The following is a 144,179-nucleotide window of genomic DNA, read 5'->3' as shown; positions in this document are numbered from 1 at the left end:
TGTCTGGTCAGAAGATAGATCTAGCTAATCCTGTCCATCCCAGAGGATGGGCAGTGTGACTGGGTAATTGGCCACTGACTGAGCAAGACCACTCTGGAGGTACTGCTTATTGAACCACTTGTCAGGGAGAGGGAGAGGGAGAGGGGGGAGGGAGAGGGGAGGCATAACGAGACCGGAGAGAAGGTATAGACAGAAAGAGAGGACAACAATCAAGAGACAGATGAGGGGTAACAAGAGAAAAGAGGAGTGATACAGATTGAAATAAATACGTGTGTGTGGGTGGAGGTAGAGAGAGAAAGAACAAAAAAAGAAAGAATAAAAAGTGAGAGTGAAGAATTTCTGAGTGACCCTGAAGCCACCGCTTCCTCTTCTCTCAGCTGAAAGGTGACACTTTCATGATTACACTGGACCCCCTTTTTTTTTTTTTTTTTTTTTTTTTGGTAGGGCCATAGCTTAATCTTAAAAGGATGAGCAGGGAGAGGGGAAGGAAGGGATGGGGGAGGAGAGCAGGAGTAGGGGGTTTGGGGGGGGGGGGCATGGTAATGGAAGTCCGGGTTAATACTTCCCTCCTCCAGCTGGCCGGCTAACAAATTGCCTTGTAAAAGCAGAAGCGATGGATAAATAAAGAATGGAATAAAGAAAAAAGTAGATCCCTCCAGCAAATTGGCTGTCATTGGATTATCCCCTATAAAGCAGGATTTGTGTGTGTGCGCGTGTGCGTGGGTAGGCTTTGGGGTATATGTGGGACCGTTTTTCTTCCGTCATATAGATGTCCAATGTGTGTGTGTGTGTGTGTGTGTGTGTGTGTGTGTGTGTGTGTGTGTGTGTGTGTGTGTGTGTGTGTGTGTGTGTGTTAAAAGATGGCTGGTAGTATCAGGCCCGGGCAGAAAGGGTAGAAGGCGAGAAAGGATTGGATGAGCGATCATTGCTTCATTGGCTCCATTAAACACACCAATGGCCTGTGAATCAGGCTGTCCCAGAAACACTCATCCTACACAAACACACACACACACACACACAAACAAACACAAACAAGGCCCAAGGACAGTTAACGTCATAGAATAAGTGGGTTGACAAAGTTATATGCGAGCAATGACTCTCACTTTTTTTTTATTATACAGGTAACAAAAATAAAAGACATACATAACTAAACTAATTTTTTTGGAAGATTAAAGCTCCATTATTAGATTTTTTTGCATCCATCCCATTAGACAGAGAACATTTGTTTGTCATTTATGAGTCATGTTTCTGGCTGCCTGATGTAAGTCGACTATTCGCCCTTTTTTTTTGCTCTGTTTGGGTCTCAAATTCTGAGAATTGCGAGCCTAAAAACCAAAACAATGAGCTAAAAATAAGCTAACAAAGGCTCTGTAGAGTTTTGTAAAGCTGCAGATTTGGTTTATAATTCTCGGTGGATTCATCCCTTTTACATAATGAATTATTTGACTAAATGTTGATTTAAAAAAAAAGTAGATTAACAATTGGGTTTGGGCACTTTAAGGTGCATTTAGATGGGCTTTGCATGAGTCAGTGAACCCATGTCATCACAGATGCATCCAGAAAATACCATCAAACCACACCACGGTGCTACCCGAGACCAGGAAGTATAGTTTCAACTGCAAATGCAGTCTTTTTACCCGTTGTGAGGAACACACAGTCCCTCCACAAATGCATTTCATTAGAGGTCAGAGTTCAGAGTGCCACAGTGGAACAGTCAGTATCCTCGCTGTGAGACCAGCTGCCCTCCAGGTGATCCCAGATTAAACACACCGTTGGTGCCGAGGACTGAATCGGCAGCTTTTCCTGTTATCTGACACCCGCTCTGACTCCGGCAGGCGCTCCAGAAATCACAGAGCTGTCATGTTTGAGAAAGTTTACAGATGAACGAAACAGAGAAAGAAAAAAAAAAAAGGTCAGAGGAAACAGTAAGAAGAGAGTGAGGACGCTCGCCGAGTGGTCAAAGGGGGAACAGCTTGCTCAAAAAAATCAATAGGTGCTTGCGAGTCAACAGCACGTGGGTGGTCAGTGGCACGATTCAAGCTCATTAGCGCGCCGTTTGACTTGAATGTTTGACCTTATGGCTCGCCGTCCTACTCTGTCAGTTTTTTGTCAATATGCTAGAACAGATAATGAGCTAAGTTGTGCAGTTGAGCGGACTCATCTGCTTATTGAGGCCCTTTTTTTTAAATGTGGAAAATCAAACTTGACAGGACTTCAAAGCACAAAACAGGAAAAACAAACACTATTATCATTGTATTACAGCGAATCAAGCAACATGGAAGCTCGCTCATTACTCAGGTTTATTCAGTATCGCTTCAGGGAGGATTATTTTGTTTGTTTTTGTCTCCTGGTATCCTTCGGAAGAAACGCAATTTACTGTCAAACAAAGAAATGTTACAGTCAGAATTCCATCCTTCCTTACAGTCATTTTGAAATTTAATTAAAATGACTGGTGGCAACCAATCAATGGTGGTAATTTCAGCAAATGATGCAGCACTGTTTCAAACTGTAGTAAAGTATTGATTTAGCTGCAGCCTGCAGAAAGCCATTCATCTCCCATTAAAAACAATCTCTCGTAATTACCTTAAACTGCTTTTTGGAGTCACCGTGTGCCACAAATCACACGGCATTAGAATGAAACATTTTAATGTATGCGCTCCTCTTGGGCTCCTGGAGGTTTTGAATAAAATGCAGTAATGTATGCGCTCATTTTGAATTCCCTGAGGTACCTCTTGATCGCAGCAATCATGAAGATCAGCTTTTACAGTCGGGCCGCAGTGTGTCTTAGCTCTCTCTTGGTCCTGCACTAAGACATCAGCAGCAATCTGCCCGCCATTGCACTGAAGCGTCCTTGAATGAGACACCAAATATCTCCAAATATAAATCATACTTGTCATCTTAGTGTTTTGGGCTTGTGCATTTAAGTTTGTACCTTAAAGGTGAAGTTTATAAGTTTGTATATTCAGGTCTGTCTTTGCAGACTTCTGGTTTCTTTGCTTCTTCTGGTTTCTGCCTGTATATTATATTTTGCAAGATTGTGCAGATATCTGTATAAACCTCATAACGGATGGGATTGGCAAATTAATAATGCTAGTCTGATTTGATAGAGTCGGCATCAGGTATCGTGTTTCTCTTTAGCAAACCTTGCACAACTTTGTTTCTTGTAAAAAGTATGTAGGGCTGAACACAAAGTGAACCAATGTCTTTCACGAATCTTTGAATGTAAAATAATTCAAATAAATACAGTTTTTTTTCAGATTTACAGTGTCACAAAACATAATATCTCGATACTCAGCTGTATGCATATTTTATTTGCATACACCTTATTTGCATACACCTTATTTGCATACACCTGAGTATATTTTCTGCCGCATAGTTTGTAATATTAAGTTGACATGAAATTAAAAATGCAACCTGGAAGTTTACAGACAGAAATACACATTCACACTTGCCTACAAGCAGAGAGCTGACCAACTTTCAAAACACTTTGCAGGTAAACACTTATAATCTAAAAAACTTTATATTTTATTAATAGGCGCTATTTACACAACTCAGATGGTAAGAAGATGGTATTTTAGAGTTAAAACTGATTTAATATTCCATATTTGTTCTGTTGGAGCCTGGAAAAGAGTACAATTGAAATAAAATAACATTGATAAATAAATTCAAAGAAAGGCTCGATCTCTTGATACCATCAGATACTGCAGCCTGATCTCAGATAAACTCAAGTTCCCTTTAGCTCAAATGTTGCTCTGTAAGAGGGCCGTTTGGTTTTCTTTAAAGACCGACTTACAGTGAGAACCTATAATCAAAGTGTATGTCAAATCACCACAACATAAAGCGGCTGCTGATGCATCGCAAGTCTCATCTTGTCGATATAAAGCTCTTTATTTTTGCATTGCTGTAATGAGTCCCTCGTCGCGTAAAAAGAATCCAGCCTTTAAAGTGGCTGACCTGTGCATGGCAGCCATTTTTTTTTTTTTTCAAGGCTTTCATTTCAACTCATTGCTTGCTGCTAGTTTGCTGCGATCCAAAATATCGATCCGGTTGTCTCGCGTCGTCTGACTAACGTGAATTACGCTAAAGGCCGGATTCTTGCTTTGATAAGGAAATCACAGCCTCTCTGATGACCACCGAGGACGCCCCCCGGCCAGTTAGAGGTAGCGGACGAGATCTTTTGACAAGGTTAACAGATGATCAGTAAAGAGTGGCTCCCCCGTTGCCCGCTCCCTTCTTCCTTCCCCCCTCAGTATCAATCAATACCTGTTAACAAAAGCTCTGCGGGGCTCCCCTCCGCTCTCCGCGCTCTTATTCATATTTCAGGATGTTATTAGAGCGTGCGGCGAAATGTCAAGATCTTTACAAGGTAAATATCTCTCCGAATGTCACAGGGACAGTGGAGTTCTGTGTCAGAACTGCGAGCTGCCGACATTAGGAGGGGAAAAAATGATTTTTCCCTGCCAGCGGCTATTTCACAAAGTCGCTTGTCTCTGCCGTGTTTTCGATGATCACATTGGCGTGGGCGTTTTTTATGGCAGCACAGGGGGGAGCCGCTAGTTTTGAATGCTAAATAAACCTTTTCGATAAATACAGGGGGATATCAGAGTAGAGCTGGTCAGAAGTGTAGCTTTGTGAAATGTTTTTGGGTTTTTCTTTGCACATGGCTACTACAATCGCCCCGAGGACAACTTCCTCCTTTGTCGAGCTCAGCTGCTAACGGCAGCAGAAATGAACGGACAATCGGATGAGGCAGGATGAGGCCGCTTCTTTCTCCAGCTCCACAGCCGGTAAATCAAGTCGTGTCTGGGAAAATACAGATGTGATCAAAAGGGCTGTGATAAACATGGCCGGCCTGCAGGTTGGATGGATTTGTGGCGGGCTCAGAGCTCATTTCAAGTCGCTGAGGTGGGGCTCAGCTGCAGGAGGGGCCCTGTTGATCAGAGGAGAATGAAAGTGGTACTAGCGCGAGACATGCCTCCATCTTTTCTCCTCTCTGTCTTACACATCGGCAGTGACACCAACAACAGACGGGACATAAAAAGTCTTTATCTCTACCGGGGATTGTGTCTATTTTTGAGTCGTTTGTTGTTTTGTCTTGCTTGCTGAACATCTGTGTGATGCTCCCGAGCGGCGGCTCTCAGCCTTCCTGATCAGCGAAGCGGGAAGACGAGAAAAGAGAGCGAGAGAGAGAAAGAGAGGTGGCGTTTTAGGTGATGACAACATCATAGCCAACCTCTGGGATTGTGGGTAATGAGGCTCTCATGGGTCTGGGCCTGGTGATGTCACAGCGGGAAGATGAACAAGTTTTAATTGACAGGAAGCAGGGAAGCACAGGAGCGTTGCTTGTTTCAATGATGACGACGCGAATGACGACGGGTCCCGATGACCTCATTGGTCGTCTGTTTTCCGCGTCTGACAACCCCTTGTCTCCACGTCACATTTACCAGCTGCTTTTCCCATCGCTGCGTTTTTGCCACCCGCGCACACACGGGCCATCTGGGTAATTAGGAAGTACGGCTGACAATAGCTATATACCCTCTCTCTTTTTTTATTTTTTTTATTTACCACCTTGTTGACAGTTCTCTCTGCGACTCCAATGCTCCCACATGCATAATCACCGTCTCTTATTGTAAATTCATCTGGCGAGTCAAAGGAGGCATTTGTCCACGATAATTGCCGGAATCTTGGGAGAAATTGCCAGGGCGAAATCATCCCCAATTATTCTGTCCATTTAACATCTTACCTCAGATCCTAAATTAATCCTTTTGGCAACTTTCAAGGCCTTCATTTGCAACGCTGCTGTGGTTGGAGAGAATAAAAAGGAAAAACTATCATTTTCTGCCTCCTCTGGCTTTGTGCTGAAGAGCACTGAGCAGGGATGAGGAAGAGCAAAGAAGAACACACCTCATTTTACCTACCGCCCTGCACTTACATACTGGGTTGTGCTTGAGGGTTGTTCTCCCCTTAAGCTGCTGCAAGAGTGTGAACTTTTGGTCCCACAGTGCCACCTATTGACGAAAACAAACCCAGTACTTTGCAGTCATTTTCAGCCCAGCATTGTCTTTTTGGAGCTTTCTGATAGCCAAATAAGTCTGGTTTATATTCTACATGCTTTTAAAGCAAAGTTAATTCTTGCACAATTTGCTGAATTAAGTTATTTACCCATAAAACGAGCTGATTTGTCTGCGACGAGCGTGTTCAAGTGTCGGTGAGGTCACCGGAGGGGTACTTGAAAGGGAGAAAAAGAGAGTCGGGTCGGAGCAAAGCAGAACAAAACTATTACATCTTTCATCATTTCCCACTCTCCTGTAACCTCGTTGTGCTGGTGGAGCTGGGGTCTAGACATTGAGGGGAAGGCAATAGCCATCCATCACGTCCCATTATGCCGTTTAGATGTAATTGCAAACCCTCAAGGATCGCTCCAGCATCCTCGGCCCTGCACACGTAGAAACACACGAGTGCACATGCACGGCCGTGGCGAGCGCACGCTAACACGCACCTGCCGGGGAAAGGAAAAGGGGTGGAATATCACTTTTGGTTCTGCAGATGGAGAGAGAGGGAGGGAGGGAGGGAGGGAGAGGGAGAGAGAGCAGGCAGCCACCTCCATACACATTTCACAGACAATCAAATTAGAGCTGGCGTTCAATACATCACTGACAAATTGTTTATTAAACAAACGGCTTGGATTGCAGCATAACTGAGAAAGATTCGAGCGACGAGAGAGAAGCTTTTACGTGTGTGTGTGTGTGTGTGTGTGTGTGTGTGTGTGTGTGTGTGTGTGTGTGTGTGTGTGTGTGTGTGTGTGTGTGTGTGTGTGTGCCCATGTAAGGAAGACAGGTTTCCATGTTGCCCCTCGTTCGCACAAACACATACCATTTATGTCCTTTTTTCTACCACGGCAGTTTGAAAATGCACAATGAGGATGTAAACACTGGATTGAAACAACGTCAATGCCATGTTTGCACTGTTAGTGTTGGATTCCCATTGGGGGGGGCCACCCACGTTGGTAATGGCACGGCGAAGCACTCTGGTTGAAAGCGTCCACCATATGGTATGTTAATGTGCTCCGATCATTTGTAAACTGTCATCGCTTGTGAGGAACAGTGAGGAACCTGCAGGTCATATAGAGGCATAATTCACATATCTTATTGTATTGGAGGCATTCTGAAGTTTTAAGTGGTAAAGTCCCCAAGGAGGAGATGGTTGTGTACTACGATGCATATGGTCCTTCTGCAACATTTATCGTTTCATATATTCCCCCCATGAAAAGGCATCACAGTGGAAGGATTCTCAGGCTATGATGAATAAAGTCAGCTTCACAGTAGTTGCAATAAATTCAAAATGCTCCTCCATTTAAATGTCATGACCTTTATAGTAACATTTATTATAACTTATTTAAATTTGAGGTGACTTTGCTTATTGCACATTAAAAGGACTCGTGGACATACATTTTGGTTTCCGAGTTGCCTACCAACCCACAAACTGAGAAATAAGTCAAGCCATTCTGCTTTGACTCACATGCAGGTTCATTAGAATAAACCCCCCCATCTGAGTATCTCCACCCACGGCTTGCAAAGGCACACCATATTTTTCTTGCATGCCAATCAGAGCAGACTGGGCTTCTTCGGAAGGAGGGCTTAAAGAGACAGGCGCTAAAACGCGGTGTTTCAGACAGAAGGTGAATACAGGTTTATTCAGACTGACAGTATGAGAAAAATAATGTGTTGTATGAACATTAAAGCATGCAAACATGTTCTGGTAAAAATCCAATTTACAAGTATTAACCTGAAAATGAACATAATATGTCCCCTTTAACTTTTCAGCCTCAACTTTAAAACCTTGGGTATGAGTATTTGCTACTCAGAAGATAGATTTTTACTTTAATGAAGGGGACTGAATCTCAAGGGCCACTTATTGAGGAAATGTCTTGATGCTTGAGAACGCTGCTTTAAGTAACTACTGCCCAACTTGCAGTAAACATAGATTTGTTAAAGAATGTTCAACAAAAGGTCAAAGTAAATGGTTTCTGAAGCTTTTAACCACATTCTGTGGCCTTCCTCCGTAGATGGAGTTACTCAAAAGTGATGAGATGGTTTAGTTATTACGTGACGTGAAATTCCGGTCATGTGACTACAAGTGGCTGTATATGGATTATATTAGACTAGATTACATATTTATGCAGTTTTAAAGAGACAGTTCAACTCAAAAATCTAATATGCAAGCCAAATGCCATATAATAACATAAGACCAGTCCCTTTAGTCCCATTAAAGATGGGCAACACACATGAAAACAATCTATATTGATTAAAACCACTACAGGTATTTTGGGGTGAACTGTCCCTTTAAGTAGATGTTTAAATGTAAAAGTTTGACATATTTATATAGCGAGAGATCGCACAATACAACGCATTTTTAAAAGTCAGCACGGCTAACACAGCTAAATATCATCAGATAAGCTCATCCATAGCACACAAATCAGATAATAAAATCAAAAGTTGCTCCCTGGAGAGAAACTTTGAAACCCATGATGTAGGGCTGGAGAGGGAGGCTAAAGGTCACATCTCGATTCTCCCGCCGTCACACTGCACCTCTACACGGGGGCGACGACACCTGTCAATCAAACCGCAGTGAAGACCTTTACACCATGACAAAAGCCGGTCGCAGCCTATTGAGCGAGACAACGATCCCTTCACGAGAAATGTCACGGGGCTCAGCCGTGTATGTGGGGGAACGAGGAGAGAGAGGGGCTGATGTTTGTGTCACCGCGACCTCGTCGTGTCACCGTGGCTGTTTTTTTTGGGTGAAATGACACATCAGCTGCTGTGGCAGTGTTGGGAGATCATTATCCCATTGCAGTGTGTGTGTGGAGGCAACGTGCAGATGTGTGTGTGAGTGTGTGTGTCTTTGTGTGTGGTCGGTAGGTGCCGTGGTGTGATGCATGTCTTTAATAACAGTCCATTAGCTCTCTGCGTGTGCGTCCCAGTTTGTGCATGGTATATAGGGTCGTACTTGTGTGTGTGTGTGTGTGTGGAGGCGTGTTGGAAATGGCCGCCAACGGGCCGTGAATCAGAGCCCGGCGCGCTGTTATTTCATGTTGCTCCCGACGGGACGGGCCGAGCACCAGCAGGGCTGCTGTCTGTTTTCCCTCACCCCGAGGTTCATCGACCCCCCCCCCGGCATATTTATCTTCTCTCCCGCCCTTTTGTTTTCACTTTCTCCCCCTCCTTCCCTCCTTCCCTCTCCCTTCTCACACACTCTCTCTCTCCTGCCTCGCTCACATAATTCATCTTTGACTTCTCCCTCCTTCACAGACCCACATATTTGCTCAAATTTTCAAAAACTGCCACCACGGCACCAAAACCGATGCCAGCGTTGGAAAAAAAAAAAAAACACATGCCAGGACATGTTGGAAGGACAGTTTATCTCCCTGTCCCACGCATACAAAAATCCATTCACCGCCGCGAGAACGCTGACAAAACGCAGGAAAAAAAAATCTGCTGATCTCGAACGCTGCTCGCCCACCACCACCGCCGCCGCCACCGCCATCACAACAACAACAACAACAGCAGGGTATAAACTAATCCATCTCCCACTACATGTCTTTAATGAGCCTCCATAACCGTCATCCGTATGGTGCAGTGCGGCGCGAGGCCAAAAAAACGGGCCATTTCCATGACTTTGTGCTGTCAGCAAAACGTGACAAGGGACGATATGTGTGTGTGTGTGTGTGTGTGGTTACATTTGTGTGAGTTTCCTGTCACCGAGCATCTGCGTGGACAGGCGTGCCATCCCAGTTGATGATTTTCCATCTGGTGGATGTGTGTGTGTGTGTGTTTATTGTCCAAACAGAGGCCTATTTACCTGCATCATCCTGTCCTTGTCTCGAAATGCACCAGCATTATTGGAAACAGAAGCTGCTGGGTGCGGCGGCAGTGTGTGTGTGTGTATGTGTGTGTGAGTCTGCAGAGGTGGAAGCTGCCAGGCCCCTTTCAGAAAAACCCCCACAGGGGCCACATTAGGGCCCTCCGGGGGCCAAATTAGAGGCAGCTAACCAAGTTAGAGATGGGGGCCTGACTGGCAGGGATGGGCTGATTTCACTCCAGCCTCTTGAACTACTGCACACACACCCACGCCCACACCCAAACACACACACACACACACACACACACACACACACACACACACACACACACACACACACACACATACCTCCCCTCTTTGTTTTGCCGCTGATCAGCGAAAGATAAAAGCCAGTTCCTGACAATGGCAGCCTCTCTGTTTGGGGAGTCTGCAGGGAGATCCTGACAGAGAGGAAGAGATATAATGTATTCGTGTAGGCCGGCCTGGATTAGTGTGTCTGTATCAAGAGGAAGTAATGATTTCAACTGAATTAGCCTTTGGAACTGGAGTTTCTTTAAATTAAATCTAATAGGGGTTTTTATCCATATGTTCTGACTGGAAATAGTTGCACAAGTTGTTTATATGTCTATAGAAAGGATCATAAATATTAAGAGGAATTATTTTAATCCAAAAGGAAAGTGAGAGTAAAATGTCTCCATGTTTTCCACAGAGTTTGGTAGAAAGTCTTTAGTTTTTTCTATTATTAAACATAGTTTAAAGAATAATACTGCTAATATTTATCAACATCCAGCACACTATTGGTTTTGGTGTTTTACTTTGACGGCATTTGTTGACAATCATTAAAAAAAAAACACATTTATTCTTAAAATTCTGGTGGGGATTGAAACATTTTTTATTATATCAGTCAGAATTTTGGAAAGTTGATAACATGATACTCTACAATATTTCAATTTTCACCCAATATTATCATTAACTGTAACTTCAGTGCCAGAATAAGCACTTTTAAAATATACACAGTATCAATAGGTAGTATTTTCTAAATTTAAAGAAACCTAAGTGGAATTTTGCTGTTGTTAAACTGAGAGTTTAAGAATGTGAAGCAGATCCTTAAACATGTCTCACCAAGATTCACAACAGGTAAGCCAACGTGTGATTGACATGCCTGCTGGCACAGGTTCAACCCCCCCGATTGTAAATCTCAGTTTTATGAGCCACTGCTGAACTCTGCAGACCGTTGACCGCTGCAGCCTTGACATTCAAGACCGCGCTGCATGAAAAGAAAAAAAAAAACACCCGGGGGGGGTTCCAACTCCCTGGAAGCTGTGATTGATTTGTCCCATGGGGGCAGTGAAAGCCACTCACTGTTAGGGTCAGCCTTGTTTCTGTTTATAAAAGTCTTTGTTCATTACCATCATGACAAGTGGAGATTTGACAGACGGTGTTTAAAACATTAAAAGAATGCTCAATATTTTTGACTTTTTCTACAGATTTCCACACCGGAAATGTAAATACAATTATTTAATTTAAATTGTCTCTTTATGAGTGAGTCTTTGGGATAAAGGAAGGGTTGAAGCTGACTTTAAAAGGCTGTATAAATTCAACTTTCAGCGCTTACAGCCAAGCAGCTATCATCTAATAGGAGGAGAGGAAAGGAAAGCTTCAAAGATTGAATCCTGCAGGCTGGAATCCAATCAGCTCATTAGGAGGATGTGGAGCCAGGGACCAAGTTACCACAGCTGAGTTTTGGTCAAAAGACAACAGCAGCAGTGCTCTCTGTAATCAAAAAACAAGCACCAAAAACTCATCTGTGATGGGGTTCAGAGAGGCGGTTTTGTTCGGGTTTGTGCTTCTCCTCTCAGGTGGAAATCCCTGGGCTGCAACACAAAACTGGTCAAACCTGAGCACCGATGAGCCTCTGAACCAAATCCCACAAGAGCAAGTGACAACAAGCCTACAGCTGCAGAGAGCGGATCGGGGGTCAAACCGGACGAAGAACGGCGGTCCGGTCCGTTCCCCCGTCACATACCGGCTCAAGGTCCACCAGCTCTGGAACCCGGCTGTCAGGAAGCAAACGCCGCCCCGGCCTCTTGTGGAGCAGATGCACACTTCTCAAAACCAGCAGAGATGGGAGGCCAGCGTGCTGACCTTGCAGCAGCCGAATGTTCAATCTGTGTTGTTAAAACTTGTTCAAGGCCCAGATCTGAACCCGCCTGTCAAGCCGGAATCAAAGGTAGGACATCCTTATCTTCTGCACTATTTAAGCTCGGTTTAATTCAGTTTGAATGATGTTCCAGGTTCAGACGCTGATGTTGGAGCAGAGGGTGCCTGTGCCGGCCGACAGCGTGGCGGCGCGCTGCGGTGAAGGAGAGGTCACCGTAGAGGTCAAACAGAACTTCTTAGGTAACGGCTGCTTGGTTGCTCGTTTTAAACTGATCCATAGTGGGGTTATATTTGTCCATAGTGGACACAGGTCCATTTAACATGTCTTCTGCTTTGATGTCTGAAAAAAGAGAGGGTTCAGCTAAGAGGCCCGAATTGGGAAAAAATTCAATGGAACGGTGAAGATGGGACACTCAGTGCTGATTACTGCGAAATGGCACAGACTCTGGACACGGCGATCAATATTATGTTTCCTTTTATTTCCTCACTCCGAGAAGGAGCATTCTGCATTGGCGATCCGTGCTCAAACGCCGACTCTCAGCGATGCATTAAGGGGCCCTTTTTTATTTGTCCTGTGGCTGAACCTCCTCTTGCTGTGAGTGTTATTGACTGGAGCCAGGAGAAGAAACGGCCTCAGGTAATGGCCCTGATTTAAGCTGCACCTTCTTTTCCTTTGTTCCTAGGAAACGGCCAGTTGATCCGCCCGAGTGATCTGACCCTAGGAGGCTGCGCCGCTCTAGACACCGCTCGCCACATCCTGCGGTTCCAGACGGAGTTGCCCGGCTGTGGCAGCACTGTGAGGGTGTGTGCCTCCTTCAGTGTGCATCGACGCTTGCGTATGTGAAGTGGTGGTAACTTTTATTCTATTTTCCTCAGATGACTGAAGAAACCTTAATCTACTCCTTTTCTCTGATGTACTCTCCCACTCCCATTGGCAACACCTTCATTTTCAAGACAAACCCTGCTGAGGTGGTAATTGAGTGCCACTATCGGAGGTAAAGTCTCATTACTGGGCATTTCCCCCCCTTAACCTCGCTGTGTGCTCCTACTATTTAGCATGCAAGAAAAGGATTCAGTCTGACCCATTGAATAGTATGTTACATCCAGTTAATCAAAAGTACCAGGATGCATCTGATTGCATTTTCCAGTATGCAAGCTAGCATGCTTTCTGGCTATTCTGACCCACACTCCTCTGCACAGTGGATATATGAGCAAGAGGGTCAAAGTTCAAGGTGCAATATGACAACGTAGTATGTCCCGGTTGAATGCATAATGCATGCAACGGTATGTTCTTTGCAAGGGCAGCTGCAGTGCGTACCAAAAGTTAAAAAAAAAAGTAAGCTATTTGGACTGAAGTGATTATTCAAGCTCAGAGCGCTGTTAGCACAGATTATCTGCAGGTCTCAAGGTCTCAAAGGCCAGATAAGTTATTTAATTCAATATTTTTTTCTTGCAAAAAGGTCATTTTAATGAATAATTCTAGGCTTTATCATCTCTGCTGGTTTTTCTTCCATACTTTGGTCAGTAAACAGGTTTTTGGATTGCCTTCTATGCGGTATTAAATCTTCGATGGTTTGAATTTAACTGGATGACCCCTCAAGAAACCATGTTAATGTTGTATTTACCTCCCTGTTGTTGTCCTTGCCTGTGAGCAAGGAACACATTCTGCTTCATCTCTCTTGTGAAATTCCCAACCCTCCTTTGACTGTCCCTCGTAGGAGGCTTTACGCGAGCAGCGGCGCTGTAAGGCCAACCTGGACGCCGTTCGCCTCCAGCATGTCGGCGGAGCAGCGGCTTCACTTCTCCCTGCGCCTCATGACAGGTGGGCGACACACCGTCCAAACGCCACAAACTCTGAGCCGATGTTCTTGCGAGTTTTTAAAAACTTTGATTTGCGCCAGGCGACTCGGCTAATTTCCCCAGCGACGGGCGTAATTGCAATCACGAGGCCTCGCAGACGTTACAGATGCTAAACAGTGACTTGATAAACGGGGCGGGGGAACATTTGATGCATGGCGATGAGCTGAAATTACATGCCTGGCAGGCTGCGGCTGACCTGAAGGGGTCACTGGCACGATGAAGCGATCAATAAACAGCTGATTATGCTTCCTAATTAATTCCAACGCTGCAGACAACAAGCTCACCAAATGGTTTTAAAAGTTGCTTCTTGTAAAAATTAGCATGGAGCGCATGACCTTATGGAAGTTATAAACTAGCTTTTGAAGACGCAGGCGCTCATCTGTGTTTCTTCAGGTTAATCATGCTACATGTGTAATTCGTTTAGTGCTTCTTTAAAGTACTTTTATCTTATTGTTACAGTACCTATGTCAATGATTCTGCACTGAGTCACTCCGGCTCCGCAGGGCATCGTTTAACTTTCATCTAATCAGATTGATGGCTCCAGCATTACTTTTCCACTTCTATTCCTCTCCTGTATTTGATTAGAGGACTGGCAGTCGCAGAGGCCTTCCAGCGTGTACTTCCTGAGTGACGTGATGCACATCGAGGCGGCGGTCCTCGGGGGTCACCACGTTCCGCTGAGGGTCTACGCGGACAGCTGCGTGGCCACCATGACCCCGGACCCCAACTCTCAGCCCAGATACCCCTTCATCAGCAACCATGGGTGAGAATCTAGCAGATTGGCTTAGAATATTAGACAGCTAGTCATAATAATCAAGATTAAGGTTCAGTTTCCACATCTCCCCCTCCCACCTATTGAGATCATTTATTGCCGGTCTGTGTTTACGAATATGATTCCCTGCGCCATATAAGGTGTTTAAGTGATGCTAAGCTGACAGGAGCCAAGTCTTACTTCATGCAGAGGAGCCGGGAGGATAAACTTCACTTCCAGCTGAAAGCCTTCGCCTTCCACCACGATCACAGGAATTCAGTAAGATGTGTTTATACCAGTTGGAACTACTGCTCTGGAATCATACAGTCAGACATTTGACTTCTCAGGCAGTTCTTTTTTTTCTCTTCCCTGCATTTTCTATTCATGCAATCTGATCACTCGCGTGTCTTGAAGTGTTACTTTAACATTCCTTTCAGTGTTAGTCTCTTATGCGCTAAGTTGGCACATAATGTACACGTTAGTAAGTGTTGCTTGAAGGCTATAATACCGTCTGGTGCTATCTTTGCTCTGTTCAAATACTTTCCAACTGACGACATGAAAGCCCTCTCAGTTTTACTATAATAACGGCAGGTGGAGCTGTGCCATAAATACAGGCCAGTAACTTTAATGCATCTGCACGATTTGGATTTTAATTAAAATTGTTTGTTTTGCTAATTAGGTAATTCGACTCCCATATGCAACAGGCTGCTTTGAAATCCGTTCTTAAAGACCTTCTGTTTATTGAGGTTTTGGTGCAAAACAAAAAACATACGAGTGAATATATAAACCCAAAAAGACGGGGAAAATCATTGCCAAATACTACTTTTCGGCAGCAGTTACAGAAATGTTACCTGCTTTTACGTTCGGGAAAATGTAAGAAGTAGAGATGCAGTCTGTGCGTTATTTTGATTTATCTTTTTAAACGTTCTCATAGCTCTACATCACATGTCACCTGAGAGCAACAAAAGTCTCCGTGCCCATCGACTGGCAACACAAAGTGTGTTCCTTCTTGACGGAAGCTAACAGGTTTGCTAAATTTCTTTAATTTGACTGAGTTTCTACAATGTTTAAATAACTTTTTCCCCTCATTTCCGTGACTCCTTATGCTGTAACGAGATTTCCCTCCGCCTCTGTGACGCACTGTGTCGTTGTCTCTGGACAGATGGGTGGCATCAGGTGGAGACAATGAGGTGTGTGGCTGCTGTGAGACCAGCTGCAGTGAGCAGAGACAGAAAAGAAGCCTTGCAGCAGATGTTGGTACAGTTTACACAAGCAACACTACATTACACCCGGGGATGAACATTTCATACTGATGCAGGGGAGACATTTAGACACTTCTGTCATATCTAATATTTTCTGGAACAATTATCAAAAAGATATCACAATAAAAATAAATTAAAAAAAAGGTATTTGCATGTCCATCTGGATGGTTCTGAAGTAGCAGGCCTCGCCCAATCCTGTTAGAAATGAACCCAAATGAGTGCCAGACAACGAGGAGTGAAATCTAATCAGCCACAAGCTGACAAACGGAGAGGTTGCACCCATATTTAGACAAACTGACGTGCCTTCATTTGGCACACACGCTGTTTATGCATCTTCGGAGGATTGTTTTTTTTGAGCTGATCCCTTTTTAAATTGTCCAGCCGATCAGTCGTATCGTGAACGGTTGAATCTGCTGGCTGAAAGCAGTTTTAGTTTGAGTTGTTTTGTCGCACTTCCTCCAGATCTGCAGTGGGAGGGGACGGTGGCTCTGGGCCCCATCCTGCTGGTGGAGAGCATCCTGCTGGAGGAGCTGACAGAGCTGTCCCAGCTCCAAACGCAGGAAGTGACTCGAGCAGGTAGGACGGCACCGGCAGGTTTTCACACATTGAATCACACGACTGGGAAACACATTCTAATCCTTTTTTGTTTTTGTCTCCTGCTCTCCGTCCACAGCCTCCCATCTGTCGACGGCCCTGCTGTGTGGAGTGGGTGCGGCGCTGGCTGTCCTGCTGCTGGTTTTCATAGGTGCCATCATTCGCAGCAGACGACACAAACCCACTGGACACTTTGTTTGCACCTGATTTAAGACAATAAAACATTTAAAGCCTCCTCTTTCCTTTTTACTCTTTGCTGAAGAAAAAAAAAAACCATAAGCTTGGTTCCCCGCCTTGGTAATGACCATAAGACTGAAATTAACCATCTGGAATGACAGTTTTCTTTTTTTTTTAAAACTTATTTTAAGATTTAAGCTTGTGGTATTTCTCTGCAGGAGATGGTTTTATTTGGTTGCATCTGCACCGTATGTTGCTCACTATATTCCAGGTTTAGTATATGGGCTTACCAGGGTTAAAAGGGGTTAAGCTGTTGTGTCCAGGCTTGCAGAAAATGGCCCGGCCATAAAATGTGTACACAATGAGGCACTGTATATTGCTCCATCAATCAGAGGGGCCTCAATACCGAGCACGGTATTTTGTGGCACGATGCAATAAATGAATACTGAATATGGTTTTCATAATGTGCAGGGGGTGATTTGAATGTGGGTGGCCGGTGAGCGACCTTTGTATACACTAGTGTGCAAACAAAGACAAGAAAGGCGAGTGTATAAGCAGGGAAATGGCCCAAAGTGCCGGCCCTTATGCTTAATTCATGCACGGATGATTTGCATGGTTAATTTTTGGGGAGCTTGCAGCTAGTCCAGATCTCAGGGAGCTAATCTAATACACTCCATTACTACCGAGCTGCCATGTAATTCTCTTGAGCTGCATGAGATTTTTCCATCTTTATACTAATCCACATCAAGAAAAACCACTGTGAAAGTAAAAAGAAAAAAGATGAAAAGCCGAGCACCATTGGCTCAGCGCTGCATGTTTTAAAAACAAAACAAAACACAACATATTGTCCCCGGTAACAATAGTCATATTTTAGCTTTGGGCCACTTTGTGCTTTAATCCACCCCCTCCAGCTTCCTGCCAGTGGCGGAGCATTCGTGAAATGGGGCTCATCATGAACTGTTGCTCACAAGCCCGGGAAGACGAATAGACATAATTAAAAAGCCCATAAAGGCGAGAGCAGGGGCTTTTATTACAGTAATATGTGAAGGCCTCGGTTTAATGGGGTGTTTGTTCCCGTGTGCGGGGCTGACGGCTGCGCTACTTTACTGCTGGAGCGACGCTGACCCCCCCCGCCCACCCCCGCCCATCTCCAACACACCAGAGGCTAATAAAAAGCCTTACCTAACGATGCACCAGCAGGAAGCGCGACGGCGAATAAAAGCATGCACACTCGGAGGCTCGGTGATAGACGCACACCCACGAGCCTCGCCCCGAAACGAGTCATGGAGGATGTGGGGACGGGAGTTTATTGTGATTTTCAGACAGAGAGAGCAGACAGAATAGAGAACAACAAAGAGATTAGAAGAAGAAGTTATTGGCCATTAGTTTCTGTCCAAATGTAGTACGAGGAAGAACGACAATGCTCACTGGTGTGAAGCCATAAAGACAACCTGCTGCTGATTACACAAGTTCTCTTTTAGTCAGATAAATAGACAAATTAAAACCTCAGAATGTCTTTTATTGAATTGTAAAGATGTCGTTCTCTCTCTTTCATCCAACTAATTACGTCACTGGATGCAGGACGAGCAACAGATTGACAGGCGTTTTTCACACTATATTCCCGAACTCATATAGATCGAGATATGGTTTAAAAACAGCAAATGTGCAGAAAGAACATTGCGTTTAATGTTTGGCAAATGTAGCCCGCCTACAATGTCTCATTTAGGAAGGGTGAGCTTCTTTTCTCCATCACATCCCAACTTCAACATTCAAGTTTTTTTTTGTTTTTGTTATTATTGTGTTTTTTTTTTTTTACATACTGAGCTTGCCTGCAGCTTTAGAGAGGAATCAACAGAGTGTAAAAGGTGTTAATGTCTTGTTATGACCGCAGAGGATCATCACCACCATCATCATCGCCATCGCCATCACCATCACCATCATACCGAGGACGGTCGCCCGCCTACAGATGTCTAACGGTTATGGCGGCATGGACCCAAGCTGACAGGCAGAACGGGAGAGAGTCCAGAATCAGCCGTTTTTACCCCGACAGGATGTGTGACCCCTGAGGGCACAGGCGCACACGCACGGAGCACACTTTTACTGTAATGCACGCGCACACACCATCACACCATCACACCAACACACGCACACATAGGCCATCAAAAGTAATGGTGTGTGTCCAGTGGCAGGCGGGGAGAGTCCTCTCATGTCTGGAAGCCATCCCGATATTATTGCTGTAGATGGAGCGTGCTGGGGAATATTGTTCCACACCATTGGCATGCTGCAGACGTCCGCGCGGCGATGACAGAAGTCGGTATTAACACCAGGCCTGCTGGTTGATGATTTTGACAAGAAGCCACAACATGTGGATTCCTACTCGAGACAAAAAAACACCCCTGCATTTTTCATCCGGAGAGAGAGATTTTTCTTTTTTTCAACAAAGGAAGACACAGGTGCCCGTTATCAAAGAGACGGTGCTGTGTTATTACTCGCAGCCTTACAAATTCGAAGCAGACATCTCTATGAAGATACAATCTGACTTCAATTATTCCTTGAATTTGAATAAAAATCAAAGGGCTGTTTAATTTAAGCCATGGGCGCTCATTGTGTCATTATTCGCCTCTGATACAGACTGCAATATTACATCTGGCTCTGGAGAGAACGCACACGCGTGTAAACGTGCGCGCGACCTCTGTCCAGGCCCATAATTAACCCTCTTAATTAAGGGGAGGGAAAAAAAGTTGCTAACGAAGGAAATGGATTTAATTAGCTTGGTCTTAGCCCAGGCACATGTGCACGCCGCGCACACTCACAAAACAATTAAGCCTCTTTTATCCTGGCTAATGGCTTCAGTGACTCAGAGCCTTTCTCATTAAGACTATCAATAATATGCTGATTACATGCATCCACCGCTCGCCTTTATCGGGCCACAAAGGGACGAGCTCGTGTCCCCGAGGTTTGCAGGGGTTGGGGGGGGGGGGCGGTCTGTCTGCTGAAATAGATGTTTGGATTGTTTTGGATGGAGACGCTCAGAGAGGCTTGGCTTTATTTTTTTGCGGTTTATCTTATCTAGGAGGACACGTGTGTCTTTCACAGAGGAGGAAATGCCTCTGAAGTTGTACTGTTGAGGGCTTTATGGGGGCGAGATAATAGACTGAGAGGGCCGCAGATCTGTCCGCCGCTGACTTCCAATCAAATACGTTCCTGTCCAACCTGTGAAAATGTTCTGTCCACGTATATTGTGTAATCCTATTAGAACATATATCTAACTTGTAAATGTCAATCCTTAAACTTTTCCTCTATATATATATATATATATATATAATAGTTTTTCTGTTTTTCTGTCTGTACATATAATATTTCAGTTATTGTGGATTTTTTTACTGTTTTTTATTTCATTTTATTTTATCTTGTTTTTCTTTTACTATGTCTCTTGTTTGCACTATACTCTATGCTGCTGTAATCCTGTAAATGTCCCCGCTGCGGGACTAATAAAGGATTATCTTATCTTATCTTATCTTATCTTATCTTATCTTATCTTTCTCACCCAATCCGTTGAGGTGTGAGTTCGAGACACAGACACTAAAGAGAGACAGACAGGCGTCTATCACACAGGCAGGAAGACAATAGGCCTGTGCGTTGACCTCCAGTCTCTTCCTGTTGTAACAGACACTGGGGCCCCTCCCAGAGGAGAGGGGAGGAAAGCGGTGGGGCTTGACCTGCGCAGCCACACCTTTACCACCACCCCCCAAACTATACGCTGCATCCCCAAACATCCCTGATGGGGGCTGCCTCGCTCCCTGTGATCTCTGCTGGTTTTCCAGTTGACGCCATTGTGAGGTTTGTTTTTCATCCAGGTTCTGAAGGTCTCATGAGGCCACCTACGGAGCTGACGGACAGACCTTTGTTCTGTTCCCCGGCCTCCCTTTTTAAAAAAAAAAAAGATCTTGGAGTTTTAAATAAACTATAATGCGAATGCTGGGAATCATTGGATTTCTACTATAGCAATCTTTCATCTAGGTAGGGCTGGCCAATAATTCAATAATAATATTTAGAAACTTTACCAAGCTGGTTGTGATGATTTGATTATTATTGTATTACAAAAAATCTGTTGTTTAAATGAATCGAAATTATATAAAAAATTACGAATATACATTTTGTTTTGTTGGATTTGATTCAATGCAACATAATGGAACAAAAGTAGTTGCATTAAACATTGCCTCAAAATTGACTCAAGGTCCACTCAAGTGCATCTCACAGCTGGAGTTTGCTCCATAAAAATACACTATGTTGACCTTGAGTTAAGATCATTTTTTACTTATGATTCGGATTATTATTAGCATTATGATTCTTGCATACATCTGCAATACTGTGACATCCATATTGGGAAAAAATATATATAAAAGGGATACTCCAGTGATTAAGCAATGCACATACATAAAGTTGTAGGACTCACAAGAGACAGATTATAAAAATAAAGGATCAACATCTATGCAGAAAAGGCCGATATTTTGGACTTTTTGCCTCTAGTTTCAATCCTTGTCCATCCTACATTTCCCATAATGCAATTAAAAGCATGCGCATGAACGTTCAATTTTTATAAAAGGTATTCTGACAAAAAAAAAATACTATGAAGGTCAACTTGCTAGCTTTTCGCAAACTTCCTCAAACTCTATCTGTTAATGAAGAGCATGAGAAGTAGTTGAGAGCTCAAACAACCAATAGCATCTTTTAGTTAGATCTTCTCTGCCTGATAAACACAAAATGTCTTTCAAACTCCATCAGGGTTATTCTCCCAGTCTCAAAGCTCAGATTCCAGATTCCAGATTCCACGGATGACATTATACAACTGTTTTCACAAGCTTTATATGTTAAATTGGTGGAAGTTCCCTTTAACATTATGCCTCTGATTCAAGCCACATTTTCCAGCTCTTTGTTTAGATGTAAAATAAACCATGCAGAGTACTGAACATGGGGATAGATTGTTTCTACTTGGACAACAAACTGGAGCCATGAAAACACCTGTGAGCCATTGATTTGTTTCAATAAATATAGGGTTATAGACTTTGGCCTGAGTTCATATGATTCATAACTACAATGCAGCCATACTTTCACATCTTTGGATATCAATGTTCCACCTCTGGACGACCTTTCAGAGCTCAAGATTACAAAACAGAAAGAGCTCAGGACGGATTAATTCACTGAAACCTTTTTCTTAAAGTTACAGTTCCCCTTCCCCCCGAGTTATGTTGATCCAAAAACAGCGTTCTTCTTAACCGCATGTAGATGTGCCACATGAGCCACATGCAACAGCTCCCAAAATGAAAATAAAGTATTTCTTGGAGGCCGAGATGTGTTCCTGTGGCTCCTCGTCAGCTGTGCCAACAGCACCGGGGCCCCGAGAACCTCTTGGGCCCGGTGCGGGATAAATAAATCACCATGCTGGGAAGCATCTGCACCAGGGAAGTTAACGCGGATGTGCCTTACTGCAGAACAGATGTCGTTTATGACTGAAATAACATAAGATCCATCCCATCGTGAACCTAACACCTTCCTTTAAACCACCAGGAGGATAACCCCCCTTCCGTTTATTCCCGCTTGACATGTGGGTTATTTCTTTTTTTGGTACACAATGGATGAAAATATTCTGGCCTTCGTGTTTGATGTTGCTTTTGGCTGTTTTTCGTGTGCTTTAATGGGAATGTGCTGAAGAATGTTTGATCTTAGCTCTCAGGTGCACAACAATGACAAAAAGGATGAGAAGAAACGAAGAAACTCTCACCTCTCATTTACGGTTTCTAATACACACATATTTGTCCCGTAGACCACGACCTTTAATCCTGATTGGCATACCGAAATGGGGATGAACACACGGTACACAAACACACTCCTTTATCATTCAAAGTGCGCCAGAGCTATCAACCTGAATAAATAAATCCCCCCTCTTATCTCACAACGCAAAACTGGATAAGCGCTCCCACCGGGTCTGGATGGAGGAAGCTGTCAGCAACCTCTATTTTTGGTTTGCTTTTTGCCTCCTACAGAGACAGAATCCTGTTTTTCCTCTCCAATCCGCCCTCCTGGTTTTTCAATCCCCGTGAGAGTCGTTTCCCTCCATGTGCGTGAGACTTACGCCACACAGACCATACATGATCCCTCTTTCCTGCTTATCTTTAGGCGTGGGGGCCTATATCTTTTCAGCAGGGGATGAAGCCGCAACGGCTGCAGAAATATCCCGGTTAAGGTGGAAAGAAAACAGGATTTTTTTTTTTTTTCGAGTTGTCAGCCTTTAAACCTGTTTGCGAGATACATTTGCCATTACTGTTGCCTTTCGATATCACACCCATGTGAGCTGTTTTGACACCTGTAGCTGCTGTGAACAGTTTTATCTGTGGACCAATTTCAAGTTTCACATATAAGTACCAAGATTCTGGACTCAGAAATAATGCAAAATAAGAAATGGATACAGTACATCAATCACTAACGCCCTACAGCTCTGTTGGATAATGACTGCTCTTCCACAGACATGATTTCTAGTCTACACTGTTCAAGACCAGTTTGTCAAGAATAATCACGCTTAGCCTTTGATGCTGTTCGCTTCAAAACATTATATTCTATTCTACGGGTTTTTCCATTTGCCAGAAGAACAAAAGAAATCAAAAAGAGCTTTTAGAAGGGAGGCAGTTTTGTTGTTCGGCTTTTTCTCACGGAGCAACATCGCCACCTGCAGCCAATAGAAGACGATAAAGGGGCATCCACACCGGGCGTGTTCAATCAAACACAGATGATCAGCCTGTCTAGTCTTTAAAGTGATTACACACTCAGACCTGGAAGCTAGAATGGAGATGCTTCCAAGCAGAGTAGAATTATCTATGCGTTCATTTTGTCTCTTTAGGAAGATTGTCAAAAAAATTTTTTTGCTAAATCCACCCAAACACACATTTTTGGAGCATTTTTTATCCTCCAAGATACAAAATCATAAGACAAGTGCCACCATGAATACATTATTATTCCTTCTTTACTGTAATTTTTTTCTATTGCCTTCATGATGTTCAGTTTATAGATCTAACTGTAGAACTATTGTATCCATTATTGTGCAGCTTGTCGTGAACGTGCCAGTGAATGAGGTGTTCCACTATGACTGTGCAGGATGGAAGCCATTCTCTCTGCCATGCTGCCCTCCAGTGGCACTCTTGGGTAGGACACATTATTAAATGGGTGGGGTGCGTGGGTTAGGGAGGGGCTCATGTTGTTTCATATTTGTGCTTTCGTTATCTATGTTTTATGACAGGGCCTTTAGGGCTCCAGACACCAGAGGGTCCCTGAAGACCCAAGTTCATAAAAATGGTGGAGAAAGGCTCGAAAGCTGAGATTATAGGACAGCCTCTTAAAGGGGCACTGCACTATTTTAAATTTAAATTTAATAGTTTACTTGTCATGAGAAGTACCACTCAGCTACAATTTTCTGTAGCTCTAGTAATAATAAATGAATGCTAATAATGTCAGTTTAATAAAATAAGTTACTTAGTTGCATTATGGGAATTGTAGGATCCAGTGTTTTTGGAGTTTAACCACCGGTAGAGACTAAAAGTCAGGATATCTCAGCCTCTGCTGCTTCAGTTTTGTCTATTCTTTGTTAGATCCGTCTCTAGTGAGGCTCCTAACTTAATGGAAGTGCAATCAAAACTCAATGGAGGACACCTTTAAGGCCCTCTGACCATAAGGACTAGAAGTGTGTAATTGTTGGAATGTAAAGGTGATCATTTCGGGGATACAACTGCTTAAAGGAGATGAAGTTGATGAACTACAATCAAGTCTAGAGTCTGATGATTCCCTGTCGTGACAAACATTTGTCAGGTATGTCCATTTTGTTTCTGTACCCACCATGGCCACTAGATGGAGCAGTCTATCCATTATTGGAGTTCAAGACCTTCAATGGATGATATGGACCATTGAACACAATAAAAACAGACAATTTAGCAGAATAATTAAGTCAGTTTTAATAACTTCCTGTTTGTCTTTATATGAATATATTATTAACAATGTTTTTTTATTGCCAGAAGAACTAGTTTAACCTTCACGTCCAAATATAATATCTGGAAATAGCAATAATATTATTATTTTACAGTATATTCTGCAAAGGCCATATTTGATTGTACTTTTATTATTTTCTCTGTATTATGGTCAGAGCGGTGCTTATAGCTCAAAGGTCAAGGCATTATGTGTGTGTGTGTGTGTGTGTGTGTGTGTGTGTGTGTGTGTGTGTGTGTGTGTGTGTGTGTGTGTGTGTGTGTGTGTGTGCATGGTATTTAATTGATCTAGCCCCTGGCACACCACTCGTGCACAAACACACTCGCTCGAACACACACACACACACACACACACACACACACACACACACACACACACACTCTGATCCTCCACCCACTCCCATCCATAAATACATTTCCACTGCAAATCACACAGCAAATAAATCGCCATGGTTACGGTAATATAATAATTGCCGTACTTGAAGGATGCTCCTGACTGATGATGCTTGCAAGGCCACTTTGAAATCAATAATTACAGAGAAAACATGGCGTTTCACTTAGCAGCAGAGTGAATGTTTGATCCACTGAGCAGGATGGCGTGCGGAAAACACAGCGAGGAGATGTGAATGTCAGGAAATAAGAGTGTGTGTGTGTGTGTCTATGGCTATTCTCAGCCTACATAAACACTGGATTGTTTTTTTATGTTTTTTTTTTAAGGGTTCCATGTCACGTTAACCTGCATAGCGTGATCATCCTTTTTAGAAGCTGATTTGCAAGCCAGACTTCATTGACAAATTGCATAATTTAAGGTCATGGTTAATTTTCTAAATCCTTACTTACTATTTTGTTTTAAAACGTAGTAAGACAGATTGTGTCTGTTAAACTGAAACCATAATATGCAACATTATTCCCTCACCATGAAGCACCATCCTGTAGAAGGGCCCAGAGCTAAAGCCTTTTCTCACCAGCTCTTTATTATTCAGTTAAGCATGTGCTTAAGTTTTTGATTATTCACGCAAAAATGTATATATGCACCAACAGTGGGAGAAACTGAAGGGCCCACAGCCCGTTCTTACTCCAGGGGACCCCTAGTGGATTAAAGCAGCCCAGATTTCAGTGCAACTTTCAGTGAAAACTGTTAAAGTTCCAACTTTTCCAAATCAAATGTTTCCAAGTTAAAACATGATGTGAAAAGGGGGCGTAAAAAAAAGCAATATGTATGTTTATGTGTAACGGTGTGTCATGTGCTATCAGTGTGTGGTGTGAAAGTCAACCACCACCCATGCCATATTTCCTATTTGTTGCAGACCACCTGAACGCACCATTAACCTTAAGACAAAACAGACTGAAATTTGAAAATGCACATTCTAACACTATATTCATGAAAAATCTTTTATCAAGTAAAGTAAGTATTTTATTAAGGTAGGAGATTCCTATTGCTGATTCCTACAGAAAGACAGACAGTCTAGGAGGTCACCATGTCTTTGCTAATGGAGGGGGTTGCCTGCTCCTCTATGAGGCATTGGAAGTGTCCTTGTAACCTGCTGCGGCAGCCAGCAGCCTTGCAGTGCGAGCATCAATATTTTAAAGCCGATGGGTCGCCTTGAGATAGGGTATTATCTGGGGGAAACGCGTACACACAACCGATGGAAACACATACACACAGATGTGTTTTCTTTACAATTGACGACAGTAACAGAATAACACGTCATCACGGGGCCAAATCCAAACACTCAGTCATTTATCCCTGGAAAAAACCACAACATCATTACAGCTTGTCAGAGACAAAATGCTTAATTACTACCTTCAATTTCCCTCTGTGTTTACGAGTGTCTGTGTGTGGAAGAGAGTGAAACTGGAAGTGTGTGTGTGTGTGTGTGTGTGTGTGTGTGTGTGTGTGTGTGTGTGTGTGTGTGTGTGTGTGTGTGTGTGTGTGTGTGTGTGTGTGAACATAATTAGCTGACTTCTCTCTGATCCTTAATGCATTATTGAATATTTCAAAGGAGTCTCAATCCTCTGGGCTAAGTGACTGCCAAGCCTGGATCACAGGGCCGGTTCGGCCGTGATGAAGGGCGGTTCAGCCATTAAGGAGTCTGGGCCGAGCTGCTGGCCTTGTGTGAACCTGAGGCTCATGAATAATATAAATACCTCTACTGTATTTGGAAGCACTTTGGAATGTAGTGGAGGGCGGTTGGGGGGGCTGATGACATTGATTTTTGGAAGTGCAATTTCAGGGAACGATTCAATTGTAGTGGCAAATAGTGGGTCGTAGAAAATAGACGATTTATTGGAATCGTTCCAGTTGGAAAACAACAGTCAGTGTCTCGTTTGGTTAAAGCTCAACTCCAAACTCTGCAACCTCGTCGAGACAATAGCTGGGTTGTCATGGTAATATGCCATTTTTCAACCTGACATTTCCGAGATTTTCATCTCTCACAATTACTGTCCGTCTGTTTTCTTTTCTGAAATGCCAACATTCATTATTGGATCTACTCCGGTGTTGGACGAGTTTTAAGCATTCTGAAATACGCAAAAAAACAAAAAACAAGGCAGTAATAATGAAGTAATCTAATATGATCTTAAAATGTTTCTCATTATTCCTGGGAGTTTACTAGGGAGGTATTTATTTGAAAAAGCAGTTGTCCAATAGGGTTAATAGTACACTTTTAACATGGATCTTAACGTCTGCTATTATAGACTGAAACACGTATTTATGAGACACTGAGTAATGTATGTTTTTCCTAAAACCTACACACTGGTTTTTGGTAATGAGCTCACACAAATGAAGCATCTATCATGTGTATATTTTATGGATCCAAGTGTTGAAGTTTTAAATATGAGTCGCTGTTTGTTCAATCAATCCAGGAAACCAGTGACTAAGTAGGCTATTTTCACCATTCTTAAAGCTGCACTAATCAATTTTTCTAAATTGATAATGCATCAAATTACTATGTGTGATGTGAAAGGATGAGTTCTGCTGATTTTTTGTCTTGTCTTCACCGTGAGGTTGCCAGGCAACCAGGAGAGGTTCACTAAAGTCCTTGCACTCGACCAAGAAATAGTCCCACACATAACCTTCAATAAAACTACAACTTTGTTGTTTGATGCAGATTGTTCAAACAAGACATTCCATGTTAATCAGTGAGCTTTAGAGATCCTGGTAGGTGGATTTTGTTATTTTTGGACAGAGCCAGGCTTGCTTGTATCCCCCTATTTACAATCTTTGTGCTAAGCTAAGCTAAGCTAACATGCCGTATCTGTCCCAAAATGTAGAACTAACTAACTCAAAGTTGACTTTTCTAGCTTTTTCAACTACTTTCAACCACATCTCACATGCTGATAACACTGACGTACTTCTACTTCAGGTAAAATTGAATGCAGATTGACAGAAAATTCTTTTATCTGAACAATCACTGCACAATAAGTGAGTCATATGTTTCTGTTTCTTTGATAAGGAACTCACACATGATTCCGTGTGAATTCAACAGTACCCGCCTTTATGCTGACATGGATCCTGGAGGAACAGATGACGCAATATAATAATACAAACGGCTGCGGCAGATGATTTATGGTGATGCATAACTAGTCTTTTTCTCAGTGGACAAATCAGTCTGACTCAAAATGGATCCTCTCAGCGTTTTGAATAAGCTCTCCGCGTGCAGCGTACCTGCATTTTGGGGATGAGTTTGTTTAACAACAGCGGGGCCGTCTTCAATCCATCACTGCTCGGGGCTTTGTGATTAGTAAAATGCTCATCAAAGTCATAGTGGGGGTAAAAAATGCCCATGCGATCACCCTTCAATCTATCAAATTGACTAAACCACAATAAAAAAAGTGTGCACCCATACACATGCACTCTCTGTCGCTGTCTGAGCTTTGTGTCAGACATAAGCTCTTTCCATTAAAACCTTCGCTGCATTAAGCATTTGGGTTAAAAGCTTTCATAATCAGGTGTGCTCTCATTCAGTGTACAGAGATTTCCAAGATCAATACTGTCCTTGAAGGGAGAGCTTTGCCCACCACGCGTAGGTGTGTGTGGGCGTGTATGCAGAAGGAGCTCAGAGTCAGAGCTTTGGCCCTATGTGTGTGTGTGTGTGTGTGTGTGTGTGTGTGTGTCTATGTACTGGCCTGTCTGAGTGTGTTGTTTACTGTCTTCTGTCTGCGGGGCCGAGCTGTTTCCCCCGCTGTGATCTCTTCATTCTCTGTTTCAGAGGAGCCAACGGTGATGTTGCGTAGACGCTGCGGTTGTTTTTCTGCCCGACGCCCCCTCAGTTGATCCAGAGGTCCACTCTACAGACTGCAACTGCAACAAATGTAGAGTGAAAACACATTAACGAGCACAACAAGCACACAAACACAGGCATCTGCTTTGGTTTACTGTTTCTTTGCTCATATGCGAATGATTGGGATAAATTAATGTGAATGTGACATTGATTTTCCTTAAAAAAAATAATGCCACCTGGTTCCTAACTTATTTAGAAATGGCGTCCAAAATAAGCATGCTGTTGAATCGCAGCTAAATTGCTTCGTCTTGCACAAAGCAGGGAGAGGAAAGTGACACAAGCGTTTCAACCCTCCGCCTACATCGATGTACCAACCACAAATTTGAAGTCAAAATAAAGAAAAAGTCCTGTTAAATTGATGCTGTTCTGTGTGTTTTTTTATGAGTGTGAGCCCAGTGTGCGTTTGTTTGCTAGTGTGTGGGCGTTCAGGGACTTTTAGAGAAGTATGCCGGCAGCAGCTTTTTTTTTTTTTTTTTTTTTTTTTTTTTTTTACAAATGCCTCCTCTGCATTGAGATCAATACGTTGGGCCATGGGGAATGAGTTTGACCTATGTGAGCAGTTTTCATAATCACTTACATCTTGAAAATACATTTTTGCCTTGGAAGTATTGTATTTAGCTTTTTGTACTTGCTATATTCGGATGAAAAACTTACATGATATGTGATTAGATTTAAAAAATATATATATATTTGGTAAATAAAGCACGAGCAGGCTGGGATAAAATCAGTATTTTTGTTCTTTTTAAGACCTTTACTGTCTGTCTGCCTGAAATAATATTTAGAAACTTGTGTGGCGCCACTAGCATGATGCATCAAATGCCCCATTATACTGTGACACAAGGCAGTAACGCATCCCAACCATCACCCGTCTGACCCCAGATTAATTCCCCATCTTTGAATTTCAACATGAATGATATTAAATTTATCCCATAAAGGTCTCTGCTTAAAACAACTGTTTTCACTGTCATGAAATATTACAGTTACAACTAATACCGTCATCAACCCTGACACCGCCGATGGCCTGTGTCCTGTCAAACTGTGATGCCTTCATTCCCAGTAGCATTCCACTGAAGCAGGGCCTTGGACCTGACAGAGCAGTCTGTGATGGCTGTGTTCATTGTCCGTGCGCTCAATAGGCAGCACATGGCGTGGGCAGCAGTCAGTGGGGCTAAATTTGTGCCTCTCTGCTCATTCCGGGGATATTTGTGACTTGCTCCTTGTTGACTCGTTTGCGCTTCTTGCTGACAACGGGTCTCTGTGTGTCACAGACGGCTAAATCCAGCCAGCTGCATGCAATTAGGCTGCAGAATGCTGGGGATGTGCATGTTCCTCTGCAAAAGCATCAAGTGGTGATGATGTGTGATGATTTAGAATCTTTGATCAGCTGACACAACTGATTAAATGTGTTTTCTTTCGTTTTGCTGTTAGGATTCTTCTGAAATTGTAATAACAATATATCAAGTCGATACATCAACATAATATGAGGTATCGCAAGTCTTTCCTTCCAGCTGCTGTCAGGTTGCACAACCTAACTCTGCTCCCAGCAGACCACATGACACATGACACATGACACGTGCAATTCAATACACTGTGCAATCATAGCTTTAATAGTTTTTCTGTCTGTACATATAATATTTCAGTTATTGTGGATTTTTTACTGTTTTTTTATTGCTTATTTATAATACTTGTTTTTTATTTCATTTTATTTTTATCTTGTCTTTCTTTTACTATGTCTCTTGTGTGCACTTTACCCTATGCTGCTGTAATCCTGCAAATTTTCCCGCTGCGGGACTAATAAAGGATTATCTTACTTTATCTTATCTTAATATATGTCTTTATTATGATGGCTGTAAGAATTAAGACATATCCTCTGTGTAATGGATAATTTAGGCTGTCACAACAGGAAGCCAAATGAATGATTCTTGTATAAATGCCACTAGATTAAAATAATAACAAATATATATTTTCAATATTTATCTTGTTTTAAAGGAGGTTACTGTACATTAATCAAATTAAAAGTGTTAGAAATGATGAGAATAAAAACAGTATCTCACTGAATAAATGCAAAAAAAAAAAAAAGAAGCTTTTGTGAAATGTATTTTAATGTTCTCAATTTTAATCATCTTTTTTGATGGCAGGCTATTTTGACAGACTGACAGGCACTGGTCCATAAATCAGCCTCATCTTTCTCCACAGGGAGATTCACTGTTGTTTCCTAGGTAACAAGCACCCCCTCCCTTTCCCCTCTGTTCCTCTGGACTGTGCCACTTTTTTTCTGTGGGGGTGTACACGTGTTGTTTATCGAATAAAATAAATCCCCGTGTTAGATTTGAACCATTTATAACAACAAATTACAATTCCCTGCTATTTATATTCTAGTTTCAGCTCATAATATCTAACATGAGTTGATAATAAACGCGTAATTAATATGTAATATTTAGCGTTCACCCCTCTGGCGAAGCACAGTCAACATCTCCTCGAACTGTCAAAATCGCTTGTTGCTTCCGACCCTAGCCAAAAAAGTAGTTCGCAAGCTATCGTGTAGCCACTAATAGCTTTACTTCAACACCGTTTTTTTTTTTTTCTCCGAAACTGCAAAAAGTTTGCACACGGGGAAGAGAAAGTAAGAAAGCCCAATTGGAAGACCCCCCCCCCCCTGTTCTGCACCTACTGTTTTGTTGTGCACAGCCGAAAGAGGAAATAGCGCTCTCTGGGAGCGGCGGAGGCGGCGGCGGATGTAGCGCAGCTGGATGTGACAGGTCCGTCATCAGGTAAGCTGCAGGTAGTTAGCATTAGCAGCTAGCTTCTAGCATTTCACACATGTTACGGCGTGCACGGTGCATATGATGCTACTCCAGTATCAGAAACACTTCAGAGCTGATGATTGCTATGCTAGCTCATAATCACTGCCCACATAGATTATGCAAACAAGTAAAAAAAAAAAAAATCATATCTGCATGCGTAGTGATATGTGTATGTGTGTGTGTGTGTGTGTGTGTGTGTGTGTGTGTGTGTGTGATGTGTGTGTTATTCCTGCACAGTTAAGTGTAATGCTTTCTGCAGCATGTTCATGGCTATATTAGTAGTAATTAATGTCTATAATGAAACCACTTGGTTTGATAGTAAATAAATGCCACAAGCTTAAAATAATAAAATATATATATTGTATATATTTTTTTATCTTTAGTCAATACATCAACATAATATATGTCTTTATTATGATGGCTGTAAGAATTAAGACATATCCTCTGTGTAATGGATGGTTTAGGCTGTCACAACAGAAAGCCAAATTAAAGATTCTTGTATAAATGTCACTAGATTAAAATAATTTAAAAAATATATATTTTTTTATCTTTAGTCAATACATCAACATAATATATGTCTTTATTATGATGGCTGTAAGAATTAAGACATGTCCTCTGTGTAATGGATGATTTAGGCTGTCACAACAGAAAGCCAAATTAAAGATTCTTGTATAAATGCCACTAGATTAAAATAATAAAAAATATTTTCAGTATTTATCTTGTTTTAAAGGAGGTTACTGTACATGAATCAAATAAAAGTGTAAGAAATGATGAGATTGGAAACAGTATCTCACTGAATAAATGCAAAAAAAGCTTTTGTCAAATGTATTTTAATGTTCTTAATCTTAATCGTCTTTTTTGATGGCAGGCTATTTTGACAGACCGACAGGCTACTGGTCCATAAATCAGCGAATAGCATTCCTGTTCAAGTGTGCAAACAACCAACCAACTGTTGTGTGTTATTACTTTTTTTTCACATGCAAATATATGTGAAAAAACACAATAAACGTAATTGCACCTTGATTAATGGTTTGTTAGATTTAATTGCTGTGTACGAGGAGAAACCGAATACATAAAGCAGTTTTAATGAGACGTAAGTGGAGGCATCGTTTGAATCTATTGCGGGTTGGCAGAGCTGGAGCCTTTGCAAGGTTAATAAGTTGTGATCAGGCTAGCTGCTATGTCATGGACAGTAATTGGTCCTTGTGAAAATACAAATTGACATCTCAGAGCACGATTGCACCAGTGGAAGCAAATTAACTATCAGTATGACGATATCACTTTGGCTTGTCATTTATGGAACATATTGTGTTCATTAAGGGCGATTAAAGCAGCTGCACACTTGAGTAAGACATAGCAGTCCACGGCGAACTAGGATTCAGAAAGCAAGCTTTTTAATGTTCAATAGGATTAGAATTGAACTAACCTACAGACAACAGATAATGTAGATAATGGTGATTTAATGTAGATAATCCAGTACTTCCTGGTTGATCTTTTGTCCTCAGTTTCATTGCACAGCCTTGAACTTGCTCCAAAACACACTGGTTGACCACTCGCCTACACATCCACTTGTTTATTCTCCATCACCGTGTGCACTTGTGTGACAGGCTTATCAGAATGGATTTCAAGCGGAAGGAAGCGCAACTCTCGGCCGCTTGATATTTGATTACGGCTAATAATAGAAAAAGACAGCTGCCTTTTCATTGATCTGTCTTCGGTGCCCTATTTCCGAGTCCTGTTTTTTGTTTTTTTTCTATCTCTCTCTCTCTCTGGTTTGTAAAGAATAGAGCGTTCTCTGCTGGGCAGCATTTTTAAACCGTATTTTTTTTTTTTTATCCGTCAATTTTCATTTGCTGTAATTAGCCATTGTTTTCGGAACGCTCCTTTTTTTTTTTTTTTTTTTGTATTTGAAAATGAAGGCGATGTGGGTCAACAGAATCCTAAATCTGGTCCTGTGTGACCGAGCCAAGCCGTTTGGGGTCAAACAGGACAGGGATAATAAGAGGGGAGGGGGACACGACGTGGGGAAGGAAGTGGCTCGGCTTGTTTGTCCGCCGGGCCTTTGTTTGTTTTCCTGTCGGACAAACCTCTTTAGAAGGTAGGCTATCTGAGGTCTGCCGATGGGGGGAAAAAAGCAGGCTTGTTATACATTTATTATTCAGTAATGTGGTTATTGAGAAGTCGGTTGCAGCCAAATGAGAAATTGATAAGATTCATCTATCAGCGATGATGGAGCCGCCTGGCTTTTCCAACTTCTATTGCTCTGCATGAACGATATTGAGCCGTTTCATTTTCTGGACCCAACAGTCAAGTTTCATTCTGCAGTAATATACTGCATTCCTGCTCCTTTAATCTGCTGCATCTGTGTGTAGCATAGTGAGACTACATTCGCGGAAGGTGTAAGGTGACACTTTTGCTTTTGTCAAAGGCGGACAACCCCCGCCTCCCTGTTCATATAATGGCAGAGCGCCTGTCCATGTGATTTCATTACAGGTGCTCTGATGCCTAAGATGACGTCAGTATTCGGCGTCGTTTGCTGAGGTGGACACTTTTTTTCATGCCAGAGAGATTAATCCCCTCAACCCCCCCATCTCCCCCCGGAACCATTTGACAAATCTATTTCCTGCGGAGCATCACACTATTGAAGCATAATCAGAAAGTAAATTGGTTTGTTTATCGTTGGACTGTAAAGCATGTTTAGCCTCATTGATGTCAACGAAACACCCAGGCTGCTGCGTCATTCACAGCCTTTGTATGAGACAGAGGCAGAGAGAGAGAGAGAGAGAGAGAGACAGACACACAGACACACAGAGAGAGACAGACGGTACAGCTGTTCTATTGAATCTGGATCGAAAAGTCATGAAGCTGGTTCTCTGACTCATCAGTTCTGTGACGCTCCGGTTTCACGGCTCATGTGATGCCAACCGGCATGTCATCGGCTGGGTGGAGAAAGACGGGGTTGGGGTGGGGTGGGGGTGGGGTGGGGGAGACAGACCACGACTTCCCACGTCCCAGCCATCACCAATCTTCCTTCTTTTTTTTTTTTTTTCTTCCCCAAGCAAATTCCGATGACAAGATAAAAACAACAACAACAACAACAGAAAAACGTATTCGCCTCTGTGCAATTTTCCAGTCCAGTAAACTAAGGAATTTGACTGAAATGAAGCTCGAGGGATATCTTTGAGAAATGTGTAAAACGTACAGGTGAGGGATGGAGAAGAGGGAAGGGGTGGAGGGTGGGAGCTTCTGGAAGGTGGAGTGGATGAGTTTAGAGGACGGATGCTGAGGGGAGCTAGAGGAGAGTCGGGAGGAGGAGGAGGTGTGGTGCTCTGGTTTCCTGGGGGGGCGTTAAATGTGATGATGGAACATAGACAAGGACACGGCTGATCTTCAGTTCGCCACTGCAGCAGCTCCTTGATCGCTGCTCACTCGTGCTGTCCAGACTTCATATTCCTGAGCTGGTGTCCTATTAGGAAAACAATCCAGTGGGTGCTCATTTGAATATAACGAAGTTCGCCAGGAGGGCGATGGGGGGGAAAAAAGAATAAATAATGTAATAGCTAGTCGAGCAGGGCACGGAATTGGGGAAATACCTTTTAAGATCAGCATTCAGAGGGTTGCCACTGTAAGCACAGTTTTTCGCCCTATCACATAGAATCCTCTGATCCAATGGAGAGGCGCAAAAAAAAAAAAAAAAAAAGCTGTGATTCAGTGTAGCTGTCTTTCTATTGGCTGGAGCTGTTAAGAGGCAGGTCTTTGCCACAGGCTGGTGGGCAGGAAGGGGCTGGCTTTAGGGGTGTGTGTGTGTGTGTGTGTGTGTGTGTGTGTGTGTGTGTGGGGTGGAGGGGGGGGGCGGGGGGTTTGGCTGGAAGTGTTTCAGCCAGATAGTTGGAGTAGACACTCTTCTGCTTCCTGCCTGCCTGCCTGCCTGCCTGCCTGCCTCGCTCGCTTGCTCCCTGGCTGAGAGACTGAGAGAGAGAGTAAGAGAGAGAGAGAGAGAGAGAGAAAATCCCTGTCTAGGCATGGACCTCCGGCTGCAGCACTCGGCAGCTCGCGAGGAATGACAACAGTTCACATGGTCATTAACTCCGGTCGCTGAGGCTGAAGGGAAAAGCTGCACTGTAGCTCAGTGTCACAGAAGCGCCGGGTGCCTCCTGCGTTCGGGACAGCGGACAGACAGAGGCGCAACAGCACAGAGCTACGGGACACCAGCGTGAAAACGAGGTGGGAAAAAAGAACCGTCATATCGGCTGGCTTTATCTTTTTTATTTTTGCAAAGATTTTCTTTTTTTTTTTGCAGGAGTTTTGCTGCAGTGTGCTGCATACCAGTCCGGGTGGGGAGGGAGGAGAGGGAATGTTTTATCTGTGCGAGAGAAAGAGTGTGAGGCTGGAAAAAAAAATATATATGTGTGTGTGTGTGTGTGTGTGTGTGTGTGTGTGTGTGTGTGTGTGGGATAAATGCACAGGAGTACTGGGAGCTTGCAGCCACGCAGTAACTACGCTTACTGCAGTTTCCAGCGCCGTAATGGACTTTCTCTTTTTCGGCTCCAGAGGGAGAGGCATTATCGCAGCAGTTGACTTGCCCCCCCCTCTCTCCTTCCCTCAGTGCAAATGTCAGGAGCTTTCTCTTTTTTGCCACATGGGCTTCATATTTTTCACTCTCTAGAGGAAAAAAAAAAAACCAACTTGTCGTGTTGTGTGGCATCTGCACTGTCACTTCTTGATTCCCACAAAGTTTTTTTTTTCCTCGCACCGTAACTCTTTTGAAATCCAAATAACAAGGGCAAAGATTGTTTCTTTCAGAACCCGGTGTGATGTTTTGACACTAATAGCCGGAGCCTGGCGGGTTCTAATAAGGCCCACATCATAATTAACCTTATGTGTTAGAAGAGGCATGGTCAACGTGTCCCTAGCTTTCCCGCTGTCTATCTAGATTTAGCTCTGCGCTAGACGCTGGGCCTTGAGCAGACAAGCAGTGGACATCATCGCCTGTGTGGAAAAGGCCAGGGTGGTGTCATACAACTGGCTGTAGATCAAGGGGGAAGTGGGTGTTTTCTATCAGTTCAGCCCTTCCTGTTTTTGGGGAAAAAGAATGCTATAAGTCTCAGACAAGTACCAAGTCCTCACTGCAAGACCCTGACAGACAGGAATCCCTTTTTCTCGGAACTGACGCTCTCATGCAAATTGTCCCTCGAGATGGTATTAAAAGGATTTGATGGTCGGTAGGTTTTTTTTCAGCATGAAAGAAGGGAGTCTGATTGCTCTGTGACACGCGGGTGAGTTTGCTGAATCATTGGGCTCTTGTGTTTTCAAGTGCTGTAATTTGAGGGGCTTAAGATTTCAACTCATTTGATACGTGTTCGCTTAATGTCTCACTGTCCAGCGTAGTATTCTCCATCCTTGTTTTTTAAAGGAAAGCGAATGTGTCAACAAAAAACAGCTGCGGTAGGTACAGTGCTTTTCTGCAATTTTCACCTCCAGACCTTTAAATCAAGCGAGCTCAGGTATCCTGTTAATCATCATGTTTACCCGAACGGCGCTGTTCACCTCTGGCTGCCAACTATACTGTAATTAGCTGATGACTTGCCTGTCAGTCCTGTGTCGAAAGCAAGCAGCAGCACACAGTAAACAAGTCCATTTACAGAATACGAGGGTCTTTTCTCCCTCCTTTATGAAAAGGTAGCAAAAGATGCAAAAGGTATCATCATCTGTCCTTTGTTACGAAACGGGCCACTGATCTAGGAGAGGAAAAGCCCAGTCTCACACCATGCACTGGGCCATCGGGTCACCGTGGTTTAGCTAAGGCTATTATGATATGGGGCACACCTATCTGCTGACTCGGTGAAACACTTTTTGCGTTGCCTCTGAACAGTAGCTTAGTCTCGGTACAGCCTCTGCTGAGCCCACTCACCCATCCTTATCGCTAATGGCACTTGATGATATTGAACTCAAGGAGCCGTAGCTTATGCCAAAGACAATTTCATAAGCGTCATAACGTCCATAGCATTACACAGGAATTAGGCTGCAGGGGTGTATAGCCGCGCTCTGAAATCCTCTCTGGAGGATGCATAGGAACATTTCTTCACAAGCCGGTGATGTCACGCTGAAAGCGAAGGTTACCTCTGTTCCGGACGTTTTGATAAAGAAACCTTTACTGTTACGCTCGCTCATTTTTCCATTAGTCACTGGAAACTGAACATTTTCCTATTTCACTTCAACAATGAGGCCCTCTCTCCGCAGCCTTGAAAAAACATTGACCACTTGTCCCTCTTGGCCATGCAAATGACCGTACAAAGTGCGTTTTTTTTTTTTTACAGCATGAAATGGTAATAAATGGAAATGCAGCCACTCAGGTACCCGGCTCCTGTTTGCTCTCAAGCCGTTTTGTGTTTCTACTTTATTTCGCCGACAACACCTGGCCGATGCCCCGGCAAACGTTGTCGGGGGGGGAGCTTACGACCAATGGCAACCTGGGGGTAGCTTATCGTCTCGGCTGAACAAATACAAGCAGCCGAGATAAACTGCGGCGGCACAGACAGAGCGCACAGATACCAGACTAATGGGTTACACGCGTGGTATTCAGAGGTCAAGCCAATGACTTTCACTCGAGACGCCCCGGTCCCGCTGACTCTCATTCAATTAAGCGGACTGACCAAGATAATGCCGCTGCCAGCTGGCCTTAGTAAGCGTCAGTAATCCATAAAGTCTAGTACTGTGGTGCTTTTCGCCACATTTCTTTTTTATCAGGTCACCGTGTCTGTCCACTGTTTGTACTGAGAACACACAGAGAGGGACAAAGCCTTCTTGCAGGAACTCATGCGCTAAAGGTAAACAGGATATACAGCCATGTGCAGTATTTGCCTCTTTTTATTAGGAATGTGGTGCTGTGAAGTACATCAGTTTTGACAATTCGCCAAAGTGAGCAGCTGCATTAACATCCACACACCCAGGCTCTCTGGTATGAACATTATGGCATTTATATCAGTAAAACAAAAACCAGAACTGCAGAAACAGAACCTGGGTCAGTCAAGAGTGCTTATCTCTGAGGTCAAACACATTGGGGCCATGTTTGATTCCTTCCTACCTGCTGACCAGCCGTCTTTTCCCCTTCACGCATTGTGCTGGAAGCTCCGCCGCTAAGCTCAGCGTAAACTAAGCCAGGTCTGCATGTACACTGTAGGCGTAACGCACCGGCAGAAGCTAAGCTAGCTCGAGCCACTTTCCAAAGACAAACCAGGCTAAACCAAATCTCCGTGCATTGCCTCTCACCTCAGCTCGAGTTTTCCAGAGCAGTCATTATGACAAAGCTGTGTTTCAGTTGTTTGAGTTGCCATGCTCTTGAAATGGGATGTTGTTATACGACAGAGGTAGCAGTCGAGAATGAGAATGTATTCATTTTTTTTAAAACTGTCTGTCAAGTTGACTCAAGAATGAATAAAGGCCTAGTTTCTGAGCATCTCCCATAATATTAACAAACAAACAGTTGCTTGGACAGCAGTTCAGTTTTGCTCGGCATATTGCACAACATACACTAGTCTATATGCATTATGGGAAGAGACGTGCCGGCATGTTCCTACATGATTGTTATCGTCCCCCTACCCTCACCCACATGGCGGTCTTTTCCATCTCCAGGCCTGAACCATATGTTATGAATACCTTTCATGGCAAAAACATTGTTTGAATGTTGCCCCGTTGAGTCCCCTGTGAACTCATCTGATGACCCCACCCAACCCTTATCCAAACCGTTGGCCCACAGTGCTGTAAACCTCCGCCTTCTCCACACACACACACACACACACACACAAAAAAAAAAAAAAAAAAAGCAGATGGCTGTGTTCCCTAACCGTTTTAGCACAACTTCTTCCATCGTACACGGCCAAGTCATTTCCCAGAGAAACGGCGCCATTGTCCCTTTCCACACATTCTGACTAAGTAGGTTAGCTTGATCACAGACTTCTTATGGCTTCTAAAAATAAGAAGGGATTAATTGTTAAAGGTCAGATCTGACATGATTCTCTTACCTGACTCTCTCTTCCGCAGCGATTGGCTCTCTCCCCGGGGAGACGGTGTGAAATTAAATCCTGCCTTTGGAGAGCGGAGCCTCGGCGTCAGTGCGTTCGGGCTAGGAAGCATCTCATCTCATTTCACATGATCAGCACTAAAGTGGGACAATATGATTAGCGAGACAATGCTATGGGTCTGGATTCGTATGCTTGGAACAGTTTAGTGGGTTTGTGGGGTGATTTCAAGGGGGAGGCATCTTTCTGCTGGAAAATCTACCTGTCCTTTTGACCGGAGGAAAAAAAAATCACAGTCTGGAGGATTATTTATTCGTAAGCAGTGATGTATAGTTTTGCCCCGATGCTCTTTTTGAGTTTCTCTCCTTTTGATATTTAAGACATCAAAACAAAACTACAAACAGAATTCAGAATTCTCCAATTAAAACTACGAGACAAAGATAATGAACCTGAAGACCTGAACGACTGTATACCTGTATGACCGCTGAGGGTTTTTGTGAAAGGATTTCTTCTCCTCTTTTACAGTAGTGTAAATGGTTTGGGCACAAGTCTCAACTCGCCTTCATTAAATCAAGTGGAGCTTGTCATATGCCTTTTTAGAGGGTTGTTCAGAAATGGTTCTCACAGTACTTAATGTTTTTTTTTTTGGTGTTTCGCTCCTCGTCTGTTTTCCATGGACGCTTACGTATGTTTCAAACAGTAACAGGGGGGTGGTGGGGGGAGATCTTTTAAAACCAGAGCCGCATGTTTTTACAACCCTCAGTCCGGTGTCCCTCAACCCCTTTTTTTTTTTTTTTTTTTTTTTTTCCCGCCCCCCAAGTTAGCAGCAAAAACATTTCCAGATGTGCCAAGAAAAAGAGCTCCTTGCGCAGTAGTAGCTTATTAATGGATTTCCTACGCTCCAGCTAAAAGGTCACTTCCCCCAGATTGTTGCTCCACCTATGTGTGTGTCCCCCCCCCCCCCCCCCGCTTCTCTCCCTAGACAACGGACGGACACACACAGAAGACCGTCCCACGTGTCGATGTCAATGAGCCGGTATCTAATTCGGAACGGTGGGAGAGCGGTGAATATTGCTGGACTCTGGGCCGCGTCATAATCGCGTCTGGCAGCGGCATATGCATCTGTCTCGGTCCCTCTGTGGCTGCTGGACGGCCGCCCGGAATAGTGCTGCGCTGCGCGGTTTTCTATTGGCTGCTACATCCCGCCGTGCATGGCTCTACAGGGCAGGGTTGGACCCCCGGGGCCTTTTTCTTTTTCTTTTTTTTTTTCTTCTTCTTATCCTATCTCTGCTCCGACTCCATGCTCTCGTCCACACGGTCTCAGGGGCGTGGACGCTTCTGCCTTTTGTATTCAATATGCCAGATAGCCAGTGGGCTCGTAGTCACCTCGTACAATGGCACACGGCCGGTAATGCGGGGGACTTCAACTCAAGTGGCTTCCTGCGTAACCCTCACAGCTGCCTTTTCTCCGGTTCATCAGCCCCTGCACTCCCTCTGGGGCAGTACGCACACAAATTCAGATTGACATGTATACACAAACACTGTGAACGCCTGTTGAAAGCCCATTAGCTAAATGGTCGCCTGTCATATTTAGCAAACTGTTTTTTCTCACTCTGTTTGTTTCTCTCTTTCCGTCTCTTTCTCTTCTCCATTTTTACAGATCGCTGACAGAAAGTGCCTTGTGAGACAACGTCGTTACTTGAAGATCCCCCCCCCGCTGGGCGTTTCTTTTCTGAAGAGGCTCTCCAGGTTTTTACCCTCCGCAGTCGTGATAGGATTGAGCCGCAAACAACCCTGACCTGTTTGTTTGTCCTCGCCCTGTGCTCGGTGTGAAGAAAAAAACCCCCGAAGTGGAGCGGTGGAGCTACTCGCACCGCTGGCCAAGGTGCCAAAGCTCTGAGACTCTAGGTGGTGAAGACTTTTAAACAATAGGAAGCCACATACTTAGTGTTTCAAATCTGTGCCATTGCACCTCAAAATAGCACCACTTTTGCCCCCTCCCCCTCCCCCTCCCTCCCCCCCCCCCCTCCTTCCCCCAAGACATCCACCCCTTGCACAGATATCATCACTCATACAAAAAGGTCATTTTGGAGACATTGTGTAGAACAAGTAGAGCTTGTCTCTGAGCATGCCCCCTCTGCCGTGTCAGGGGTCTGCACATGAGACTTACTGATTGATGAACAATAAGCCGTGTGACTGACAAACTCCACTACAGCAGTGCAGTCCCATGCACCGGGACACGCAGACTTTGCCAGTCCATTACCTCCACTTTCCCGTCCCGCAAGGACAAACCCCATCCACTGACCTGAAGCAGATCACTTTTAGCCGCATGTTCTTTCAGTTTTAGTCGTTGTGAGTTTTATTTTTTTTTCTCCACTTGGAACACTTTTAAAACACCTCCTCAAAAGGATCGCCTCCTTCCTAGAAACCAAGTGGGTCCACTCCACCCCAGCTCCACGGCCAGTGCTGCTGACATGGCTCTAAACATTGCCTCGATACGGGACACAAAATGGCTGACCCTGGAAGTGTGCCGGCAGTTTCAGAGAGGGACTTGTTCACGCAGCGATGAGGAATGCAAATTCGCCCATCCGCCCAAAAGCTGCCAGGTGGAGAACGGAAGGGTGATCGCCTGCTTTGACTCGTTAAAGGTAAGGGCTTTTAGATAGAGCGGGGAAAATGCTAAGTTCTGTTGGGATCTTTTGTTCTGTTCTTCTCTCCCCAGAGTATTACAAACTGATTTTTTTTTTGTGTCATGACTGCCTGGCCCCAATTAACACTGCAGAAATCATCACCGTTTCATGGTTATTTAAAAAAAAAAAAAAAAAAAAAAAAAAAAAAAAAAAAGCAAACAACTGTAACAGTCAAACGATTTCGAGCGAATATGAATAATTGGATCTCATCTGCGCAGCACCGATGTAGTATCTGCCATCAAATGTTACAGCTTTGTGGTTCCTAATGGTCGGTGGGTGTAGGTTGTCTGCTCAAATTAGCATGTGTGTCAGGTCTCCATGCTGCGCTGCAGTTAGAAGACCAGCCTGACCTATGAAGCTAAAGGCCAGAGAGGTCTGCTGTCACGTTCACTGCCACCACAGGTGTGTGTGTGTGTGTTTTAGTTTTTTTTAATACGGTAAGTTCTTCTAATGTTACCATGCCGTGTCCATCATCTGTTTATGTGGGCTAACATCCGATCGCCTAAAGTCTATTCCTGGGTGCACGTCAGCTGTCACACACAAGCAAGAACCAACGTAAACAGCCGGAGCTTGTTGTGTCATGTTTGTTTCTCACAGATCCATTTTCAAGATGTGGTAAATCCGATTTTTTTTATTTTTTTTGTCAGAATCTCAATTTGTTAATTATTGACTACATTTGGTCGATACAGAAATCCATAAGATGCCTTAAAGCCACGTTAAAGTATTTATTCCTTTTAATACAGCCCTGTAGTTTATTTGTTGACCCCCACTCTTGTTGCACAGCTCGCTCTTTATAAGTGGTCAAATATCTTAAATTAGCGTACACTCTCATAGTCTCCCCAATTATAGCAAGGTCGCTTCATACAAGCTGCAAATAAAGCAACTGCATCCAGGAGTAAGCCATTATTTTCATGCTGCGTTGAAATATATATATATATATATATATATATATATATATATATATATATATTAAAAAACAAAACAGCAGTGACAATGATAAATAGCCAAAGAAACTAGAGCAGAACACTGAAACTGTGTGGAGTTGGTCTTTTTTTATTTATTTTTAAAGGATGAACTGTAGCACAAATACAGCAGTGCAGTCCGTGGCGTGTGCATTGCACAATTTTTCAAGGTTGCGTTCGAGGTCAAAGAGACTAGATTCCCATCATGCAAATGGGATTTGCATTAAGTCTGACGCGGTAGATTTTCCCATGTGTGGAAAAATTGTGACCCTATGCTGACTGAAACCTCCTGGTTAGCTTTGCACATGTTTTCATACTCCAAATCCATTAAGATCTCTGGAGTGTGTAAAAAAAAAAAAAAAAAAAAAAAAAAAAAAAGCCCTCCTCGTCACGCGACGCTCATGGTCAATTTATTGGAAACAAGCGGTCGTCCGTGATGCTGTCAGCTGTTTTTTTTCCTGGCCAAGACTCCTTGCTCACGGAGTTATCGCTCGCAGCCACTCATTGAGTGACATTCCTTCCCAGATGCCAGATTTTTTTTGCGAGCCGTAATGCCGCCATGGTCTGACAAGCAAACAGCTGACTCCGATCGGGATCGATTTGTCGGCCTGACACGGATCCTCCGCGAAACGACATGACTTTATCTGTTCATCGAAACCTCCAACCAGTCATCCCTGACTGAGGGGAGCTAAATGACCGGAGAGCACTCAACCTCACGCTGGTGCCACCTTTCATTTAGATGTTTTCCTCTAGAAGTAGTGGCAACTCATGCATCATCTGTACCCTAATGTGCAGAATGCCTGTGCATGCAGTGTGCACCAGAGATGTCTCTCAGAGGCAGCTGTAAAGAATCGTATCTTTTCACCCCTGTTTTTTTTTAATCTAGGAATTTTTACTGCTGTCTTTGTAGGCAGCTCTGGGTAAGGACAAATCGGCTAATGCAGCCGATTTGCAGACAGATCTGACCACTCGCTCTCTCTGCCTCTCTTTTCACCATGCGACCCAGAGTCAGAACGAGAATACAGGATTCTCTGTACTTTTAAACTCCAACTCGCCCCCTTTCCCACACGGACTCTCCTCGTGACAGCCCAGAGAATGAGTGCTTTATTATGCATTAGGAAATGTGTTTCGCTCCACGGCAGGCCGATTTCCACCCCATTACGCCCGTATCGTCTTCTCGTTCTGATAGGGTTATCACGCCAGGGTTGTGCACTGCCGGGCGTGACTTTGGCCAATGATCAGAAGGGGGGGGGTCCTTTTCATAAACAAGTGAAAGGTACGGATCAGGAGAGGAGTAGAGTAGGAGGGGTAAAGGCTTGTTGTCGCTCTTGTCAAGCAGCAGTAGGCAAGCATGCCAGCTCAGTGGAGAATTGAACAGCTCTGGTTGTTGTTTTCAGAGTTGGTAAAAAAGAAAAAAAAAAGCACTCCTGCCAAGACAATTGCTCCCTTATAATAGCCAAATCTCCAATTTGCACTTCGTTACGTCTCTTTGTTTATTTTGGATGTATTTTGACATCATTTATAATATTGATCCAGTTTTCAAAAACTTTAAAAAATGATGTATATGTATGCTGAGATTCATTTTTTATTTACTTGGTGTTTGGGTAGCACAATTTCATCTTCTGAACCGTTAAAGGTTATCTATCATGCATTTCAAAACACAATGCAGTGGATTTAGTCAGAGGTTGCTGGGGTATAAATGACATTTGAGAGCGTAATTCAGTTATTGCCCCTGCGTGTGCATCCAAACCTTATTGACCAGACCTGGAGAACAACTGGGGCCTTTCAGGTTGCTGAGCGGCAAAGGGAAAAGGGACGGCTGTAGCGGGGATTGGGAGAAGCCAAACAGCGGCAACAAGTTCCAAAGATATGTGAAGTCTTCGGCGACCTAAATACCTGCTTTTTGCATTTTTTCTGTTAGTCTGCTTTGCACGGGACGAATGACGATGAGGAATCGCTCCTGCCTCCTCGATCAGACACCTTGCAGCGTCCCGACTCCGCCGCGCTGCTCTCAGCACTTTTTTTATTTATTTTTTTGTCCTCCTGCTCGACACTGTGGGCTTTCGAAATAGTCTCTCTATGCTACATTTGTCATCTCTCAAAATAGGACAAGCCGCTTCATCTCTGTCCAACTAAAAGCTGCATTCACAGTCGGTCGGTAGACGTGATACGGCCGGCCAGGTATCGTTCATTCCCATTGAGACGTGGCATGAAAAAGCTGACAGCGGTGACCTCAACAACAAGAGAAACAGTAGGAAATGTTACCACTGTCCCCCCCCCCCCCCCATACTCTTTAAATTAGCCATTTCTCTTTAAACCCACATCACTTGAGGTCTGTCTCTGCTTTTATCTTGTAAATTAGGAACATTTCATGCAAATTTAAAACAGACAGGTTTGGTGGCTGCCACATTTAAATGTCTTGTTAGAATACAAATTGTTAAAACAGACTCCCATACAGGTAGATGATTTAAAAGTCTTAATATATTCCAGTTAGAAAGATTAAAATATCATTCTTTTTCAAGCCGAACAGCCCCTCCTTGAAACACCAATCAACACAGGCACAACTGCGTCTCCAGAAGCATCACCAACGATGTGTCTTTGTTGAAGCCTTTTTTTTTTTTTTTTTTTTTCCTTTAGGGCTCTTTGATACTTGTTGCGGTGTGACCATGGAAACCGTGACCTAGTGGTGGGTGGGTGGTGGAGGAGGAGGAGGAGGAGGAGGAGGGGGCTGGAGGAAATGAGCGAGGATACCTCCGTTAATGGAGTAAATGCGATCACAGCGGTCATGTGATGATGTCACACTGGCTGTGCCTCTCTGACAGTAGTCTTTTATTCCTCGGCCTTCCCAGTTCTCTCTCTGTAGTACTACCTCTGACCCTGCTGACTTATACTTCCTCCCTGTGCACTAAAACGCTGTTAACGTCCAGAGCGTTTGTCTGAGTTTACGTGTTTGACTGCTTGTCAATGCACAAATATGACATAAACAAAAAATGTGTCAAGATCTTTTCAAAACACAAGGTGTTGGACCTTTACACAGCAGATCAGAGGTCTGATAACGTTGTCTTTTTCAGATCTTCTCCCCCACTTCTTCTCTTTGTACCAGTCAGATTTTACCAGGTGACCTCCACGCCTGACTGAACTCCCAATAGTCCGGGAGGTGGGAGGTGGGAGGTGTGGGAGTGTGTGTGTGTGTGTGTGTGTGTGTGTGGTGGTGGGGGGGGTCAGTCTGGTGCATCCTGGTACTATCATGTTTCGTCAAGCTGCGGTTGTCATAAAGAAAAGTGGCCGAGCAGGAGAAACAATAGAAGCTACTTTCAGGTGTGAGGGGCATTTTCGTATCTGTGTCCCAGACTTGCAGCAGTTTCCCCCCACCCCCCCCACCCCTCCTTGCCCTGGGGAGTTTGAGGTGCCCTGGTTTCTCTCACTTTGTAAGAACATCTTAATCCGGATTTCACTTCAAAAGAGCACAAGTGGGGGGGGGGGGGGGGGGGCTGAACCAGGCAACAGGGGGAAGGTGTTAAAATCTGAATTGCCACGAGAGTAAAGTAAAAAGGGGAAAGAGAAGAAGTGATTCAAAACGAAGGAGTGAAGAAATAAAGGCGGGAGCAAGTGACGGGTCCAGCCAGGCGGGGAACCACAGCGACGTTTTTAAACCAATTATCAAAGATCGTAATCACGATCCTGCAGGAAAGTGCCATAGACCTTCAGTTCATCTGTCACTCCAGAGCTAGCAGTCCAGACAGAAAGCAGACAGTGAAACCTAAAAGCTAAGGGGACACCTAAGAAGTTTTCAGATTCCTCTGATTTAACTACAGCCGCCTCCTCTGGGCTTAATACATTTGCATTTTCTTTCGGGGATCCTTAGGAAGCTTCAGTGAACATGAACTTTATGCCCATGGCCTCCACCCCCCCTCCCTCTCCTCTCTTGTTTTAAAAGATGGGCTCGGCCGCATTCCTCAGCGTAATCCTCTCGAACTGGGCCACACCCTGGGCAGAGCAAACATGTGGAGGGGGAATGCTGGCGGCGCAGCAGGAGTCGGTGTTCCCCCAGGGGTCATTCACACAGACACAATGAGGCACTGACTCGGGCTTAACGCGGGGCCGCAGCGGACGCGGCGTGCTTTGATGAGCCTCGAGAGACCCCCGCCGCCGCCGCCGCCGTGCCTTTAACAGGCCTCTTCCTACGGCAGACACATGCGCGCACACTCGCTTGTCTTCGCCCTGTGCAAACCATGCCAAATTTCATTTGATCCATGTGATTTCACCCCCTTCGGCCCCTCCACAGCCCCCACAGCCTGATCCGAAAACAAGCTCCAAAGATAGGGCGAGATAAGAGAGGGAGGGAGGAGGGAGGAGGATCAGCTCCCTGTTGAAGTCTCATGACCCAGGTCCAGTTAGGTCTCACTAGAAAGGTTGGATACCAATAATAAGAAAAAACATTGATTTTGTGTAAATTAGATGATTTGAACAACCATTAATCTCCGTAATAGACAAGTGTGAGATGCACTGAGCCACGCACAATGGCTATATTTATGTAACGTTTTTTCCTAAAGCACTTTTATAAGGTCATCAAGCTAAATCCCTAAACATTTATCAGTTTTCATCAGGTTTAAAGTCTCAAAACCTGTTGAAGCCAACAAGTTTAAATGCACCTTTTTCTTCCATTAACTTCCATTTTCTGTCTTCCTGTGACGTAACATTTGTGTATGTATCTACACAATTTTTTTTTTTACCCGGTATTAATAATAACAAAGGTTATTGATGTGACTACGGACTACACAGTGTTGCACTGCACTGATGTCGATCAGAGAAGCTGACATTGTAGCGGACATGTTGGCATTTTAATTGGGCCACTGCTCTGACCCACATCTGTGTGTGTGTGTGTGTGTGTGTGTGTGTGTGTGTGTGTGTGTGTGTGTGTGTGTGTGTGTGTGTGTGTGTGTGTGTGTGTGTGTGTGTGTGTGTGTGTGTGTGTGTGTGTGTGTGTGTGTGTGTGTGTGTGTGTGTGTATGAGATAGAGTCTGCTTCATCCCCACGTTTCTCTTCTCCCTCTGGGTCTAACTACAGAACTGGACTGTAGACACTGGGATTCTCAGAATATTCAGACATTACATGAAATTAATTAGATCCATTAGTTCTGTAATACTCTTTTTTGACTCCACTAAATCTGTTATATATTTCTTATCATAGGGTTTTGTGGAATACTCAGCTCCGATTGGTCAATTACAGTCTGTTATTTCTGTATAGCCGGCCGCTGCTATGAATAACAGTCAGTTGCTATGGACACAGTTCTGATCTAGATACACAGCGAAGGGACTTTTTTCTTTAGCGGAAGCAATAAATAATTTGCGACGGTCAGAGTTAACTTTGCAACAATGACCGAACCGCTGTACATTATTATCCCTCACTTGTTTCATTGAGAGTGTGTGTGTGTGTGTGTGTGTGTGTGTGTGTGTGTGAACTCACAGTTCATATACTTGCTGTCTGTACTGGTTTTACAGTTTTCTTTTTTTTTGCAACAGGGATCTTTGGTGAACATTTCTGCCCTTTTATGTGGGCAGCCGAACTAAAAATATACCACAGAAACAAACAGCTGAGAATAGTCGGGGTAGTGGTACACGTGAAGGGAGCTTTGTGTCTAAAATCAAGCAGGAATATTCCAGACATGCTGCTAAATAAACTGCAGATAGAATTTAGACATATATAATAATAATGATACCAAAGGGTCATAAACAGGGCTTTAGTTACGTAATATAAGAATCCTGTCTCTTCACCACTCTGCCAATACACAGCCTTTGTTATATCACAAACTGGAGTTCTAGTTTTGAACAGAAAATGTATGGCACCACCGTCGGTCATGTCAATTTGAATAGTAGGTGTTCGTCACCCAAATGAGCCGCCTGCACCATGATGGAGAGACTGAGCGCTGAAAAATCTGTCCATCTGCTGTACCAGTGTCTCACCTGGTCTCAATCCACCCACCATCTCTGAGTCATCCTCTTTTTTTTTTTTTTTTTTTTTTTTTTCCCAATCTCTCTCCGCTGCCCACAGTGCTGATAAAGTACTAGATTCTCTGCAATCTTTTTTTTGTTTTTTTCCTCTTTGTAAAAAAAATTAAATCAGTGCTGCAGAATCAATGCCATCCTCACATTTGGTGATGTCCAATCCAGCTGGACTCAAACCCCCGAACTGCTGCAGTGGAACTGTGAGCAGCTCTGCAGTAAAGCTGAAGGCAGATCTATGGCGAGTCAGGCGGGAAGCTCTCTGCGGGCTCGACCTTTAGTATCGGCCTCATTAATTATTGATACGTAGTTTCATCATCAGCCATCAGACGGACTCAGGGTCGTCCTAATCTTGTTCCTTCTGAGGGTAGCATTTATTTGGCTGCTCTGTTCAGCCGTATCCTGATTACTATTAAAAATGTATATCGTGCTCGGCAGATCAATGGCTCCGGAGATTCTTACCGCTATGCTCCTCGCGTTGCCGGCATATAGTACACGAGCCTACGGCGTCTGCTGTGGCCCAAATTAAACATAAAAAAATGTGTTTGACTCCTCCCACCGGGCTTCTTTTGAAATGTCCTCTGATTGTAAAAATGACAGACTTACAAAGACACAGAGCTCAAGATGCTCCACAATCATCCCCCCCCACACACACACACACACACACACACACACCTAGGGAGCCACAAACAGTTAGACAGACAGGCCCAGCTGTCTCCCAGGGGCCAGCCTTTATAATGAGACAGAGATCTTCTTAATTGGCTCGATCTAATGAGGCAACAGAAATGCGATCTTAAGGGGCCCTCCACTTTTTTTTTTGTCTAAATGACTATTAGACTGGGTCAAACAGGCTGTTTCAAACCAACCTTAGCATGACATCCCAATCCCATGTGAGGATTGTGTCAGTACAGAAAACGTCTCCTGCCTGCATGTTGCTATGTCAGTATCAAAATAATTCCATGTTGACAAAGTGAGTAGTATGAGCAGCTGACAGTGATTGACATGAGCCTGCGTGCTATAAAGCCTGTGTAAGTGACAGTAACAGAGTGTGCACTCATTCCTTCTCCGAGGAAGGGTTCTTGTTTTGACTCCTTTCCTATTCAGGCTTGACGCAGAATCGAAACTTCTCCAGTCAAACAATACCTGCATTTAAATGTATTTTTAACCTAATATATAGAAGAAAAAAAAAATGTAATTAGCTCACAGCCAATTACTGCAATCGTTCTCCTATTTAACGGGTTGGTGTAATGGGTTCACTACATCAGCAGCTACAACCCCTACTGCCATGGGCGTGGTGAAGTCGTGAGAGCTGGTAGTTCAGCGTGCCAAGATGGCCGCCAAGACGTTTGAAAGTACACCACACGCCTGTCGCGCATGTGGTGACGGCATTAACGGCGACTAAACGCTTTGCATGTACGTGATGGGCATCGAATGAAGTAGGAAAAAAAAAAAAAAGAAATGTCTTTTGGTATCTGTCTCGCTTCAAGGGGCACCGATAGTGCAAATTTCCCCGCTGCGGGACTAATAAAGGATTATTTTATCTTATCTTATCTTAGTGTCATTATTTATACCATACCCAGCCCTAGTTGCAGTGATGGAATCCGAATTAAAGCTGGAATTTATTGTGAAAAACACAATCTCCAAACTAGCACTTTTAAAAAGCTGCTCCTCTCTCCCGGACACACTTACTTTAAACTCTTAATTTGCAGCTCTCATCGTACGCATAACGAAGAGGCAATCATTTACTCGTTGAGGATTGAGGATAAGGACTGAATCAAGAGTGATGAAATAATGCAGAAAAACTCTTGATTACCCCAAAAACAATCTTGCTGTTGCAGTCAAACGCCGGGAGGTTACAGTAGACAATTTATTCAAGGCCAATCTAGCTTTTCCCCATAAAACATCAGGTCTAATAGGCCCGAGCGTAGCTGCTCCAAATTGGGCTAATCTGATAGAGCTTGGCAGGATGAAAGTCTCCGAGTCGGCGTAAATGACTCTTGTATTAGTGAATGAAAGGCTTCCAGCTGTCTTGTTAGAGGGAAAGCGGCGTGTTGTTGTAAATGTTTTCCTACCAATACACACTCTGCTAATTGAGATTTGACGCTGCTTCTTGAACGATGCTTTAACAGAACTCCATGTCTATTATTAAAGCATAAAACGTATATTTTTCCTTACCGGGAATAGCGGCATACACACCCTAGTTTATTTCTGAGATCCGGGGGAACGTGGCGATGTCACCGCCGAGAATAGGAACACAAGCTGTCAAAGCCTCAGAATCTCTTGATGCCACAAAACGCGCACGGTAATGTGTACTATTCTCAGCAGGGATTGTTTTTTAATACCCAGCCCAAGCTAGAGGTATTATTTGTATCACACCCGTCTTCCCTTTCCCCCCTTCCACACTGTGTGGCCATACCATAAAGGTCAACCTCAGGTCACAGCAGCATATCTTTGCCTATGTGTGTGTGTGTGTGTGTGTGTGTGTGTGTGTGTGTGTGTGTGTGTGTGTGTGTGTGTGTGTGTGTGTGTGTGTGTGTGTGTGTGTGTGTGTGTGTGTGTGTGTGTGTGTGTGTGTGTGTGTGTGTTTGGTCAGACATGTGGGGGGGCATGCAAAGTTCATGGTCGAAAGTGAGATGGCCAATTTCACACCCAGCAGATGCCTGCACCAGTGACCCGCGGCGACAGGTGGGGGACACTAATTGGCAGCGAGCACACCGTCACAGAGTAGGGCGAGCCCATGGTGGGTGAGAGGGAATGAGGGAATGAGGGAGGGGGGAGGAAAAGTCCAAGTTTAATGATCACACACACACACACACACACACACAGCGCTGGTAGCAATTTATTCTTTCTTTCTTTTTCTTTTCTTTTTTTTTTTTTTTTGTAAACCCAAAAACGGCATTTCATGGTTGATAAACAAACAGATGTTGCCTCTGAATACTACGCTCTCATCCCTTTCCTGTTAGCCTTTCCTGATCTCCGACTCCCCCTTTTTTTCCCTTCTCATTCATCCCAGAGTCAAGGCTCATCTCAGACAAAAAAAACAAAACAAGAACAAGAGCAGGATGATGACATGGCCGAATAGTGAGATCAATGTGTTTACCTGCGTCTGACCGTTTTTAAGATAAAGCTCAGCCCGCAGCTCAAAGGCTGTTTGAGTCACTGTACGCTGGTTTATTGATCCCATCTCTTAGACCAAAGGGCAATTATTACTCAAGTATAAACACTCATCCGGCCCCTCTCTGGCTTCAGTGTTCTCCACCTTAAGAGGACTGTTTTTCATCATCTCCATGAGGGCTCAGAGTCTCCTCGGGCCCCTGGTAGAGAGAGAAAGAGAGAGAGAGAGAGGGAGAGCATCCTCAGAGGCCTCATCATCACAACCAACAAAACAACATGCCGATCCAGGCGATGCTGCACCTTATTCCCCTTGGGGTTGCATATATAACAACCACTAGATTACACAAGACATTTGTGCACTTGTTATTTCCCATTTTAATACCAGGTTTTTGCAGGATGTTTGAGAGAAACAAGACGGTAAAAGCTAATGTGAGTACCTGGGCTCTCCGGTACCTCTGCGATATGAATTATGAACCTACACCCCCCATCAACTTTTTTTTTTCCGTCAGCAAGCAACCACAGCTTTAATCTCCAAACTGGAGAGTAAGCAGCCATCCAACGTCTGCGCCCCTCACTGCTGAGTGTGTTAGAAAGGGGCTTTGATGAATAGATCTGCTCGCTCCCTTCCATCTCATTATCCGCCTTTATCTGTTTTATGGATTTACACAACTCCTCAACGCGCTTTGACACGCGGTCGATAGTGTCAGCGGGGGAAAGAAGATGTAGGCTAGCCTTATTGTTTTTTGACTTTCTCGCATTGTTTGTTTAATTTCTCTCATTTGCATATAAGTGGGTTCGTGTTATTCTTAGAGCGCCGCAGAGCTTTGAACGCTGGGGACCGATTGAAAATTGAGGTATCAGCGAGCAAATGTGAAATTAGGGAATTAAAACCAGGCCTGCCGGTTTTCTGCTGTTTCCTCTCGGGGCTGTGGCACAGTTCTCTCTTCCCCCCCGAACTAGGCCATCGACATCGTGTAACCTATTTCTGTGAAAACTCCCACGAGCGCGGAGAGTTGAAGTTCCAGGCGGCGGCTGCTGCTGCTGTCCTGCCGGTGCGGAGCTGACGAGGTCTATCCTCTGAGCATAAGGAAATGACAGCTTGTGGAGAGCTAATGCCTCGGTCTTTACGTGTGACTCACCTATCGGCAGACTGAGACGTGGCATTGTCATAGCCCAGCCTTTCTCGGTGGGGGTGTGTATTCGTAGATGTGTGTATTTCGTGGGAGAGCGATACACCTCGGACGGCGTGATTAACGTGCGTACCTGTCAGCTACATGCCTGTGTCCCTGTACGTGTTAAGATGCTTGTGTGTGTGTGTGTGTGTGTGTGTGTGTGTGTGTGTGTGTGTGTGTGTGTGTGTGTGTGTGTGTGTGTGTGTGTGTGTGTGTGTGTGTGTGTGTGTGTGTGTGTGTGTGTGTGTGTGTGTGTGTGTGTGTGTGTGCAGATTAGAGCAGCTCTAGAGGGTGGGTTTCATGTCTCAGCAGCTCACAGATGATCAGATTAACTGAAGCCTCCTGCTGGATTAGCCGCAGGGACCTGGTGCCTCGCGACGGTGCCACCTCAGCCTCACTTTGACCGTGAACAAAACCCCAAAAAGAACAGCTAGAACCGAGCCACGCATCACAAACCATCGCCTGAGTGCTGATAATCTACTTATTTTTTTTTAAATTGCCCTTGCCTTTTTCTTTCTCCACTGTTCGACTCCACAAAAAGCTCCTTTGTGGCAGATGAAGAAAAAAAGCTTGTTTCATAACCTGCACGAAAGTATAGATCACTGCTCTTAAAATAATTTAGCCTCGACCCTGCTGACTTTTTAGGCACTTTGGAACAGAAAATCACGTCAGAGCTTAATAAAAGAAAAATAAAGGCTTTTTGGAGCGTCCTCTCAATTGATTGCAGTGAACTTTACTGCGTCTTTTGATTGAGGCCGTGTTGTGAAGAAGACTAAAATTCTCTCCTCAAACCTTCTCCGCTGCAGTTTGAGCTCACCGATCACTAGTTTCAACACCAGCATGTGATCTTCAGCTGATGCACAACACTCCGCGACTATTTCTGAGACTTCACCACAGCAAGGAAACAATGTGAGCCAAAGGAGGGACTCAAAAAAAAAATATGTTAGAAGGGTGTCGGTCGAAGCAAGATCAATGGTCAAATTCAGTCGCTTGAGGCCCTTGGCGTGTGGACACATTCAGCCTTTATTACACATCTCACATGGAGGCGGGACTATTTACTTTTGTACCTTTTATCCCACTCTCTCCCCCCCCAGCTTTCCTCATCTCTCTCTCTCCTTGGGTAATCTCAGGCGCGTCAGCAGCAGCAGCAGCACTACTCCTCCATCTGTGGGATTACAGCTGGAGAAACAAAGGCACTTAATTACTGCTGAGGCAACACACTTGTACATGTGTACGCGCGCGTGGCCTTTTGTTTCTTAAATAAACCTGGTCTCCGTCCTTTTTGCACTTAGGGGGTGTTTTCTTGTTTGCGTTCATTCGCTGATCACAATATAATCATTTTACATTACATTACATTACATTACAGTCATTTAGCAGACGCTTTTATCCAAAGCGACTTACAATCAGTAGTATATTACATATCATTCACCCATTCACACACTGATGACAGGCTACCATCAAGGTGCCACCATCAGACTCTAACTAACATTCATGCAACATTGATGGCAAGCCTTCGGGAGCAACTTGGGGTTAAGTGTCTTGCCCAAGGACACATCGACTGCCGAAGCCGGGTATCGAACCACCGACCCTCTGATTGGAGAACTACCTTGCTCATCTGGGTTTTCCTCCACAGTTTTCCATTTTGAATGACTCGTTCTTACCCACCGTTCGCCATCGATTCACTTTCTCCATTACCAGGCCAAATGTAAGCCCTTTTGGCTATCATTTCATAATGGATCTTCAGTGGTTCCCGGTGTCCTGGAGCCTCACCGCTTCAAACGGATCCATTAGTCCAAACGGATCCATTAGAGCCCCCCCAAAAAAAACCCAAACAGGATCCTTAAGAGGGAGCATTCTCCGTGTTTGAGGATGAAGGGAAGCCCTGTCCATGTGCATCCAGAGCCTCGCCGCTTTACCGGGTGCTAGGATCACTGGGTCTGCTTCTTTTTTCTTTTTTTTTAACAGCCTTCTGAGCACCGTAGTGCCTGTCCTGTTGGTGTCTTATAGCCGGGGGGCTTTAGCAAGAGTGGTCTCCTTGTGAGCTGTAACAGGCTGAACCACAACCAGCGGTTAGTGCTCCTGGAAAACAAAACTCTTACGGAGCGAAAGAAAGAAAGACATTATGGCCGAGGAGAACAACAGTTTTTTTTTTTTTTTTTTTTTTTTTTTTTTTTTTTCATCGATCGCCCTAGAAGAGAAGCAATCTTATAAGTTTCATCTTCTAAATGTGGCGGCGAGGCATGACTTCCTGGAAACGAGCATTTCCAGGATCGGTTCCAGGAAGTCGTCGTTAGAGCCAAGAAATGTTCTTATTTGGATATTTATAGCCACAAATATGAATATCTGTAAACAAAACACGCAGCCCAGGGATGAGCATGAGCCATGAATTATTTCTCAACAATGCAAATGACATGGCATTAAAGGCGAGATTTTAAACGCCGCACTGCGAGGACAAGGCATTAAAGGGGGAGAGAAAAGAAAGAGATACGTGGAGACATTGAGGGACAATGTATCCCCCCCCACACACACACACACACACACACACACACACACACACACACCCACACCTCCTCCGGTCAGTGTGGACACAACAGGTTCTTCCACTATGCTTTAAGGGGATTACACATATCACAGGCTTCATGTCAGAAAAATTAGTGTCAGTTTCTCACAGCGAGCCTCCTCCTCTCACACTGAGAAGGACAATCGGATAAACACGGGGGGGGACTTTGCTCCAGTTTATCTGCAGAGGACAGCCATCCAGAAATATACCGCACCAGGCATAAACCAGACATTACCTGTTGCCTATTATGTGGGTGCCTTTCTGTAAGTCTGTCTGTTTTTTTTCACTATATTGCTTCATTTCTTTCGCCTTTGTTGTCCCGCTGCCTTCACAGCCTTGATGGCTCCTTCAGCCCCGTCCAAAGTAGCCACTTTTGCTGCTGACCCTGCAACTTTTAAGCAGTTTTCCCCCCCATTATCCTCCTGATTGGTCTTCCTGGATTGCAGTCTGCCAATACTGCCAGTCGCACCTCCATCGATCACGTCACTAGACATCACGAGGGCCGGGGATATGTAAAGCCAGCACTGCTTCTCTGGGGGGGGGAAAGAAAGGGGGCTTAATGGAGAAACGAGATTCGGCGCTACGTAACTCATCGATATTGTTTCTCGGTTTGGAGTGTTGACGAGGGGGAAAGAAAATAGGCCCATTCGGAGCGAGCCGTTGGCTAGGCACCAGGACAGAGGGCACCAGCTTCCCCATTAAGGGCGACTGGAGCCACGGGGATGTATTCTAACGTCGCCCTTTACGAGGACATTTACAGCCCCTCTGTCGGGGGGCCGCAGCCTATAGGCAGCCCCTCTCTGTCTCCAGCAGGCCCCGAGGATAGAGCGCCCATTGAGGGCAAAAATGCAAATGGTACAGTGGTGCACGGAGGGGGCCCACAGCTGAAGCGCTATTCTGCAGAGGGGGGGTGGAAGACTGGCCCTCTGTGTCTGTGCCACCCACAGACACACAACAGTCATCACTCTGGCCATTCAGTGGAGCTGATGAAGGAGGAGGTGGTCTCACTGACGAAGATGGCAGCGTGAAGCCCAGTCAGGGGATGCAAACGCCAGTTATAAATTGACCCATTTGGGCCGGTGTTCCCTGTTAATGTGTTTATATTCTGGGGCGCTAATTATGTTTTTTTTTTATTATGCTTTAATAATGGATCTCCCTTGAATGTATTGACAGTCTTGGGTGTAATTTGCAGTGGTATTTATTATAGGAAATGTGGTTAAAATGCATTTGATTTGACCTTTTTCCCTTTAAAGGGGAATATCACAGCTCTTAGTTATGCAGAGTGACAAAAGATACCCTGTCTGGCTTACATTATAAACATATTAATTCTAACAATGTCGACTGTCTGTCAGTGGAAAGACACACAGACATTGAAAACATTATTAGAGGCGAGTACGAGCCCAAGGGAGTGGGTCACAGGCGGTTCAAAATGTGTTTGGTCAGAGGGTGAATGTCGCAAGAAGTGTTTTTCTGTCTGCCTCGTTGCCATAGTTGGAGCGTTGCGGCACGACAGTTATGTTGTGTTTGGGCAGGAGAAATGTTATACCCTCCTCAGCACTCTTGTCACATGGGTCTGGATGGATTGCTGTTTTTTTTTTGTGCCAGTGTGTTTACTGTCGGGGAAAGTTTGCCTTGTTTTTTTTTCTCTCCCTCTGCTAAAGGTTAGTCTAGTGAACATTCTGTGCCCGCGCCAGTGGAATGCTGAAGGAACTTTTTTTTTTTTTTTTTTTTTTGTATCTTTAATGGAACACATGATATGAAGGATAAACATCTGAGGAATGTCATTTTTACTTGATAAATTACTGAAAGAATACATTGATTATGAGAAATGTTGATGGAGCTTTAATGGACTTACCGGCATTTAGTATATGTTCTTATCCAAAAAGCAGCATAATAGGGTTAAATTCACATAACAGCAGCCAATATCAAGGAATGCACATGTCAAAATAAAAGCCTCCGGACGGTGTTAAATGATAAAGGGAAAAATTTACACCATTATTGCCTGTTTTGCAAATAAGAGTTTTCTGCCAGAATTAATTTTCCAGAAGTAATTAATGGGCCCTAATAACAAGAACTAAAACAATTAAAAGAGCCTCAATGGGTAAAATGAGGGTAATCCTAATCTGTTGATGAAATTAGCTGCCTTCATCCCCTTTCCCCCCCCCTGGAACCCCTAATAAAATGAAACACATTTTAATTCATGTTTCCACTATATGGAAACTTGCCAAACAATCCGTGCTGTCTTGTTGGCGCTGACTCGGGGGATTTGAGGAACGTGCCAGCAGGAATGTCTCGCGGACTGAGGCTCTATTTCAACCGATAATTAATCTTTGATCTCTCCTTCATTGTTCGTTCATTTTTTTTTCTCTCACCGCGACGCAAGGAGATAATTATCCAATCTGAATCAAAGCGGCTATTAGTGTATCCAAAAGCATGGATCATCGCGTTTCATACACACAGGGGGGGGGGTCGCCACGTGAGAGACACCCCCCCCCCTCTCTGAAAGGTATAATTTTGCCATGTAGCTATGGCTACACACCGGCGTCGGGGTGCGTGCATCACAGAGGTGCCTTGGTGCTTTCAAAGATCCTTTTCATAGACGGCTGCTCGGAGGCAATGGCCGTGATGAATGGATTTCTGCTCTGCTCTGAGTGGGTGGCTCAGACAGAAGGCATAGTGTGTGTGTGTGGGTGTGTGTGTGTGTGGGTGTGTGGGTGTTTGCGTGTTTGCGTGTGTGTCTGCCACCCTCTCAAAGAGATAAAGGTCCTGAAACCAAATGATGCCACAGCATTGTCGTCAGCCTCACACAATGCTTTTTTCAGCACTGTCATCGCCGCGTCGTTGGACCACTTCACTGCTAAAAACCATGAGCCATGCGCACTCTTCTTCTTCTTCTTCTTTCTTTTTTTTTTTTATATGTGATGCAGTGCTGCCTTCAGACAAAGCTTACCTCATCTTATGTGCTTTGAATCTCCAAGCGTGGCAGGGAAGCATGACTCAAACTGCAGCCTGAACCCTCGTCAATATCAATCGCACACGCACAAATATAACCATAATTATGACATATAACCATCACTGGGCAGTTCTTGAAATTGCCCTTACCATGTTTTATTAAAGTAAACATTACTTCTGCCATAAAGCAGATGTTAGATTTTCACCCTTATGGAGCTAATCAGAGAGACGTGACGTGGGTGAGAGCGTTTTAACTGCTGTGCACAGTACCAATAAATTAACACCTTCCTGAGTTTAATGAATGCACCGTAATATGTGTGTGGGGGTGTGTGTGTGTGTTTTTTTTTTTATCAGCATTGTTCCCCGATGACAGCTGCGAATGCCAGGATGTCTTCTCCAGGATTGGATTAGCCCAGAATGTAGAGCCTCGGACTACCTGACCTCATATCTCCAGTCAGAACGCAGCTGAAATTCTCCTCTTTTGTGTTGCCTTACCACATGTTCTAACTCCCCCCAAAAAAGAATATCAGCCATTTTGATGTCCTTTAACCGTATTTATAGCAAATCCATATCCCTTTCATTAATAGGCCCTGAGACTTCCAGGAGCCGAAGCTAGTAAAAGACACTGTGAATAACGCTGTACAGACAGAAAGCGACACTTTTACATGTTATAAGTCCGGTACCGATCAGACTGGAAGTAAAATGATGTAAAATCTTGTTTCATAGCATTATAAACCAGAGTTCTGGCATCATATTTCACCTTTAAATGTGTAATTTATTATCTGTTAAGAAATAATCACTGTTTATTCCAATGAAATCTGCAGCTCTTATCCTGGGGGGTTTGGTAACAACAAACATCTGGCCATACATATTTATACTAACTTTAATGTTTGGCATTTCCATGTGACACTGCAAGAAACTACAGAAAACCCTACGTAGCATGTGAATATTCCTGTTCAAACAACGGATTTGTAGTTCTTCTTCATCAGTCCGCAAATACTGTGTATGAACTTTTTAGGTAATTCAATTTACTGCACCTGATGAATGTAGGAATAATTGATCGCTGCACTTAATTCTCTCCAATGTTTTTTTTTTTTTTTTTTTTTAAATAGTGTCAGAAATTCCATTACCATGACAGCCCCAGCGTAGGTGCTTCATTTATTTTGCTTCTTCCACCTCCAAACTAGACAAAAAAAAGGGGACGAGCGAAGACAAACCAAACTTAATTTATTCAAAGACCGGGCACAATGCTGCACCGGATCACGAATACATCAGTGAAGAAAAAGGAAAAAAAAGGCTTTCAAACCAAAAGAAAGTTTGACATGATGAAAGGAGGAGGTCCGAGGCTTGCACTTAGTGCGACAGCGCCTGCACGTTGTGAAACACTCTCTTCCGAAGTAACTCCACCACCGTTTACCTCATCACTGTAAATGGGGAATAATGAGGAGCAATTGCGAGGAAGCATATGTCACTCACAGGATATGGAGGAACTGAACATGGAGCAAAAGGGGGAATGTAATGGCTTCACTCTTTAGTCCGCATAAATGACAAAGCGATCGGTGTGTTTGCACGCAGATTTATTTGTCTGTGATCTCCGTAGGGCGCCGTGGCGATTGCTGTGCTTCCCTGCAGACTCGGTTTTGGGCCGCCGTCCAGAGCTCAGCTTCAGCACCAGCTCCTTCTCTCCCTCTCACACACACACACACACACACACACACACACACACACACACACACACACACACAGTCACACACACAGTCACACCCGCCCACACAGTATCCCCTGCACACACACACACACACATGCACCATTACACCTGCCTACGCATTCTCTCTCGTGGATGCAGATAAACAAGACGCACACCACACACACACACACACACACACACACACACACACACCCCTTTTGCCAGTGTCCGTGGTGGTGCATAAGGCTACAATTAGTTCTGACACCTCTAGAGGGTTTTTTGGTTGCAGGGTTCGGTGCTAACGCTGTTCCTCTGTTCTGGACAGGGCTTAGAACTGTGTGTGTGCGCAGCGTGTTTATCTTATGCACACGTATTCCTGTGTGTGTGTGTGTGGGGGGGGGCCTGTTGTGATTGTGCGATTTAGTATGCAAATGTGTGGGCAGGTGTGATTTTGTGCGCGTGAACCTTTGGGAGGGTATCAGTGGAGGCCAGTCCCGTCTCACACGTGACTCTCATCGTTACAGAGCGGCTGCAGGGTGTCGCTGTGAATGTCAAACGTGTTATCTGACACACACACACACACACACACACAACACACACACACACACACACACACACACACACACACACACACACAAACACACGTGTGTATCCGAAGCAAAAGATCCTTAGTTCCTATCTTTGTGTGTTTTATTAATGCGAACACAAAAATTACAAAGGCGCCTATAGTGTCCGCAGACTCCCTTTATATCTTTTGTGGGAGCTTCAAATCAGCTGGGAGAAAAGTAATTGTAACAACAGCAACATGTGAGGTTTGTTTAATATCTGTCAGGGAGAAAAGGGATAGCCAGGTTTTATTATTTATTTTCATTTGATGAGACTTGAAGATTATTTGTTATTTACACTGGGAGCCAGGCTTCATTAAAAAAGCATTTTTCCTTCTTCGTGCCCACCCGACGTAGAAAAACAAAGCTCCCTGTGTCGCTGTATAGACTTGAACAGTCGCTAATTCAAATGCCCGTAGCACGCCGAGTCTCTCTCATGCCTTTGAGTTAACAGAAATAATCCATATCATGGTTTTTATGCATTTGCATCACAGCCCAAGGGATGTGTTCTAGATATGTGCTTTAACTAAGAATAGTATAAGAATAATGTGTGATTTTATAGGTTCTTTCTTTTTGTTTTGCTGCTTCTAGAACCTCAGGCTCAACTGGCAACACTGACAAAAACCAAATATCAAATATTGTGTGAATATATTAGGGATGATTTTTAAAAAATAAAATTCATTTAAAAGCAGAATTAAAAATGAAAATAAAAGCTTTTAAAATAAATTAAATGTGAGCAAATGAAATATTAATAAAAGAGACAGAAAGTACAGTTACAGGGCTTTAAATTCAAACCATTTTCACAGCAGATTTATTAACTTGTCTTGGCAATAAAAAAATAAAAAGCATAGGTGCAATCAGTAACACTAATGACGGCGGTCAGACAGCACGCACAATACCACGAGCCTGGAACTGCCACATCTGAATGAAATGCAATCACGTCAATCAATCCACCTGTGATTTTCCTGGCAGGGCCGGAAAAACAGTCAGAGCGCATGTAAGATCGTCAGAGGGCTAAAAATGACTTATCAGGATGTTGTCCATTTTTTTATGTGTAAATGAGGACTGAAATCGTGTTTGAGTCCAGCGCTTGAGCGAATAAAACACAGCTCATCACTGGTTCTGGACAAATGTGTCATATTTTCTCCTTATGAGAGGAAAGCAGAGAGATGATTGGATAACTTTTCCAATCAGGCCACCGTATTGTGTCTCTTTCCCGTCATGTTCGGGGGGTGTTCGGTCCTCCATCTAATTTAGCTTCACCTCGCTCTGCCCTCCTTCACATCCGCCGAGACGTGCCATGTCACTCCGGTCATGTCGTGTCCTCCCCTTTTGTCTTCTTGGCCTCTCGCTGTTCTCTCCCTTTTCTCCTCCTCCCCCACCCCTCTACGCTAATTCCAATCTCTCCACTCTGCCCACATCTTTTCTTTTTTTTCCACCGCTCCTCTCCTCACCTTTACTTTCCGTCTTACCCACAGTCTCCTTTTTTCACACCGCCGTGTTCTACCCCTCCACACCACCACGCTGCTCCCTCCTGACCTCGCTCCTCTCCTCCACCCACTCTCCCTGCAATAAGCACTGCAACGAGGATCCATATTGGATTATTGTGTTTGCCGTTAGCCTCTGGGTTGACAGTTTAATTGCCTTCATCCACCGGGGTATCCGTAGGCCTGACCCTGCCAACTCCTGCATTTGCATAGAATCCGCAGAGCATACTGGATGACCAGAGACGTGGTCGTGATGGCAAGATGGGTAGAATCAGAACTTCAGCCCTGGCCGTTGTGCACCTTTCTTTTATTGGTGTGCACTGAGCATTGGCTAGTGTGTCCAAGGTGCAGGCGGGACCAAGACCTGCCAGAATGAAAAAGCGAGCAACTCAAAAAACTGGTAATCGTCTTTCACAACAATTGTTCCACTCCTGAGCCGAGAGCTGCCTGCTACACCCACAAACATGTCGTGTGTTTCACGCTCTCCAAGTATAAATATTTATGCTGCCTTCAAGCACTCTGTGTGTTTTGGAGAGTCCGTGACAAAATCAATGCCCACAAATGCCACGTCCTCAGGCGGACACACAACCTCTTCTCCATCAGGGTTTACTATCCAAAACGTAGCTTTTCTACTCATTCTGTTGATCAGAGACTTGGACGTTTTTTTTTTCCGACTGCTAATGACCTTGTTTGTTTCTCTCCACCCCTCCCTCCCGCCCCGTCTTCTCCTCCATCCGCTTTTTTTTATGTCCCACTCAGGGCCGCTGCACGCGAGAGAACTGCAAATACCTCCACCCGCCCGCTCACCTGAAGACCCAGCTGGAGATCAACGGGCGAAATAACCTGATCCAGCAGAAGACGGCGGCGGCCATGTTGGCTCAACAGATGCAGTTCATGATCCCCGGCACCACCATGCAACCCGTGGTCAGTGCTCGCCCCCTCCGGTTGGATTTTCTTTGCTACACTGTTTTGGCACCAGCTTTATCTGACAATCAGGGCATGATTCACTGAGAAAATATGAGACATCTCTTACTGTAAATACTATTAGATACTATACTATCACATCTACACTCACATTACCCTGTTTTCAGATGACATCGAAGGCTACTGAGACAATGTTCTCACAATAGTTATTGAGAATGGCCTTGAGCAAAGCACCAAACTCAACTCCTGTCCGCTGAGTGCACTGCAGATAGACTGTGGTTGCGCTGGGCAGTTGCCAGGTGTGAACGTGTTTAACTGCATCAACGCAAGGCTGGGTGCAGCTGAAAAAGAACATGCCCGCTCAGCAAAATCTTCCCAGAATACACAGAGGTTAAAAAAAAACAACCCCTTCTCCTGTTTCTACCCTGGCTTTCCTCTCTCCCTCCATCCCCCCCCCTCTGAAGCACTATTCCCCTCTCTACCTGTCACACCCTCTCTCATCTCTCACCCTCCACCCTGCACAGCTGCACCCTCCGTTCATTTGTCGCTGTAGCCTCTTTTCTGCCTTTTCACCCTCCACCCCCTACTGTCCCCTCCCTTCATTTGTCATTTTGACATCTTTGCCATTGCGCCATTCCTGACTAATTACGAATGTAGGGAATGAAAAGTGCAAAAAGCAGAATATCTTAAAGATAAGTGTTTGCTCAGCTGCCTTTCTCTCCATGCACAGCAGACGTTTCCAGTCAGCCAGGCCCTCGGTTCCGGCGGAGGTTTGAGCTACACGTCGTACCTGACGCCCATGTCCCACAGCATGGGCCTGATGCCCCAAGACATCATGCCCAGCAGCCCCTGCATGGTCCCCGGCAGCCCGCCCATCTCCGTGACCGGCGGCTCGTCCTCCAACCAGAAACTGCTGCGCACCGACAAGCTGGAGGTGACCTACCCAATCACAGTCTCTCTCTCAGACATATGACGGCCAACCACAGCTAATGTTGTCTTTGAGGTCGTGAATTATGGTAACGCCCTACTGGGATTATGGGCTTTAGAGAGATGCAATAGATACGTGGTGCTAATGAGGACCATTTATAGCTCAAGCGCATTTAAACGGTATTAAGGTTTTGACATGATAATCACACATCTGAAAACAAAGAAACTCACACTGTGCTGTGAATTCAGGAAGAAAAACACCATAGAATACTACTTCTAGTCGGCATAGCAACAAATACGATACACATACGCACATCTTTAACCTTTTAATGGACTTTTCTAATGCAACAACTTGTTCCTACTGAAACAAATACATCTTAAAGTTGCCTTTGAATAAGCCAAATAGAGAATCCAGGCTCGTAAAAAGTTGCTTCCTTCCCTCTATTAAAATAATTAAATCTAACATCATGCTAACAAAAAAAAAGCCCATTGAAATGTGTCACTGCAGTAGCTGTTTAGTAGTATTTGTTCAATTTGGCTGCAAGGCACATAAGATATAAGTAACTGGTACTTGCTAGACAGCCACAGTTAGACTGGGACAATTACCACAACTTCAGCAACCTCCATCTGCCCCCTGGCAAACAACATCGAATGAGAATAGCTCGATGGTTGAGGTGTTTTTTTCCTGTTTTTTTTCCTTTTCCCACTACATTTTTAAAGATAAACAATAATCTCCCTAAGACCCGAAGGTGATGCGTAGGTGTGTGCCTGTATGTGTTTTTCTCCGGGAGTGCTATCACTTAGCAACTGAATGAAGTCTCTAATGAAACAGTGTCCCTGTGAGACACGTTATACACGCCCACACCAACCTAGCATGTGTGTGTGTGTGTGTGTGTTTATATGTGTGTGTGCAGCCTTTTTTTTTTTTTTTTTTTTTTTTTTTTTGTGCATATATGTGTATGTGTGTGCTTCGCTGCTGCATGTGATGATGTGTCTCAGTCCCAGAGTGCGAGTTAAAAGCAGATCCCCATGTGATTATGACAATCCTCTGAAATGGTTGAACACAGACTGGTTCAGTGACTCCACAGTCATTTAGGTTTGGCACACACTTCAGTTACACGAAAGTCCAAAACAAATTTATTGTCCGTATTTAAAAAATAAGGTTACTGTGACTTTAAATTCTGGTGCAGCAGAATAAAGTGAAACCTTAATATTCTGTGCACAAGGTTGGCCCTACCATGAGGTATTTAGATATGTATGAAATGCTTTAAAATCTAATATCATCATCAAGATTTTGGTGGTTGCCTTAGTTACTGTGATAGTTGGTTGATCATCCATCAAATACATTTAATGTTAATTATTCTGTTCTGAAAGCTCACGGTTTCTGTGTCTGTGTGTGTTTCTCTGTTTTCTCCTTTTTTCACGCCAACATCTGTATGTCTGTCCACATCTGCGTATATCTGTGTGTGTGTGTGTGTGTGTGTGTGTGTGTGTGTGTGTGTGTGTGTGTGTGTGTGTGTGTGTGTGTGTGTGTGTGTGTGTGTGTGTGTGTGTGTGTGTGTGTGTGTGTTTGTTCGTCCACCTGCCTCTCCGGCCTTTCTCCCAGGTCTGCCGCGAGTTCCAGCGGGGCAACTGCGCCCGCGGGGAAACCGACTGCCGCTTCGCCCACCCGAGCGACAGCCCCATGATCGACACCAGCGACAACACCGTCACCGTCTGCATGGACTACATCAAGAGCCGCTGCTCCCGCGAGAAGTGCAAGTACTTCCACCCCCGGCCCACCTGCAGGCCAAGATTAAGGCCGCCCAGCACCAGGCCAACCAGACAGCTGTGGCAGCGCAAGCCGCCGCCACAGCTGCAGCCATGGTGAGAGCACGGCACCACAGCTTACCTACTGTACCTTACACAGTGGTAGAGCAGGAAACACACACAACACACACACACACACACACACACACACACACACACACACACACACTTGTCCTTAAGGATACAAAACAACTCTCCCAAGATTTCTGATTGCTTAGAGTACTCATAGAGGAAGAGATTGTAAGGTCTTGACGGGACAATAATGCTATTTTATAGCGCCTATATACAGTTTACCTTGAATTTTCCAACAAAAGCTTAGCCTTTCATTGAAATACCCAGGGAGGAAGCAAATAAACAAGTTATTATTGGAGGTTTTATGGTGGTGGAAGAGCAAGAAAACAAAATATAGACAGTATTCCTCACTCTCTAGAGAACATTTATATAAGCCCAGGGGTTCTGGTAACCGTTCCTAGTAACTGCTACACTTCATACAAAGCACAGATTGTTGCACGTCCAGGACATACAACAATCTGTGCAACTTTGTACCAATTAAAACAATTAAAACACACGTAACCGCATACATGTACCATTACTACAAATCATCTTGGCTTACGCGGCATGTAAGCGGCATGCTGTCGTCGTCGACGGCGACACCAACGGTAACATAAAATGTGGAGCGCTGCTTTATTACTGCATAAAACATACCCACCTCTGCTGGCTCTGTCCAGTGGACTCCAGCGTACAATTCCCTAACAATAGTCGTCCCCCAAAGTGAGGCCGTCGTACACAATAACCAGGGTTTAGTGAGGAACCTAAATGCATCAGTGTAATGCCGCAAGAACAATCTGTTATTATCACACCGCAGTCCCCCGCTTTTTTTTTTATTCTCCAATGCCCTTGGTTCATACGGAGACAATGTGCTGGCTCACCCTCCATCCCCCCCCCCCCCCCACCCCACCCCCTGCTCTCAATGATAAGTGCGGCTCTCTGCAGATCAGTGTAAATTGAATCAGGGATGGAGGATGTAGCCTCGCGGGTCGGAGCAGGGGGGTTTCCCTCCTCCTCTGCCTTTTAGTTGGAAAAATCCTCCCCCCCCCCCAAACAGGCTGAGGAAGAGACAGACATGTAGTAAGACAGACAGACAGACAGATGGATGGATGGATGGAGATACAGGCAGGCAGACAGACAGCGGGATGGGTTTGGCAGTGTGTCTTGTCTGTGCCCCACCCCACCCCTCCTCCCCGGGCTCTGAGTGGCTTCTTTTTCGATGGCCCCTTTGGCTGCTGCACCCGCACACCTTGTACTGCGCCAGTGTGCTGCTGCTGCTGCTGCTGACTGACTCCCCCCTCTCCATGGCATGGACATGCTTCTTCTTTTTTTTTTTTTTTTTTTTTTTTTTTTTTTATAAGGCGTTGCACACACCTCTCTCATTGGCTGGCTCCATCGCTGCTTGCTCTCTTTGCCCTTCCTCCATAAGTCCACAGTGTGTGGATGTCGAGCCGTCGGCCGCGAGCTCAGGTTAGTTTTCCTTTCGTGCAATTTCTTTGCAGCAGCTGCACGGGGAGCAGGAAAAAACTAAGAAGGAATTGAAATATGCATAAATAAAAGAGAGCCCATGGCACTATAACCTGATGATGACCCGCCGTTTTCTTAAAGGCACACTGAGAACCTTAGCTCAACCACTTCAGGTACACAATGCTTCTCAAACAGGAAGATTTAGTTTATCCGGCCCGTTCATTCTCCTTACAATCAATGCTTCATACTCCTCCTGTCTTCCTCATATGCCCCAGTTTATCAATTTTACGACCCAATTTTGCCAACAGCAGTTACAAGCTGTGTAAAAGGTGCGCAGGGTTAACCTCAGGACAATGAGTTGTTTAGTCAGCACCTTTAATCCAATTTTCTTTTAGCCCTTAGCTTAAGCTCAGGCTCTTTTTATTGAAGCAGAGACCCATAAAACCCGTATTGCTGCACTGCTGCAAATAGGTAATATCATTATCCATAACTCACTTTTTTTTTTTTATCTGAAGCAAATAAGCTAAGTGTACTGGAGATAAGGTTACACATTAACTGATACAGTTACAGTAGGAAGATCCAGTTATTGAAATTATGTTGTTTTACTGTGCCATATTATGTGTTGCTTGCCACGCTGTCGAATGCAGTCATCTCTGCTTTTCATGTCACTCTGACAGACCATCTGCCATCTGAACTAACCACAGTGATTGACACTACAGCGCATAAACAGTGCCTTGTCGATATATATATATATGTATATATACACATATATATGTATATATATTGCCATATGCTACTATAAAATCCACATACATGAAGCAAGAGGCTTGTGCATGGACCCCTGAACTGCTGTGCTCATCACATCCATGTCATCTTTTTTTTTTTCCCCCTCTCAGCAGTGACATTCCTAAAACAAAAATTAACAAAAGCAATGAGTGGAAATAAAAAAACGTACGACTTCTAGCTTTTTAAGATATCAGTTTCGGAGGGATTTAAAGAATAAACAGAGCTCCACATTCTGTGATTGAACTTTAACCCACATCGTGTTACCTCCCCGAGTTCATTGAACACACTAACAAAGCCACATGCGCTCACGATTCCAGATGTAGTTTGAGGGTTTGTCACTTATTTCAAGCACTAGATGTGAATCCACACCACTACAGGAGAGGATGTGATTGTTATAGTACATTAGGGCTACTTAGCGCTCGCAGCCTTTCAACAGCCTCTCTGTAGTCCTAGTGTTTATCTGTAGTTTCAAAAACCTGCCCACGCAAATGTGACCAGTTCTTGCTGCCAGTTGTGAGGGCAGAGTTCAGTAATTTGAGGGGCTTTGACCAGAGCTCACTCACATCCCAATCTGTTGTGGGTGTTTTAGACATTTCTCAGGCCCCCAAAACCACCTCCAGGAGCACTGTAATTATGGTGTGTGTAGGACTGTAGCACTTCTTTGAAAAAAAAACTGTAGGGAACCTGTGTTCAGATCTCACATAAAGTGTCAGCCCAGATGTGTTTACTGCATTGTCTTCTTTCGTAGATATTATATAAAAAAAAAAAAGTTGATTTATTGTTAAGAAAATCGTCAATACTTAATGCTTTCACAGTAGTTTTGAAATACATCATAGAAACTTGCTTTTATTTTTTTAACCAAAGGTTAATGTAGATGCTTTTTTGCTTTTGTACTAATTCAAAAAAGTAGCAATGTTTCTTTAAAGTAAACAAAACAGTTTTTTGTTTATGTGCATGCCTATTGTTTTGTATGTGGTATACTTGCATTCAGATTATTTTTGTTTTTGTTTTTTTCCTTCTCACCTATCCACAATGCAATGCTGTCCCCCATGACGCACCTCTGCTTGCTGTTACCTGTATGTTAATACGCTTGAATCCCATTGGCCCACTGCCATCATGTGCTCGCTGCCTGCTAATTAAAGACTCAGTCGACTGCCAAAGCAATGAAGCGACCCCTCGAGGCAACTGTAGACCTGGTACTTTGACCTTTCACCTTTTGCTTTGCATGTAGCTTCTTTAATTGTACTGTAGCCACTCACAAAATTTAAGTTGGCTCTTTTGTTTTTTTGTGTAACCCTGTAAGACACTTTAAAGTTATCATTTATGATCACCAGTGGCAATTCTAGATTGTACTGTACATGTATCAAACTAGTGTGTAATGTTAAAATAATTCCAGTGATCACACTTTTTTTTCTTTAATGTGTTGTTGATTGCCTTGCTACGGTGTAGTTTTTCTCATTGTCCTTGTGATAGTTACACAAAAGTTTCCATTTTTGCCTTTTTGTGCTGTGCATAGAGAAATAACAGATTTACAAATATCAGTGTTGACTTTGTGTGAGCGCACCGATCAAATCTACTGTGCTTCTGTTTGGTGTGTGTGTGTGTGTGTGTGTGTGTGTGTGTGTGTGTGTGTGTGTGTGTGTGTGTATGTGTGTTTTTGGTGGATAGGCGTTCCCCCACGGCGTCCTCCAGCCCCTACCAAAGAGACAAGCACTTGAGAAGAGCAACGGCTCCCTGTTCAACCCCAGTGTTTTGCACTACCAGCAGGCGCTGGCCAACGCACAGCTGCAGCAGCCCACTTTCTTTCCCGCAGGTAAGAGAGCTCCCGATCGATACGCACGGCACACACCAGCACTCCTAGGTATGCGAGGCATGCAAACACACGGGTACACCCGCTGGATGTGTGCTCCAGCTAACCTTCTATCCATACCAAATGTATCTTTTATTTGAGAGTTCTCACGCTAAAGTGAGAGCGCCCCTCGTGATCAGTTAACGCCTGTGGGGATTCATTCCAGTGACCCACATATGGAGCCCTGCTGGGACGGCGTGTGCTAATGTTTCAACTATTCATCGTCTCTAAACGTTGATCTAGTGCCTGCCAACATGAGCACGTAATGGCTGCCAGATTGGAGGGCGGTGTAAGCTTTGTTCAGTGCAATCCAAGATATCATGTATTAGCACACCTCTCTCAACTGTGACAGCCAAGCATACAAAAGAGAAAAGGAAGCCTAGATGTTTGCAATACAGCGGCTCTGTAACTGCGTCTTTTTAAAGGGAATAATGACTTGAAATTTTGGGCAAACGCAACCTTTTCAGTGCAACATCAATATAAAAAACATTAAAAAAAAACGGAATTTCGTTCCTATTTTACCAAATTTATTCAAGCCTGCTCCCTTATTCCTCTTCAGTTCTTTCCCCCGGATCAAAAAGCACTCGTCGTCTCACAGAAACTTAACAGTAGCTTAAGCCCCCTCGGGTCATCCGCTAAACGAGTTAAACGCAGCTAATGCGGCAGCCTGTAGCCACACTGAGTCATGAGGATGAGACTCTCATCCCTCACACTTCTTTTTACCTGCTCTTTTTTTTGTTTTTTGTTTGAGATGCCTGACAGCCCCTCACCCATCCCTCCCTCCCTCCCTCAGTAACTGTGTGTGGGAAGTAGCCCTGGGTTAAAGTCGTGTTAGCGAATCATCATGCTTTTTGGAAAATTCGAGGTCTACTGTAATATTTTAGTGACAGATACTTTGGTTCAGATGCAGTCAGCACTGGCCGTCTTCATTTGATCCACATCTGGATGGAACCCTGTGCACAGCATTGTACTGACACTGCATGATGCTGCTGTTTGGCTCCATCACCTCTTTTCTAGAAATGACTTATTCAAATCGTTTGTTATTTTTATCCTCAAAACATTACAGCATATATATTTAATTGCAGGAGGTTTGTGGCCACAGAAAACCTAGAAAATGAGAGGAAAGTAGTAGAAATATTGGAAACAAATACAGGATCGTCTTTTTCTAGATTCAATCAAGTGTGAAGAGACGAGCTTGGCTACTTGTAGATTAAATTAAAAAATATACATCAACCTCAGAAACAGCTGGATCTCAGACACCAGTGTGTTCAAGTCAAGTCAACTTTATTTATATAGTCCGTTATCACAAATGTGTCCCAGTGGGCTCTACAATCTGTGCAACAAACGATCTATATGGAAAAACTCTTATTATTCTGATTATCTATCATTTCCTTCAAATCTGCAAACCAATAATCTCATTGATCCAGCTTTTGCAACACGTAAGCTGCAGTATGTAAATTTGCTTTATGTTTAGCCGCCGCTTTATACAGATACAGTAGCTTCTCACTAATGCCGTGACTGAACGAGGGAACTCCTCTGCTTGCTACTGTTAACCGCATTCGTAACAGGCTGACGGCACCACTGTAGCATTAGCATCTGAAGCTAAGTGAAGTCTTCAAGCTTTTTTTTTTTTATTTTTTTTTATGTTTTCGTCTTGTCTAACCGTGTTGTTCTCCACCCTCTCAATTAACCCATTTATTTCCTCCTCTCTCTCTCTCTCTCTCTCTCCCTCCCTCCCTCTCTGTCTCTCCCCCCCATTCTCCCTCCCTCTCTCTGTCTTTTTCTCTGCATGAACACAACAGGGTCAGTCTTGTGCATGACTCCTGCTAGCAGTCTTGGTAGGTCCTGACCTTCCCTTTTGCTCCCTCACCCACACACACACACACACACACACACACACACACACACACACACACACACACACACACACACACACACACACACACACACACACACACACTGTTTGATGTATAAGAGTGGGAGGTTGGGGGTTGGAGTGGGGGGTGAGATAGCTGCAGCCCTTGCAGGTGAGAGAAAAGGTCACCACATCACCTCCCGTGGCTTTATTTTAAATGTGCTCTAGGAAATGATCATCAAACTGACTTCTTTATGCTTAGACATGATATGAAACACATTTTTACCTCCTTTTTGAATCACATGAAAGAGTTTTGACTCTCAGTTCTTGTTTCCCTACTGACTTACTCGCTAATGACATGTTTGTTTATGATGGAAAAATGCTAGATAAAATACTGCAGACTGCTCTGTTCTTAAGCTGTAGGATAGCCACTGTCTGTTTGCTGTGCTGTGTTGATCAGGAAATTTAAATCAGTTTCCCAGAGAAGTTATTTCAGCCACATAGCCGGAGCATTTCGTCTCTGCCAAAAGGGAGGATGGGAATTACAAAGAAGTCCCAGTCGGCTAATCAGCCGTTCCCTACTTAATAAATGGAAAAAATTATGACGAGGAATAATGACTTTAAACATAGTAATAATACAATCTATCAACGATGCAGCCCAGGTTTTTTGGCGTCCTCCTGCTGTTCATCTTGTCAACCCACACGAATAAAAATAAATGAAGGAAAACAAAATTCCCATCCCCGCTGCCAAAAATGTCATTGATTCTTGGTAATTGGTGTCTTGTGCCGTTCAACTTCTCTGGGAAAAAACAGCAAACTGATTTTCCGTATAAATTTCCTTACTTGTGTTTGTAATCAGCTTCTCTCCTCTTGTTTTTTTGTTTTTTTTTTCTCCCACGCTCTCTTTTTTTCTTTCTTTCTTTCTTTCTTTCTTTCTTTCTTTCTTTCTTTCTTTCTTTCTTTCTGTCCTCCTTGCTTTGCATTGTGAATGGTTGCATGCCATCTGCCGGTGTAACCCTAACGATGGCTTGCTGGCTCTCTGTAACATCCGCCACCACCACCATCAACAACTACAACAACTACAACAACAACAACAACAACAAAACGACACCGTCGACACGCACACATCCCATCTGTTGCCATGGTTCCCATAACGCTCCACCTACCTGTCCATTGCTACCACCTCCTCCCCTCTCCCCCCATTCCTCCTCCTCCCTCCTCCCTCTCCCCTCACCTCCCCTTTCCCACCCTCAACACCATAGTCCCAATGATGTACAGTGCTACGCCTGCTACTGTCTCTGCAGCAACAACTCCTGCCACAAGTGTCCCCTACGCAGCAACAGCACCAGCCAATCAGGTTTGCTCCTTTTAAAGCTTTCTTTCATCAGTCCCCGGAGCTCTGAATAAGTGCTGCCTTCTAATAGTGAGCCGCAATGACCTGCAGCTGAGCCCACGCCCACGCCCGGCTCCCTCCCCGATCCATCCACCCGCCTGCACTGGGCGAGCTCACACTGGCATGAAAGCCTGAGTGGGTATTTTTCCAGAGAGTTTAAAAGCGGAGGGGGCTACCTGGGAAAGCGGGTGCCGGCGTGCACAGACCCATTAGAGCGCTCCCAGCAAGCACTTCTTCAGAGCTCCCACATTTGCAAAGTAGTAGTTGTGTTGTGTTGCACCACTTCCTGGTTTTGTTTTGCATGTGTCTGTTTTTTAAGTTTAATTTTTTCCACTTCTCTCGTTGTTGTCAAATAAGCCTCTCCATCTGCAATAGGGGGCCTCATCTGTACCGCTTGTGTGCTACGCAAACACACACACTACATTCAAGCAAACACATACAGGCAGCACTTTCTGCAGCACTTACAGCTGGTTGCTAACAGCTGGCATATATATATATATATATATATATATATATCGCGGGGTTAAAGGGAGAATAAATCATGTGAGGAAACAGTCACGGGTTTTGTCGAGGGGTTATGAGAAATGATTGCAGAAGATGTCTAAAAATGGCCTCTCATCGGAGGCTCTCCTGTTGCTGCGTGGCAGCAGGAGCCAGGGAAGCAGCGCCAGGTTTGAATGCCGGAGTGACGCATGTGTGCCCCCTTTTAAACCTGGAGATTTCACAACAATGCTTTGCACTCTGGCCCAAATGCAGCTGGTAATCATTTACTGATAGCCAGTCCAGTTTTGAGGACACACAGGTGGACAGATTAGTGTTCCACAGGTAGAAACGTAATCACATCATGTTCAGTGTGTGTACATGTTGTATTACTGACTAGTTTTAGCGACAAATGTCCTAAATTTCCTTTTCCTCTTCTTCTTCCACTTCTTCTCGATATATTATATCGAAGAAATAAAATAAATAAAAATAAGAAATAAAAATAAAAAACAATCTCGAAGAAAATATGAATTCTCATTTTTCTTTTGGTGAAATGATCCTTTTTTTTTTTTTTTTTTATTTTATTTTACAAAGCTTCCATTCTTTTTTTTTTTTTCTTTTTTTTCCAAGATGACACAAAGGAACTTTTTTTTTTTTTGAAGGTGTTCATTCTGAATCTTAAATATATTAATAATTTTCTTTCTGCGTCAATGCACGGGAAAATATATTTAAGATTCAGAATGAACACCTTCAAAAAAAAAAAAAAAAAAAGTTCCTTTGTGTCATCTTGGAATAATAAAGAATGGAAGCTTTGTATAAAAAATAAAAATAAAAAATAATCACAGGATCATTTCACCAAAAGAAAAAAGAGAATGAATATGTTCTTCGAGATTGCCCTTTTGATCATCCACCATAGATCCGGTCCCGTTACCTCGTGCTTTATTGCCCCTCATAGGCCGGCAGTGTGTGCACTTCCTGTGAGTCACCGTCTCCTCCTGTAATTGGCATTCAGCAGCAGTAGCAGCAGGAAGCAGAGCTGCTCTTTAAAGATGCATGTGGGACAAGGAGCCGAAGAAACACTGACGTCAGCCCCTCGCTGTCTGTCTCCATCTACCCCCCCCCATCCCCCATCCTCTCTCCTCTCTCTCTCTCTCTCTCTCTCTCTCTCTCACCCCCCTACCATCCGCCCTGCATAAAGATCCCTCCAGCTAGGACGCAGTTATCACGTTTACTACGGTCGTCACAATCGTGTGTCGTTCAGAATAAACACCCAGATTCAAAGATGATTTTGTGCTAATGCCAGCTGGTCGACCAGGAACAACCATTAGCATCTTCAAGATCATTCTGGAGGCTTAGGAGGAAGGAGGAGGATAGTGATTATTATCATTATCATCATGTACCTGTTGTGTCCGCAGCTAAAAGGAGATGTGCTTATGAATTAATCAAGATGTATAGGGAGTAATTCACATGCATGGAGGGACAGGATGTTGCAGACGTCGAGAGTTTCAGAGTCTGGTCAACTCATGACCGTCTGAACTGTCAGAGTGACATGACAAGCAGGAACCAATCACATGGTTCCATGTTCCAGCTCATATTAACCATGTGCTAACAGCTCGCTGGGGATTGTGCACTTGCAGCGCCCTCGTCTGTCTGAACATGGCATTACATCACACGTTGCACAGGCCACAGCCTACTGAACTGATGGGAAGATAAGTCTGAATAATTAATAGAATTACAGATTGTTATATTGAGGACCATCCCTCACCTCCCGGGTTATCACATTTAAGAAAATGAACACACTATGTCACTTTGATCCGATGCAATTAATATGTATAAAAAAAAACATGATTCTGTAACGCGCACTCGATCGCATTCAATTATCCAACGCTCATCATCTGCCAGGCTGAAACACGCTGCCACTGCAAAGTAGGACCCGCAAACAATTTGTTTGTTTGCTTTCACCCACCTGTGGTACCAGACGGGCGGGGTGTACCATCCTATATGTGGCTGATCCCATCCATCTGGCACCCAGTAATATTTTTTTCAACTTTTTTTTCTGCAGCCCCGCGCACATCACATGCTCTCCACCTGTGGTGACCTTCTGTGATGTGTGATGTGACCAGTGGCTTCTGTAGTTCGCTGGCTGTCTATTGTATATTAACACAGCACCACGCTGCTTTTGTGCTGTGTTGGCTTGTTGCCAGTGGCAACCACATGATGGCCAGCCAGCAGCTCTTCTTCCTGTCTTCCCCCTCCTCCCCTATAGACACTCTCTCTTCCTCTTCTTCTTCTTCTCTCTCTCTCTCTCTTTGTTGTGTTGGATCAGCTTTTAATCTCCTAAAGAGAGAGAACACACAGAGGTGACCAGACCTGAGTCGAACGCTATTTGCAAATTATTATCAGCTTTCGGTCTCATCTGCATGAAACACAAGGCAGGTGGCGACAACTCATCCACTAAGACAGAACTATGCTACACCCACCTGGACAAACAAAGACGTCGCCTTGTTGATATTTAGGCAGATCTTCTTTCTGTGTATCCTCTCCAGACAAATCTAACCAACGAGGGAGGTGTACGCTCTCACGTGATGCATTTTAGATTTACATTTTGTACCCACTGTCCACTGATTTTGACCAGAAAAACATCCTTAAGAGACGTTCAAATTCTGCATACTTTCACCTTTCACACCTCCACACTTCCTGGCAGGATCTGGATGTTACAAATATTGACGGACATATTTCGTTCGGCGTTAAGGTTGTTAGATGACCCGACAAGTTTGTTTTAAGCACATTAAGTGGGCAGAAATAAATTCAAATAGCGTTTGACCAGGATCACACCAAAAGACGTCTTAATTATCATAATAAACAAAGTTTCTCTCCTACAGGTTCACTAAATGTCTCTCTCCTTTTGTTCCCTCCCTCTTTTTCTTGTCTCTTTCTCTCTGTCTCTCTCCTCCAGATTATCCTGAAGTAAGTTTCAGGAAGGGAATGGAGTGTCACGAAGCTGCACTAGGAAACCCAAAACAGCCCCAGTGTAAATACTACTTCACCTCTCCCGTAGAGGTCCAGCAACCTGCATGCTAAGAGTGTAACACTTCAATTTAACCATAAGAACTGCAGTGCCGGTGTAACACACACACATTTAAAAAAAAAAAAAAAAAAAAAAAAAAAAAAAAAAAAAAAAAAAAAAAAAAAAAAAAAGAAGAGATATATATATATACTGTATGTATTGCTAGAAAAAAAAAAACTATTAACACGAAAAAGTCAAAAATATTCTTATGTATAGTACTACATACATAGCAGACACATTATAGAGGTCATTTTAACACCTGTTCTCTCCCAAAGTACCGTGGATCCCCTCTCTTTCATATTTATTCTAAAAGAACGCTGCACAATGTTCATCCCTTTGGATAGTTAAATAATAAAAAAGAAAGAAGAAGAGACGAATGATTTGCACTAAATGAGACATATAGTGCTTAACGTGGGAGACAGGAAGAGTCACAGAAAACCCGTGCACAACCACACCGGCGCACTCAAGAGTGGTTTTTTTTTTTTTTTTTTTTGTTTTTTTTTTTTTTCGTCTCGCGGTCTTTGCTTTTTCTCTCTACAAAGTTGAATGTCCTTGGTGGCAGACGGGCTCCTCTGTGACCCTCATCTGCCCCAGATGCTGTTAAGATGCCATGATGACACTTACCCCCCTCCTCCCTCCTCCCTCCTCCCTCCTCTCCATGCCAACACTTCATCTCCGGAAACATCTTGCCAAAGCTGAAGAGGTCGGTGGAATCAACCTGCCAGAATGCAGAGCCACATTTCTAGCACCCTGATATACATTTTTTTTGTTTTTAGAGAGAAAAAGAACTGCTCACAACGCACCCTTTTATTTGTTTCGGTGCTGGGTTCAGTTCTTTGTTCGGGAGGAGCGGTGGGATAGACTGTGCACGGATTTTTGCATGCAGTCGGGACTTGGGGAAGAATCATTTCTAGAGCCCAGTGTTGACAGGAGACAGTCGGGGGCCATTACCGAAAAAAAAAAAAAGGAGAAAAAAAGCCTACAGGATTCGGGTCTGTGCCAAGGGCTTTACAAAGCTTGAGGGGTTGGTTCCAGACACACCAAGCCTTTTGCGTGTGTGTGTGTGTGTGTGTGTGTGTGTGTGCACGTGTGTTCGTATCTGGAGACTGATGGTCTGCCGGCAGACTGGGACTTGAAGCGAGGTCGAGCAGGTGATGACAACACCAGGACTGGTTGGCGAGGGGGGGTTTTGTGTGTGTGTGTGTGTGTGTGGGGGGGGGTCGGGACAGGATGGGCGAGGGACTAAAGTGCTAAGACTAAATAAAAAAAACAACTAAAATACGGTGCATTTGACGAAGCCCGTCAAGCAAAAAGATGACTTGAACTTCGACTGGAGGGCTATCCGTGACCGTCGGTTGTCCTGTCCAACCCTACTATCACCGATGATCCTGTTCCATTTTAGAAAAAAAACTGTAGAAGTGCCTAAAAAAAAAAAAATGCTCATCAACAACACATTCATCCAGAGCGCATCACTAAGAGTCACAGACACAGCACCACCGGCTGTCAGGAAGCTTGAATGGACCTTTTTTTTTCTCGCGGGGGGAAAGACATCACATGTCGTCGCTGGGGGAAAACCAGCGACCGTTCATCGACATCACAAGTGACTTTATGGAAAAATCAAAAAGAAGTTAAAGAACTGACAAATCAAAAAACAAACAAACAAAAAAAAGAAATAGCTTTGTAGAATGTTTGGTGACTTTCATGGTGTACCATCGTTTTCTTACCATGGTTTGAGTAGTTTACATGAGGAATGTGAGTGAGACAAAAAAAATGTATTGTAAACTGTGTAATGTATGTAAAAGTGTCTCTTACTTTGAGAGTTTATATTCATGGTTCTAGAAATGTATTCAAAGTTATTTAAATTTTGTGTTGTGTCTACTATCAAGGTATTTTTGAAACCCCCCCCCTTTAAACCCTCCACCATCTCCACCTCCACCCAAAACAATCATTTTTTTCCTTCAAGCCAAGATCATTATTTGATTACAACCCTCTCATCATTTTTTTTTTTAAAAAGCACGATTTAACTAAACTTATTTCCCATATTTCAAAAAAAAATCCTGATGTAATTTCATGGTGCTTGATTAACATTGACAATCCACAGTCATACCCTTTCACGTTTTCGGTTTGGTTCACTCTGATTGTCTCCACATTCATTCTGATTTGTATGTAATGTTTGTGGAAGGTGGTGAAAGTTTTTATTTCGTCGTAATTTATCTTATGTTACTCTTGGTCAAAAATTTTAGTCAGAAACGATGTTGTTAACTATTCTATTTTGAATTGAATGTAATTTATTGAACTGTGCTACGTTCTGCACGGTTGGTCATTTCAAGGTCTAACCCGTCAGGTCAGCGAATGAGAAGTCGTGTATACGTCGGAGGGGGTGGGGTTTAAAAAGTCAACCCACCAATGGAAAGCTACTGGATCTTTCTTGCCTTCTCATCGATTTAAAAAAAAAAAAAGGATCGCAGAGTTGCAGTAATGAGCATAGTTATAGAGTTGCTTGTGTTGTTGGGAGAAAAAAAAAATGTTTATTGTATAGATGACATTTTACCAAAAAAAAAGTGCAGAAAATCTCAAAAAATATGTAATTTTCACTCTAGTATAATAGTATTTCATAACAATATTAAGTTGTTGCTGTGGCAAACAAATGTTGCAATTACTAAAGTTCGGTATTTTTGTAAATGACATTGTTAAGTTGATTTTTTTCATTTCTTTTTTTGCTAGAACACTGTACACAAGGTAGATTGTAAAGAAGATATGAACATTTCTTATTCTTCACTGAGATTATGACAATGACCTAATATTTTCATTAGCAAATCAACAGCCTGTATAGTGCTGTTACCGTAACACTTAAATAGATTTGAAGTCATTACATAGATTATATATATATATATATATATATATATAAGAACTAAATAATCTATAAATTAATAAGTTCAGAAGTACAACTCTTCCCCCGACAAAGGACCTTTATGGGTTCCACACTGAGACATTTTATTTGAGGCGTATGTATCACTAGAGTTAAGGATTGCACTTTTCATATTGTTTAAAGATGTGATCTGTTTTTCATTCCCTTTAAAGGTTTAGAGGTTTCTGCACCCTGCTAGTTCAGTCCATCTGTTTTTATCAATCAAAAGCAGATACCGCCGGTGAATAACATCAACTCAACATGTTGCATGAGGAAAAAAAACCAACATTTTTCTTTTCTTACTGAACGATAACGTGCTGAATGTTTCTAGTGGAGAAAAAAAAACTAAAAACAAGTCTGTTCACAAAATGTCCTGATTTGGTGACACACAAACCCTTTTGTGTAAGGAATCCTCTTGAGGTGTAATGTTTTTTTGTTTTGTTTTTAAAAATGTGTTGGCAAGGATTGACTGGTGGAGAGAAAAAAAAACAGAAATAGAAAAATGTAAGCACTTTCTGAGCAGTTGGTCAACTGAGCAGACTCAGCTTATCCAAACACTTTGCCTTATCTTGAGTCCATCGTGCTTAAGGTTTTATGTTGTTAAGAGCTCTTAAGAAGTTTTATTAAAGAGACTTGACCGGGTCTCCTTTTTTCTCAAATCCCTTTCTCAATTTCATTTCAAATGTGTATCTTTATATCGGAGATCATTTTTTTTAGGGTTTTATCAAAAAGGCCAAAAGGGGGAGATGGGGAGATGGGGATGGGGTGGGGGGAGACTGCGACAGAGTAAAAGCATCATCGATCTCCTCTTCTGCTCTCCCAAATCTGGAGTGAGATCTTTTTGTCCCATTGCCTTACAATGGAAGTGTTTGGAGCGTGTAACTCACAGCTTTAGCCAGCAGAGGGCGCCACACTGGAGACTGCAGGTTAGGAGATGTGACTGCCTGTAAGTGCCGTCATTGTTGCAGTGTGTACCCCCGCCAACCAAGTCAAAAAAGACATACAGATAAATTGACTAGAAGACCCTCATCGGATTTATAGTTTCAATGTAATCATTTTTTAAAATGTATTCTCTTTTTTTTTTTTTTTTTTTTTTTTTGCATATATTTTGTGCTATTTTATGTTTCTATAGTCAAATGTTTCTTTGGTTCCAGCAAGATAGTGTAAAATCTATTGAAAGAAAGAAATAAAGAAAATCAAAGAAATGTGTTGTCTGGATCTCTTCTTTGTATCACGTTAAAGTTTGTGTGAAACTGAACTTGGGCCCTCACAGAGACCCCTGTTGGTCCCTGAAGTCCACTTTGCCATAAAAGTAAATAAACCCAGCTACTAAGACTTATTATAAGATGTTAATGCTGCTTTCATTAAAGAAGGTCTCAGCTCCACTATTAAGTTTCCACAGATAAACATAATGACAAGGACTTGGACTGGGACCAGCAAACTCTTATTTGTTGTTTCCCAGGCCATTTCCTGTTACTGCAGTGGAACATTTGAGTATAGTAAAGTAGGAATGATATGAGGGATTATTAATACCACTGCATTATTGGCCATATTGTATTTAGTATGCCAGCTAACTTTCATACACAACTGTAGCAGGAAAATGTTACTTTCTATGGTAGAGATAAAACCGTAAAGCTGTTAATCTGTTTAGTTTTGACAAATTGTGATTTAAAAAAATAAATGAATCATGAGAAACAAATCGCAGCTATGTCTAACCTCCATAATATGACATGTGAGATATTATATTTAATGCCAATCTGCATGGGACAGACAATGTCCAGTTCAGTGGACACAAACTTAAAAACACACTGCTGGTATGCACATTCAGAAAATTCCTCTGAGACTCATCCCGTCGTCTGATTGGTGCTCGGCCCTGGTTTCCCAGCTGGATTCCATGACAACCGTGTCCCCATCAGTCCATTTAGAAAAATGCCCCAAAATAACATGTGTTTATAATCGTTGTGACTAAGCCCTCGAGCGATAGCCTTTCCTTATAGAGCCACCCGGTCTGGTACTAGTCACAGGCTTTCAGTTCCCTACCACCATGATTCATTTGTTGTCTCTGAACCTAAGATAAGATAAGATAAGATAAGATAAGATAATCCTTTATTAGTCCCGCAGCTGGGGAAATTTACAGGATTACAGCAGCAAAGAGGATAGTGCAAACAAGAGACATAGTAAATAAAATAAAAATAAAAACAAGATCAAAATAAGTATTATAAATAAGCAGATGAGCAATAAAAAACAGTAAAGAACAGTAGATAATCCACAGTAACTGAAATATTATATATAGACAGAACCTGACCCGCCTTTAACAAAAACATATTTTTCCAAAAAAAAAAAAAAATGTAAGAATCTTTCCTGATCAGAAAACACAAGCTATACATTTGTCATTCTTGAATGCGATTAGAATAAAAATGGGAAAACGTGGGGCATCCTTTGCTCGTAACTCTTGAATCTTTCTTTAATTTCCATTATGCTAAAGCTCCCTATCCTTCCTCTGTCTCCATGTGGCACTAATCACCCCCCATATCTTCCAGGAAATAGTAACATCCAGTGGATGCACCGACTCCAGAGGCGTGGACTCCCAGCAGCAGCAGCAGCAGCAGCAGCACTGTAGCCTCCATCAGGATAAACAGGCTCTTTGCCTTTAACTGGAGCCTGACTGTACCCTGCTGTGCAGAGCAATGCAGTGTTAGCCTCCTGTGTGGTTTTTTTTGGGGTGTTTTTTTTTTTTTAATTTTATGCCTGCACACATAAAGATGTGCAGTCTGGTTGCTTCTAATAATAGCAACAATCTTATTTTTACCACCTTATTGCATTATGGATGCCCCCGGAATGGTGTCCCTGCAAGATAGCGTGGGAATATCCCAGTAGAGGCTGTGGCTGTTCATCTCGGGGATAAATGCTCCAGCATCCCGGCTTGTTTCTGCAGGAGCATCTGGTTCATTGTATCTGCCACCGAGCCATGGCTGTATAGAGTCATTCTAGACCGCTGGTGCACCGACGGGGTGCGCTTCTTTTTGCAGCTTGGGGGACTTTGTTCTCTGCATGCCGGATTTGGGTCGCTATGCGGGAGTATAAGGTGGTGGTGCTCGGCAGCGGAGGGGTGGGGAAGTCCGCCCTGACTGTCCAGTTCGTCACCGGGACGTTTATTGAGAAGTACGACCCGACCATCGAGGACTTCTACCGCAAGGAGATCGAGGTGGACTCCTCTCCGTCGGTGCTGGAGATCCTGGACACGGCCGGGACCGAGCAGTTCGCCTCCATGAGGGATCTCTACATCAGGAACGGCCAGGGCTTCATCCTGGTCTACAGTCTGGTCAACCAGCAAAGTTTTCAGGACATCAAGCCCATGAGAGACCAGATCATCAGGGTGAAAAGGTGAGACAATGCCCACTGAGATATATGAAAGCACCATTGTGTATTATGGTGCAATGGGGAAGGAGGTTATTGAGTATTTTGGGGCCCTTTAAAGTAGGCACATCCTGAAGCAATATGGACACCAAAAGTTGTTTATGTTAATAGGATGGAGGGTTATGATAACAATGCTGATCCCTTGACATGCTCTAGTTGATTTATAGTGTAATAAAATGAAAGTATCTTGCTGGAGGACCCCCAAGGGCCCCTAAAAGTCCCCTCGCATCCCACGACAAAATGTAGGATTCTTGGGGTTTTTTTTTGTTTGTTTGGAGGGAGGGAGGGGTCATCAAACTTGCATCTTCTCAGCTCCCTCCTCTTCCTCCCTGTCTGGATCTCCCCCCCCCCCACCCCACCACCCTCCTCCTCCTCCTCCTCCTCCTCCTCCTCCTCCAGCGGCGCGTGAGAAAGCTGCAACCAGCTCATGTGTTCCTCATAAGAGAGGCCCCAGCTGCGGCTCACCTGTCATACATCAACCCGCTGAACTCTCTCTCTCTCTGGGTTTTCATATCCTCCGTCTCTCACACATGACTGACTCTGGATGGCTTTGATCGGTTCAGCCCGTTACTCAACAAATCCACTGAGCTCATCTCACGGCCGGTAGAGAGAGGGAGAGAGAAAGACAGAGAAAGAGAAAGAGAGAGAGAAAGGGGGGATACTGTGATCCATCCTTCTAGTGGTGACAAATCTGTGTGTTGTCACTGCTACATCTTTCTTTGATTTGTTAAATGACACCGACCAAACAACAGCTTTAGAGTCTACAAGCTGGAATAGAGGAGGTGTAATTGTTGTGGTGGTGCAATATCAATGATTTCAGGTTTTTTTTTTTAACTGTCTGCTATCAAAGTAAAGGAAAATATACTTCAAATATAACAGAAAATAGGTCAAAATTGAAGAAATAAAGAGGCCATTGTGTTGAGATATAAGGTCGGAGAGATATTTCATATTTGTGTGATGAACAATAATACATTTAAAGGAATAGGAATATGAGACCACTCCCATTTCTGTCTGCTTAATATAAAGGTGCAGCCAGGAGACGGTTAGCTTAGCTTAGCATAAGGACTGGAAACAGGGGGAATCAGCTAGCCGGGCTCTGTCCAAAAGTAAAACCTCTAAAGCTGTCTAATTAAAACATTATTACATCCAATGTAACCTAATGGAAGGAGTCGCCGTCTATATGTATGTACTACATCTTAGGGGTCTTGTCATCATCATGAGGTTGCCAGGCAACCAGGAAGTCACTGCACCCGGTCCAGCAAATAACCCCCCTGCCATAAAACTTGTAATTTGTCCACTTGACAGAGTAGACAGAACCATTCTAATGTGTCCAACTCCAAAAAATGTCTTTGTCTAGTAATCACATGCTCTGTTGTGTTATCATCCCTCTTTTCCATCACTAAAATAGAAGAAACATTTATTTATCTAACTGCATATTGTGTAATCCATAATTTAACCTGCCTAGTTTGGTGCAGTGCTTCTCACCTCCAGTCCCCCCCCCGGAGTGAACCGAATGCTCCGGTGGCACAGACGTCACCGGCCGACAGGAAGCAGGAGAGCATCACGGCTGACGGAGGCGCAGCGGGGAACGAGTGCGTGAGGGAACTCCTTTGAAATGAGGGGAAAAAATGTAATAACGGATACGACTGTGCCGTGCCGTGCCGTGCCGTGCCGCCTCTAGCCAGCCGCCACCCGATGCGGCTGCCTACGCTGTCCTCAAGTGTATATCTATAAATATTTCATGCTTTTATTTCACACTGCTCTGGGTTTTGAAGTAGGGATTGTTACTGTGTGATTGTGTTGCATTTTTGTGTCTCATTTCTGAGCGTGCAATAGGGGGGAAAAAATGTATTGTTTGTACATAATATATCACATTTTGCAGACAATTACAATCACAAAGAGTCTTAGATATCCAAATGATTGCCCAGTGCGGAGACAATATCACTCTCAGCTTATTTAATGATAACAAGGACAGGCTCAGTTGATCAATTAAACATATGCGGACATCCACAGGGTGTCCATCTTTAATAAAAACAAGCGACACAGTCATCTCCTGGTCTTCATTAGCCGTTCTCCATGAGATCAGCCTCCCTCCTCCCAAACTTCTTGCTGAGCCAGCAGCAACAACAAGCACCACACGGAGATATAGTATGTGCCCACTCACCAGAACCTAATGGGATTGTGTTGGGTTGGAAGCCAAGAAGACATCAGGCCTCCATTAGGGAGACATATAAACCAGCATGCTTATGCGGGGGTGGGGGTGGGGGGTGGGGGATCATGGGAAAGAAGTGGGATCCTGTGTGTTTCTGCTGTGTGTGGTGCAGGTGTCGTACCCCCCCCGCAGCCCACATATCACCGTCATTGTGCTGACTTGTGTGTCTGAGAAGGCGCAGTGAAAAACAGGAAAAATACACTTAGACTAATAGCTCGACATTTTTGGGAAATACACCGAATCGCTTTCTTGCCAAGAGTTAGACAGAAAGATTGATATCACTCTCATGTCTGTATTGTAAATATTCAATCGGAGCCAGGGGGCCAGTTAGCTTAGCTTAGCATTAAGTCGATAAACAGGGGTAAACAGCTATCCTGGTTCTGTCCAAAAGTGTTTTAAAATGTTATGAAAAACTGAAGTGTTTTCACAAAGTTCTTTCCTGTTTCCTTTTTAATGCTAAGCTAAGCTAACCAGCTGCTAGTTCCAGCTACATGCAGTATTTACTGCATAGACATGAGTGGTATCATTCTCCTCATCAAAGTCTCTGCAAGAAAGTGAAGATATGTATTTACCAAAATATCAAACTATTCCTTAAACATGTTTAGCATTACCCCAACATGTCGCCCATCTAAACTGTGAAGGCCCATTTGTCATGTTAAACTGATTGCTACCAAAAAAAAAAGTTCATCATGTTAGCTCTGCTCTGCAGCAACACAAGTGGATAGGTTTTTCTTCCAGCACAAAGACTGTTTAAGGTAATCTGACACTCTGCCATGACTAAATGATGTGCTTTTTTTCGTTACATATGTGTATAATTGATGCCTCTTTGAGCCTGAACGCTGCGCCTCTGACACACTTTACCCTCTGTAGACTCTAGCACCTCACGGACTAACCAGATGAACCCCATGTCCGTTGCTATCTGTGAAAACAACATCTGGGTGCCGCCCTCTTTACAATCTAATCATCTCCTCGCTTGCATGTGAAGCTTTATTGCAGTGTCGGCCCAGGAGGAGGAGGAGGAGGAGGGTGGGGTAGGGGGGGCACATTCAAAGCACTCGAGCTGCGTTTTTTTTGGTGTTTTTTTTCACGCTGCACTGATGCTGTGTCTAATAGCAGGAGGTGAGCATCATGCGCCGCTGAGTGGGACCAAAAACTACACGTCCCAGGGGGCACTTTGGTGTAGGTACAAAGCAACTTCCTGACCTCAGGCTTTTAGTGTTTGCCATCAAGATGGAGGGAGTTGTTAATAGCAGCCAGCTTGGTTTCAAATGTGAGTTAAGGAGAGCCACCGGTGAAGTGCTCATTGTTGGCATGCCGGTCTGTGTAAAGTGTTTTTCACCATTCTCTACCATTTATCACACTCAGAAGTGACTTGTAGCTTTCTGGCAGCTCTCAAATGTCTATTTACATATATGTGCATAGTTCCAATCTTATCTAATATACACCAGGACAGTCTTTAAAGCGACAAGTCAACTTTCGACAGGTTGTCACAAGTGAATGTATCGATAGATGTTCCTTTCCTAGGCCCCTGATAGAATCCTGAAGAGGTAAATATCACAATTAAAAGCAGAAATAGGCAACATTTGTGCAGCAGAAACTAGTTTTCTTATGTCCTAGCTTGCCAATCATTTTGACCCCTTAGGGAAAAATCCCATTGCCTTGATCTGGAGCTGGGGTTTTCCACATTGAGATAATGATCACTTTCAGCCAACAGAACTGGAAATTGATTGTGATTCCAGATCCTAAAGGAATGTTTACAGAGTGAGAAAAGCTGTGTATTTTTCTTTAAAAAGAAGTTTATAAAAAAACTGAACAGTCTGTATTTTCTGCAGAACTTTATCGGCTCGCACTTCTACATTATAGTCATTGTCTGCTGGTTCCAGACCTCTGAATTGCGGTTCTCAGGTCCGGTTCAAGTCAATTCCAGTAGGTCTGGTGTTGTGAAAGCGTTGGCTCCGTTGCAGAAACAATCTAGCCAATCCGAGAGTTGTGGGTGGCTATGAGTATCTGGAACATTAATAACATTTAAGTTTCCTAACACTTTGTTATACCTCTTTATTTCATACTTTGAATTGTTGTCTTGGTTTAACTGCACAGAACAGTGGGAGTAATAAAAATAATTAGCAACTCAACTCCCATACTGCCTATAATGCCTTTACATCTGCTGTAAAGAAAAATATCTAAAGGAGCTGGGCTGCACCATTAAAGATGGAAATGAAGCTTCACCATAAAAAAAAAAAAAAAAAAAAAAAAAAAAAAGGACTCTAAAGACCTTCTCCATCTGCTGTGCAGGCCCTCTCTCTGTCTGTTTATCTCAGGAATGTTTGCGGTTGTGTTGTTGTGTTTCCTCGCTTTCCTCTCCATGCAGCCAACACTAGCTGTAGAGGATTTGTTCTCCAGCAGTGACACCCTTTAGGGAGTTAACACAGTGTAGGCGCTATACGTTTCTGTGATTCCTCCGTCCCCGTCCAATGCGAACAGATACATGGGCGTCACACGGTGAAGCTGCTCCAACTGCTAATTAACGGCAGATGCAGAGAGCAAAGAGGCGGCTGCAGGGTTCGAGGTCTTCATGTTGGAGATGACTGGGTTTTGTTTTTGTAATTTGTATATGTGTGTTTGCCCCGTGCTGTGGGGTTCTTGTGAAAGCGGGTGAGTGAAGTCAGTGTAGCTATTTAGCACAGCAGGTAGCCTTAATAAGGCTGTTGTAGCCTCAGGCAAAGTGGAAAAAGTCCATCTTTTTCCACTGATTCTGTGTGTGGGAGGTTTTATGTGTTCACAGTTGGAATAACACCCTGCAGAGGCAAATTGCGGTACTTGCTTTTTGTTTACTGTAAAGGCCAAATGTATATCAGCAAAAAGTTATTCAAGAGTCCACATCCATTAATGAGGATGCAGCAGAGTCTTTTCCACAAATGGATGTGCGGATGATGGCTTCAGTGAAGTGGAGCTCAGCACTTCCCTGTGTGAACGCCCTGCAGCCCACGAGCACACGGCTCAGTATCGTTCTAAAAAGCGTGTTTTCATCGCTGTATTTCAGAAATCAATACATATTTCATAATCCATATCTCCGTGTAATTTCATTAGCTGTCAGCCACCTGCTGTTGCCCGTTTCCAGAAAATCCAACGTGACTCCGTTACAAAAAAGCTGCATTTTCATACAGCTGGTAGTTTAATCCAAGCAGTGCAAACACATTCCAACTGTGTTGATAATTCCCATAGTGCACGGCTGCCAACTTTTGTGCTGGACCAGGAACAAGTTAGCAATGTTTGTAATTTCCTCCTGCTTTATATTCATGCAGTACGGAGAGTTAAAGCACTTTTTGGCAGAACATAGACGATGGCAAGCGTATCTCAAAAATACACATTCTTTATTGTGATTATGGGTATAACAGTGATACGTCCGTTATAAATAAAAGGGATGGTGTACAGATAGCATGATTTTTTGAGGAGTCAATTTAAGTATTTATATAATTTCTTTAAGAAAACTAACAATACTTCTCAAGAAGTATCCTGCATTAAAGTTTTTTATTATATTATGATCATAATGTACTTTAAACTGCAATTTTTGGCCACTTGGGGGCTGCAGAACAAGCTGAAAACACAACATTGACATATAATTCTCTTTTAACTAGCCATGGTAAATGTGTTAGCATTTAGAGTCGTCACTACAAGTGACCCTTATTCAATTACACTCAGTCATAGTTTTGATTGTCAATATAAGATTTATAATCGTGCAGCTTTAGAGTTTCAAAATAAAACCAGAAACGATGAAGAATGTCAGTGTTATATTATGGGCTCACTGATGCATCGTGACATAAACAGTATAATGTAGCTGGTCTAGTTTTTGTGACTTGATCTACAGTTCAGTAGTTTCATCTATAACAACACATCACATTTTACAAGCTCATAAATATTCTGCAAGATAAATATAATCAGTAAAAAGTGCATTTATTATCAAAGTAGCTCATCCATAAGGTGACAGTTTGAAAGATGTAACAAAGAAAAGTTGAAATATGAGTCATTACATCATAGTTAGCATGTAGCTTAGAGTTATAGCACCCAAACTAGCAAAAGTCCTCTGTTTAACCCCAAAACGCTGAGTGACACATTCTTCAATATTACATGATATCAGCCTATAATTCACCACAGGGCAACTTTTGTTCGTGCTGTGTGGAGCACTTTGAGTTCCTCCTCACCTGGGGAGGAGGGGGAGGCGTTGGTTTGATGCTGCAACAAACATTCTGTGTGTCCCCCCCCCCCTCCCCCCTAGAGGAGCTGGCTCTCCCTGTGTCTTTGTAGTTATATATAGAGTTTCTCCTGCAAGGCTGTCAGAATGCATTTGTCTGCGGTGGTGGCTCTCCTTGTTCACACTTCACACCCTCTAGACTCCAGCTTTTCCACGCACACACCGGGACCATGCGAGATGCCTGTCCTGCTGAGGTCAGCCGCTCTGTGTGTGTGTGTGTGTGTGTGTGTGTGTGTAAGTGTGTGTGTGTTGCACAGTGCGGCGGCTGTGAGGGAAAATGTCAAGCTGCAGGGAGGCCTTTGACATTTGAAAAGTTTCTCAGCGAGTTTTCCAACCAGCTTGACGGTCTTAAAGCACTTTTGTCGACCAATTAGGAAAAAGTCGTTGCCATTATTTGGAATTATTTACCATTTGCACGATTTCCTTCCGGTAGGCTATGGGGTCGAGCCGAGCTAGAAGGTCCTCGCTGTCTTGCTCAAGGACACTTCAGCAGGTCCGGAAGATGCTCAAGTGTCCTCCAACCCAGCTCTCTCTCTCTCTCCACGTTTAGCTCAGGGGTGCGTTTGCCAGCTCTTTTCCACGCCTCAGCTCTACTCCCAGCTGAGCGGCGTGGCAGCGGGCCACCAATTTGTAGATAAGAGCTCATTTCTCAACAGCACCAGCAGATCAATGAGCCGGGCTCGGGATGCACTTAGGAATGAATGACTGATGGTCGAGGGCTATTTGGTGGTCTGCGCCATTACCTGTTGTGAGAATATATACCCTATGTAATTGACATGCGGTAGTTATTTAATCAGAGGAAACATGAAGGGCCCCTCACTGAAATGAAATATATACTACCTGAACAAAAGCAACATCCTAGTTACTCCAAATAATTATTAATTGGAACTACTCATTTCCTGTTTTCCATTTGTCAAAACCTCGTCACATTCAACCAAATGTATCTGCAAGTCTCCTTTTTTGTATTAAATGTGTTTTATGTGTCATTTTAAGCACCCTTGTTGGTATCAAACCTCAACAGGTGTTGTGTTTTTTCCTTTTTTTTGTCACCCATCTGTATTTATTTTGTAATTTGAGTGAAATCTCTGTAGATTCTGTACATGACATTTTGCTCTCCGTGCCAATACATTGATACAATGTTTAAAATGAAGGGATGCGAAGGAGCTCGAGCTAGATAATAAGTAGAAAACAGTTATTTCCAAAGTACAGAGCCAATGTTCGATGTCCCCCCATGTGAGAGCAGCACATTAGCTTTATTCAATTATTCAATAACCTATACCATTACTCTCCCCCAGCCTGGTTTCCTTGTATTGATGGATGGAAGAGGACTGGGATCATCAGCCACACGCTGGGGGAAGAAAGCTTTTGATCAGTTAAGACATGCTTAGTGCATGATGGAAAATGACGCAAAGTGGAGGGCCTAATGATTTTAAACAAGAATTGGAAGCCATTAAAGCCTACAGCTTGCATGCCACGCTGCCGCATATATAATGTATCCAGGAATAAATAGAGCATCACGGCGATCAAAAGAGGCAGTTTCTTTTTTTTTTTTCTCTCCTGATGATGGTTTTCTGACGGGACCGCCCACTGATATCAGACACCCAGGGAGTGATGGAGGCCTCCTGGGGAGCTGGAACTGAATGTGGCTGTGTTTATCCCTCTCCCTTTGCTCCATTGTGCATTGTTCAAACCCCTTATTGTTTCAGCATCTAACAAATACAGTATGTAGGCCAACAACGAACACACACACACACACACACACACACACACACACACACACACACACACACACACACACACACACACACACACACACACACATACAGACACAGTTTAGTCTGTTTCTTTCCCTCCCGCGTTTTCCCTTAGGGGGCAGGAAGTTCCTGTAGTCTCCATCTGTAACAAAACGCACCCAGCGTGGGAGCAGGCAGCAACTTCCAGATGTAAACAGCTCTGATGTCACTTTCTCTCTCATTTCCAGGTATCAGCAGGTGCCGGTGGTGCTGGTGGGTAATAAGGTGGACCTGGAGGAGGAGAGGGAAGTGTCCCCCAGCGAGGGCCAGGCGCTGGCCGAGGACTGGGGCTGCCCCTTCATGGAGACGTCGGCCAAGAGCAAGACCATGGTGGACGAGCTTTTCGCCGAGATCGTGAGGCAGATGGACTTCTGCCCTCTGCCGGACCGGAGGGAGGCCTGCTGCCCCGCCTGCAGCGTGCAGTAGCAGCCTGATGGAGCGGTGATGGATGGGAGGACGGTCGGCAATGAGAATGCTAATTAATTCATGTTAGATAGACTGAAGATGGAAGGGATTTAAAGGGAAAATCCACTCTAAAACTGTTTAGACCTGCTTTCTGTATCAAGCAGTTTAGGCCTGTGCATTCTGGGAAATGTAGGAAATCCCTAACTGATGCAGAAGAAGACAAAGAGGGTTTAGGGAATGATTAAATTACAACATACATCACTCTTCGGACACAGGGTGGATTTTTCCCTTGAAAGAATGAAACAACAACACTTGACCTCCCACATTCATCACCGTCCTCCTGATTAACAGGAGCAAATGTTCAGGGTTTCCCAAAGGCAGCACGGTGCCAAAACCATCTTAAAAGCCATCGACAAAGAGGATCATAGTGCTAAACGCTTTTCGGGAAACCAGCCATAGGTCCAAGCAGGGATGGCAGTGTGCTCCGCAGTTTTTATGGGTCCTCTTCTCTTCTGCTTGTGTTTTTTCTGTTGGCACTTTTGGGACTTTTTTTCGACAGTGCAAGACCAGTCACCAAGTATCTGAAACAGATGTCGAGTAACACCACTGTGATGGAGTCGTACTGGAAATTAATTTCACAGCAGGCCCGCCTAAATACGAATGAATGACTTGATGAGCGAATGTTTTAAAAAAAAGAAAGAAAACTGCACCTTTGGGGAAATTCATTCAGAAGATCCCAAATGTTGAAATACTGTGGATGATGTGTGCATGAAGTTGTACTGTCACACTGACATCGAGTACAATCAACCTCACCCAAAGAGACAGTATCAATCAATCAACTGATGAAACAATCAACCGGACACTTGTCTTTACACCTTACAGATGATACAAATGCCTTGTTACATTGTATGAAGTGAACATCCGTGTCAGTGTATAGTTCTTTTATCTTAAAGTCACATCAGATATGTTAGTGGTTCAATGTGAGAAACACTTATTTTCAACAAAAAATAAATCTTTATGCACAAGTGTGTCATGCGTGTTTATTGATGAATAATGATTTTGTGTGAGTGTAATGGTAAAGAAACTTATATTTTTATTTAATTAGTAAAAGCAGCTACTCCTGAGAGTGAATTACAACTTTGAAGTCCTCTCTTCTTTTACTTTAACCTCCAGAGGTCATTGGATTGGCTCTCATTGTGAAACTAGCCTTTCAGCTTTGATATTTAGCTGTAATCTGGCTCCATCTCGGCCTGCGTCGGGATGATTTATGACATTTCGGTCCTGCGGCTGTGTTTCCTGGCCAGGCGTCTTGCTGCTCCAGCTGCAGCCATTAGTGCCAACACTTAATGCTGATTTCTGGTCCTAAAAAATCCAACGGGCATTTGTCAAATTCTGAATATCATTAGAGTCCATTAGAGGATGAAGTTGGGGACATGTGAGACTTTAGAGCCAAGATCATAACTTTGGATTCCATCCAATCAGCGTGAGAGCAACAGTCTTTCAACACTTAGGAAACAGAGACCGAGGTAATTCATAAATAAATTGTCAAGGGCCATAAATATCAAACCTAAAAGTGCCTAAAAAAATATCAAATAAGTGTTAAACAGAGATATATGATGTTGTTAAGAACTATTGATGAAAATGGTGCTGATGTAGATTTTTTTTTTCTCCCACTCTGTATAGCTACAGAATACAAAGAAGTATTGCAGGGTTTCCTTTACATAAGCCTAATGGAAATATCGACCAACAGCGACACCTGCTGGTATAAACTGGAACTGCACCTCGCCTCTATTGTCACACGGACCTTTTCCAGCCACTGACTCTAGTTCCTACCCGGACCGCAATCTTCGTTGCACACGTAACAGGCATGGCGTCCTTCAACCAGAGGCGAAAGTGACAAACATTTATCCATTCGCCCTTCTGTATCTTTCTAATTTTTTTTTATGTAGACATATATAAATATTATTCACAATGGTGACCAGGACCGCGTGTCAAGTTCTCCAGCGCCGTAAGTAACGTGTCTGGAGGTAGCATTAGCATGTGAGCTAACTAGGTGGAGATTATGGATTGTGACGTCATGTAAATATGTTTTTAAATGTGTAAGGTTTGACATTTTTGACTTGACAAAGTAGGAAAAGGCAAATGTGTAATAAATAACAAAAAGTGCATGAGGGTAAACCAGCAGGGCCTTAATTAACAGCATTAATTAGTTTGATTAAATACACCTGTGCAGCTTTGGCACAGCACAGGTGGAGGAGACATGTGTTTGATTTGCTATATTAACCAAAGTCTTTAGTTTCAAATGCCTCAAATTGGCGTCACATTATTGTTCCACTGTGAAAGAAAATTATTAAAAATCCCCAACATCATTTTGACTGCTTGTGTAATCACCTACATGACCTTACATATTCTAAATATGAACAGTATTATGAGCTGCAATGATTTGTACTTAGCAGCCATACCAGGCGGTAATTACCTTTAACACACATTGTTTATGATTTATAGTATTGTTTAGTTGTGCAAATGGTTTATGTTGACATGAATTATACATTTAAACAGAATGCATATCCTGACTTTTATGTAATATGCTCCAAACACACTGGAGAATGCACTTCCCATAATGCAACTCCATAGTTTGTTTGGTTCCTTCTTTGAAACACATTACATTACATTACATTACATTACAGGCATTTAGCAGACGCTTTTATCCAAAGCGACTTACAATAAGTGTATTCAACATAGGTATTCAAGAGAACTACTAGTCACCAGAAGTCATAAGTGCATCTCCTTTCTTAAACAAGCATCTAAGAGCATAACCAGAGCAAAAGTACAGTGCAGAAGCAAATTACTACCAATACAATAAGTGCAACAAACTAATACAATAAGTATTATGAGCTGCAATGATTTGTACTTAGCATGTCGTGTAAGCCAGCCATACCAGGCGGTAATTACCTTAAGCACACATTGTTTATGATTTATAGTATTGTTTAGTTGTGCAAATGGTTTATGTTGACATGAATTATACATTTAAACAGAATGCATATCCTGACTTTTATCTAATATGCTCCGAAAACACTGGAGAATGCACTTCCCATAATGCAACTCCATAGTTTGTTTGGTTCCTTCTTTGAAACACAGGCTTATTGTTCAAAATTGTAGTTTTGGGTCCAGATTACCCTGTAGACATTGCTTTGTCACTAACAACAACGTAGTTTCAACATGACTTATGATTAGAATATAGAAAAAAAAAGATGGAGTATCCTCATGTCATTCTCCCCCCCTCCCACAGGCTTTGTGACTGCCGCAGCGGCTGCACGTGCACCGGCCGCCGGGGCCCGCAGCCAGCGCAATGCCGTCTTCTCCAGAGAGCAGGCCAGGCAGAGAGCTCTGTACCCTCGCATCGAGAAGATAGAGGTGTCCATGCAGGGCCCGGGGCTGGATGGGACACTGCTCATCATGAACAAAGGGATGTCCACTCCACTGAGCTGTGCCAGACGTGAGTGAGGATGCAAGATTAAGCTCTGTGGAGAAGCAGGAAATGATTGTGATCTCCACAAATTTATGAATTGAACTTTTGTCAGGTTTAACCCAACCATTTTTGTACACAGTATAATCCATAATCTGTGGAAAACTAAACGTCTCAGCTTCATTTGCATGTATTAATAATGTATTGCTACATGTTTCGCTATAGATAAATATTAGTTGTAACTCCTGTGTATTTCTTCTCAGACCTGACAGAGCATCACCTGACCAACTCTGCTCTGGCCCTGGTGGACGGGGAACCGTGGTCTCTCCACCAGCCCCTCACCCAGTCCTGCTCACTCACTCTGCTCACATTTAAAGACAATGATCCAACACTGGCCAACCAGGTACTAAACAACAACAATGTATTTTATTCAATAAGATTTCTGATTGTTATGGATGTTAAGAATCCCCTTTCTTTTTCCTCATATTTTAGGAATGATCCGGTTCTAATGTGTTTCTTATGGAAGTGATATGGGACAAAATTCCCAGTCTTGTTTCTTTGTAAAGATGAATTCTTAATTTCAGCCGCAGCTCATATGAAGCTTTGAAAGTCTGATTTAGCCAGTGTCCACTTAGTATTTTCTAAAGTGTCTGACTTTTTAGAATTAATTTTCATCTTTGTGCTTCCCTGAAGGAAGAGTGATGCATAGAAGGCATTCCACCTACAAAATAATTATATGAAATCATGCATCTTTACATTGACTTGTTATTTCCGTCACATAAGCCAAACAAATAAACTGTCTGATTACAGAATTCTAATGCCTCAAAGCTTCCCAAATCTCTGCCAGATGTTTTTATCCACTTGTCTTCGTGATCAGTGTATAATGAAATTAAATAAGTGACATCATGAAAAGGGTTTGACATTCAGCGTGTGCTCTTTTTTCCCCTCAGGCCTATTGGCGTTCCTGCGCTGCCTTGCTAGGCCAGGTTCTGGAGACTGCGTTCAAAGACGACTTTACTGTGGAGCTGCTCAGCACACCAGAGGTGGCAGGTAGAGGAGCTTCTCTTTATGTCTCCAAATGAACCCTGACCAGCGTCTGAGACCTGTAGAATGAGTTAAAAAAAAAAAAAAAAAAAAAGGTGGTGTGGTGCTAAATTGTTTCCATTTCATTTGTTTCCATGTAGTCACTTCTGGGGCTTTCTGCTGTGATGCGGTGCTCGACCCTCAGCTGGACTCGTGGACTCCCTCTGAGGTGTGTGTGTGTGTGTGTGTGCGTGTGTGTGTATCTACTTTCCAATCAAACATTTTCTAGTTTCTGACAACAATCAATTAGAAAGGTGTCTGTTTTCATCAGCTGGTAATAGTGACAAGACTTTGAGCTAGTAAAGTCAGAACAAAGGAGCTCCTTAGACCACTCCTTCACATCATCACTTGGCTTAAATGGAGTTTTTATGTTAGTGTTGTGCTAATGTCCTCCTTTAAAACTCTGCTTCATGCTGTCTAAAGTCATATTTTGGAATAAATGAGAGCCTTGGTGTTTGCAGTATTTCATATGCTTTATTTAAACATGGTGGTTTGAGGATGAGAGACTAGAGTGTTACTTTTTATCATCACCTTTTGAAGTGTATTTTTCCCCAGCAGTTGCAGGGGAGGAACGATTATTTTTGTTTGCTGCTTTGTGCCTTGGGTCACAGAACTATTTCATCCCTAACTGTACCTGATCCTTTGTAAGTTGTGTTTGTAAACTAACATGGCTGGTTTTCTCTCCAGGAGTCCTTGCGGTCTCTGACCAGAGCGGCCCAGCAGCTGATCCATCATGACCTGGCCTGGGAGCCTCTGGAGGTGGCGCCCTCTGTGGCGCTGGAGGTCTTCTCACACAGCAGGTAGACTGTCTTCTTACTGAGCAGCAGTGCTTTGTACCACTGAATCTCTTTCACAGGGTTTTTTCTCAATTTTTGAACTTTTTTTTCTCGCTTCATACCTCTGTCCTTCTGTCTTTCAGGTGTAAACAGGAAGAGGTGGAACAGAAAGCATCACAAAACCCCAAAGGCACAGTGATGCTCCACAGGTGAGTTTTCATGGACACATTTTGGTTAATTAGTTCGGTTACATGACACATTATGCAAATCTAAAGGAGGCTGTATATTTTATACATCTCCCACAATTAATTACCTTTTTCATTTTTCTCTAGATGTGGTGACCATGTGCTGCTGAGTGAAGGCCCCCTGGTGGCCAGAACAGGCCTGTGCTCCCAGTACGAGGTGACGGCCCTCCACAGCCTGGAGCAGGGGCCCTGGGGCCTCCACCGTCGAGCACAGGGCCTCTCCCTGCCTCTTCAGCTGCAGGTAGGGATATGTGTGGAATATAACAGCATCTAAAGACATTGAAGGCAAACACTGTGTGTGTTCAGCTTTTTTATTTATTATTTAATCTTTTATCTGATCTCACGTGTATAAAAACCCTCATGCGAGACAAGTAGAGCTATATTCATTCTTGCCCATAATGTTTTTCTTTGGAATTTTGTTGTGACTTTTATTGGGACAAGGACTAGAATAAGATGAAGGTCCAAATGTTGCATGGCAATTGATTATACCTAGATTTCTGTGATGAAATGTCATCTATTAGCACCTGTGACACTTTCCGGTTTTGATTACTGTGTCAAAAGGTCAATTTAACAATGATTCTTAGCAGTCTGCAGTGGTTTCCCTCAAGATTATTAATAATACTGTTGTTTTAATAGAACAGATTATACATGACATTCTATTGTCCGTCTAATGTCAAAGCCTGTCCTCTGTACAGCGCGGGTTAAGCACTTAATGGTTGTCTCCATGTGCCTGTTAGTCACGTTGTCTTCCTCTCTGCAGGCTCACCACACAGTCTGGAGGAAGCTGAGGCAACGGGCAGAGAAACTGGTAAGAACAACAAAAATCTGTTTTAAATTTTTACCTCTCACAGCCGTCCAACAGACTTCAAAGCTGAAGCACTGCAGCCAACTCTTCAGACAGTGGTCTGGTCTAGATGATGGATACTTGTCCAAATTACTGCTTGTTCCACATTCAGCCAGCTCGATCCCTGGCTGCAGCCATCATTTCAGATTTCACAAAGTAGCCAGGGGTTAGGATTTAACGTGGCTATTTTTATTGCTTTTGCATTTATATTTTGGCAAAAACAGAGAGAGGATACGCAGTGTGGGCTGCAGTCTTCAGGAAAAAGCAGGCCTCATTCTCCTCATGAAGGACAAACTGCTGTTTTCAGAACTCGACATGAAAGACGCAGACGCTTACTCAAGATCCAAGGAGGAAGTATTTTTAAATCTGTGCAGGTTCAAGGCTCTTATATTAGACGTCGTGCATCGTGACACTCAGATTGATACAAAGTTGAATCGTCTCTGTCTGAGCATAACCAACTCGGAGTCTAAAGAGAAGCATAAATTCTTCAAATTCAAACTAGGCTACGAGTTAATTTTGGATGGAGTCATCTCGACTAAATATATTTTGCTGCAGCCTTTCTGCCGTTCTCTGTGCATCACTGGTTGCGTAATGAAAAAAAAAAAAGCTGTACTCATTAATAGACACACTTGATTTGGCAACTGATGACATACTGTGCTCTGTGGCCTACATTTTATTTTCACATATGTCTATTTGGGGAATTGAAATAGCACTTTATTGAAGACAAAAGAATGGATGTCAGAGTTGGAGGATATTTGGATCACATTTTGTGGCGCTTTTACAAGCACAGGATTAGCATGCAGACCTGCTGCAGGAGCTACAGGACATCACTGTTACGGTCTCAGAGGACGCGGTTCCATAGCATCACCTGACACATTAATGTTTGCTGTGTTGTGTGTGTGTGCACAGGATGTGTATAGAGAGCACGCCGTCCTGTCCTCTTTGTCCCAAAGTGTTAACAGAGAATCACTACTGCTAATCAGTGGAGGAGCTATGAACTTAAACGGGCCCAGAACCTCCCTGAAGGACATTTATACTGCAGTTTTGTCAGTTTATGAAGGCAAAGCAAGGCTAATGCACACGGTGTCCTTCTCTTCAACCGCTCACACTGGTAGACAAAGATCATTTAAGACCACTGGAATTTTTTCATTATTCCTATAAAACCACAAGAATGCAGCTTGATAAAACTGTCTGTGAGATTTCATGCTGCATTGACAAACAGCCAAGAGCACTGGACTGAAAGTTTGAACATGATCCTTTACACTTTTTGGGTTATTTTGACTATTTCATTTGTGAGTTGATTATCAATATTAGAGGGAATAATCATTTCTACATCATTCTCTCTGAAAAACATATAAAATGATTATGTTTTGGTTTCTGGATTTCTACCAAACAGTGTTGGCCATCTCTGCAGTGCCACAGTATTTCATTTAAAACATTTTTTTTTTTTTACACACAATTCACCTTGAAAAAATATTGCCCCTGTTGCGATTTGAAAATTGCAGGAGACCATGCTGCTATTTCAATGAAAAAGATTCGGTATGTTCAGGTTAACAACTTGGGTCTTACTTTTGAAGTTTGACCATAATTTCATTAAAAAGCGAGAAAGGTTCCCATTTTCATTTTTTGCGCCATTGCTGGGAAACGCTCCTAGAATTTCTTAAGAAGAAGAACTTGGAGAAGGTGCATTTTTTTTCTTCTTTTTACTGTGCACCCTTCTTGGAGTGATTTACCAGATAGACTTCATTTGGAAACGCTGCCTTCCCATCAGGTATTCAAACACCACATCTGATGTTTGTTGATGTGTAGATGACAGCAAGGCACAGTGTAGTAGTCTGTATTTCATTGGTACAGCATATACAGAATATTTAGACTTTATTTTGCTTTAATCTTTTGCAGTTGTAACATTGTGAGATCTGGGAGCAAGGCCAATGTGTCAGACAATCAGTTTAGTTAGATTATCTTAACCCCTTTATTCACAGGTGAAACATAGTTAGCCCCTCTGAAGTACTGTTGAACCTAGCAGTTTTATAGGTTATAATGTTACACTTTTTTTCCTCTTAAGAATAAGTTTAGAAGAGACATGTCAAAGAAGTCTGCTTTGTATAGTTGGCAAAAAATGTAGACGCGCTATTACTTTCCCAAAACTGAAATTGTTGTCAAATCTTTTCAGTGTGATTTAAATGTGTTTCTCCTTTTTAAAAGTCTAGATCCAGGTGGACAGAATAACAGAAACCCCTTACCATCCAATCCTTCACAGTAGCCCTACATCCCTTTTTTTAAAGGAGATATTAATACAACTTCATACTTTTTAAAGCTGCTTTATGTCAATTTGAAATGTTTGTGTTATTTTGTCCACCCTCTGTATGTGCTACCGTACCGATCAGGTTTATAAAAGCAGCGAGGCGTGGGCGGTGCGTTTTTTCTGAGCCGTCTGCAGGCGGTAGGGAAGCATGTCCCCCGTCTGCCTCCAGCTGGCGCTCAAAACACGGCCGCCCACGCCACAAACCGATGCCTCCACAATGTCCTTTTTTAAAGATTACTTTTAGGCAATATGTACTTTATCAAACTCTCACTAAATAGAAGAAAAAGTCTAGAAAGGGGATTTATCAATTAAAAGAATAACCATTAACATATGTGGCTTTATTTTTCCCAGGTTGAGGTGCCGAGACTTGAAGAATTGGCCCCACCCCCTCCCCCTGACTCAACTCCACCTCCGACCAGCCAGTAATGACCTCTGTGTAACCTTCCCCACATACATTAACACTTTCACATGTATCTGATTGTATTATTTGTCCAATAAATGTGTAAAAATATGTGAAAAATAACTCCCGCTTTTGTCATTTTTATGGAAATCGCTGCAAATTGAAGTAAATCACTTTCCTTGGCCCCGTTGTCATACAAAACTTGCATTGTGTTGAGCAAAATATTTCAACGCTCCCATGGGAGAACGTGTAAACTTTAGTTAATAACTGATTGCATGAATGTAGGAGTGACAGAGAAAGAGTGAAAATGGGAATGCGTTCATGTGCACTTATGTCTGTGTCAGCAGTTTGTTTAACAACAAAAGCGGAGTGTGTGTGTGTGCGTGTGTGTGTGTGTGTGTGTGTGTGTGTGTGTGTGTGTGTGTGTGTGTGTGTCTCCATTGGCTGAAGGTCAGGCAGCAGTGCAGCTGTTGAGTCTATCACTCCTCAAACAGGTGGCTCTCAATCCTCAGAGTGTGTTCACAGTCAAGTGTTAGAAAGTGTGAGCCGGGAGGGACTCTCTCTTTTTACTTTCTTTTTTACTCAGAATTCCAAGCGAATACCACGGCTCTCTTTCTAATCAGTGTGCAGTTACACGTCTTAATCGTTAATCATAATAAAAATTCTTTATGTAAAATGACAAAGGAAGTGTCCTGCTGAAAGAGGAAAGTCGTTACAATTTAATGTGACCGGTTATACTTGGTCCGCTTATTTAATAGGAAGAGCTAAAACAAGTAATTGTTTAGTCGATTTAAAAAAAAAAATGTGCAACTATATTAAGTATTTCTTTCTCCAAAAGTACTTCAGTTCTAGCTTCTCTATTGTGTTACTGTGTTATTTGATGGTAAATTAAATATCTTGCGGGTGTTTTCTATATTTTTCTACATTTTATAGGCCGTATGTTTAATCTATAAATGTATAATTAATTTATACCAGATCTGCTTTTGTATGCGACTTCCTGGTGTTTTCAGACGATCCGTATCCATAATAAGTGCGTCTAGCTCGCCTATGAAGAATTGGTAAATCATTTATTAAAAGAAATAATTCAACACTTTAGGATATGCACTTACTTGCGGCAAGAGAGTAAATAAACTAATTTCCCTAAACTTTTCCGTGAACTCCTTTTTTTAATAAACTTATAATCACTGCCTCTGGATAAAGTGTTACTCCCAGTTTGTATCTCCACAACGCTGTTAGCCCGATGTTTGTGTTACAGTACAGGTGGCGACGGACGGACAGCTGGTGATGTTTATTGAGCACCAATGACGTAAAGAACATTGAGCAGCTCTCCCAGACTTTTCTCCCCCCTCTCCCACACAGTTGTACGTTGGGAGATATCACTGTTTGACATTCGAGCCTCTGCCACTGCGTGTGTCTTTGGACAAGCTAGAGACAGATAGCATTTAACACCCCCCCCTCACCCCCCTTTCATGTTCAGATTATCCAAAGAGTGTTTAGTAACGGGGAAACTTTTTTATTTCCCCCACATTTAATCACAGGAGACTGCCCAGGAATGAGCAAAGCCTCGGGGCCAGAAAACTTAGCTGCTGTGCAGCTGTTGCTCTGACTCCAGCATCCCCCACCCCAACACCCCCCCCCCACACACACACACACACACACACACACTGACAACGTGCGAGACACACCCAATGACATATGCCTCGGACTTAGAGCACAATCACACCACCAGCACCAATAATTGAGATGTTTGAATCTGTGCCCTGAATTCCATCGCTCCTTGTAACGCTCCAGAGATGTTCTTAGGATGTTTTTTAAGATGTTCCTGCGACCGCGCTGCTCAAACGTGATTAAATTTGAATAGCTACTAAAACCACTCTGGAATAATGCATTCCTAGAAATGAATTGGTAATGTGTTTTTCTGAAGAGCAAGCGCAGTACGAGATCAACATTAGAGTCATCCCAGAGCTTCCTTCATTTGACGGCACAGTGGAAGGCCGGACTGAAAGCAGAGATTTATAGTGTTGGCTTATCCAGTGATCAGTCTGAACACTTGTTTAGACATGAGTAATTCACTGGGGAAACTCTCCAGAAATTGATCAAGAACTACGTCATCCAGAGACGGTGTCGAAACCTTCCCTACGTCTCATACGCCTTTCATTACTTTGGGCTGAACCTCTCAAATCTTTCTTTGAGAGCAGCCTCTCGATCCAAGGCTTTAAACGGTGTTTGTCTTTCTCCTCTCCAAGACTGAAGTAGTCTGAATCTCATATTCAATAAGGACAGGATGTTGTCGTTGGATAATTCCTCTTTAATCTAATATTTAGAGGCCTGTTGCAGAAGGCAAGTGGTCTTGCCCATGTATAAAATATATCTTATGATACCAGTAAGTCGTTGTCACATTCTGGAAAACCCCCGGAAATTGTTTTAATTTTGCAACCCACCCATAAGTTAGTAGTACATTGCTCGTTAACTAAAGTTAAAATTATAAACCCTTTTAGTCTAAAAAAAAAAAAAAAAAGGTGCCAGATTAACATAATTTACAGAAAGATCCAACCTAAATGGCTGAAATCAGTCTCTTTGGAGGTAAAACGTGGACTCTAGATGTTCCAAATGGCTTTCAGGTCATATTATATAACCTCTGTAGGGTCAAACCAGGTCTCACTCGGGCTAAGGTATGACGCGTGCCACACCTCGTTTGCCAAACCCAGTGACTCCCGTTCTCTGGCAGTGCAGTGCGCGTCTTGGACACGGCGCTGCGCTCTCGGCGCTCTGCTCCGTCAGAAAGCACACACCCCTCCCTCCGTCCCTCCTCCACCTCCTCCATCTCCACCTCATCCAGCACCGAGACCAGACTTCCACCCGCGTCGCTCATAGTAAAACCAGGCACGCCGCTCCCTGCCCCCAGACTTCTCCCAGCCACGGCACCGGGAGTCTCGATCATTCACCCCCGGAGGTGCGTCCCGTTCATCCGCTCGCCGATCCGTTCCGGTCCGGTCCGATCGCTTCCCCACTCTGGAGAACAGTTTTTCCCCCTGGAAGCTGGATGAATTATTGGAGAGTTGTGAACAAGTGCGAGAAGAAATCTGCCTCCGCTGACTAGACTCAGCCAGAGTAGTGGAGGATAATGGAGGGGACGTCCCTGTACCTTCCTATTGTTATTTTACTCATGCAATGTAAGTGACAAATGACAACTAGTCATTAGGAAGAAGTGACTGTTTCTCTGTCTGTTTTTACGTTTCACTACTACTACTACAGGACATGGATAAGGGAAGTGCACCTTGATACTTTTTTATCTATAATTATTTATTTTCTTTATTCTAACTGGATGTCCTGGGGTCTGTACTTTGCACAAAGTAAAATAAAAATGTAATTCAGTGCTGTAGAATCCAAATATTGTTTTAACAAGTGACTAATTATTTCAAAGTGGAGAGACACATTCTTCAAAGTAGTGGTTTTTATTAAGTGACATTTTCCTAAATTGTTTTCTTTTCCTTTCTTTCATTTTAGTGTGCAAATTTCAAAAGTCAAATATGCAAAATGTAAAAATTTTATTTTTGACTCTTATTCCGTTTGGTGTTATTCCGCACTATTCCTTTTTAGTTAAAGCCCCGCTGTGAGAGTGGGCTGTGGCGACTATGCAGCCAGGCTCGGTTCCTGCAAGTTGGCCCTAAAGTTGTATTTGGCTGGGAGCCACCCAAGGGTGTGGGCGGGCGGCATGGTGGCAGTTGGGGCCCCCTTCGTTTTGGCAGAGGAGGTGTCGGATCTGTGCATGAGGTCAGCGGTTGGATCACCACCAGTAACTTTTAACTGATCTTGCTCGTGACGAGGTGTTTTCATGGCAGGGATGTTAACGGCTGATAAGGTCGTGAAGGTGAACAGGAGAAAACATGTTTCTTTACAAAGCAAAAAAGGGCAACTTTCCCAAATGCTTAAATAGAAAGCAGTGTAAGTGTCTTTAGGACTCCTGGGGAGAATCAGCAGCAGCAGTGTGAGATGGATGTGATGAGACAGTGAGACTGACGCAGACTTTACTGTGTGTTGTCCACGTTTTGGCACCTGTCAGGTCACAAGTTCACAGAGACGGTGTGTGTGTGTGTGTGTGTGTGTGTGTGTGTGTGTGTGTGTGTGTGTGTGTGTGTGTGTGTGTGTGTGTGTGTGTGTGTGTGTGTGTGTGTGTGTGTGTGTGTGTGTTAGTGTGTGTCCAGTCCGGCTGTGGACAACCTGACAGAAATCACTCATCATCTGGCTCACACATAGATGTCAACAGCTTGAACAGAGCAGCTTCAAATCTGCCTCAGCTCTTCTGACCGCCTGTGGAGTGTATTATTAGGGGAGAAAAAAAAAAATAAAAAATAATAATACAGGAGGAAATGTTTTGGGTGGGTCTCTGTGGCAAGAGACCCAACAACCCCCATCTCAACCTTACACTCACACAGCACGACTGCCTGAGACAGCTGTTGCTCACAGGGTTACAGTCACACAGAGAGGCTTTGTTCAAATGGAGAACACACACACACACACACACACACACTCAGACACACACACACACACACACACAGTCCTCCCTGTTTTTCTCCGTACCCCAACAGCCTTGAAACGTGCGTGCCGTCCACATGCCCGGTTATCTTTATCACACAGCCAGACAGGATACGTCTTCTGGGTCCATCTCCCTTCCTCTTTTCATTTGTCCTGTTAATTTGAATAAGTGCCTTTAATTATTACTGCGCCCATGCTTTTGACCTCAACACAGCCCTGGCAACACCCACCCACCCCCTCCCCGGTCCCTGTAACACTCCGTACAGGCCGCGTAATGAGAGTAAAGCTGCGTGCCAAGGAGCGAAGCGTGCCATCTTTCTATTTTTGCGCTCAGGCAAAGAGGGTGGCTGTCCCTCTGTGGGTTTGAGCTGTCGCAGTTTTTGGTTGATGTTGATGCCACGCACAGTGTGTGTGCGTGTGCGTTTGTGTTTGTGTTTTTGTCTGCAAGCTTGTCTCTGTTGACGCCCTTTGTCTAGATGTTTCTGTGCTTCAGAGCACATCGCTGAAGCCTTTTAATTCCCTCAGGGGATATATATATCTGATGCCATGTTGGAGGACCATCAGACGCCTGCTGCTACAGAGCACATTCAAAAACATCATTTAAAAAAATTCGCTAAAGGACTTGATTATGCCACCAATGTTGTTCGGTACTCAGGTGGTCAAAGATACTCCACCCTACAGCGTCTTGTTCAACTCACTCCTGATGAGCGACACGGCCGAATGTTGGACTTATTCCTGGTGCAAACACGGGGCCCGACTGTGGTCCCAGTGCTGCTAACTGGAGCTGATTCTCTGTCCAAATCGGCCCACTTTACCAACACCTAGCCCGCTCTGGTAGCCATTTATGGACCAGATCATGATCAGTCCTCAAAGTGAGCCGATCCACTGAGCCTAGCTTTTGCTAGCTACACAGGTTGGCTCGAAAGCAGCTGGAGTCCGGCACGCCTGTTTGCTGGACTCACTCATGATGGTCCAAATCTGTACTCGAGTACTGTTGATTCCAGGCTCAAATCACTGTGCACAACTGACACCTTACCAAATGTGTCAGCCAAATATGGGCCAGGTCCGGTTCATAGTTGGTCCTCAGATACTGCTGTGCCGACACTCTGATAAGGATGCACCAGTACGGATATCGGACCAATACTGATCTATGCTAGGCTAAACTGAGGCTTGAAATCAGTGACAGTTTGGGTTGCACAGGTGTCATTTGTAGACATTTAGGCTTCTGAGTTTTTATTCTATTCCGTTCCAAACCTGCCTCCCAACAATATTAATGTATTTATTGGGCAATACAGCCAAAGAAACTCTGAGGTACACGTGTTCAGCAACCCTGAAGAGACATCCAACACTCAGTGGGTCAACTTCTGCACGCTCGCACACACTTGAACACCATTTCTTGATGATTTCTTGGACAGTAGGCCTTTTTTTATTTATTTAAGAAGCTACACCGCGTTAACATTACCCACCATGCAGTTGTGTAATGATCCGAGTAGGCCATGTGTTCATTGTCTTTGTAGTTAATTGAGGCCATTGAAGCCGACAGTGTTCGTAGTCGTGGAGCACAGCGAGGACCTCGCACTCGGAGCCTCTTTGCTCATTTTTCGACTCGTGTGCTTTCGTGTCAGTCAGTGCGGCGGTGAAGTGCGGGCCGTGTTGTCAGCCCCGCTACATTTCCTTTTTCTCCAAGAGGCGTTCCTTCAAGGTGGCAGCAGGCCTGGTCTCACACTATATGACAAGAGCATCTCCCATTCACAGTCCTACTGTCACCGAGGATCTCCCTCGCCTTCAATCCCCACTCTCTTTTATTCATGCTGCTGCGGGTCTCTGAACCCCCCCCACCTCCACCAACCTCCACCCGCCTCACTCTCCACTCCACTTCATTTGTATTCTATTCTTAGGGCCGCTCATCTCTCCTTTGTCATTCGTCCTCGTCCCTTTTTTTTAAATCTCATTGTATCTCCCTCCTTCGTCTTGTTCATCCTTTAGCGAGACAATGCTCCTCGGAGGGTGTCGAGGTAGCAGAGCCAAGGCTATGATGATAATCCTGTTACACTGCCGCGAGTCAACACATGGCAAAAGCGAAGGGGAAGAGCGAGCGTCTGCAGGGAGAGTGTGCAGTTTTAATTCACTTAGCTGAAAGTAAGTGAGGCTGCTGTAAATTGAGCCAACTTCAGGAAAAGAAGCTTTTAAAAAACTTCAGCGTGCTTTATGCTGCATTTTGCAGATGACATTATTATTGTATAGGCTTTTGTTTATTTAAAGGCTAATTTTAAAAATAGCTGTAAATAAGAGCCAGAGAGACCTTTGGGTGGGCTCATAAGCGACAGTTTGGATTGTCGTCACGACACGGCATGTTCTAGTCCACACTTCCTGCCTTTTGTCTCGGCTAGACCTCCATTCTTCCATGTCACCCCGCCCTTCACAGGGAAAAAAGAGCTTCTGCAACTCAAGTATTCCAGTAACAATGGGCCCGCACAGGAAGTGACTGACAAACAGGAAGCTTGTCACATTTATTAGAGAATACGTGTTTTTAAGTTTACGTTTGGGAGATTTTCATCTTTCTGGTCATGCCATTTGCACAAACAATGGCAGGAAAAGAATGTGTGTGTGTGTGTGTGTGTGTGTGTGTGTGTGTGTGTGTGTGTGTGTGTGTGTGTGTGTGTGTGTGTGTGTGTGTGTGTGTGTGTGTGTGTGTGTGTGTGTGTGTGTGTGTGTGAGAGAGAGTGTGTTTTGTGGAAAGTGTTAATATATGTGAATGTGGAATCAAAATTAAAAGTTTAGACGTTTTTCATAGCCCCATGGTTCTGACTTAGAACCCTTGAGGCCCGTTCAACATTTATTATGTAATTTAAAAAATGCATGGCCTTCAGTCTTAAAATCTTTTTCCCCCTTTTCTAAAGTCGCTAGTCTTTTGAGAGAAATTCTAGTCTTTCGTGCTGCACCAGAGCGTGTTTACTGTTTCTCCCCCAGGTAATCTTCACCCACGATGAACGTTGATTCTGTATTTAACAACAGGATGACCAGGGAATAATCCACCGCATAAACCACTCAGCACACAGGAAGGGTAGCTCCCGCTCCCTCTTCCTCTTCCTGTTTTGGATTCTGGGTTTCGGTGACACACAGTTGGCAGGGAAAACAAACACGGACAGTGTGCCGTCGGCCTCTTGGCTAATACTCCCCATTCATCAGGTTAATCTGGACAAGCCTCTGGTGAGATGCCTTGTGACCTTGTCCTAGCCTGGACTCGGGTAAACATACGGCGGGCTGCTCCTTAACCCTGCTGGATTAAAGCAGAGGAGGGAGTAATCCTGCCTTCACCTCAGAGCGCATGGAGAAAGCCTCAGACAGTAAACCAAAGACGACCATTAAGCATTCTCCTCTTGCCGTATGCGAGCAATGTGAAGCACTTTACCCAATTCACCTTGCCCCCTAATGGATGACAAGTGATATTGCGTTCTGAAATGCTCTGACCCCTCTTTTTTTAATCTCCCACTCCTCTTCTCCCCCACTACCAGGTTCCCCCTCCTTTCCCGTTACCGTGTCAACCGCCGGACACAAGGTGGAGGTGCGCGAGTTCTCAGGTGAGGCAGAGAAAGCAGCCTCATCCCCACTGTCGAGTCATTTTTTACCCTCAAGAGCTTGCTTGACATCAGATTCTGTCTGACAGAATAAACCATGAGGCTAAAAATAGACCAAGCAGTTAAAAATGCCACTGATTGAAGGCTTGGCTATTCTGCCATAAATATCTCATTGGTTCCACTTCTTTTTTTTGCAGACGCGGTGCTGTCCTGCACGTTCCGCACGGAGAAAGACCAGAACCCGCGCATCGAGTGGAAGAAGAAGGGGAAAGATGTGTCTTTCGTGTACTTTGAGGGACACTTCAAAGGTGAGAAAGCAGCTTGTTGCTCTTTATCCCCCAAATGACAAAGAGGGCATTTGTTTTAATCAGCTTGCAGTACCAGCTGGAAGGGGTTTGCCCCATAGGATGAGAAAAAAACACCAGCTGGATCCAGTGAGATAGGAACAATAAACTCTAAGAGATGTTTAAGCACAGGCCATGTGTCCAGGCATACAATGCCCGTCTCATGTCCTTGATCCCTCTCCTTTGTGGTCTAAGACGGGGATTTAATGGCTGAAATAAATAATAAATCATACATCAGCTTTCACCAAGTCAGTCTCTTTCACAGACAGCGCAGATTTTTCTCAAACATGTCAAACCTCCTCTTCACTGACAGCTCTACGTCAAAGCAGAAATTCATGAAAAGTCACGCCACTGAAACCTCCTCTCCCACCAACCAGCTGGATTATCCCATTAGGGGGCTGTTACGTGACGTAAATGTACCCTGGAGCTTCCAAGTTCTATTAATTACAGTGTAAAATGGGGCTTTAAGGCTTTCCGGAGGTCCAAGGTCTGTGATGCAGGTGCTTTGAGGTTCATAAGTAGTTCCGAGAAACTTCTTACGTTGGTTAAAACATAAATATCCCAATCTGTGCTACTCCCAGCACCTATAAATCTGCACTCCCCGCTGCTGCTTTACACTAATAGACAACCACTTCTCTTTGCTGGGAGGCTTTTACTGTGAAGCAAAATAAATCCTCTCCCTTATTTTCTTAAACAAAAATATTACAGTGGTTTAACATGTAAAATAAGTCAGAATCTTGCTTTATTTTGATCTGAAAATAGCGTCTCATATTGATGTGGCAGTAATGTCACATATAGAGATAAAAACATGTCCTCTTGGATCTGCCTGACCTTCTGTCCTTTCCTTTAAGGTCCCTTTGAGGACCGCGCAACCATCGACGGGGCCACCGTCACGCTGAGAAGGGTGACCCAGGAGGACGCTGGGGAGTACCGCTGTGAGATCAGTGCTCCTCTCGACAACGTCAGCCTGGGCGAGACCAACGTCACGCTCAAAGTCCTGGGTACGATGTAGAGAGAATCAATGATTTAAAAAGAAAAAAAAACAGCGCCGAGATGTTTTTTTTATCCATGTTTATCTTATGTTTCTTTAATTCCTACCCCGTCCTGTCCCTCCAGTGCCCCCACACACCCCGTCCTGCGAAATCCCCAGCGGGGCAGTGACGGGCTCAGTGGTGCAGCTGAGCTGTAGGGACCAGCAGAGCATCCCGCCTGCTACCTACTCCTGGTTCAAGGACAACCAGCCGATCAACCCGCCACGCCACGCCAATGCCACTTATCTAATCAACTCACACACAGGATTGCTGGTGAGCGTGTGTGTGTGTGTGTGTGTGTGCGTGTGCGTGCAGACAAGGTGGACAGGAAATAGTTTACACTGTCTCTACACAGCAGCTGAGGCCTTCCATGTAATCGTTTTCTTCTTCCCTCTCTGTCTGTTCTGCAGGAGTTTAAAGCCGTAGCCAAAGAGGACACCGGTCGATACAGCTGCCTGGCTTCGAACGGAGTTGGACCGGCCAAGATGTGCGAGGGCAAGCACATGACGATAGGTGTGTTTGTGTGTGTGTTTCATTTGTGCGTGTGTGTCTGTGTGTGTGTGTGTGTGTGTGTGTGTGTGTGTGTGTGTGTGTGTGTGTGTGTGTGTGTGTGTGTGTGTGTGTGTGTGTGTGTGTGTGTGTGTGTGTGTGTGTGTGTTTCCACACGTCTTCCTGCCTCTTACCCACACCTTTCAGTACTGGAGAAAATCAGGGATGCAGTGGAGAGGAAAGGCCCACAATTTCTCCCTGCTTCTAAAATCAGAAACACCCTTACAAAGCAACTTGAAATGTGAAGGTCTACTGTGTCCATTTAGGGACAAATGACCTGGTCAAAGGTATTCTAATAAATTAAATAATGCACTCTAGATTAGGGCCAGCCACCATTTAATGCACTTCATAAATTATAGGGAATGCTATTGGAGTACAGGAAAGGGCATTAGACGGAGTTCCTTTTAAAATAAGTCCATCCTGTTTATGTTAGGAGTTTATGTATTCACCATTTGTTTTGACTGACTTCAATAAAGAAAGAGAGTTTTTCTCCATCTATTTACTGCTGCACATGGAAAACAGACGGTAACTCAGCCTTTACTCCCCTCTCACCTCCAGAGGACGTCAACGTCTTGGCCGTGGTGACGGCAGTGGTGGTGGTCTGCCTGCTCATCGTGATCTGCGGATGCGGGGGATACCTCTTGCACCGCAACGGCTTCTTCAGCCGTGAGTTGTTCTCTTTGGTTCCGTTGTTTTGCCCATTTTTTTTTTGATCTAACAACTACTTTGTCTGCTTATAAGATCAGTGCATCAAACCTAAAAACTCTGACATTCTCTCTGTTTTTCTCCAACATTCTTCTGACTCATCCATCAGCAGGACACAGAGGAAGGTAAGAGCTCTGTGATTGCATTAACATTGATGTGAACAAACACTAGGCTAATACCCTACACACTTCAGATTGAGGGAGGAGGGGGAGGGGGCTTGTTGTTGCACTTAGACTGCACGTCTGTGTGCTGAGTCAGGACTGTATAGAGTGACAGCTGTGGCTGTGTGTGTGTCTACATGTGTGTGTGTGTATTTTGAGCCACAGCAGTGCCTGTGTTTCTACTCAAACCCCGGTGATTGGCGCCAACAGATGTAAAAACCACGGGAAAACAGTTTTTTTGTTTTTGTTTTTGTTTCTTTTTTAAGTTGATTGCCACTTCCAGACCGACGTACATCTGTTGTCATCATGTCAACATGCAGAAAGACAGATGATCTAAAAATGCATACATTTAAAAGAGGGGGAGAAATAATCATGGAATAATTACTAAGGGGAGGGAAATATTGGCAGGAGATAGAATTGTAAGCAATTAAACTGATTGGATGGGTAATTTGAAATGGATTATTTAGATACTGAGAATGATTATGGGGCATGACAGCGGGATGTTAGTGCACCGCATTTACACACAAGAGTGGGCAAGAGGGCGTTTTGACGGTTGACCGGTTGTCAAGACAGAAACCACAGCGACATAAATGCACATCCTCATGTGACTGGCCTAATTCGCTTGACTTTTTGTTATTTGATTACTGGCTTGTTACTGCGCTGCGTTTGATGGAGAGTCATCGTGGAGCTCTACTTGAAGCTGATGCGAAAGCTCTTTGTCTAGGTTAAAGTCTGATGCTTATCCCACTGAGCTAACTGGAGCTGTCAGTGTCAACTTCCTATTTATAGAACCGCCTTTTTCCCAAAGACTCAAAGGCGATGTGACATGATATCTGATGCACCAATAGTAGGCACAAGTTAACAAAGTGGGGACTCAGAGCCAGGATTTAGAGCTGGCTTTTTAGAGAGAAATGGTCAAGGGGACCCGGTTAGATGGATGATTGTTAAATCGTGATAAATATAAGTGACCAATTTTCAGATGGTTGTTGTGACAAGTTTTACTTTTTATGATCCTAAGTCTCAGTGACAGAGTGTCCCTAAAAAACTCTGATGGTTACGTTACATATTCGCAACTCTCTCAGCTTGTCTTTGAGATGGATAAATGGGAAAAAATTTGCACATTTATCTACATTTTTTATATATGTCGTTCATAAAAAAAATCTCGGCGTAGGAAAAAAAGTAAATACATGAGTGTACATTTAAATACACTGTATGCATATAAAATCTAAGTTATTATGAGACACAGATGAAACATTTATATGTATAGCTTTAATAAATAAATACCCAGTTACAATAAGTTGCAGTTCCACAGCTGTAATATAAACCTGTAAGAGAGGCTCACATATAAACGTTGTATATTAGGGTGTTGGATTGCTGCATGTGATTGGCTCACCACTTGACCTGCTCATCCGGCATTTCTTTCAGCTCTGCTGCATCCCGATTGGCTGCATGTCAGTATAGGTTTTGTCGCCGTGACCATAGCTGTGTATATCATTCATGTATCGTAAATGTGTACATTCAGGGTCGTTACGTTGGGGTTTATGCTTGCGTGTCTACATGTGGCAGTTTGTGCCGGTAATTGTTGTGCGTAGACATAAATCGTAACACAACGACCCTGAATGTACAGATCATTCTGAGAGAGAGATCTCAAGATGTCCCTTTTATATATTGCTTCATCTTGAGTTATTTTATTTTTTTATATATGTTTATTTTATTCTTTATTTATCTCTCTATCTCAAACTAGAAATTATCCTACAATAGATTGGGATTTCAGATGCAGAAATGATATGCACAAATCATATGAACAGGTTTACACAGCTAAGGTTAATGACTTCATACTAATAAACCCCCGCCCATTAAAGCATGGCGTGCAGTGTCACTCCAAAAATGCCCCCCCTCTCTTGTGAACCCTTTTTAAAGCCAACACACTGACCCCAACAGGTCATTTTGGATCTCCCAGTGTCATGGTGCAGCCCACATCAGCAGCCAAACCCTGCACAGAACTGAGGACACGTGAGTGTGACCCTTAGGCCGACAGACAGATATGGAAGAAATTAATACCCATGATAATTAAAATCTTATACGCAACTGACTAACTAGTTAAGTTAGTAGTTTCTGTATTGGACACATTTTCTCTGAATTTATCAATTCTAAAAACCAATAATTCCTCAAACCATTGCACCACGTTGGAAGATTCAGATAGATGGTTGTTCATTTACAATATTGCAATGCTATAAATTCAGTGCTGTTCTTTTTCAAAATTAATTAACACACGCATTAACTTTCTTGCAGAGAGTTAGAGTTGAACAGTAGACAGAGAATTTTTAGCAAATTGTCAAACTATTCCTTAAAATCTTCAGAAGTTACATTTTACAATCAGTTTTTTTTTGTTTTTAAATGTGTGTAACATTCAAATTATTTACCCCATTTATACCAGTAAATGCTAAACACCAGAAACGTCTCTCTCTATAATGCATAACACAAACTGCATCTTCCAAAATGACCATAAAGTTGATTCAACACATTTCTAAAGCAGTTTCAATAATAATAATAATAATAAAAAAAGACACTATAACCTTCACGTAAGTCAGATTTATTACATGACTGTTGTGTTAGACTGCATTACTTTTAGCGAGGTGGACCGAATAAACTGGCAACTGAGTTTGTATCAACCTTTAATCAAAGGCCCTGTCACACACCCTGAACAACTTTTCGACCTTACACAGTCCTCTCCCCTCTCTTCATATAATCCTGCCGAGCGTTCAGAGTCAGACCTTTCCTTTTTACCCAGTGGGAGGTTTGCCATGTACTGTATGATGTGCATTATTTATGCAAGGCCAGATATGACTCAGAATACAGCTGTCCGCCTCGAGTGTCTCCTCTTCTTTGTGACTGTGACAAACTGTCCGATGTGCTTACCCGTATCTTTGTCTTTTAGGTCCAATGTCAACTATGTCCCTCCGCCCCAAGAAGTAAGTCCTTTTTTTTTTTTTAAATTGACTTTTCTCCTCTTTCTCCCTACATCTCCCCACACACAAACTCTCACACACACACACACACACTTTCCTCTCCCTTTCATATTAAGCTCTGAGTGGTGACATGAGCAAAGCGCTGACTTAAGCATGAGCTGTACATACTTACCTAATGAATGTTGCTGTGTTCATGATTGAAATCGCACCGCTGTCACCTTCCAGAGCCATAATTCTGAAACGAAACAATTCCACACTAATATATATTTTTTTCTGTGTCCCTCAGCCCCAGGATTTCAAACACACCCAGTCATTCATGCTCTGAGAAGCCAGCCTTTCCTTCGAGAACACATCAGCCTCGTGACAAGGTGCCAAACATTGGATTCTCTGATTTATTTCTTCTCGCTGGATTCCGGAATGAGCTCTTGATCTTCCAACACATGCTCATTTCAATCTTCTCCCTTTCTCACTCCTTTTTGGACGGACAGAAAACGTACAAGGCTTCTTCTTTCTCTCTCTCAGTCACTGATGTTTTCTGCTCTTTTGGGATCAAGTACATTTTCACGGTGTTCTGCTCCCCCCTGGTGGTCAGATGTTGAAATTTCAATCGATATTTTCCGAGGGATCCAGTGACTTGAGGAGCTTTCTACAGACTTTGTTTCTTCCCTCTGCAGGCCAATTGTTTTGACTACCTTTGTTTTCGTTTACCAAAGACTCACCATTTAACTTAAGGGGATTTATTTGCTTTAAAATATTGAATCATCACAAGGGAATTATGCTTTAAGCAATAGAGAAATAATTGATTTCAATCTACTCAAACATAAATACTACTCAAACATTTACCTCAGCATCTGCCAATGTTTTGTGGCCCCTGGGACCCCATGTTAGAGAAGACCCTTATGATTTTAGTGACAACATGAAACCATGGATGAATTATATAATACATTCATGTATGAAACCAGACAAAGCCAGTCCAGGAGAACAGGAAGCCACTCGAGCCAATTCTATTGAGACCAACCCCATTCCACCCTAATGTGCCTGCATGGTCTTTATATATATATATATAAATACACACACACACACACACACACACACACACACACACACACACACACACACACACACATATATATTATATACCTTGTGCCTTTTTTAATTTGTCATATTTATCTAGGGATCACACTTTTTTGTAAAGAACTTGCCTTACTTTTTTCTGTCTTTATATTTTTGTGCCACTGATTATCAATGTTAATCAAACTGGAGTGTCTGTTTTTAGACAGTGTGGGAATGGGTTGTTCAGAGTTTTATTTGAATGGTGTATATGTAATAAAAATGTTTTTCTATTCAAAAACCTGCCGGCCGTTATTATGTGATCACAATATCAGTGTTGGAAAATAAAGTACATTTGCTCAAGTACTGTACTTAGATATAATTTTGACGTACTTTTACTTAACACTTTTTTTGGTGGAAAAATAGTAATACCACAGTGTAGAAATAGTGAGGTAAAACTCTTGCATTCAAATATTAAGTAAAGTTAAATTACATCACTATGAGCACCAAAATGTACTTAAAGTACTAAAAGTGAAGGTACTTCTTATACAGAATGGCCCACTTCCAAATATCACCGTGTATTATAGAATATCATACAAAAACAGTTTGATGATGAGGTATGTTAAAACAAAAGATTATGATATTATGTCACAAAAACTGTTGTAGTATATTAGTGCTCTAAAAAGTAATAAGTCATAGTATAATATGTCACACATCATTAAAAATCTTTAAAGTTTTAATATAATATGCCATAAAAACAAATCTATAGTATAGTATAGTGTGTTAAAAAAGTCAAAGTATTGTATTGCAAAAAAATAATTAAAAAGTCTTGTCAAGAGTATATTAGCCATAAAAAATTGTCATAAAAATCATAGTATAGTATGTCCAAATAGTCAAAGTATTGTGTGTCAAAAAAGAAATAGTATAGTATATCCTAAAACTTCAAAAGTATGTCAGAAAAGTCAAAGTACAATGTGTCCTAAAAAGTCATAGTATAGTATGTCCTGAAAAGTATGTAAAAAAAAGTATAGTATAGTTTGAAAAAAAAAAAGACATAATAGTATGTCAAAAGTCATAGTGTACTACGTTGTAAAAAGCCATAGTATAGTATTTTTAAAAAGTCAGAATAGGAACTCATAAAATGTCATAGTATAGTATGTCCTAAAATGAATAATAGTCTTGTATGCCCTTAAAAAATATCAAAGTATAGTAGGTCATAAAAAGTCAAAGTATAGTATTTTTCAATCATATGCAGGTTCCTTCAATAGGCACTCCGTCATTACAACTTTGTGAAAGTTTTTTTATGTGAATGTAATACAGATTCTTATGTCATCCTTCGTCCTCTTTCCTCCCCAGATGAGTGCAGAGCTACAGTGAAGATTTCCTGTCCAAAACTGAAGACCACGAGTAAAGTATGCCTTAAGAATGTCAAGAATTAATCAGAAAAAGTAATATAATAAAAAATCCTCACAAAATGTCATGCCATAAAAATGTCATTAAAAAGTCATAGAATAATATACCGCAAACAAGTCATTAAATGTCATAGTATAGTATAGTGTTTCAATAAATGTATACTTGCCTAGTTTTTTAAAACTTTTTTTCAACAACAACAATTGACATACTATCCCATGACTTTTTCTACTCTACTCTACTCCACATACTATGACTTTTTTTTGACAAACAATAAAACTTTTTTTGACACACCATACCATGATTTATTTCGACATGCTATAGTGTGAAAGTTTTTTTCGACTTTTAGCCACATATCCTATGACTTTTTTCGACGTACTATACTATGACTTTTTTTGACATACTATAGCATGACATTTTTTTTTACATTTTTTGACATACCATACCATGATTTTTTTCGACATGCTATAATATGAATGTTTTTTCGACTTTTAGCCACATACTATCGTATTACTTTTTTCGACGTACTATACTATGACTTTTTTCGACATGCTATATAGTATGACTTTTTTTGACATACTATAGCATGACTTTTGTGTACTTTTTTCGACATACGATAGTATGACATTTTTTCGACTTTCTTTGACATACTATATATACTATGATTGTTTTTTCGTCCGACTATAGCATGACTTTTTTTCGACATACTATACTATGGCTTTTTTCAACCTACTATAGCATGAATGTTTTTTTGACTTTTTTCGACATACTATACTATGAATGTTTTTTTCGACATACCATACTATGACTTTTAGTTGGTTTTTTTCGACATACTATAGTATGACTTTTTTCTTGACATACCATACTATGACTTTTTTCAACGTACTACAGCATGAATGTTTTTTGACTTTTTAAATTTCATTTTTTAATTTGCTCATTACATTTTGTTAACTGGATTACAGTGCAGCTCCATGCCGTGGACTTGAGGACACAGCCCCATCACCTGTATACTCAGGTATGTATTATTTTGCAAATATTTCATTATTTTCCTCAAAAACAAATACTGACTGGCATTCACACTATGATTTACTTAAAACGTGGCTTCAGGAAATGGTGGGGCATACTGACAAACCTAACAGATTAGGGTTTGTCTTTGCTGAGTGATTTATAACATTTATTGAATTGGGAACCTGCTTCACAAAGACATATGGAGGACCAGAGGATAAAGGAGACTGGAGCTGACGTTAGTTGTGAGTTATCATGGCAATCAGGGGCTGAACAGCCAAAACATGATCATAATGAACAGTATGGTCGTAGCCAGACACCAACAGATTCATGTGTAACACAGAGCATGCATAGTGGTTAATATGTTTATTAACTAAATATTAAACACAAAACGCTGACAAAACCGACATATAACTCATTTCCCATTTTGGGGCGTTTCTAGCCATCCCTTAAGAGATGCATTTCATTTCGTTGAACACTAGGGGGCGCAGTTCTTAAACTAACTTCTATGCAATAGGGACATAAAACAAAACTGTGTGGAAACGAGGTTTCAGACGTCATTCTGTGTGATTTAACGTTAAGAATGTCAGAATACCTGAAGCTGACGTCACAGCCCATTTAAGGAGCGCATTTGTGTTCTTTGTTGGTTCTCAGAGTGAAGACACAAGGTGTTGGACGAGGAGCAGCAGACTGGATGGAGACGAGGACATCAAGGTGAGGAGAGGTGGACCTGAAAAACAAAATGCCATCTGAAAAAAGATGTAAAACATGCTTTTCATATATGAACGATTGGCTGTCTGTAATGTAATCTCTGTTTTTTCTTGAGACTGCTGAATGAACAAAGACGCATGAAGGGCCAAGAGAAGACGAGAACGGGAGCGCTTGGAACAAACATTTGGTAACTATCAAGAATGTTATCATTATTATTAGTTTTTGTATTTGTTGAAGTGATAGCAGTCAAATTTTAATTATTGTTCTAGTAGTAGTTCTTGTTAGTGTTGTAGTAGTAGTAGTAGTAGTCCTGAAAAAAGTTGTAAAAGTTATAGTTACTTATAAAAAATTCGCAATGTCATAAAAATAAGTTATTTCAAAGATATAGTATGTCAAAAAAAACCAAAAAGTCGTATGTCGAAAAAAAGTAAAAAAAAAGTCAAAATATAGTATGTCGATAAAATCATAGTATAGTATGTTGAAAAAAAGTCATACCATAGCATGTCGAAAAGTTGAAAAAAATCATAGTATAGTATGTCAAAAAGATGAAAAAAAGTCATAGTATAGTATGTCGAAAAAAAGTCAAAATATAGTATGTCGATAAAGTCATAGTATAGTATGTTGAAAAAAGTCTAAATAATGTCATAGTATAGTATGTCGAAAAAAAGTCATACCATAGCATGTCGAAAAGTTGAAAAAAAAGGCATAGTATAGTATGTCAAAAAGTTGAAAAAAAGTCATAGTATAGTATGTCGAAAAAAAGTGAAAAAAAGTCAAAATATAGTATGTCGATAAAGTCATAGTATAGTATGTTGAAAAAAGTCTAAATAAAGTCATAGTATAGTTTGTTTGAAAAAATTCATTGTATAGTATGTCAAAAAGTTGAAAAAAAGTCATAGTATAGTATGTCAAAAAGTTGAAAAAAAGTCATAGTATAGTATGTCGAAAAAAAGTCAAAATATAGTATGTCGATAAAGTCATAATATAGTATGTTGAAAAAAGTCTAAATAAAGTCATAGTATAGTTTGTTTGAAAAAATTCATTGTATAATATGTCAAAAAGTTGAAAAAAAGTCATGCTATAGTATGTCAAAAAGTTGAAAAAAAGTCATAGTATAGTATGTCGAAAAAAAGTCATACCATAGCATGTCATAGTATAGTATGTTTGAAAAAAAAAAGTTGAAAAAAAAAAAGTATGTCATAGTATAGTATGTCAAAAAGTTGAAAAAAAGTCATAGTATAGTATGTCGAAAAAAAGTCAAAATATAGTATGTCGATAAAGTCATAGTATAGTATGTTGAAAAAAGTCTAAATAAAGTCATAGTATAGTTTGTTTGAAAAAATTCATTGTATAGTATGTCAAAAAGTTGAAAAAAAGTCATAGTATAGTATGTCAAAAAGTTGAAAAAAAGTCATAGTATAGTATGTCGAAAAAAAGTGAAAAAAAGTCAAAATATAGTATGTCGATAAAGTCATAATATAGTATGTTGAAAAAAGTCTAAATAAAGTCATAGTATAGTTTGTTTGAAAAAATTCATTGTATAATATGTCAAAAAGTTGAAAAAAAGTCATGCTATAGTATGTCAAAAAGTTGAAAAAAAGTCATAGTATAGTATGTCGAAAAAAAGTGAAAAAAAGTCAAAATATAGTATGTTGAAAAAAGTCTAAATAAAGTCATAGTATAGTTTGTTTGAAAAAATTCATTGTATAATATGTCAAAAAGTTGAAAAAAAGTCATTGTATAGTATGTCAAAAAGTTGAAAAAAAAAGTAAAAAAAGTCAAAATATAGTATGTCGATAAAGTCATAGTATAGTATGTTGAAAAAAGTCTAAATAAAGTCATAGTATAGTATGTTGAAAAAAAGTCATACCATAGCATGTCGAAAAGTTGAAAAAAATCATAGTATAGTATGTCAAAAAGATGAAAAAAAGTCATAGTATAGTATGTCGTCAAAAAAAAAAAGTGAAAAAAGTCAAAATATAGTATGTCGATAAAGTCATAGTATAGTATGTTGAAAAAAGTCTAAATAAAGTCATAGTATAGTTTGTTTGAAAAAATTCATTGTATAATATGTCAAAAAGTTGAAAAAAAAAAATGTCATTGTATAGTATGTCGAAAAAAAGTGAAAAAAAGTCAAAATATAGTATGTCGATAAAGTCATAGTATAGTATGTTGAAAAAAGTCTAAATAAAGTCATAGTATAGTATGTTTGAAAAAAGTCATACCATAGCATGTCGAAAAGTTCAAAAAAAGTCATAGTATAGTATGTCAAAAAGATGAAAAAAAGTCATAGTATAGTATGTCGAAAAAAAAAAAAGTCAAAATATAGTATGTCGATAAAGTCATAGTATAGTATGTTGAAAAAAGTCTAAATAATGTCATAGTATAGTTTGTTTGAAAAAATGCATTGTATAGTATGTCAAAAAGTTGAAAAAAAGTCATAGTATAGTATGTCGAAAAGTTGAAAAAAAAAAAAAGGCATAGTATAGTATGTCAAAAAGTTGAAAAAGTCATAGTATAGTATGTCGAAAAAAAAAAGTGAAAAAAAGTCAAAATATAATATGTCGATAAAGTCATAGTATAGTATCTTGAAAAAAGTCTAAATAAAGTCATTGTATAGCATGTACAATTTTTTTAAATGTCATACTATAGTATGTCGATAAAGTCATAGTATAGTATGTCAAAAAGTTGAAAAAAAGTCATAGTATAGTATGTCGAAAAAAAAAGTGAAAAAAAGTCAAAATATAGTATGTCGATAAATTCATAGTATAGTATGTTGAAAAAAGTCTAAATAAAGTCATAGTATAGTGTGTTTGAAAAAAGTCATAGTATAGTATGTCAAAAAGTTGAAAAAAAGTCATAGTATAGTATGTCATCTATAGTAAAAAAAGTCAAAATATAGTATGTCGATAAAGTCATAGTATAGTATGTTGAAAAAAGTCTAAATAAAGTCATAGTATAGTTTGTTTGAAAAAATTCATTGTATAGTATGTCAAAAAGTTGAAAAAAAGTCATAGTATAGTATGTCAAAAAGTTGAAAAAAAGTCATAGTATAGTATGTCGAAAGAAAGTGAAAAAAAAAAAGTCAAAATATAGTATGTCGATAAAGTCATAGTATAGTATGTTGAAAAAAGTCTAAATAAAGTCATAGTATAGTTTGTTTGAAAAAATTCATTGTATAATATGTCAAAAAGTTGAAAAAAGTCATGTATAGTATGTCAAAAAGTTGAAAAAAAGTCATAGTATAGTATGTCGAAAAAAAGTGAAAAAAAGTCAAAATATAGTATGTTGAAAAAAGTCTAAATAAAGTCATAGTATAGTTTGTTTGAAAAAATTCATTGTATAATATGTCAAAAAGTTGAAAAAAAGTCATTGTATAGTATGTCGAAAAAAAGTGAAAAAAAGTCAAAATATAGTATGTCGATAAAGTCATAGTATAGTATGTTTGAAAAAAGTCATACCATAGCATGTCGAAAAGTGAAAAAAAAGTCATAGTATAGTATGTCAAAAAAAAGTGAAAAAAAGTCAAAATATAGTATGTCGATAAAGTCATAGTATAGTATGTTGAAAAAAGTCTAAATAATGTCATAGTATAGTTTGTTTGAAAAAAATCATTGTATAGTATGTCAAAAAGTTGAAAAAAAGTCATAGTATAGTATGTCAAAAAGTTGAAAAAAAGTCAGTATAGTATGTCGAAAAAAAGTGAAAAAAAGTCAAAATATAGTATGTCGATAAAGTCATAGTATAGTATGTTGAAAAAAGTCTAAATAAAGTCATAGTATAGTTTGTTTGAAAAAATTCATTGTATAGTATGTCAAAAAGTTGAAAAAAAGTCATAGTATAGTATGTCGAAAAAAAGTCAAAATATAGTATGTCGATAAAGTCATAGTATAGTATGTTGAAAAAAGTCTAAATAAAGTCATAGTATAGTATGTTTGAAAAAAGTCATACCATAGCATGTCGAAAAGTTCAAAAAAAGTCATAGTATAGTATGTCAAAAAGATGAAAAAAAGTCATAGTATAGTATGTCGAAAAAATGTGAAAAAAAGTCAAAATATAGTATGTCGATAAAGTCATAGTATAGTATGTTGAAAAAAGTCTAAATAAAGTCATAGTATAGTTTGTTTGAAAAAAATCATTGTATAATATGTCAAAAAGTTGAAAAAAAGTCATAGTATAGTATGTCAAAAAGTTGAAAAAAAGTCATAGTATAGTATGTCGAAAAAAAGTGAAAAAAAGTCAAAATATAGTATGTCGATAAAGTCATAGTATAGTATGTTGAAAAAAGTCTAAATAAAGTCATAGTATAGTTTGTTTGAAAAAATTCATTGTATAGTATGTCAAAAAGTTGAAAAAAAGTCATAGTATAGTATGTCGAAAAAAAGTCAAAATATAGTATGTCGATAAAGTCATAGTATAGTATGTTGAAAAAAGTCTAAATAAAGTCATAGTATAGTATGTTTGAAAAAAGGCATAGTATAGTATGTCAAAAAGTTGAAAAAAAGTCATAGTATAGTATGTCGAAAAAAAGTGAAAAAAAGTCAAAATATAGTATGTCGATAAAGTCATAGTATAGTATGTTGAAAAAAGTCTAAATAAAGTCATAGTATAGTTTGTTTGAAAAAATTCATTGTATAGTATGTCAAAAAGTTGAAAAAAAGTCATAGTATAGTATGTCGAAAAAAAGTCAAAATATAGTATGTCGATAAAGTCATAGTATAGTATGTTGAAAAAAGTCTAAATAAAGTCATAGTATAGTGTGTTTGAAAAAAGTCATAGTATAGTATGTCAAAAAGTTGAAAAAAAGTCATAGTATAGTATGTCGAAAAAAAGTTAAAAAAAGTCAAAATATAGTATGTCGATAAAGTCATAGTATAGTATGTTGAAAAAAGTCTAAATAAAGTCATAGTATAGTTTGTTTGAAAAAATTCATTGTATAGTATGTCAAAAAGTTGAAAAAAAGTCATAGTATAGTATGTCAAAAAGTTGAAAAAAAGTCATAGTATAGTATGTCGAAAAAAAGTGAAAAAAAGTCAAAATATAGTATGTCGATAAAGTCATAGTATAGTATGTTGAAAAAAGTCTAAATAAAGTCATAGTATAGTTTGTTTGAAAAAATTCATTGTATAATATGTCAAAAAGTTGAAAAAAAGTCATAGTATAGTATGTCAAAAAGTTGAAAAAAAGTCATAGTATAGTATGTTGAAAAAAGTCTAAATAAAGTCATAGTATAGTTTGTTTGAAAAAATTGATTGTATAATATGTCAAAAAGTTGAAAAAAGTCATAGTATAGTATGTCAAAAAGTTGAAAAAAAGTCATAGTATAGTATGTTGAAAAAAGTCTAAATAAAGTCATAGTATAGTTTGTTTGAAAAAATTGATTGTATAATATGTCAAAAAGTTGAAAAAAAGTCATGCTATAGTATGTCAAAAAGTTGAAAAAAAGTCATAGTATAGTATGTCGAAAAAAAGTCAAAATATATATTATGTTGAAAAAAGTCTAAATAAAGTCATAGTATAGTTTGTTTGAAAAAATTCATTGTATAATATGTCAAAAAGTTGAAAAAAAGTCATTGTATAGTATGTCGAAAAAAAGTCAAAATATAGTATGTCGATAAAGTCATAGTATAGTATGTTGAAAAAAGTCTAAATAAAGTCATAGTATAGTATGTTTGAAAAAAGTCATACCATAGCATGTCGAAAAGTTCAAAAAAAGTCATAGTATAGTATGTCAAAAAGATGAAAAAAAGTCATAGTATAGTATGTCGAAAAAAAGTGAAAAAAAGTCAAAATATAGTATGTCGATAAAGTCATAGTATAGTATGTTGAAAAAAGTCTAAATAATGTCATAGTATAGTTTGTTTGAAAAAATTAATTGTATAATATGTCAAAAAGTTGAAAAAAAGTCATAGTATAGTATGTCAAAAAGTTGAAAAAAAGTCATAGTATAGTATGTCGAAAAAAAGTGAAAAAAAGTCAAAATATAGTATGTCGATAAAGTCATAGTATAGTATGTTGAAAAAAGTCTAAATAATGTCATAGTATAGTTTGTTTGAAAAAATTCATTGTATAGTATGTCAAAAAGTTGAAAAAAAGTCATAGTATAGTATGTCGAAAAAAAGTGAAAAAAAGTCAAAATATAGTATGTCGATAAAGTCATAGTATAGTATGTTGAAAAAAGTCTAAATAAAGTCATAGTATAGTTTGTTTGAAAAAATTCATTGTATAATATGTCAAAAAGTTGAAAAAAAGTCATAGTATAGTATGTCAAAAAGTTGAAAAAAAAGTCATAGTATAGTATGTCGAAAAAAAGTGAAAAAAAGTCAAAATATAGTATGTCGATAAAGTCATAGTATCGTATGTTGAAAAAAGTCTAAATAATGTCATAGTATAGTTTGTTTGAAAAAATTCATTGTATAGTATGTCAAAAAGTTGAAAAAAAGTTGTCATAGTATAAAAAAAGTCATAGTATAGTATGTCGTCATAAAAAAAGTGTATAAAAAAAGTCAAAATATAGTATGTCGATAAAGTCATAGTATAGTATGTTGAAAAAAGTCTAAATAATGTCATAGTATAGTTTGTTTGAAAAAATTCATTGTATAGTATGTCAAAAAGTTGAAAAAAAGTCATAGTATAGTATGTCAAAAAGTTGAAAAAAAGTCATAGTATAGTATGTCGAAAAAAAGTGGAAAAAAAGTCAAAAAAAGTCAAAATATAGTATGTTGAAAAAAGTCTAAATAAAGTCATAGTATAGTTTGTTTGAAAAAATTCATTGTATAATATGTCAAAAAGTTGAAAAAAAGTCATTGTATAGTATGTCGAAAAAAAGTGAAAAAAAGTCAAAATATAGTATGTCGATAAAGTCATAGTATAGTATGTTGAAAAAAGTCTAAATAAAGTCATAGTATAGTATGTTTGAAAAAAGTCATACCATAGCATGTCGAAAAGTTCAAAAAAAGTCATAGTATAGTATGTCGAAAAAAAAAGTCAAAAAAAAAAAGTGAAAAAAAGTCAAAATATAGTATGTCGATAAAGTCATAGTATAGTATGTTGAAAAAAGTCTAAATAAAGTCATAGTATAGTTTGTTTGAAAAAATTCATTGTATAGTATGTCAAAAAGTTGAAAAAAAGTCATAGTATAGTATGTCAAAAAGTTGAAAAAAAGTCATAGTATAGTATGTCGAAAAAAAGTGAAAAAAAGTCAAAATATAGTATGTCGATAAAGTCATAGTATAGTATGTTGAAAAAAGTCTAAATAAAGTCATAGTATAGTTTGTTTGAAAAAATTCATTGTATAGTATGTCAAAAAGTTGAAAAAAAGTCATAGTATAGTATGTCGAAAAAAAGTGAAAAAAAGTCAAAATATAGTATGTCGATAAAAAGTCATAGTATAGTAAAAAAAGTCAAAATATAGTATGTCGATAAAGTCATAGTATAGTATGTTGAAAAAAGTCTAAATAAAGTCATAGTATAGTATGTTTGAAAAAAAAAAGTCATAGTATAGTATGTCAAAAAGTTGTCAAAAAAAAAGTCATAGTATAGTATGTCAAAAAAGTTGTCAAAAATAAAGTCATAGTATAGTATGTTGAAAAAATTGTATAAATCAAAAAGTTGAAAAAAAGTCATAGTATAGTATGTTTGAAAAAAGTCATAGTATAGTATGTCGAAAAAAATCAAAAAAGTCATAGTATAGTATGTATGTTGAAAAAAGTCTAAATAAAGTCATAGTATAGTTTGTTTGAAAAAATGCATTGTATAGTATGTCAAAAAGTTGAAAAAAAGTCATAGTATAGTATGTCAAAATGATGAAATATAGTCTTAGTATAGTATGTCGATCTCCCATTTTGGGGCGTTTCTAGCCATCCCTTAAGAGATGCATTTCATTTCGTTGAACACTAGGGGGCGCAGTTCTTAAACAAACTAATATACAATAGGGACATAAAACAAAACTGTGTGGAAACGAGGTTTCAGACGTCATTCTGTGTGATTTAACGTTAAGAATGTCAGAATATCTGAAGCTGACGTCACAGCCCATTTAAGGAGCGCATTTGTGTTCTTTGTTGGTTCTCAGAGTGAAGACACAAGGTGTTGGACGAGGAGCAGCAGACTGGATGGAGACGAGGACATCAAGGTGAGGAGGACTTGAAAAACAAAATGCCAACTGAAAACAGATGTAAAACATGCTTTTCATATACGAACGATTGTCTGTCTGTAATGTATGTTTTTGTGTCTCCATCCTCCAGAGAAGGTTGGAGGAGCAGCTGGAGAAACAGAGGGAGGCTCATCAGAAGCTGCTCAGCCTCCTCCGAGACCAAGTAAGTAATCAGCAGTAAATCAACGTATTCATATTTATCTGGTATTTTAGCCTTTTTTAATTCATAGTAGATTGTGTAGAATGAAACACACATAGTATTTGTCAAAATCACTTGACCACCTTGACATGAATGTTTTATTTATTTATTTTTATTTTATTTTATTATTTGTTACCTTGTAGCCATATTAATGGACTGACAGACAGTGAAGATCTCCACTTAATTATTGGGAGTTATTTTGTGACCTAAAGGGCCCTAAATGTAAGTAACTATTAAAACATTAAAAAAATGTATAGTATATCTTATAATGTCAAAGTCATAAATAATTGTCATTCTCTTTAAAGTAATCCATGTCACCGTCACACCCGTCCCATTGTGATGACATCAGCAGTGTATGACTCAATATACCTACCTGTGTTTTCTTTAAAAGATTTTGATCCATCTTGCATGAAATCTGATGCAAACACTCTTTATAAATCCAGATCTGTCACTGAAGAAGGAGAGTCTTAATATATTAACTAAATGTGTGTCTCTGTTTTTTCTTCAGACTGCTGAATGAACAAAGACACATGAAGGGCCTGGAGGAGACGAGAACGGGAGCGCATGGAACAAACATTTGGTAATTATCAAGTTGATTATTATTATTAGTAGTTGTTGAAGTCATTATTGTTGCAGTAGTAGTAGTAGTAGTAGTAGTTGTTATTGCTGTTGTAGTAGTACTCCTAAAAATAGTCAAACAAATCTTGTAGTATATATAAATAGTATGTCATAAAAAAATTGTAATTGTGATGCAAATTCTAATGTTGTCCTTTTTTTCTTTTCTCCTCAGATGAGGGCAGAGTTACCACACCTGACCTGAAGAAGAAGAAGACGACGCCGACGGAGTTCCTTTTCTTCTTCATCCTCCTCTTCTTCCGCCCTGCGGTTACTCTGACAGTCTAAAAGAATGAGGGGGGGTGGTTCAAATTTTTTTTATTTTGTGTGCAGCTAAATTTTTAATAAAAAAAAAATAGCATAACCCTTTCCGCTTCTTTGCATTTATTTGTCATAACCCTCTCCGTTTATTTCTCTGGAGACCGGGGAGGAGACTCACTGCTCAAACTCCCTCCGGCACTGGATTGATGTCCTCACTAGGGTGAGAATCGAACCCGGCTCGACGGCGTACAAACCGGGCAGAGCGTAACCACGCCATCACCTCTCACACACTTTGAGATGTTCGTTTCGTATATTTGACTTCGTCATTTGGGAGTTGGACCTTAAAATTCATTGCCACACATAAGAATCGAACCCATAACCTCCTGTCTTCTAAGCAGTCGTCCATCTCCACGAGCTATCTGTTCTGACACTTGACTCTGTTTCTTTGCATATTTCACCTCCTCATTCTGGGAATTACACCTAAAACTCACTGCACCAAATAGGGATTGAACCTATAACCTCCTGTCTCTTAAGCAGTCGTCCATCTCCTGGAGCTATCTGCTCTGACACTTGACTCTGTTTCTTTGCATATTTCACCTCCTCATTCTGGGAATTACACCTAAAACTCACTGCACCAAATAGGGATTGAACCCATAACCTACTGTCTCCTAAGCAGTCGTCCATCTCCTGGAGCTATCTGCTCTGACACTTGACTCTGTTTCTTTGCATATTTCACCTCCTCATTCTGGGTGTTAGACCTAAAATTCACTGCACCAAAGAGGGATTGAACCTATAACCTCCTGTCTCCTAAGCAGCCGTCCATCTCCTGGAGCTATCTGCTCTGACACTTGACTCTGTTTCTTTGCATATTTCACCTCCTCATTCTGGGATTTACACCTAAAACTCACTGCACCAAATAGGGATTGAACCTATAACCTCCTGTCTCCTAAGCAGTCGTACATCTCCTGGAGCTATCTGCTCTGACACTTGACTCTGTTTCTTTGCATATTTCACCTCCTCATTCTGGGTGTTAGACCTAAAATTCACTGCACCAAATAGGGATTGAACCCACAACCTCTAGTCTCCAAAACAGTGGTCTATCATCTTGAGCTATCTCTTTTCTCACACATTGTAGAGTTTTTTAATATATTTGCCTATTTTGGGTGTCAGACCTCAAACTTTAACGCATCACTGAAGGTTTAAACTCATGACCTCCAGTCACCTTTCACCAGGATCACTTAAATCAAATCAAACGCTTTCCTACAATATTTCACTCCCTCATCTTGGCTGTTGGATCTTAAAAATTGACCGCGCCGCAGGATGGATCTCACGACCTCCAGACTCCTGAGCAGTCCTCTATCACCGTGAGCTATCTGATCCGACACGCTGACCAGCTGCAGCTCCACATCTTGTTCTGCAAAAACAAACTGTCACTCTTCACTATAAGGCTGCTTCACTTTAGTTCTTATAGTCTGTTGAGGAAACAGACTTCATTAAACAGAGTTGGGGTTTGATCCTTTCACCTCACGTCGTATCAGCACGTCCACTTTGGGTCTCGATCCTTAAAAATCTCTGCACCAAACAAGGAACGAGCTCACGACCTCAGCTCTTCACAGCAGTCTGCTAACTCACTGAGCTATTTGGTCACGCTGCCTTCACTCCACTCAAACACATCAAACCTCTGGAAGAACCAAACACCTACGACACTTTTCAACAATAAAAGGTTGTTCTGCTCATTTCAGATATAAAATAAATGTCCCGTTAGCATCATGAAGCTCCTTCAGTTCTGTTGAGGAAACAGACTGGACCTTCCTAAACCAGACTCTGGATTTGAACCTTTCACCTCATAAAGACAAGCATCAGTCTCTACCGGCTCCTCATCCTGGTGAGCTATCCCTGAGGGTGACCGCCGGCCGTTTGTTCTGAGGTTTGTTCTTCTCACTGCTGAGGAGAAAACTGAAGACTGAGGTTTTCTCCCTATTTTTTTTAAAATTCAAAGTGCATTCAGAACATGTGTTTTCATCCTGTGACAGAAGATGTGTTGAGTTTCTGCTCTCCTGATGTCAATGAGGAACTCAGGATGCAGCAATAAAAATAACTTTATCTATAAAGCATTTTTCTTAACAAGGTTACAAAGTGCATTTCAGAAAAAAAGAAAACAGCAGATTAAACCAAAAACAACAGCAGAATAAAATGGACATGATCTCAACACGGTCGGGGTTGATAGGCTGATGGCTGAAAGTCTGAGGTGAAAGGATCAATCCCGACTCTCCTGTCGAGTCAACCTCAGTCTTCAGACTCTCAGAGTTTTCTCCTCAGCAGTGAGAAGAACAAACCTCAGAACAAACGGCCGGTGGTCACCCTCAGGGATAGCTCACCAGGATGAGGAGCCGGTAGAGACTGATGCTTGTCTTTATGAGGTGAAAGGTTCAAATCCAGACTCTGGTTCAGGAAGGTCCAGTCTGTTTCCTCAACAGAACTGAAGGAGCTTCGTGATGCTAACGGGACGTTTATTTTATATCTGAAATGAGCAGAACAACCTTTTATTGTTGAAAAGTGTCGTAGGTGTTTGGTTCTTCCAGAGGTTTGATGTGTTTGAGTGGAGTGAAGGCGGCGTGACCAAATAGCTCAGTGAGTTAGCAGACTGCTGTGAAGAGCTGAGGTCGTGAGCTCGTTCCTCATTTGCGCAGAGATTTTTAAGGATCCACACCCAAAGTGGACGTGCTGATACGACGTGAGGTGAGGTGAAGTCTGTTTCCTCAACAGACTATAAACACTAAGAACTAAAGTGAAGCAGCCTTATAGTGAAGAGTGACAGTTTGTTTTTGCAGAACAAGATGTGGAGCTGCAGCTGGTCAGCGTGTCGGATCAGATAGCTCACGGTGATAGAGGACTGCTCAGGAGTCTGGAGGTCGTGAGATCCATCCTGCGGCGCGGTCAATTTTTAAGATCCAACAGCCAAGATGAGGGAGTGAAATATTGTAGGAAAGCGTTTGATTTGATTTAAGTGATCCTGGTGAAAGGTGACTGGAGGTCATGAGTTTAAACCTTCAGTGATGCGTTAAAGTTTGAGGTCTGACACCCAAAATAGGCAAATATATTAAAAAACTCTACAATGTGTGAGAAAAGAGATAGCTCAAGATGATAGACCACTGTTTTGGAGACTAGAGGTTGTGGGTTCAATCCCTATTTGGTGCAGTGAATTTTAGGTCTAACACCCAGAATGAGGAGGTGAAATATGCAAAGAAACAGAGTCAAGTGTCAGAGCAGATAGCTCCAGGAGATGTACGACTGCTTAGGAGACAGGAGGTTATAGGTTCAATCCCTATTTGGTGCAGTGAGTTTTAGGTGTAATTCCCAGAATGAGGAGGTGAAATATGCAAAGAAACAGAGTCAAGTGTCAGAGCAGATAGCTCCAGGAGATGGACGGCTGCTTAGGAGACAGGAGGTTATAGGTTCAATCCCTCTTTGGTGCAGTGAATTTTAGGTCTAACACCCAGAATGAGGAGGTGAAATATGCAAAGAAACAGAGTCAAGTGTCAGAGCAGATAGCTCCAGGAGATGGACGACTGCTTAGGAGACAGTAGGTTATGGGTTCAATCCCTATTTGGTGCAGTGAGTTTTAGGTGTAATTCCCAGAATGAGGAGGTGAAATATGCAAAGAAACAGAGTCAAGTGTCAGAGCAGATAGCTCCAGGAGATGGACGACTGCTTAGGAGACAGGAGGTTATAGGTTCAATCCCTATTTGGTGCAGTGAGTTTTAGGTGTAATTCCCAGAATGAGGAGGTGAAATATGCAAAGAAACAGAGTCAAGTGTCAGAACAGATAGCTCGTGGAGATGGACGACTGCTTAGAAGACAGGAGGTTATGGGTTCGATTCTTATGTGTGGCAATGAATTTTAAGGTCCAACTCCCAAATGACGAAGTCAAATATACGAAACGAACATCTCAAAGTGTGTGAGAGGTGATGGCGTGGTTACGCTCTGCCCGGTTTGTACGCCGTCGAGCCGGGTTCGATTCTCACCCTAGTGAGGACATCAATCCAGTGCCGGAGGGAGTTTGAGCAGTGAGTCTCCTCCCCGGTCTCCAGAGAAATAAACGGAGAGGGTTATGACAAATAAATGCAAAGAAGCGGAAAGGGTTATGCTATTTTTTTTTTTATTAAAAATTTAGCTGCACACAAAAAAAAAAATTTGAACCACCCCCTCATTCTTTTAGACTGTCAGAGTAACCGCAGGGCGGAAGAAGAGGAGGATGAAGAAGAAAAGGAACTCCGTCGGCGTCGTCTTCTTCTTCTTCAGGTCAGGTGTGGTAACTCTGCCCTCATCTGAGGAGAAAAGAAAAAAAGGACAACATTAGAATTTGCATCACAATTACAATTTTTTTATGACATACTATTTATATATACTACAAGATTTGTTTGACTATTTTTAGGAGTACTACTACAAACAATAACTACTACTACTACTACTACTACTACTACTGCAACAATAATGACTTCAACAACTACTAATAATAATAATCAACTTGATAATTACCAAATGTTTGTTCCATGCGCTCCCGTTCTCGTCTCCTCCAGGCCCTTCATGTGTCTTTGTTCATTCAGCAGTCTGAAGAAAAAACAGAGACACACATTTAGTTAATATATTAAGACTCTCCTTCTTCAGTGACAGATCTGGATTTATAAAGAGTGTTTGCATCAGATTTCATGCAAGATGGATCAAAATCTTTTAAAGAAAACACAGGTAGGTATATTGAGTCATACACTGCTGATGTCATCACAATGGGACGGGTGTGACGGTGACATGGATTACTTTAAAGAGAATGACAATTATTTATGACTTTGACATTATAAGATATACTATACATTTTTTTAATGTTTTAATAGTTACTTACATTTAGGGCCCTTTAGGTCACAAAATAACTCCCAATAATTAAGTGGAGATCTTCACTGTCTGTCAGTCCATTAATATGGCTACAAGGTAACAAATAATAAAATAAAATAAAAATAAATAAATAAAACATTCATGTCAAGGTGGTCAAGTGATTTTGACAAATACTATGTGTGTTTCATTCTACACAATCTACTATGAATTAAAAAAGGCTAAAATACCAGATAAATATGAATACGTTGATTTACTGCTGATTACTTACTTGGTCTCGGAGGAGGCTGAGCAGCTTCTGATGAGCCTCCCTGTTTCTCCAGCTGCTCCTCCAACCTTCTCTGGAGGATGGAGACACAAAAACACACATTACAGACAGACAATCGTTCGTATATGAAAAGCATGTTTTACATCTGTTTTCAGTTGGCATTTTGTTTTTCAAGTCCTCCTCACCTTGATGTCCTCGTCTCCATCCAGTCTGCTGCTCCTCGTCCAACACCTTGTGTCTTCACTCTGAGAACCAACAAAGAACACAAATGCGCTCCTTAAATGGGCTGTGACGTCAGCTTCAGATATTCTGACATTCTTAACGTTAAATCACACAGAATGACGTCTGAAACCTCGTTTCCACACAGTTTTGTTTTATGTCCCTATTGTATATTAGTTTGTTTAAGAACTGCGCCCCCTAGTGTTCAACGAAATGAAATGCATCTCTTAAGGGATGGCTAGAAACGCCCCAAAATGGGAGATCGACATACTATACTAAGACTATATTTCATCTTTTTGACATACTATACTATGACTTTTTTTCAACTTTTTGACATACTATACAATGAATTTTTTCAAACAAACTATACTATGACTTTATTTAGACTTTTTTCAACATACTATACTATGACTTTATTGAAATACTATATTTTGACTTTTTTTCACTTTTTTTCGACATACTATACTATGACTTTTTTTCAACTTTTTGACATACTATACTATGACTTTTTTTCAACTTTTTGACATACTATACAATGAATTTTTTCAAACAAACTATACTATGACTTTATTTAGACTTTTTTCAACATACTATACTATGACTTTATTGAAATACTATATTTTGACTTTTTTTCACTTTTTTTCGACATACAATACTATGACTTTTTTTTAAACTTTTTGACATGCTATGGTATGACTTTTTTTCAACATACTATACTATGACATTATTTAGACTTTTTTCAACATACTATACTATGACTTTATTGAAATACTATATTTTGACTTTTTTTCACTTTTTTTCGACATACTATACTATGACTTTTTTTCATCTTTTTGACATACTATACTATGACTTTTTTTCAACTTTTTGACATATTATACAATGAATTTTTTCAAACAAACTATACTATGACTTTATTTAGACTTTTTTCAACATACTATACTATGACTTTATTGAAATACTATATTTTGACTTTTTTTAACTTTTTTTCGACATACTATACTATGACTTTTTTTCAACTTTTTGACATACTATACTATGACTTTTTTTCAACTTTTTGACATACTATACAATGAATTTTTTCAAACAAACTATACTATGACTTTATTTAGACTTTTTTCAACATACTATACTATGACTTTATTGAAATACTATATTTTGACTTTTTTTTCACTTTTTTTCGACATACAATACTATGACTTTTTTTTTTTCAACTTTTTGACATGCTATGGTATGACATACTTTATTATTTTTTTCAACATACTATACTATGACATTATTTAGACTTTTTTCAACATACTATACTATGACTTTATTGAAATACTATATTTTGACTTTTTTTCACTTTTTCGACATACTATACTATGACTTTTTTTCATCTTTTTGACATACTATACTATGACTTTTTTTCAACTTTTTGACATATTATACAATGAATTTTTTCAAACAAACTATACTATGACTTTATTTAGACTTTTTTCAACATACTATACTATGACTTTATTGAAATACTATATTTTGACTTTTTTTCACTTTTTTTCGACATACTATACTATGACTTTTTTTCAACTTTTTGACATACTATACTATGACTTTTTTTCAACTTTTTGACATACTATACAATGAATTTTTTCAAACAAACTATACTATGACTTTATTTAGACTTTTTTCAACATACTATACTATGACTTTATTGAAATACTATATTTTGACTTTTTTTTTCACTTTTTTTCGACATACAATACTATGACTTTTTTTTAAACTTTTTGACATGCTATGGTATGACTTTTTTTCAACATACTATACTATGACATTATTTAGACTTTTTTCAACATACTATACTATGACTTTATTGACATACTATATTTTGATTTTGACTTTTTTTCACTTTTTTTCGACATACTATACTATGACTTTTTTTCATCTTTTTGACATACTATACTATGACTTTTTTTCAACTTTTTGACATATTATACAATGAATTTTTTCAAACAAACTATACTATGACTTTATTTAGACTTTTTTCAACATACTATACTATGACTTTATTGAAATACTATATTTTGACTATATTTTTTTTTTTTCACTTTTTTTCGACATACTATACTATGACTTTTTTTCAACTTTTTGACATACTATACTATGACTTTTTTTCAACTTTTTGACATACTATACAATGAATTTTTTCAAACAAACTATACTATGACTTTATTTAGACTTTTTTCAACATACTATACTATGACTTTATTGAAATACTATATTTTGACTTTTTTTCACTTTTTTTCGACATACTATACTATGACTTTTTTTCATCTTTTTGACATACTATACTATGACTTTTTTTCAACTTTTTGACATACTATACAATGAATTTTTTCAAACAAACTATACTATGACTTTATTTAGACTTTTTTCAACATACTATACTATGACTTTATTGAAATACTATATTTTTACTTTTTTTTTCACTTTTTTTCGACATACAATACTATGACTTTTTGACATTTTTTTTTAACTTTTTGACATGCTATGGTATGACTTTTTTTCAACATACTATACTATGACATTATTTAGACTTTTTTCAACATACTATACTATGACTTTATCGACATACTATATTTTGACTTTTTTTCACTTTTTTTCGACATACTATACTATGACTTTTTTTCATCTTTTTGACATACTATACTATGACTTTTTTTCAACTTTTTGACATATTATACAATGAATTTTTTCAAACAAACTATACTATGACTTTATTTAGACTTTTTTCAACATACTATACTATGACTTTATTGAAATACTATATTTTGACTTTTTTTCACTTTTTTTCGACATACTATACTATGACTTTTTTTCAACTTTTTGACATACTATACTATGACTTTTTTTCAACTTTTCAAACAAACTATACTATGACTTTATTTAGACTTTTTTCAACATACTATACTATGACTTTATTGAAATACTATATTTTGACTTTTTTTCACTTTTTTTCGACATACTATACTATGACTTTTTTTCATCTTTTCGACATACTATACTATGACTTTTTTTCAACTTTTTGACATACTATACAATGAATTTTTTCAAACAAACTATACTATGACTTTATTTAGACTTTTTTCAACATACTATACTATGACTTTATTGAAATACTATATTTTGACTTTTTTTCACTTTTTTTCGACATACTATACTATGACTTTTTTTCAACTTTTTGACATACTATACTATGACTTTTTTTCAACTTTTTGACATACTATACAATGAATGTTTTCAAACAAACTATACTATGACTTTATTTAGACTTTTTTCAACATACTATACTATGACTTTATCGACATACTATATTTTGACTTTTTTTCACTTTTTTTTTTCGACATACAATACTATGACTTTTTTCAACTTTTTCTAACTTTTTGACATGCTATGGTATGACTTTTTTTCAACATACTATACTATGACTTTATTTAGACTTTTTTCAACATACGATACTATGACTTTATCGACATACTATATTTTGACTTTTTTTCACTTTTTTTCGACATACTATACTATGACTTTTTTCATCTTTTTGACATACTATACTATGACTTTTTTTCAACTTTTTGACATATTATACAATGAATTTTTTCAAACAAACTATACTATGACTTTATTTAGACTTTTTTCAACATACTATACTATGACTTTATTGAAATACTATATTTTGACTTTTTTTTTCACTTTTTTTCGACATACTATACTATGACTTTTTTTCAACTTTTTGACATACTATACTATGACTTTTTTTCAACTTTTTGACATACTATACAATGAATTTTTTCAAACAAACTATACTATGACTTTATTTAGACTTTTTTCAACATACTATACTATGACTTTATTGAAATACTATATTTTGACTTTTTTTCTTTTTTTCGACATACTATACTATGACTTTTTTTCAACTTTTTGACATACTATACTATGACTTTTTTTCAACTTTTTGACATACTATACAATGAATTTTTTCAAACAAACTATACTATGACTTTATTTAGACTTTTTTCAACATACTATACTATGACTTTATTGAAATACTATATTTTGACTTTTTTTTTTTTTCACTTTTTTTTTTTCGACATACTATACTATGACTTTTTTTTTTTTCAACTTTTTGACATGCTATGGTATGACTTTTTTTCAACATACTATACTATGACATTATTTAGACTTTTTTCAACATACTATACTATGACTTTATGAAATACTATATTTTGACTTTTTTTCACTTTTTTTCGACATACTATACTATGACTTTTTTTCATCTTTTTGACATACTATACTATGACTTTTTTTCAACTTTTTGACATATTATACAATGAATTTTTTCAAACAAACTATACTATGACTTTATTTAGACTTTTTTCAACATACTATACTATGACTATTGAAATACTATATTTTGACTTTTTTTTCACTTTTTTTTCGACATACTATACTATGACTTTTTTTCAACTTTTTGACATACTATACTATGACTTTTTTTCAACTTTTTGACATACTATACAATGAATTTTTTCAAACAAACTATACTATGACTTTATTTAGACTTTTTTCAACATACTATACTATGACTTTATTGAAATACTATATTTTGACTTTTTTTCACTTTTTTTTCGACATACAATACTATGACTTTTTTTTTTAACTTTTTGACATGCTATGGTATGACTTTTTTTCAACATACTATACTATGACATTATTTAGACTTTTTTCAACATACTATACTATGACTTTATTGAAATACTATATTTTGACTTTTTTTCACTTTTTTCGACATACTATACTATGACTTTTTTTCATCTTTTTGACATACTATACTATGACTTTTTTTCAACTTTTTGACATATTATACAATGAATTTTTTCAAACAAACTATACTATGACTTTATTTAGACTTTTTTCAACATACTATACTATGACTTTATTGAAATACTATATTTTGACTTTTTTTCACTTTTTTTCGACATACTATACTATGACTTTTTTTCAACTTTTTGACATACTATACTATGACTTTTTTTCAACTTTTTGACATACTATACAATGAATTTTTTCAAACAAACTATACTATGACTTTATTTAGACTTTTTTCAACATACTATACTATGACTTTATTGAAATACTATATTTTGACTTTTTTTCACTTTTTTTCGACATACTATACTATGACTTTTTTTCAACTTTTTGACATACTATGGTATGACTTTTTTTCAACATACTATACTATGACATTATTTAGACTTTTTTCAACATATGACTTTTTTTTATCGACATACTATACTTTGACTTTTTTTCAACATACTATACTATGACTTTTTTTCAACTTTTTGACATATTATACAATGAATTTTTTCAAACAAACTATACTATGACTTTATTTAGACTTTTTTCAACATACTATACTATGACTTTATTGAAATACTATATTTTGACTTTTTTTTCACTTTTTTTCGACATACTATACTATGACTTTTTTTCAACTTTTTGACATACTATACTATGACTTTTTTTCAACTTTTTGACATACTATACAATGAATTTTTTCAAACAAACTATACTATGACTTTATTTAGACTTTTTTCAACATACTATACTATGACTTTATTGAAATACTATATTTTTACTTTTTTTCACTTTTTTCGACATACTATACTATGACTTTTTTTCAACTTTTTGACATACTATACTATGACTTTTTTTCAACTTTTTGACATACTATACAATGAATTTTTTCAAACAAACTATACTATGACTTTATTTAGACTTTTTTCAACATACTATACTATGACTTTATTGAAATACTATATTTTGACTTTTTTTTTTTACTATGACTTTTTTTTTCGACATACAATACTATGACTTTTTTTTTAACTTTTGACATGCTATGGTATGACTTTTTTTTTTCAACATACTATACTATGACATTATTTAGACTTTTTTCAACATACTATACTATGACTTTATTGAAATACTATACTATATTTTGACTTTTTTTACTATACTATGACTTTTTTTTTCTTTTTGACATTTACTATGACTTTTTTTCAACTTTTTGACATACTATACTATGACTTTTTTTCAACTTTTTGACATACTATACAATGATTTTTTCAAACAAACTATACTATGACTTTATTTAGACTTTTTTCAACATACTATACTATGACTTTATTGAAATACTATATTTTGACTTTTTTTCACTTTTTTTTCGACATACTATACTATGACTTTTTTTCATCTTTTTGACATACTATACTATGACTTTTTTTCAACTTTTTGACATACTATACAATGAATTTTTTCAAACAAACTATACTATGACTTTATTTAGACTTTTTTCAACATACTATACTATGACTTTATTGAAATACTATATTTTGACTTTTTTCACTTTTTTTCGACATACTATACTATGACTTTTTTTCAACTTTTTGACATACTATACTATGACTTTTTTCAACTTTTCAACATACTATACTATGACTTTATTTAGACTTTTTTCAACATACTATACTATGACTTTATTGAAATACTATATTTTGACTTTTTTTCACTTTTTTTCGACATACTATACTATGACTTTTTTTCATCTTTTTGACATACTATACTATGACTTTTTTTCAACTTTTTGACATACTATACAATGAATTTTTTCAAACAAACTATACTATGACTTTATTTAGACTTTTTTCAACATACTATACTATGACTTTATTGAAATACTATATTTTGACTATACTATTTTTTGACATACTATATTATGACTTTTTTTCACTTTTTTTCGACATACAATACTATGACTTTTTTTTTAAACTTTTTGACATGCTATGGTATGACTTTTTTCAACATACTATACTATGACATTATTTAGACTTTTTTCAACATACTATACTATGACTTTATTGAAATACTATATTTTGACTTTTTTTCACTTTTTTTCGACATACTATACTATGACTTTTTTTCATCTTTTTGACATACTATACTATGACTTTTTTTCAACTTTTTGACATATTATACAATGAATTTTTTCAAACAAACTATACTATGACTTTATTTAGACTTTTTTCAACATACTATACTATGACTTTATTGAAATACTATATTTTGACTTTTTTTCACTTTTTTCGACATACTATACTATGACTTTTTTTCAACTTTTTGACATACTATACTATGACTTTTTTTCAACTTTTTGACATACTATACTATGACTTTTTTTCAACTTTTTGACATACTATACTATGACTTTTTTCAAACAAACTATACTATGACTTTATTTAGACTTTTTTCAACATACTATACTATGACTTTATTGAAATACTATATTTTGACTTTTTTTCACTTTTTTTCGACATACTATACTATGACTTTTTTTCATCTTTTTGACATACTATACTATGACTTTTTTTCAACTTTTTGACATACTATACAATGAATTTTTTCAAACAAACTATACTATGACTTTATTTAGACTTTTTTCAACATACTATACTATGACTTTATTGAAATACTATATTTTGACTTTTTTTTCACTTTTTTTCGACATACAATACTATGACTTTTTTTTTTAACTTTTTGACATGCTATATGGTATGACTTTTTTCAACATACTATACTATGACATTATTTAGACTTTTTTCAACATACTATACTATGACTTTATTGAAATACTATATTTTGACTTTTTTTCACTTTTTTTCGACATACTATACTATGACTTTTTTTCATCTTTTTGACATACTATACTATGACTTTTTTTCAACTTTTTGACATATTATACAATGAATTTTTTCAAACAAACTATACTATGACTTTATTTAGACTTTTTTCAACATACTATACTATGACTTTATTGAAATACTATATTTTGACTTTTTTTCGACATACTATACTATGACTTTTTTTCATCTTTTTGACATACTATACTATGACTTTTTTTCAACTTTTTGACATATTATACAATGAATTTTTTCAAACAAACTATACTATGACTTTATTTAGACTTTTTTACTATACTATGACTTTATTGAAATACTATATTTTGACTTTTTTTCACTTTTTTTCGACATACTATACTATGACTTTTTTTCAACTTTTTGACATACTATACTATGACTTTTTTTCAACTTTTTGACATACTATACAATGAATTTTTTCAAACAAACTATACTATGACTTTATTTAGACTTTTTTCAACATACTATACTATGACTTTATTGAAATACTATATTTTGACTTTTTTTCACTTTTTTTCGACATACTATACTATGACTTTTTTTCATCTTTTTGACATACTATACTATGACTTTTTTTTTAACTTTTTGACATATTATACAATGAATTTTTTCAAACAAACTATACTATGACTTTATTTAGACTTTTTTCAACATACTATACTATGACTTTATTGAAATACTATATTTTGACTTTTTTTCACTTTTTTTTCGACATACTATACTATGACTTTTTTTCAACTTTTTGACATACTATACTATGACTTTTTTTCAACTTTTTGACATACTATACAATGAATTTTTTCAAACAAACTATACTATGACTTTATTTAGACTTTTTTCAACATACTATACTATGACTTTATTGAAATACTATATTTTGACTTTTTTTTCACTTTTTTTCGACATACAATACTATGACTTTTTTTTTAACTTTTTGACATGCTATGGTATGACTTTTTTTCAACATACTATACTATGACATTATTTAGACTTTTTTCAACATACTATACTATGACTTTATTGAAATACTATATTTTGACTTTTTTTCACTTTTTTTCGACATACTATACTATGACTTTTTTTCATCTTTTTGACATACTATACTATGACTTTTTTCAACTTTTTGACATATTATACAATGAATTTTTTCAAACAAACTATACTATGACTTTATTTAGACTTTTTTCAACATACTATACTATGACTTTATTGAAATACTATATTTTGACTTTTTTTCACTTTTTTTCGACATACTATACTATGACTTTTTTTCAACTTTTTGACATACTATACTATGACTTTTTTTCAACTTTTTGACATACTATACAATGAATTTTTTCAAACAAACTATACTATGACTTTATTTAGACTTTTTTCAACATACTATACTATGACTTTATTGAAATACTATATTTTGACTTTTTTTTCACTTTTTTTCGACATACAATACTATGACTTTTTTTTTCACTTTTTGACATGCTATGGTATGACTTTTTTTCAACATACTATACTATGACATTATTTAGACTTTTTTCAACATACTATACTATGATTTTATCGACATACTATATTTTGACTTTTTTTCACTTTTTTTCGACATACTATACTATGACTTTTTTTCAACTTTTTGACATATTATACAATGAATTTTTTCAAACAAACTATACTATGACTTTATTTAGACTTTTTTCAACATACTATACTATGACTTTATTGAAATACTATATTTTGACTTTTTTTTCACTTTTTTTCGACATACTATACTATGACTTTTTTTCAACTTTTTGACATACTATACTATGACTTTTTTTCCAACTTTTTGACATACTATACAATGAATTTTTTCAAACAAACTATACTATGACTTTATTTAGACTTTTTTCAACATACTATACTATGACTTTATTGAAATACTATATTTTGACTTTTTTTCGACATACTATACTATGACTTTTTTTAATCTTTTTGACATACTATACTATGACTTTTTTTCAACTTTTTGA

General features: G+C 40.7%; 5 protein-coding genes and 1 long non-coding RNA gene across 12 annotated transcripts; all 6 read left to right on the top strand.

The window, feature by feature from the left end:
- The first annotated feature begins 11,533 nt into the window (after nt 1–11,533).
- On the top strand, nt 11,534–16,720 carry LOC129111877 (zona pellucida sperm-binding protein 3-like). The gene is made up of 11 exons (XM_054624020.1): nt 11,534–12,091; nt 12,156–12,261; nt 12,705–12,823; nt 12,898–13,016; nt 13,740–13,843; nt 14,467–14,644; nt 14,794–14,911; nt 15,567–15,658; nt 15,795–15,889; nt 16,357–16,470; nt 16,568–16,720. Exons 1-11 carry the CDS (start codon nt 11,672–11,674, stop codon nt 16,693–16,695), a joined length of 1,593 nt encoding a protein of 530 aa, XP_054479995.1. The 5' UTR covers nt 11,534–11,671; the 3' UTR covers nt 16,696–16,720.
- Nucleotides 16,721–41,840: 25,120 nt separating this feature from the next.
- On the top strand, nt 41,841–77,624 carry LOC129111609 (muscleblind-like protein 2a). The gene is given in 10 exon segments (XM_054623625.1): nt 41,841–42,448; nt 63,791–63,955; nt 64,686–64,889; nt 66,489–66,651; nt 66,654–66,748; nt 70,135–70,188; nt 70,661–70,805; nt 72,644–72,679; nt 73,959–74,053; nt 77,526–77,624. Coding segments are annotated over 10 exon segments (1,146 nt in total). The 5' UTR covers nt 41,841–42,274; the 3' UTR covers nt 77,541–77,624.
- A 5,758-nt stretch (nt 77,625–83,382) lies between these two features.
- On the top strand, nt 83,383–93,567 carry LOC129111613 (ras-related protein Rap-2a-like). 4 transcript variants are annotated; one of them, XM_054623630.1, is made up of 3 exons: nt 83,383–83,414; nt 83,617–83,928; nt 92,404–93,567. In XM_054623630.1, the coding sequence occupies exons 1-3, from the start codon at nt 83,383–83,385 to the stop codon at nt 92,639–92,641; spliced, it is 582 nt and encodes a 193-aa protein (XP_054479605.1). In that variant the 3' UTR covers nt 92,642–93,567. The 4 variants fall into 4 exon arrangements, with proteins under 4 accessions (XP_054479605.1, XP_054479607.1, XP_054479606.1 ...); XM_054623632.1 differs by lacking the exon at nt 83,383–83,414 and having other exon boundaries at nt 83,469–83,749; nt 83,801–83,928; XM_054623633.1 differs by lacking the exon at nt 83,383–83,414 and having other exon boundaries at nt 83,615–83,674; nt 83,801–83,928.
- An 860-nt stretch (nt 93,568–94,427) lies between these two features.
- On the top strand, nt 94,428–101,853 carry mrpl39 (mitochondrial ribosomal protein L39). Its single transcript, XM_054623985.1, has 10 exons — nt 94,428–94,628; nt 95,910–96,116; nt 96,350–96,489; nt 97,037–97,136; nt 97,271–97,338; nt 97,857–97,969; nt 98,089–98,154; nt 98,278–98,431; nt 98,951–98,998; nt 101,691–101,853. Exons 1-10 carry the CDS (start codon nt 94,592–94,594, stop codon nt 101,763–101,765), a joined length of 1,008 nt encoding a protein of 335 aa, XP_054479960.1. The 5' UTR covers nt 94,428–94,591; the 3' UTR covers nt 101,766–101,853.
- Nucleotides 101,854–104,550: 2,697 nt separating this feature from the next.
- jam2a (junctional adhesion molecule 2a) lies at nt 104,551–116,963 on the top strand. Of its 4 annotated transcripts, none has more exons than XM_054624086.1 (11): nt 104,551–104,912; nt 109,791–109,856; nt 110,051–110,161; nt 111,049–111,198; nt 111,314–111,501; nt 111,639–111,741; nt 112,336–112,443; nt 112,595–112,607; nt 114,585–114,656; nt 115,582–115,615; nt 115,899–116,963. In XM_054624086.1, the coding sequence occupies exons 1-11, from the start codon at nt 104,864–104,866 to the stop codon at nt 115,935–115,937; spliced, it is 933 nt and encodes a 310-aa protein (XP_054480061.1). In that variant the 5' UTR covers nt 104,551–104,863; the 3' UTR covers nt 115,938–116,963. The 4 variants fall into 4 exon arrangements, with proteins under 4 accessions (XP_054480061.1, XP_054480060.1, XP_054480063.1 ...); XM_054624085.1 differs by having other exon boundaries at nt 112,592–112,607; XM_054624088.1 differs by lacking the exon at nt 114,585–114,656.
- A 1,053-nt stretch (nt 116,964–118,016) lies between these two features.
- On the top strand, nt 118,017–129,082 carry LOC129111917 (uncharacterized). The gene is made up of 8 exons (XR_008532353.1): nt 118,017–118,074; nt 119,035–119,087; nt 119,732–119,791; nt 119,904–119,975; nt 127,860–127,919; nt 128,032–128,103; nt 128,648–128,719; nt 128,930–129,082. It is a non-coding gene; the product is annotated as an uncharacterized LOC129111917 (long non-coding RNA).
- The last annotated feature ends 15,097 nt before the right edge of the window (nt 129,083–144,179 follow it).

The sequence above is a fragment of the Anoplopoma fimbria genome, chromosome 22 (assembly GCF_027596085.1).
Source record: "Anoplopoma fimbria isolate UVic2021 breed Golden Eagle Sablefish chromosome 22, Afim_UVic_2022, whole genome shotgun sequence".
Lineage (NCBI taxonomy): Eukaryota > Metazoa > Chordata > Actinopteri > Perciformes > Anoplopomatidae > Anoplopoma > Anoplopoma fimbria.
Note: the sequence above shows the minus strand (reverse complement) of the source record. Positions and strands in the feature narration are given on the sequence as shown.

What these genes read in the sequence shown, in the direction of transcription:
- mrpl39 (XM_054623985.1), top strand. Translation starts at nt 94,592, where the DNA reads ATGGTGACCAGGACCGCGTGTCAAGTTCTCCAGCGCC. An exon ending in ACTCGTGGACTCCCTCTGAG is followed by an intron (nt 97,339 to 97,856) that starts GTGTGTGTGTGT and finishes TTTTCTCTCCAG; the next exon opens with GAGTCCTTGCGGTCTCTGAC. An exon ending in GGCAACGGGCAGAGAAACTG is followed by an intron (nt 98,999 to 101,690) that starts GTAAGAACAACA and finishes TATTTTTCCCAG; the next exon opens with GTTGAGGTGCCGAGACTTGA.
- jam2a (XM_054624085.1), top strand. Translation starts at nt 104,864, where the DNA reads ATGGAGGGGACGTCCCTGTACCTTCCTATTGTTATTTTACTCATGCAA. An exon ending in GGGCAAGCACATGACGATAG is followed by an intron (nt 111,742 to 112,335) that starts GTGTGTTTGTGT and finishes TCTCACCTCCAG; the next exon opens with AGGACGTCAACGTCTTGGCC. An exon ending in CTGCACAGAACTGAGGACAC is followed by an intron (nt 114,657 to 115,581) that starts GTGAGTGTGACC and finishes TTTGTCTTTTAG; the next exon opens with GTCCAATGTCAACTATGTCC.
- LOC129111877 (XM_054624020.1), top strand. Translation starts at nt 11,672, where the DNA reads ATGGGGTTCAGAGAGGCGGTTTTGTTCGGGTTTGTGCTTCTCCTCTCA. An exon ending in GGTCAAACAGAACTTCTTAG is followed by an intron (nt 12,262 to 12,704) that starts GTAACGGCTGCT and finishes CTTTGTTCCTAG; the next exon opens with GAAACGGCCAGTTGATCCGC. An exon ending in ATTGAGTGCCACTATCGGAG is followed by an intron (nt 13,017 to 13,739) that starts GTAAAGTCTCAT and finishes TGTCCCTCGTAG; the next exon opens with GAGGCTTTACGCGAGCAGCG.
- LOC129111613 (XM_054623630.1), top strand. Translation starts at nt 83,383, where the DNA reads ATGGTGTCCCTGCAAGATAGCGTGGGAATATC. An exon ending in CAAGATAGCGTGGGAATATC is followed by an intron (nt 83,415 to 83,616) that starts CCAGTAGAGGCT and finishes TTGGGTCGCTAT; the next exon opens with GCGGGAGTATAAGGTGGTGG. An exon ending in CAGATCATCAGGGTGAAAAG is followed by an intron (nt 83,929 to 92,403) that starts GTGAGACAATGC and finishes TCTCATTTCCAG; the next exon opens with GTATCAGCAGGTGCCGGTGG.